General features: G+C 30.5%; 6 protein-coding genes across 13 annotated transcripts; 4 read left to right on the top strand and 2 right to left on the bottom strand.

Moving 5' to 3' along the window:
* Positions 1-50,391: 50,391 nt before the first annotated feature.
* On the bottom strand, positions 50,392-59,826 carry LOC145956721 (ASI1-immunoprecipitated protein 2). 7 transcript variants are annotated; one of them, XR_014432958.1, is made up of 9 exons: positions 59,252-59,821; positions 58,990-59,033; positions 58,619-58,887; positions 58,295-58,525; positions 58,100-58,221; positions 57,833-57,921; positions 57,071-57,266; positions 53,331-53,460; positions 50,392-52,318 (listed from the first exon to the last, which is right to left on the bottom strand). XR_014432958.1 is itself a non-coding variant. In XM_083072291.1 (8 exons), exons 1-8 carry the CDS (start codon positions 59,394-59,396, stop codon positions 52,278-52,280), a joined length of 1,137 nt encoding a protein of 378 aa, XP_082928417.1. In that variant the 5' UTR covers positions 59,397-59,822; the 3' UTR covers positions 50,392-52,277. The 7 variants fall into 7 exon arrangements, 5 of the variants coding, with proteins under 5 accessions (XP_082928417.1, XP_082928418.1, XP_082928416.1 ...); XM_083072291.1 differs by lacking the exon at positions 53,331-53,460 and having other exon boundaries at positions 59,252-59,822; XM_083072292.1 differs by lacking the exon at positions 50,392-52,318 and having other exon boundaries at positions 52,330-53,460.
* Positions 59,827-66,152: 6,326 nt separating this feature from the next.
* Positions 66,153-69,010, top strand: LOC109807086 (NAC domain-containing protein 2). Its single transcript, XM_083073398.1, has 3 exons — positions 66,153-66,315; positions 67,972-68,231; positions 68,879-69,010. The coding sequence occupies exons 1-3, from the start codon at positions 66,153-66,155 to the stop codon at positions 69,008-69,010; spliced, it is 555 nt and encodes a 184-aa protein (XP_082929524.1).
* Positions 69,011-81,389: 12,379 nt separating this feature from the next.
* Positions 81,390-84,159, top strand: LOC109806809 (NAC domain-containing protein 41). The gene is made up of 3 exons (XM_020369308.3): positions 81,390-82,629; positions 83,031-83,287; positions 83,654-84,159. The coding sequence occupies exons 1-3, from the start codon at positions 82,446-82,448 to the stop codon at positions 83,834-83,836; spliced, it is 624 nt and encodes a 207-aa protein (XP_020224897.1). The 5' UTR covers positions 81,390-82,445; the 3' UTR covers positions 83,837-84,159.
* A 4,251-nt stretch (positions 84,160-88,410) lies between these two features.
* LOC145957182 (uncharacterized) lies at positions 88,411-90,789 on the top strand. The gene is made up of 3 exons (XM_083073397.1): positions 88,411-88,599; positions 88,983-89,079; positions 89,201-90,789. Exons 1-3 carry the CDS (start codon positions 88,411-88,413, stop codon positions 90,787-90,789), a joined length of 1,875 nt encoding a protein of 624 aa, XP_082929523.1.
* An 8,275-nt stretch (positions 90,790-99,064) lies between these two features.
* On the top strand, positions 99,065-100,887 carry LOC109809200 (NAC domain-containing protein 41). Of its 2 annotated transcripts, XM_020372442.3 has the most exons (4): positions 99,065-99,334; positions 99,520-99,606; positions 99,743-99,999; positions 100,494-100,887. In XM_020372442.3, the coding sequence occupies exons 1-4, from the start codon at positions 99,151-99,153 to the stop codon at positions 100,683-100,685; spliced, it is 720 nt and encodes a 239-aa protein (XP_020228031.1). In that variant the 5' UTR covers positions 99,065-99,150; the 3' UTR covers positions 100,686-100,887. The 2 variants fall into 2 exon arrangements, with proteins under 2 accessions (XP_020228031.1, XP_020228032.1); XM_020372443.3 differs by lacking the exon at positions 99,520-99,606 and having other exon boundaries at positions 99,066-99,334.
* Positions 100,888-109,102: 8,215 nt separating this feature from the next.
* Positions 109,103-109,513, bottom strand: LOC145957181 (uncharacterized). The gene has a single exon (XM_083073396.1). It carries the CDS (start codon positions 109,511-109,513, stop codon positions 109,103-109,105), a length of 411 nt encoding a protein of 136 aa, XP_082929522.1.
* Between the last annotated feature and the right edge of the window lie 34,666 nt (positions 109,514-144,179).

Genomic DNA, 144,179 nt, shown 5'->3' with positions numbered 1-144,179 from the left:
TGCAAATACATCAATAAATAGAGTTAGTCTCTAATTGAATGAGTTAAGCTAATAACAATTCTGTTAGACTATTAACAATTTTGTTTAAGATAACAAGAAATTTGTTAGTTAGTTACGAGATAACTCTTATATGCCTCCGCAAGATGGTGGAGGGATCAACCACACCAATCTTGGATTTGAGGAAGGAATGTCTAGTTTTTGGAAATGGTTTTGTAAGGAGGTTATCAAGCTCTTGAGTTGATGGAACATGTAGAATTGAAAGCTTTTTGTCTGCGACTAGATCTCTTACTAAATAATAGTCTATAGCTATGTATTTCATCCTTGAATGAAAAATTGGATTGCCACACAAGTATGTAGCACCAAGATTGTTCGAGTGTATTGTGGTAGGTTGAGAAATTGAAGAATGAAGCTCCTTTAATAATTCTTGCAGCCAAAGAAGCTCGGTCGTGGTTGAGGCAATTGTTCTATACTCAGTCTCAATTGATGATTTTGCCACTGTGGCTTGCTTTTTGCTGGACCAAGAAATTGGATTCTTGCTAAGATAGATGATAAATGTTACTGCGGACTTACAATCTTGAGTGTCTCCAACCCAATCTAAATCACAGTATGCTTAAAGAGAGAGATTTTGATTAGAGACAAGACCATGATCAAGTGTCCCTTTTAAATATCTTAGTACTCTTTTAGCTGCCTACATATGAAGATCAGTTGGTCTATGCATAAATTGGGACAACCTATTAACAATAAAGGAGATATCAGGACGAGTCAATGAAAGATATTGAAGTGAGCCAATGATTCATCTAAATTCTGAAGTATTGCATGAAGGAGTGTCAGTTGGGCAATGTAGAGAACATGTGGTGGACATTAGAGTGGTGATAGGCTTGGCATTTTCCATGTTGGTGGAGTGGAGTAGATTTTGGATATAGTGATGTTGAGTGAGAAACAAGCCACTGTCTATGGGTATGAATTCTATCCCAAGAAAATGTGTTGGTGCACCGAAATTTTTAAGGGAGAATTTTTGTGTCAAGGCTTCTTGAAACTGTGTGAGGAATTGGCAATTATTTCCTATGAAAGCAAATCATCCATGTAAACTAGAAAATAGGCAGTGACATTATCATGATGATATACAAACAAGATGTATCAAAGCGAGCATTGGTAAATCCATATGATAGGAGAAAAGCTTTAAGAGATTGGTACCAAACCCGTAGGGCTTGTTTGAGCCCATAAAGAGACTTCTTGAGCTTGCAAACATAGTTAGGATGTTGTGGGTGAACAAATCCATATGGTTGAGACATGTAGATGTCTTTTGAGAGTGAGTCATGGAAAAATGCATTATTTATATCCATATGTGAGAGTGACCAGTCGTGAGATAATGCTAAGCAAAAAACAATTTGAATTGTTTGAGGTTTTATAACAGGACTAAATGTGTCAAAGTAGTTCATACCTAGTTTTTGATTGAAACCCTTAGCAACTAGCCTTGCTTTGTAGCGAGAAATAGAGCCATATGGGTTTCTTTTAATCTGGAAAATCCACATGCAACCAATCACATTAAATTTAAATTTGGGAGGAATGAGAGTCCATGTGTCGTTAGCCATGAGGGCATTGAATTCATCACTCATTGGCGCCTTCCATTCAAGAATTTTGATTGCTTTAGAGGGGCAAGTTGGTTCAATAGAAGGTGGCAAAGGAAACCGACTGATAGCATTGACTTGCTTGGGCTTGAAAATACCATTCTTTGATCGAGTCACCATTGGATGATGGGAAGTGACTTTGTTCGAGGGAGTTTCTGTTTCTGAAGAAGTAGGAGAGGACACATGATTTTCAGGGTTGAGTTCTATTTGGGAAGTGAGGATATTTGGTGATTGGCTTGAAATGAGGTGGAAATGTTTTGTTGAGAGATATTTAGGGAGGGAGTCGGTGGTGCCGAAAGGTTTGGTAGCTGATTTGTTGGAGGGGAGAGTTTATGGCAGGTTTGGATTTGAATAGTTCAAAATTTGTTGCAACTAAATGGTTTGAGTTTAAGATTGATGAAAGGGATGAATTAGTGGGTGGTGGGACTAGGAATGGAAATATGTCTTCAACAAATTGAACATGACGATAGGTGTACAACTTGTGAGTAATTAAGCTATAGCAGTAATATGCACTTTGTGACAAACTGTAACCAAGGAAGACACAGGGTTGTGATTTGGGTTCAAGTTTATTTGAATTATATGGTGCTAGCCAAGGGTAGCAAATGCAACCAAAAGTTCTGAGTTTCGTGTAGTTTGGAGATTGATTAAAAAGCTTTTGAAGTGGAGATTCCATTTTTAAGTTTGGAGTAGGAAGTCTATTTATTAAATAGGTTGCAGTTTGTAGGGCATAGGACCATAACTTTTGTGGGAGAGAGGCATGGTGAAGGAGGCATCAAGCGGTTTCAACCAAATGACAGTGTTTTCTTTCTGAGAGACCATTATGTTTAGGAGTGTATGGTGGTGTGGTTAAGTGAGAGATGCCATTTTGTTGGAGAAAAAGCCTTAGTTTAATATATTCTCCTCCATTGTCAGAATATATTGTTTTGATTTTAGTATTAAGTTGGTTCTCAACTAGAGACTTAAATACTAGAAAAATAGTATAGACATCTAACTTGTGTTTCAAAGGATACAACAACACATACTTTGAAAAATGATCTATGAAAATAACATAATAAAAATGACCATTTATTGATTGAATCGAGGTTGGTCCCCACACATCAGAATAAACAAGTTCAAGTGGTTTATTGCTAGACAAAGATGATTTATGAAAACAAAGCTTATGACTTTTATTTTGGAGATAATCAGTGCACTTTTTATTTAAAGACACAAAGGGTAAGTTGTTGGTTTTAAGATCACAATGAAAGACACAATTGTTAGGATGGCCTAGGCGATGGTGCCATAGATGAATGGGTGAGGACTTGAAAACATGATGGATGGTGGTGACAGACTTGTGGTTGGGTAGTTTGTAAAGGTGGTCCTCATTCCTTCCTCGCAACAAAATCTCCATCGTTGTCAAATCCTTGACCTTGAAATGAGAAGGAAAGAATTCAATGGTCACAACATTAGTTGACACAATTGTGATACTGAAACAGGATTCTATGTGATGTGTGAAACATATAAAACACCAGATAAATGAAGTGGTTTGGAATTTTTAGGAGGATAAGTAGAACCATAGGATTTAATAGGTAAAGACTTACCATCAACTACTAGAAGATGATCACGTTCAATAGCATCATGAGATATATTAAGATTGGCTAAGTCATGAGTAACATGATGAGAGGCTCTTGAATCAAGTAGCTAAGTAGAATTAACATTGGCAAATTTTTGAACATGATATCTAGAAAATGATTTGCTTGTACGATTGAGTTGCCTTTGTAATTTGAAACATTGCTTTGCATTGTGACAACGTTTGTCATAGAATTGGCACACCATAATATTTTTTGCTGAGTCAGAGGTAGCTTTACGGGGTATTGCAAGTTGTATTCTTGGAAACCTTCCTCAATGAGAAGGCATGGAGCTTTTCTGAGCAAGATTAGCAGTAGCTGGAACAGATGAGTGGATGAGTTCCTCTCAGTTAAGAAATATCTCAAAATCCACAAGTTTATCAAACAATTCATCATACTGTAGAAGTGAATCACGAGTATGGATAGAAGCATTTAATTCACAGAATGTTGGTCCAAGACCATTGAGTGCAACGATAACAAGATCAATGTCATCCACTGGATTCCCAATGAGGGCAAGCTCATCAGCAATTGAGCGTATATTATGTAGGTAATCATGGCATAGGCTTTTTGCAATTTCTGCCATGCATTAGTAGAGAAAGTCGCAAAGGACACAAAAATTTGTGGGTCTGGACTGCAGGAACCTGAAAAAGTAAGAGACACATGGCTGTCTTAGCGACACCAAAATTTGTAGGTCGGATTAGGTTGAGCTGCATCACCAGAACTAGTTGTTTTGGAAGGACAAGGCGTGTCTCCATTGACATAGCCTTCTAAATTGTTGGCTTGAAGAAGATGCATGATTTGTTTATACCATGTAGAAAAGTATAATTGGATGTTTCCAATTATTCTCAAATGAGGACAAATACATCAAATAATAGAGTTAGTCTCTAACTGAATGAGTTAGTCTAATAGCAATTCTGTTAGACTATTAAAATCTTGTTAGGATAACAATTCTATTTAAGATAACAAGGAATTTGTTGGTTAGCTAAGAGATAACTCCTATAGCTATGAGGTTTCTATAGCCTCCTCATTGCAACGTTTTTTTAAGTCCCATCCGAATGAATTTTATAAAAAGTTTAATTTTGATAATATAGTAATTTACTATATTATTTTATTATGATATAAGGGGAGAAAAAAGAAGGGATCTGGTTTAATTTTGTGGAGAAACATGGGAGATGATATGCAATTACTTTATGCGATTGGAATTTTAAAGGATTTTAAAAGATTTATTTTATAGCAAGATGTACCTCCTTCTCATTCAAAAGATGAGTTAATAGGTTAAAGTTTGGTGTAAGAGGGGGAAAGTTGTGGTTCCATGTATGGTGCATTTAAATCAAAATTAGGTTGAAAAGGATAATACCCATCAAAGTAAAAGTTTGGTTGAAAACATAGAGGCTTGGGAATATCCTCCAATGTTGCATATACCTCGACACATCCAAGACTATTGTAATTGTCTTTTGAAAAAAATATCATTTAGATGTCTTCGTCATCTCTAAGGAGCATCAACCCATAGTTAACATAAGAATCTTTAACGAATAATCGGTGGCAAAAATAAACATCAGCAACCCTTTGGGTAGGAGCAATTTAGATTCGTTGTTGAATCTTATGTTTCAACTCTTCTAATGAAAAACCTCGTTTCACGACTATCGACATTGGTCAAAGGCATCTATACAATGCCCTTACTTTTTTGTCAATAATTATGTCACCATTGTATTACACAAATATATTTTCTTAGAACTAGCCATAATTTTTGAAAGATTATTTATCAATTGAGGGATTAAGGGTTCTGTATATTGAAGTTTAATAATCAGTAAGTGTTGTGTAAAAAAATCACAAGACTATTCTTATTTATAGTATTTTTATGCCCTTACTCTTTAAGGTTATCTGACATGTGAATAGTATTTGGGTTTGACTCAATGTAATCTCAATCGTTAATTTGTATATATGGTGCGATATCAATTGTATATTTTTTTTTGTCACTAAAGACGAAAGTCTTTAATGCTATATGACTGGTGAACAATATCTGGGTTTGAATCAGTGGATCTCAACCGTCGATTTGTATGGTGTTATCTCAACCGTCTATTTTTCTATCACTAAAGACGAAAGTCTTTAATGCTATCTGACACGTGAATAGTGTTTGGGTTTGAATTGGTGCGATCTCAACCATCAATTTATATGGTGTGATCTCAACCGTCTATTTTTTTGTCACTAAAGATGAAAGTCTTTAATGCTATTTGACACATGAACAGTGTCTGGGTTTGAATCGGTGTGATCTCAACTGTCGATTTGTACAGTGTGATCTCAACTGTCTATTTTTTTTTCATCAAATCCTAAACCCCACAATATATTTTTTTATATACAATTTGTTTAATTGCATAAAAAAGTTGAAATTAATAATGAGTCATACTTAAAGAACTTTACTAAGTTAAAAATGACAATGATACAATAATAATGATTAGACCAACACAACTCGTGATAGTAAAATATTCATAATGACAATGATATAATATTAACAATTATTAGCTCCTTTGATTACTCATTCAAGTTTCATAGCTAAATCAATATATTTCTCCATTACCTCCCAATCACACTTAGATTGTGCTTTAATACGTTGTTATGATTGAATTTGATCCATATTGGTGTACAACTCAATAGATATGAGGTTACAATGATTTGTGAATATAGAAACATCGTTTGCTCATCTTCATCATCATTAAGTTTCCATGCCTTGTATTGAGTACAACCCCTAATAGTGGATACAAGACATTGATAAAGATGTCAATTACTACTTTGTCATGAAAAGTGTAACGTAGTTAGTAGGCTGGAACTGGGCGTTCCCAGATTGGAACGGGCCGTTCTAAACTACTAAAATAAGGGTGATTTAGTAGCCCAGAATGGGTTGTTCCCAGACTGGAACGGGCCGTTCCAAACTACTAAATAGGCCTACGAATCTTGAACTGGAGCGGGCCGTTCCAAAATGGTCATTGTGAGTCAAATTCAACTCCAGAACGGGCCATTCTAGTTTGAGAACAGGCCGTTCTAGACGTGTCAGAACGGGCTATTCTGGTTTCAGAACGGGTCATTTTGTATGTGAATTTTACACATGATGAAGGAGCCCAGAACGGGCCGTTTCGGATTCGAAACGGGCCGTTCTGGTCGTTTTAGATTTCTATAAATAGGACTTGTGGGCAGTTGAGGAGAAAGGGAGGTTTTAGAGAGAAGTTCTAGAGAGAAGGGCTCTGGACTAGAAAGCTTACTTTTGGAGGATTGAAGTTCAAGAGTCAAGCTTTGGAGGATATTTCTTCTTCTTCTTCTCAGATTCTTGGCTTTTCGAGCCAATCTTCAGGTGAGGGAAGCTAGAATGTAGGTTGTTTAATTTCAGGAGAGTTAGGGAAACTTTATGCATGGTGTTCTTTTGTTGAAATAGTTGAGTTATTGGGTGCTTAAGTTGATTTATGTTGTTTATATTGTGTAAGTTGACTTGATAGATGAATTTTAAATATGTTGTATATTGCTGAAGTTGTTTATAAAGTTGTTAAGTTGCATTAAGTTGATATTGTAATGACTATAGTTGTTTAATTAAGTTGTTTCCATGTTGTTAAAATTATTAAAGTTGCATAGTTGTATAAATGAATAAGAAGTTGTCAAGCTGGTATATAATGTATATTGTTGTATTGTTGTAAGTTGTCTATTATTGTAAGATGCCTATTGCTGTAAAGTTTTTAAGATGTCTATTGCTGTAAAGTTGTTAAAATGCCTATTGCTGTAAAGTTGTTAAGATGTCTATTGCTGTAAAGTTGTTAAGATGTTTATTGCTGTAAAGTTGTTAAGATGTCTATTGCTGTAAAGTTGTTAAGATGCCTATTGCTGTAAGGTTGTTAAGGTGCCTATTGCTGTAAAGTTGTTAAGATGCCTATTGCTATAAAGTTGTTAAGTTGCTTATTGCTGTAAAGTTGCTAAGATGTATGCCTATTGATGTAAAGTTGTTAAGATGCCTATTGTTGTAAAGTTGTTAAGATGCCTATTGCTGTAAAGCTGTGATGATGAGTTGTTGATCACTAGGACTAGGGGAGATGTTTTCGAAGTTGCTCATCCCATTGTGTGGATTGAGATAGTAGTGGTGCTCTGAGAGCCCAATTTGTGAAAAACCCTCCATGGGAAGTTTTCTCTTGGAGTGGACCTTGTGTTGTTCTCCTCTAGGACTTTGTTGATCCCGTGTGTGGGCAAGGTCGATGCACACGTGTATAAAGTGACCACGGTATAGGGGCAAGGTCGAGCTATACCGATTATAAAGCGACCACGGTATAGGGGCAAGGTCGAGCTAGACCGATTATAAAGCGACCACGGTATAGGGGCAAGGTCGAGCTATACCGATTATAAATCGACCATGGTATGGGGGTCAGGTCGACCTATACCGATTATAAATTGACCACGGTATGGGGGTCAGGTCGACATATACCAATTACAAGTGGCCAATTTGAGTAAAGTACGAAGTCGGGAACTTAGTTCCTAACTGAGTACTATACTTCCTTGTTTAAGTGGCAAAGTCTGAGAAACCATTATCGTGTTGTGGATTGATATCCAAATTTGCTGTGTTGTCAGTTCGGTAGGACCTAGCCACTTAGACTACTTACCATGTTGTAGGAGATCTCCGAGTCGAAATGCGTGACGACGCATAAGTTGTTAATGAGTTGATTTGTTGTTGATATGAGTAGTACATACGTTGTTGTGTTGTTAAGCTGTAATTGTGTTGTATGTTGACCTTGTTGAGGATGATGATAGTGCTGTTATGTTGTAAGTTGCTTATTTGTATACAAGTTGATTATGATGCTAGCGTTGCTAGATTATCTGTGTTGTAAGTTGCTTTTAATACATGTGTTGGTTGTTGTATGATGAATATGGTGACTATTCCAATGGTTTGTACAATAGTTACGTTGAAGTGTTGATATGTGGAATCAAGTTGAAATGATGTTTAGATGTATAGTTTTTATAATGCATATTAAATTATTATGAGTTGTTTATTGTCTCTAGCTTACCCTTGCATGTCTCCATGTGGTTTGGACTGCGATGATCATACGTGGTATGGGAGCAGGGCAGGGATATGTGGGAGGTAGCTGCTAGAGGCCACAGGAGGTGCCTAAAGATGGATTTTTTTTTGTAGGCTATCTTATAGTAGCATATTTTCTTGTATATAACTAGTTGTTGTTTGTTGCTTGATTAACAACTTGTGTTGTAAATATTTATTATACTATTTTAGTATATATTCGAGCAGTGTGTAGTGTTATTTCGTAGTATGACAGTCACGGCGGGTCGTTACAAAAAGGATCATCGTTATTTTGAATGGCTTGTTTCAAGGCATCAAGTGTCATGTCACGATGGAGGTTGACTGACCTTATGTCTTTACAGAAAAATGATATTGAACCATGCTTACTAATTATTTCCCCATTAAAATAAACAAGGGCAAAGATAGAGGATGAACTCATAGTAAACAAAGTTCATGCAGTGTTTAGTGTTTTACTTATATGATGTGTGTAGACAAAGGTAGACTAATACTATATTTATAGGCATCAAGAATCCTACATGTTTTTGTCCATAATTAATGGTAGGAAAATGAGCGGTTAAGATTGCACCAACGATTTAAATGACTTAGATTACAAATATACAAACTTCGTTACTGTTGAAGTGTCAAGAATTCTACAAGTTTTTGTCTATAATGACAGTAAAAGGAACAACTAAGATTGCATTGACGATTTAAATGGCTTAGATCACAAATGTACAGACTTCATTATTGTTCAAGCATCAGGAATCCTGTAATATTCTGAAACTTTAATGTAATATTAATTTTCTTATCATTATCTCTTCTTAAAATAATATATATAATATTTCTTTTAATTTTTAGTTACCTTATTTAAAATAAATAAATATAAATGTTTTATTTTGATACATTAGGATTTTTTTTAGTTCGAACAAATTAAAATAATTATAATTTAATTTTTTTAATTTTCTAGAATAATATATTATTCATTATATATATATATATATGTATATATATTTTAAGATTTAAAAAAATCCATGCATTCAATGCACGGATAAATGTTGCAGAAACCTTATCTCACCTGGTGGAGATTCTTATCTGCAAAGTAACCCAATGTTATCTATAAGGAACGTTTGATTAAGAATCAAATGAAGGAAAAAAAAAAAGGGTTCATTTCCAACGATGTAATGATTACAAAAATGGGTATAAGTAGATGTAAGGGGTTGTGGAATGAGGCAAGAAAAATATTTTAAGAATCAAAGTGAAAGAGAGTTGTGAGAAGAAAAATACAATCGTTAGGGTTCATTTTGTCTTTAAAGTCTACTTTTAAATATTAAGGTAAGGGGAGGAGAAATTTATCTTTTTAAAATTTTATATACTATTATGTTTATTTATTTATATTATATTTTATGTGTATTTACTTAGTGAGGTGTCCCTAACCTCACTTATTTGCTTAATCTATGATAATTTTTACTCATAATAGTTAATAAGGTATTCATAGTTTATTTTATTTAACTATTTTATAATGATTATCACTATCATTTACTTGATATATAGGTACTCTTTAATATATTCTATTTACATAAACATGCAAAAACTGGTACCTGAGAAGAGAAATTTTGTTAACAATAAAACCAAAAATAAGTAAGAAGCAAGAGAGGTGTGCCCTTTTTTTTTTATTTTTTATAAATGATAAAAATCGGAAATAAAGGGTATTGAATAAGAGACTAAATTAATATAAATTTTTATATAAATATGAGGGAAGGGATGTTCACATAAATATATCCAAATATATCCGTTCCTATAATATAAAATCATAAAAAATAAAAAAACCCAGGAAAGGTGGCAGAGCCTCCTAGTTAGGGATCCTTACAACAAAATATATAATAATCAAAGTGAAAGAAGTGGAAGACAATGAGACAAGTATGATAGTTCTTAGAAATACTTAGTAAGTTATAATTTTTAACATAGTATAGAATATAATGAACAACCAGAACTCATTTATGTGTGAAATTGAGATTAATTGTATTTTAAAAGAAAATTTAAGAATTATTTTTAAATAATTCTCTGGCTCTTCTGGAAACTTTGAGGTCTTACCAACAGCCCACACCAAGGGTCTTACAACTGCCTCAATTTATCCTCCAGACGAATTCTTTTAAAAACTTTTCTTATTCTTTTAAACAGATATCAAGGGCACACCTGATTTCTCAGGCTTACAAATCCCAAGTTTTCACAAAGGAGTTCAGAGTTCTAAATTATATTCGCATATGTTAAAAGAAATAACTAAGGCATTCTAAGAACTACCAATGATGGTTTAGCCAGCCATCACTTTACAGAAATACTTACAAACTTTATTGATGAGAAGAAAATTACAACAGAGGAGAAGAAGAAAAGAAGACCTCAGAGAACAAGCTCTCTTTCTCTCACTAATTTTTTCTTTGTCTATCGCACTTGTATCTTGTAATGAGAGTGAGACTCCTTTTATAGACGGAAATATAAACTAAAAAGTCTAAAATACCCCTTCAGTCAAGAATAGTAAAAACTATTCTTTTACTCTGTCATAGGGTAATACGGAAAATAGATACATTTGTTGATAATGTCTTCTAGAAACCTTATCTCTTTATAGACTCAAAAGACGTAATCAGGTGCGTCATCAGATCATTTTTTTGGAAAGCATGACTTCTTCTTCTTCTTCGGTTTCTTGGATGTCTGAAGAGCCAACCATGGATTGGTTGTCTGTGGGGGTTTGTTGACCATAACCTCCACTTGCTTCATAAATTTCCTTGTAAATATTTTCTCTTTGAAAAAATTGAACAAGTTTATTATTATTAAGGGAACAAAATTTTTTCCATTTTCTGAAGGAAGATAAAGTTTTGTATCATGAGACTCTTTGATGAGGTTGAAATTAGCTTCATCTTCTTTGGAGAAAAACCATTGGTACCCCATTATTTGAGCTCTCAACAGATTGTATTGGTAATCTGTATTACCTAGAACTTCCCAAGAATCATATCCGTCATTATATAAGACTCCTGGGTAATCTTTGTGATTTTCCAACAATAATTTCATGACGTGAGTCGGGTATTGGCTTTGTCTGAAATTACTGGGACAGGTGACTATTTTTAGAGCCATATGACACATAAAAATAGCTTGTATTGTGTTAATGGCTTCGTTTATTGAAGGACTGAAACCATCAAATTTTTCTGTTGGATGGATCAAAACAGAGTCCAAACATCCATATTCCAATAATGTTTTTATATTTATAAAAAAATCTTCAAAAGCTGTACTTTTGAAGTTTTCTAAATCAATTTTTGCTTTTCTGAACAAAAATTTTATTTTACAGGGACATTTCCCATTTGTTATATCCTTGCATAAAGGAGATTCTTCTAGACAAACAAATTTCTGGTTGAAATAAGTATGAGAAGAAACATATATGCCAGGAACAACTTGCGGTTCAAGATGAACTCTCATCAAAAAATTTTGGATCACAATAAATTTTTTTCAAATTGAGTTCGTTAGAAGAACTCGGCATTTGTTTGACAGTTTCTGAAAAAGAAGACTGTTTATTTGTTTGGCTTGTTCGAATGACATTTATTTCTGGCTCTGAATTCAAAGCCTTTTTTATTTTTGTCATATCAATTGTATCCAATTCAAGAGCTTTATCAGCTTCTTCCTTTGAATAAAAGCCTTTGTATCTGGGGTTTTGTATTCCTTCCTTGGTAGTGCACAAGTTAGTAAAATTTGTATATACCCCTTTGTATGGTCCTGATAAAAGGACAAAATTTGTATAACCTTTTCCAGAAGGAGAGGCTTTTGTGAGGAGAGGTATTCCTTGATTATCTGTGATACAAAAATTGTATAAGGCACAGATAATACCCTTTTTTATTGAACAAACTAACTGTTCATTGCTATTTGTGAATTTTGGAATATTCCAGATATTATCAATGATGCAGTTAAATTTATCATTTGTATTTCCTTTCCCAGGGTAAAAGAATTCATTTGTTAAGAATGACAACTCTTGGTTACCAAACTTCATTTTTTGTTTGACTCCTGGATATGAAACCTTAGTAATAGGTTTCATGATTTGTTATCCCTACAAAACGAGATAAAATATCAGCAGCAATGTTTTTATTTCCTTTGATATGTTCAAAGTTTATTTGCAACCCATTATGATAAACATGTTCTTGGAACAGTAGCCATCTTTTATGGGGTTTTTTATCAGATTTTATTTGAGTATTACCGTAAGCAACTATTGCTTCGCAATCAGTTCTTATAGTAATTTCTTTTTTATTTATTAAAAAGTTCAAAAGTTTTTAAACTATTTATAACAGCATTAACCTCATAGTCCGTTGAAGTAGAATAAACTTGAGGTTTTGTATGATATTTTCCTGAAGCGTATCTACAAATTTGTTCTTCAGAGATGTTATCATATTTATTTTTCTTTTTCTTTAGGACAGCTCCCCATCCTAATTCACATCCATCACATTCAATAACTAAGTAGTCTGAATCTAATGGCAATGATAAAGAAGGTAAGTTTTTTACCAAATCTTTGATTTGTCTGACCAATTTTATATCTTCAGAATTGAATTTTCTTTGGTCTGTTTGACTTGTCTTATTATACAAAGGAGATGTATATTTTCCCAAGTCTTTTATAAAATTTCTTGCATAATTTAGTAATCCTAAGAAAGCTCTTAGTGTTTTTATATCTTCCATTTTATCAGGAAAAGCAAGAATTTTTTGCGAAATATGGGGTTGGAGTTTTATTGTTCCATTCCCTATTTCTGATCCTAAAAAGGATATATGAGTCTTACAAATTTCCATTTTAGATTTAGAAATTATAAGACCGTATTTTTCAAACAAATGTAAAACTTGTTTTAGATGAAGAAAATGTTCTTCTTTTGTTTTTGAAAATACAAGCACATCATCTATGTATGCACATGTAAAATTTTTGTATTCTCCAAAAATATTATCCATTTTTCTTTGGAAAATTTGTGGAGCATTTTTCAGACCAAAAGGCATAACTTTCCATTCAAAAAGTCCTTCTGAACAGGAAAATGCGGTCCATTTTATAGAATCAGGATGCATTTTAACTTGGTGAAAGCCTGATTTTAAATCAAATTTAGAAAACCATTTAGCTTTCTGAATTCTGTTTATTAAGACATCTTTAGAAGGTATGGTATAAACCATCTATATGAGTATTATCATTAAGACGTTTATAATTATAAACCATTCTAGTTTTGCCTCTTTTTTGTTCAGAATGTTTGTTAACAATAAAAGCTGGGCTTCTATGTGGGCTTGTACTAGGCTCTATGACCTTTAAGTCAAGAAGGGCTTTTATATGTGTTTTACATTCTTCTTGTTCAAAATTCCCATAAGGGATCTCTTTTGTTTTAATTATCAAATCTGGGTTGATAATTTCTAGTTTACAAATAACCGGATCTTTTTCCCAATATTTAGTAGGATCTCCTATAATACTAGTTTTGTTAAGCCGATCAATTATTTTGTTGGATATTATCAAAAGTTATAACTTTATTAATTATAATGCAATTATAACAATCTATATCCATTTGTAGAAGGGATAATTCATAATAACTATTGATATCATTATTGTGATTATCAACTTCTGGAAAGTCAGATTCTAAATTTTTAAAATTTTGGGAACCATAAATATTTTTTGTCCAAAAATATCACAATTAGTAGATAACTAAATTGTAAAATTTTTTGTTTCTTGATTATTAATAATAAGATCACCAGTCATTGTTCTGGTTTTCGTTATTTTTTTACTTGCAAAAATATTGTGCTCAGGAACAATACTTTTACAAAAACAAGTAAATGTAGCTCCCGTATCAACAAGAGCCTGTATTACCTTTTCAGTTTTTTTATGTTTATCAGTTTTGGGAAAAATTATTTTAACCAAAATATGTAGACTTGTATTTGGATTTTTATTGCAAATTATAGGAATGCAATTTTTATTTTGTAATGCCATTAATCCACTTGAAGATCCTTCTTCATGATTTATGACTTTGTTTTGATTTTCAAAATTCTCGTATAGAAAATCTACTGTTTTTTCCATCTGATTTAGCCTAGTTTCTAAAACAGATACTCTTTTATTGATAAGGTCATTTTTCCAATCATTTTTATCATTTGCTTGTTTCTGATTAGGAAAACCTTTTTTATAAAAAATTTCAAAATAATTTTTGCAGAAATTTTTATAACATTCAGGGCAATGAGCCCTTAATGTTATGTGTAAAAATCTTTTACAGAAATAACATTCTATATGCTCTGGTCCTGTAAAATATTGAATTTCATGATCACAAGTTATTTGTTCTTTTGAAATATTCATGAGATTATAACCTAGATCATCAATAATTTCACCATAATGATTATATTTATCATTTATTTCAGGATATAAATGATCATATTCATATTTTGTGAAATCGTTTATGATTTTATAATCTTTAATTACATCTTCTTCAGAAGTGTAATCAGACCAACTAACTACAGAATATATTTCTGAATCAGTTGAAATAGTTTCATCTATAGGAATAAGATTCATCCTACAGTTTTTTATTAATTCTGCTTCTCTTGTGAAAAGATTGGCTTTATTAGGACAATCTCTAGAATAATGTCCAGTTTGATGACAAGCAAAACATTCTAATTGCTTAGTATATGTTTTGTCATTTTTTATTTTTCTTACATGTTTGTCTTTATTAAGAGTAGGTTTTCTGGCATTGAAAGCTCTAATAGAATACCTACGAGTAGGTTGTTTTCTTCTAGTCCTAGAATTTTTAGGAGGAGAAGAATATCTTTGTTGCGGTTTTCTTTTCTTTCTAACCTCTTTGTGGTATTGTTGCGGCGTGTATATCTGTTTACAGATATCTGCGTCAGCCATTTTTATTTGTTTATTAATGGCTATATTTGTACAAGTATCTTCCATTACTTTCATAATATGTTGTATTCGTACAGCCAAATTGTTCATAACTAGGTCAACCTGATCGTCATTCCAGCTATCTCTAATTTTTTGGCCTAACTTACTAGGAAGTTTAAGGAACATTTTTTCACCTAGATTCCTATCTGTGAAGCCTCCAGCTATGGAAGCATACATAAGATAATCTTGGTTGAATTGTTTTATTTTACCAAAGTAACTAATAGAAAGTCTTTCTAGATTACCAAGGTAAATTTTTTGTCTAATGATATTTCCATCATTTACAGACTGAGCTGTAAAGATTCTTTGTATCATACTACAAAAATTATAGATATTTGGTCCTGGATCAATTAGATTTATTCTAATTTGTTCAGGATATTGTTTCTTAAAATATTCCCAGCAAGCTTTAGTAATATCACCGAGATATGTTTCAGCTCTGGAAATCATTTCTTCTCCATTAGAAACATGGTTTTCATGGTGGATTTTGTAGTTTCTTATTACAACAGCAGTCCACTGTTCTATGTAATTAGGTAAAAGTTGAGGATCAACCTTTCCTATGCTTAATAGAAGAGAAGACATATCAAAACTGGGTTCAATAGGCAATCTCTTTCCTTTTGATTTTATATTATCTCCTATGGTATAATCGAAAGGAGTAATAATTTGTTCTCTAGGAATAAATCCTAAATCATAATTTTCTGTTCCATAATCAAAATGATGAATATGACTAGGGAAACTACTACTGCCTGTGTAATTATCTCCCATAAAACCTTTGTAATTTTTTATTGAAGATTGTGTTTCAGAAATTTCAGACGGTGATTCAGAGATTTCTGTTTGTGTTTCAATCTTATCAAAGCATAATTTTTCTTTGAAATTTATTTCATTATTATACCAATTTGTGAGGTCCAAATCTAGAGTTTCTTTTAAATCCAGATTTGGGGTTTCATCGCAAATTTCATTATTAACTTGGGATAATAATTTTTGTATAGAAATGAAGTCATCTTCTTCATCATCAGTATCTTCATTTTTATAACTTTGTAAAACAATTTCTTTTTCATAATTTTGAAAAGAAACTTTATCAAAAGTTTGTTCTTGTTTTTATTTTTCCCATTTTTCTACTGCTGCTAATAATTTAGGAGAGAGTTGGGATTCTGGTGGAGCCTGTTTTGTTTTCCAAGATTCATGAATATATGATTCACCAATCCATAGGTTCATGAAAGACCTTCTAGAAGGTTGTTCTTCTTCTTCAACAACCTCTTCTTGGTCAGGAGTTTGGATGTTCTCATAATCAACAAATCTGATTGAGAGACTATTTCTCCTATTTGTCATAATGGTAGTCTGAGGTGTTGTGATTGCGGTTCTGGAAGATCCAGAGTTTAGATGTGTTTGCCATTCTATTCCTTGGTTCCTTCTCGATTCAAAAACCTGAGGGGGAAGGAATTGTATTTCGTTTGATCCTAAAGAGGTAATCAAAGGGTTTGTATTGATCCTATATCTAGGGGATATTTGATCACTTATTCTACCTATAAAGGTGATATCAAGGTGGAGATTATTTCCATCAAAATTTTCTCCAAAGCCTCTGGTTTGTACTTCCAAATTTATATTTTGTATGAAGTCTGCAAGATTCATAGTAAAATTTGGAGCAATGTATATAAGGGATACAGATTGGTTAAGATCTACCTCTACTATCCCTATTACAGCTTGTGAGTTGTTATCCCTAAATCTTTGGTCAAAAAGAACTAGGAATGCTTTCACACCAATAAAAGATCGGGTTAGGGTTCTAATCCCTATAGTGATTAGTCCTAAATGAACATATCTTCTATTGGTTCTGAGTAATTGTCTACCCGTTTGTTCAGAGATTAATCGGATAATCTCATGGTGTCCATCAGGAAGATGAAAATCATCTAACCGACGATACCTATAAAGACTGGTTCTGTCAGAACTAAGCCAATTAAGATTGTATAATTGTCTAGGATTTAAAGAATCTATCCTAGAATTTGTTCCAATTTCAACATTGGTTTGTATATCAATTATTTCTTCTAATTGTCTGGTGTTAGAATTTGTTCGCCTAAGAAATCTATCTAGGTTTAGCAAGAATGTATTTGTTTGTGTTGGGTTTGGAAGATGGATTTCCTGTGTTATTTCCTAGACTTAGTTTAGAAAGCTGGTTGGAGATCTTATCAAGTTCTCCGTTTATAGGTTTTGTTTTGATTAACACTAAGGCTTTATCAAGTTTGTCTTCTAACTCCTTAATCTTATTAAAGATAAGATTTTGAGTTTTTTGTATACTTTCGATATGTTCGAAAAGTATTTCAAGGTCTCTTTTTGTGGCCAGAACTTTATAGCTCTGATACCAGCAAAAACTGGTACCTGAGAAGAGAAATTTTGTTAACAATAAAACCAAAAACAAGTAAGAAGCACTGTGCCCCTTTTTTCTGATCCTAAAAAAGATATATGAGTCTTACAAATTTCCATTTTAGATTTAGAAATTATAAGACCATATTTTTCAAACAAATGTAAAACTTGTTTTAGATGAAGAAAATGTTCTTCTTTTGTTTTTGAAAATACAAGCACATCATCTATGTATGCACATGTAAAATTTTTGTATTCTCCAAAAATATTATCCATTTTTCTTTGGAAAATTTGTGGAGCATTTTTAAGACCAAAAGGCATAACTTTCCATTCAAAAAGTCCTTTTGAACAGGAAAATGCGGTCCATTTTATAGAATCGGGATGCATTTTAACTTGGTGAAAGCCTGATTTTAAATCAAATTTAGAAAACCATTTAGCTTTCTGAATTCTGTTTATTAAGACATCTTTAGAAGGTATGGTATAACCATCTATATGAGTATTATCATTAAGACGTTTATAATTATAAACCATTCTAGTTTTGCCTCTTTTTTGTTCAGAATGTTTATTAACAATAAAAGCTGAAGATCCGCAATCACAGCACCTCAGACTGCCATTATGACAAATAGGAGAAATAATCTCTCAATCAGATTTGCTGATTATGAGAACATCCAAACTCCTGACCAAGAAGAGGTTGTTGAAGAAGAAGAACAACCTTCTAGAAGGTCTTTCATGAACCTATGGATTGGTGAATCATATATTCATGAATCTTGGAAAACAAAACAGGCTCCACCAGAATCCCAACTCTCTCCTAAATTATTAGCAGCAGTAGAAAAATGGGAAAAAAAAAAACAAGAACAAACTTTTGATAAAGTTTCTTTTCAAAATTATGAAAAATAAATTGTTTTACAAAGTTATAAAAATGAAGATACTGATGATGAAGAAGATGACTTCATTTTTATACAAAAATTATTATCCAAGTTAATAATGAAATTTGCGATGAAACCCCAAATCTGGATTTAAAAGAAACTCTAGATTTGGACCTCTTTAATATATTCTATTTACATAAACATTATTTTATTAAAGTTTAAATAATGATAAATACTCAAATTTATTTAGCGTAATTATTTTTATGATTAACTATAATATAGTTGTATTAAAATATCTTTAACTTGTCTTGTTGTTATTTCTTCATGCATTTATAAAGATAAAAAATTATCCTATGGCCATAAGAATGAAAGTTTGAATTAAATTGTAGTTGGAGGTTTGACCTTGGGAATTTAAATGAGTAAGGATTTAAGGTGAAAAATCCTTTTGTTGATTGATATTATAATAATGCTCATTTATCCTGATTAGTCACTACAAGTATAATTCAAATTTTTATATCAAGAAGAATTAATATATATTTATTAGTATTAAATATTTCTATGCATATTATGTAATTGTTGATATTTATTGGATAATTGTTCTCATTCCTTATGTTTCTTGTTTAAATATTTAATTAATTATAATAGAAAAATAGATGGACCTACCGGAAATTCCGGGGCCTTTCCCTTCTATCATATCCGTGGTATTTTCTGGAACCACTTGGAGTGTGGATGCCGTCGCCAATTCGGTTACCTTTTAAGTTGTGGCACTGTCAACTTTTACATTTTCTCTTACTCAGGAAATCCTTACGGTTATTGATGGACTGATAGTGGTTACCTTTTTCCTACCTCCGGCTAATCACGTTAATCCTATAGTAAACTTATATCAACCTAATATGTAAATATTGTAATATATGTGTGAGAAATAATTAATTTTAATTACGCACATTGTTGTAAATATATTTAGAATAATATGTGATGCAATTATAAGCTAATTATATGTAAATGAGTTTTTTAAAAAATAAAATCTTTCTTTGTTATTATGTATAATATTATTAATAATATACTTGTGTTTTCAATCTATAAATATTATATATATGTATAATATTGGATTTAATATTTATACGATTAGACGTTACAAATCCTACAGGTTTTTGTTCGTAATGGCAGTAAAAAGAGCGACTAAGATTGCACCGACGATTTGAACGACTTAGATCACAAATGTACAAACTTCATTACCGTTTAAGCGTCAAGAATCCTACAGGTTTTTGTCTGTAATTACAGTAAAAGGAGCGATTAAGATTGCATCGACGATTTCAACGATCTAGATTGCACAATCATTTTTATATATAAATATCCTCTTTTCACTTTAACACATAAACAAACAATCATTTTCAAGTTTACATCTTTCCCTTTACAATACATAACATTTTCTCACGTCACAATAACATCAATGGCTACCCCACAATTGTTGAGGAAACAATATATTCATAGGATTGGTCGTATAACCTCAATGGTAACTCGTGTTATATTCAATCATGTTTAATTTGTATTAATGACTTTTGTTTTAATTTCTAGAGTCCAACAGATGATGTCTTGCAGGAATACTACCATACAATCCCCCCTCCAAATCCTTTAATTATACCATTGTTGGAACAAGCCAGATTCAGAAAAATTTCACTCATAAAACAATGAAAGATATAGAACATTCATTGATCACAACTCTAGTAGAGAGATGAAGACTTGAGACACACACATTCCAGCTACAATGTAGTGAATGCATTGTGACATTATAGGATGTGACACTCCAACTATGACTTAGGGCAGATGGAAGAGCAGTTACTGGACCTAGTTATCTAGATTAGGAGGAATTGTGCGAAAGACTTTTAGGTATGATTCCTTCGGTAGGAGCGCGAAAATGGTCCACAATCAAACTAGTGTGGTTTAGAGAAATTCTTAAAGAAGAATTCCCAAATGAACCAACCCAATTACAGTTGCAAGCTTGTTATAGAGTCTACATAATGTACCTAATTGGAGGTGTTATATTGTTGGATAAATCAACTAATAGAGTTCAACTTATGTATCTAAACTCATTAATAGATTTTGATAGTATTAGATGTTATAGTTAGGGTTTAACATGTTTGACAATATTATATAGAGAGATGTGTCTAGGAAGTCTTGCAAGTGTACGAGTTATGGGCAGGTGTGCATTGTTGTTGCAGTCTTGGGCATGATATCGCATGCCTTTCATGGCACCACAGATCAATCATCCACAAGGATTGTATCCTCTTGCAATTAGATATATAAAATTTAAACATACTTTTGTCCTTATTATAGTTATTACTGCTTATTTACCCACATCATATATGTTGTACCAAAAGGTGACCTAGTTGAGTATAGGTTAAGAATTGATCACATGAAAAATATAAAGGCATACATATTTCCTTTAAATTGTTAATTGTTACATATTAAGACATTAATATTCATTCTTAATTTTACAATTCCTTTGGATGCCTTATAAAGGTTATAAGCATGTACTGCCTAAAAATGCATTTGAAAATTCAATAATGTGGAACACTTGTACCCTTTTAATTTGTTTTGCAATGGTTGAATGACAACAAATGGATAAGGTAAACCTCCAATTTGGTTTATGCCAGGATACACCACAACAACCTATAAATTTGGATCAACAACATGAGACATTTATGTAGGGAAATGCTTACAATAACTATGTAGAAGAACATTCCCTCTGGACCCAACAATGGATGAAATGCCGATAGAATGTTGTAGTAGGGTAACCTATCAATGGTCATTTATCTCATACAGATAAATATATGGCATGGTATAGACAAAATACAATTCTTTATTTGTCTATGCGCTAACAATTACATGACCCATGGGTTGTAAAAAACATTGACGGCCAAATGTCACAAGAACCAATAGAAATGCCAACACAACGAGAATGTCCACAGCAAAATACAATTCCATATTCCAACCCCATTGTTATCGATAATATGCAAAATGATGGTTAGCAATCACAAACTTATTCAGTCATTGTAACTCCTCCAACACAACAAAATCTTGATAACACTTTTTTGCATTAACAACAGAAAAATTTGTTAATAACCTATTTGGTGTAAATATTGGTTCACCACAGTCAGCTATAACATACTTGCTAGGCATGTATCCTAACGGTGCCTCATTTTTTAACCAACATGAATCTTATCTTCAGCAAGAGATAAATATTTCTACTTTTGTCGATGATTACCATGAACCTATGTCGTAAGATCAATAGATTATTGATGTTGAAAACAACCATACACGATATCCAAGACAAACTCATACTTGTCCTCGTCACAATCCTCCACGAAATAACCTTTACAACAATTTCAAAGAACTTAACTAAGTAAAATAAAATAATTATACAATTTTTTTATAATGATTTCTACTTTAAATTAATTTAATTAAAATATTTAAATTTATGTATTTATTATTTTATAAATTTTTTATTTAAATTTATTCTATATTTAATTATTTTAAAGAAATATATTAAAAATACATTTTTATAAATTAACATTTAAAGTAAAGAAAAAAATACACGTTGAGAAATGTTAAAAAATTAAAAGGTGACATTTTGACAAAATTCTCTCACTCTTATTATATGTAGAGAAATGTTACTTAAAAGAACATGAAACCAAAATCAATTGTTTATTAAAAGATTGAAAAATTAATTTTTTTATTTTTTTATTCAAACCTTGTAATTTCTGTAAATAGAGAAATTGTATTGCTTTTTTTAAAAATCTATATTGTCTCTTAAAATCTAATAAAGTCCTTTCAAATCTTATCAATTCTTAAGATACAAATCCATTAAAATTCATATTACAAAATTTTGATTAAAAAAATATTTAAAAAAAAATTAAAAGTCATTAAATTCCTACAAAGTCTTTTAATATTCACAAGACTTTTTTGTGCTAAAAAAGTTTTATGAAATCTCAATCCAATAATATTAGGAAACTAGTTAATTTAGTTGCTACTACTAATTATAATAAAATTATCCTACTAATATATATATATATATATATATATATATATATATATATATATATATTCCAAAACTACCTACATATTATTTCTCTCTACTAATTAGTATTCTTCTCTCTCCTAATTATTGCAACATCTCACTCACCCCTTTTAATTAGGGATATTTTAGTCTAAAAATAATTAATAAATAAGATAATATTAATTGAGTCTAATATGAAACAACAAACAATTATTCAAATTTGAGTCTTTAAAATAATAAGAAAGGTAATAATAATTTGTGACACTTTTTAAATTTTTTTTTGTAATCATAATATTTGTACGAAATATGCACCATTGAAAGAAATGACTAATTCTATGAATCTATATATTAGCAAAGAAAGACCAATTTCACACAAATTAAGAAAGTTAATTAAATACATTTAATTTTTATGATTTTACATAAAATATACTATATTTTGTAAAATATCCTTAACCAAATTTATAGTAAATACTAACTAGTGCTTTCATTGATTGTGTTAGGGGTATTTTTAGATTAAGAGCATTAAATGAAGTACGTTTAATGAAATTTGTTTATATTTTAGTGTAAAAAATTATAGTATTTTTTTTGCTTATATATAAGTCTAAAGAGAGTATTCAATATCAGGATTCAAACCATCAAAATCTTAGTCACTCATTTTTTTTATAAAAAAATTCATTTAATTTAATCTTTTAAATTTTTTATAATATGTGTGACACCTTTACTACCCCAACACATATATTGTAATAATGAAAACTTATAAATAAATTTTTCAATTTCAGTAAAAGGGTTCACATGAGAATCTTCAAAATTATTCTTCAATAACCACAATGATAAAAATGAAACGCAAGAGTTTACAAATTGTTTTCAAAAATAATATTTACAATTCTAAATCCATATAAAAACCTATGTTCTAAAAAGCCTCTACCCCGATGTCACAATATCAAAGCATACTCACAATTCAACCGTTGGCATTCTAAATGTCACTCGTAGCCGGATCTTCCTCACCTAAAACATCCACAATTTGTACGGTAAGAAAAGAAAACATCCATATGTAAAACACATACAAACACACAACAATGTAATCTCATTACATAATGAAATATTTACAAGCATTTCTATATATCATAACTCTATCAATCATGCATCATTTTCACTTCATAATTCGCAATCACACCCATTCATCTCAAATCTTGCAATTAACATTATCATTTTCACATTCATAATTCACACAATCTTACAATTAACACTATGTCAAGGCCACGCCACAACTGACATAAGTGATACGGGTTAGTTGTCTCACTCATCCCACACCATGTCAGGGTCACGCCCTCCCTGTAGCATCACTTACCCAGGGGTCGTGCCATCCCTGATCATTGATGTGAGGAACCACAATCACATCACAATACACACAATCTATTACAATTAACCCTATGCCAGGGCTGCCATATTTTACATAAGTGATACGTGTTAACTGTCTTACGCATCCCACATCATGTTAGGGTCACGCCCTCCCTGTAGCATCACTTACCCAGGGGTCGTGCCATCCCTAATCATTAGTGTGATGAACCATAATCATAATCATATTCACATCCATACAACATCTCATTTCATAGCTCAATTCCATACACACATCAAATAAGTCTGAAATAATGGGTTTCATACACATCAAGCAATTCACATCTAAATCATCAATTTTTATCAAGTAATATAACAATAACATTCATAAATTAATATAATACTCAACGGAATTACCAATTTAATATAATTTCAACATAAACAGTAAAATCCCCAATTGTTGTACAATTTCGTTCTCTCTCCTAGATCATCATTCTTACAAATTATTAGCATATTTATAATCCTCAACATATACAGAATCTAATGGGATCATCAATTCCTCAAACAGAAATCATCCAATTTTTCACAACCTAACTTACAGGCACTTTTCTATAATTTTGTTCTCTCTCTCAAATCATCATTCTTACATATTAAATATATATTCATAATCCTAAATTCATACAGAATCACATAAGACCAATAATTCTCCAAACAGAAATAATTATAAAATTACTCATAATCCTAAGGGACTCTCCCTCTACCCAATTCCCTCATGTAACTCTACATATAAATAATTTCCTTTTTCCCCGTACCTGGATATGTAGAAGCTGAACCTATAAAAGATCTGGTTGGTCTCCTTCGCTGGGTTCCCCTCGGTCTGAAGCAGAAAGTAGAGGGAAAAGAAGAGAGACCAGAGGAAAAGAAATCAGAAAATGAGAGGTGTGCTTTTTGGGAGTGGCAGAGAGCTCAATTTATAGGCATCAAGCTTCGCCGGAACAGCCCGTTCCAAATTCAGAACGGCCCGTTCTAGACCCTTAAATCATGGGTAAAAATCACATCTAGAACGGCCCGTTCTCAAACCAGAATGGCCTGTTCTGGTGTGCATTTATTACTTACAACGACCATATTTTGGAAACGGCCCGTTCCAAGCCCGTTCCCACTTAGAGTTAAAGGTAGTTTTTAATAGTCCGGAACGGTCCGTTCCAACTTGAGAACGGCCCGTTCTGGGCTACTAACTCACATATATTTCGGTAGTTTGGAACGGCCCATTCCAATTCTAGAACAGTCCGTTCCAAGCTACTAAATCACCCCTATACATTTATAAAATTACCAAAATACCCTCAATTAAAATAAAATAAAAAAATAAAATAAAAACTGGGGTGTTATAATATGTACTTTTAATTCATGATGAGAAACTAAAATAATATATATTTTTAAATATAATGATTATATAGATATATATTAAAATATTAAAATAAAATAAAAAAAATTATATTTAAAAACTAAATCATATTTAAATATCAAACAAACACTGATAATGAGTGGAATAAAAGGGAACAAGTACATGTAGTAGTCTTTCTGCACCTGTCCATACTTATATGGATCCTTGTTAAATGAGTATCTATTAATTATATATATATATATATATATATATAATACTTTATTACCAATGCATGTCCTATTAATAAAAGAATATCTGTGACAAATTTTAGATTAAATATATTTTTAATCCTTTAAATTTAAAACGGTTATTTTTAGTCCTTTTAATTTTTAAAAATCTTAAATTTTTAATAATTTTAAATTTAAGAAATTAAAAATAAAATTAAAATTTGAGAGATTAAAAATATATTTAAGCCTAAATTTTATTTGCGTGTACCACGAATGTATTTTTTTTATTTCATGCCAAATTCTGTTTAATGGGCCAGGTGAAGCAGAAGCAACAGGTGTCCTAGAAATGGAAAATGGGTCTTAATATAATGGGCTGGACTGTCATTCTAAACCTTTGAGCCCTAACGTTCCCTCAAAGGATCATGATATATATGCTTCAAAAGAATAATACAAATGTATTATTAATGTAGGAAAGTATATTTAAAAAAAATAATAATAATAAAAAAATCTCGTGAAAACCAGAGTCCTTTTCCTATTAAAAAAAAAAAAAAATCTCTCCCCTCTCTTCTATTTCCCTCCCAGTGTGGTTCTTTAATAGTGCCTTCGATTGCAAGTAACCCCAACTACGTTATATTTGCAATTATGTCAAGAATCAGCTTATGGCAGACAAAAAGGGTGTGTGATGATAACATAGAACCCGTATTAGATTCCTAGAAGGTACAACTAGAATCTACTTCCGGCGCAGACTAAATTCAAGGTTATGTTGCTCCTGTCAAAATAAAACAGAATCAGGTTCCTAGTTCTTTACTATTTTTCTTCATATCGTCGTATATAAGTTTGATTATGTTAACGGTTCTTGTTTTATTTTTGACCAATTTGTAATATAGGGTTCCTTCATCACTAAGCAAAGCATAGAGCCCCTATATAGAGCACCTATATAAGTTAAACTAATATTTTAATTTGTATAATGTAATTATATATTTATTAATTATTATATATAATATAATTAAAATTTATAATAAATTATATATATATATAATATTTAAAATTAGTATACATAAATATTCTTAAATATATAAATTATATTTTAAATTTATGATAAATAATTTATATTGTAACACAAAATTTTATTGATAATTTATTTTAAAATATTAATATTTAATTCATAAATAATTATGAGGAAAAAAATTAAATTAGATAATAAGGTAAAAAATTCTTACAAATCCTTTTGTTAAAAAAAATCCTTAAAAATACTCTCGTGTAAGATAGAGATTTATGTTTAGTTTATAGTAATTGATAAATTTATTCAAGTGAATGTTATGTAATCAATATTTGAGAAAAAAAAAAAAGTTCCTGCACAATTCTTAATTTTTTCTTAAAGAGTATATATATATATATTTTTGCTAAATATAATTTTATTCCAGTTGGGTATGAATATTACATGCGACAAAGTATTTAAGACAATAACATATCCACAATTCAAATTTAAAATCTTTAATTAAATTAGTTAACTAATTGATCTCTGTTCGATGATAAATTGATGATTAAATATCAGCATGGATAATTTTGTACTTTTAAAATGAAACAATATTAATTTTAGAACTTATTTATTTTATATTAGTGACCATAAAAATTATATTGTTAATTAATTAAAAATAATTTTAAATATGACTTGTAAATTATTATAAAAATTAGCAAATTTATGATAAATAGTAATTGAGAAAATAGACTGTATATTGACATGTAAAAAGTTTACACTTTATCTAAAATAGTTTTCTTAGGGGAGTTTTTCTAAAGTCTTGCATTTTTCTAGGAGATCTTCATTCTCCTTTCCAAAGTTTTTCTTTCAAATTTTTCTTTAAAAATTATAAAATTATATTAATTAAGTTTTATTTAACACAAATTTAAAATAGAGTAATATAATTACATAAATCTAAAAAAAATTATGAAAAAAAAGTTTTTAGAAATTTAAAGCGGGGACAAGTATGGATATGAGACAAATAAGTATATACTCATTTCCATCCTCATACCTGCTTTAATATGTCAAATATTATCCATACATGTACTTGTGTCTGATTAAATCGAGTATTTTTCGTCAAAGTTAGAGTGAGTTCAATTATTACCTACCGGTATGAGTTTACTTGTCATCCTTATGTCATGTACCATAATTTCATCAAAATTGAAATAAAATTTAATTAAATTCTAGTTAAAGCTCCATCCTAATTATATATATATATATATATATATATATATATATATATATTTTTTTTTTTTCTTTCAATTTTATATGGAACTAGCCATACACTCTAATTTCTTTATTTTTGTTTGATTAAAATAATTATAGATATTTTTATTTACTATTAATTATTAAGATTATTACTATTATTAACATTATTTTTATTTAATGTACTACGAATTTTTATTTTTCAACCCAAGTAGCTATACACTTACTTTTTTAAGCCTCTAGATTTTAATTCAATTTTTTTTATATACTTTAAATTGTTTATGTATTTTTGGTAATCAATATTTGAATTTAAATAAGTGTTTATTATGTATAAAATTTTATGTCATGGAAGTTTGTTTCTTATTTAATCTATAAAACTAATATTATAATTTTATGTCAAGTAATTTTTCATCATGTATTCCAGAACCTAAGTGTACAAATACATTCTAGAGTTTCTCATCTATATCTATCACTACAATATATTTAATAGTCATACATTCCTTTACTGATTTAATCACTACATATATATTTATATTTATTTGTTCCAGAGAAAACGTCAAAAATAATCAATATAATTTAATATATTAATATATACATTTAGTTACGTACGATAATAATAATTATTAATATTTAGCATATAAATTGTGGCACATTGAGAAAAATCTAACGAAAACATATTCACCGTATAATCTAAATTTTAAACCTTATGTAACTATTATATATATATATATATATATATATATATATTATAATCTAAATATTATAAGTTTTTAAACATCAAAACACTTGCATAGAATTACATTTTTCTATATAAGTATTTTAATGTCTAAAAACTTGTTTTTGGATACCTTAAGGATAAGGTCTGGCACAAGGTCAACTCTTAGAACGAAAAGAACCTTTTACATCATGTTTGGGTATGCAATTTTTTTAAATATAATTGTAATTTCTTATTTTCCAATATAAGAATTGAGAAGCAAAGAAGATGTTATTTTGAATTGAACGGACGTTTAAACATTTTTAACGTTAAATCAAACATACGCTTAATCATTGGTAGGAAAGTAATGATTAAATCAGTACTTCAAGCAATCCTTGCTTATTGCATGAGTGCCTTCTTCCTCCCAACCTTCATCAAAGATTAGATCCAAAAGATGATGAACTCATTTTGGCGAGATACATGTACAACCCTCAACAACAAAAAAAAAGGCATCGATTGGTTAAGTTATGGGAAAATTAATTAATTAACCACAAGAAAGGAACATGGTGGCCTTGGCTTCCGAGACATCCATACTTTTAACCTTTCCATGTTAAGGAAAAAAGGTTGAGAATCCTCTCTGACTCGAATGTTACGATAGCTATAGTCCTCAAAGTCAAATATTTTAGGTCATCCTAGGTTATAGTACGTGAAGGCTATAGATGGAGATTAGGAAATGACCAAAGCACACAAGTTTGTATGGATCATGGCTATGCGAACATGACAAACCCTACATACAATCAAACAAAGATCCAACGCCAAAAAGGATGAAAGTTAAGGCACTCATTGACTGCAACCACTACTACTGGAAGAATGAACTCCTAATCATATTTTTTAACCCTTGCAACATAGGAGCTATCACCAACATCCCTATCATAGATCCATTTTATAAGGATTCTACATATGGAGACTAACTAGGGATGGTAACTACTAAGTCAAATCATCTTATCACCATCTTAAGGAATCCATAATTGATAGCAACAAATTGCACATCCTAGGAAAATGAAACTTAATATGGAAGATAAAAGCCCCCCACATGTGAAAAACTTCATATGGCATGTATGCAAAAGCTGCATTCCAACTTGCACCAATGTAAAGGTGTACCATGTCAAGTGTCTTGCTTGTTCTACGAGACAAACCTTGAGACGTATGGATATTGGCCAACCTTTGGAACAAACTCCAACTTCATATGCTAAATGCTTAATCTTTCAGTGAAGTGATCTTTGACTTTTATGACAAGGGAACTGCTAAATGGACATCCTTATTCTCCCACATTCTCTAGAGCATCTGGAAGCATATGCTTTAATATGGGAAAACAAACCCATTATATTGAGCAGTGTAATCGCCGAAGCCAAAAAAGTACTACATAGTTAGAATAAGGCAAACTATAAAGTCAAAATCCCAATCCACACGACACAATGCTAGCAACCCCCCAAATGGACTCTCCCAACAAAAATACCCTAAAAAACATCATGGATGCAACCTTTTACAAGGACAACAACAACCTTGCACTAGTGCAAACTATGAAATCTACATCAGCCTATTCTCGTCGGACATACAAATATCTGATGTAAAAAAATACAATGATAATTTTGAAAATAAAGAAAAAAAATTTTACGTCAGGTTACATTTGGGCCAACGTAAAATTGAAAATCTACGTCGGATGAGGGATATAATCGACGTAGATTTTCAATTTTACGTCGGTCCAAGTGTAGTCTGACGTAAAATACCTTTTTATTTCCCTCCAGACACTTCATCTTCTTCGCGCACGACATTTGTTCACACAATACAACAAGCTTTTTAATCGTGGTGTGATTTCTGACGAGGCTTTGTCGACTTCGTTTGGGTATTTTCAGCCACTCTACTCTCCGGCGAACGGCTTCGCGACATCTGTGGGGTGTTTTCGACATTGTGACCGATTGCATTGGGCATTTGAGGTTAGTATATATATTTGAGGGTTTTGAACGAGCCATTTGTGGTTGCTTTTGTTTTGAGGGTTTTGAATGAACCATTTCTGGTTGCCTTTGTTTTGAGGGTTTTGAACGACCCATTTCTGGTTGCCTTTGTTTTTGTTGATGCATTCGTCATCCACATGCTATATTTCTGGTTGCCTTTGTTTTGCTATTGTATATTTGGGTTGTGCAAAACGTGAAGTTTCAAGAAACTTAGTTGAAACCTCAACTTAATCTTTTGCACTTGTTGAGTTTTTCGGTTAGCCTTTTTTTATTTTTATTTATATTCATTTAATCAATTTTAAAAATAAAACATAATGTTATAAATATTAATTACAATACGTATGTTGTATATTAAAATAAATTGTTCAAAAAGGCAATTAATAATATAATTTTTTGTTTTATATTAAAATAATATTAATTACAATACGTATGTTTTTGGTCTCTCTTAGTACATTTGAACTACATAAACTAGTTACCAACATGAATTGGAAAGGTGATAAAATAGGTTATAAAATAAGTTTTAAGATAGTTTGGTAGAAGTTTTAATTTTTTAAAGTTTTAACCAACATAAAAATTAAACTTCTACCAAACTTAGAACTTTATTTTAAAGATTTAAATACAATTAAGATTTTCTTTCTTGTTCAATTTTTTTGGTATTAAGTGAGATCATACACCCCTTACACTAAGAACTATATATTTCAAACATGAAATTTATAAACTTAAATATTTATAAATGATCTAATAAATTTAAATTTAATTCAACTTTATAAAGTTAATATGAGATAATTTTTATAAATTAACCTATGTATAAATTAATTTTAACTTATGAAAAACTAATTTCATTTTATTTATAAGTACTTTTAAAGAAATTTATTCAAATACACTTATAGATAAAAATAGAAAGGAAGATAAAAGAAGAAGAAAAATAAACAATAAAAAAGAAGAATTAAATCTAAAAAAAATTTATATATGTAATAAATGATGTGATAAGAAAATTTTTAAAGTGACATTCATTAAAAATACTTATGATTTTAATTTTTTTTTATGTATAGTGATAGTAGAGTAGGTGGGAAGTGGAGATTTTGTTGCTGGCTTTCTTGTGATCTTTGTATTTACTATTACTTATATAATCCAGGTGAGTTCTTTTTTTTTTCTATTTTAAAATTGTTTAAAATTTGTAATTATTTATTTTATATTGAAATTTAATTTTGATCTTTATATTCTAGCAAGATAATTATTGTAATTATGCCCTGTGTATATCCTTTTTTTAGGGCTGTAGTTTATCAGAATAATTATGAATAACTGAGTCAATAGTTAATTTGTCTTAATATATAAATAATGATACCTAACTTAAATTACATACTTTATTATTTAAAATACTATAATGTGCATGATATACATGAAATTGTAATCTACGTAGTTATGAGCCGAAGTTGGATGAATGCACGTCGCATTAGTCAAGAGTACAGAAACGGAGTTGAAGAGTTCTTATAATTTGCTGTAAAATGGAAAACCTATCAAAGGGGCATATTATTGTCCATGTGTTCGTTGTTTGAATCAAATACGTCAGGAAGTTGGAGAAATACGTGATCACCTATTTATATTTGGTATTGTGAAGAGTTATACAATATGGACATGGCACAGAGAAATAGTAAACATTCCAATGGTGTCAACAATTGAAAATTTTGAAGGGATAGACGATAATTTAGAAGAGATGATACGTGATGTTGGTGAAGAAAATTTTGAAAGAGCACATGTGTATGATACCTTGAAGTCTAATTTTGAGCAACAATTGTACCTAGGATGCAATATATTTACAAGATTATCAGCAACTTTGAGATTGTTTAGTTTAAAAGCAAGAAATGGGTGGACTGATAAAAGTTTCACAGAATTGTTGGAGTTGTTGAAAGAGATGCTTCCAGAAGATAACATGTTACCTAATCCCAACTATGAGGCGAAAAAGATACTATGTCCAATGGGTTTGGAGTATAAGAAGATACACGCGTGCCCTAATGATTGCGTAGTGTATACAAATGACTTTGCTACATTGAAAGTGTGTCCGACATGTGGATTGTCACGGTTCAAAAAAAAACTGATGGAAATACTGGTGATGAAGAAATAGAGGGTCTCCCTGCTAAGGTGTTATGGTATTTTCCAATAATACCTAAGTTTAAAAGATTGTTTGCCATTAAAGAGGATGCAAAAAACCTCACATGGCAAGAAAATGGTAGAAAAGTTGACAAATTTCTTCGACATCCAGTTAATTCTCCTCAATGGAAGAGGATTGATGAAAAATTTCCAGAATTTGGTATAGAGTCAAGAAACTTGAGAATTGGTCTAGCTACAGATGACATGAATCCTTATGGGAACTTAAGTAGTAAACACAGTTCATGGCCAGTTTTATTTTTCCTCCTTGGCTATACATGAAGAGAAAATATATTATGTTGTCTATGATGATTTCAAGACCCCAACAACCAGGAAATGATATAGATGTGTATCTCAATCCCTTGATTGATGACTTGAAATTGTTGTGGGAAACAAGAGTGGAGGTCTTTGATGCACACCGTGAAGAAAAATTACTTTGTGTGCAATGTTATTTTGCACAATAAATGATCTTCCAGCATATGGTAACTTGAGCCGTTATAGTGTGAAGGGCCATTACGCATGCCCTATATGTGAAGAAAACACAAGTTATACCCAATTGAAACATTGGAAAAAGATCGCATACACTAGGCATCGCAAGTTTCTAGTTCGTAGTCATCCATACCGTAGATTGAAGAAAACATTCAATGGATGTAAGGAGGATGAAATTGCCTCGACACCGCGCAATGGTGAACAAGTATATGAGCGGGTGAAGAACATTAACATTGTGTTCGGAAAGACGCAAAAGAAGTCAATTGAGAAAAATATCTGGAAGAAACGATCAATATTCTTTAATCTTCCTTATTGGTGCAAGCTAGATGTTAGACACTGTATAGATGTGATGCATGTGGAGAAAAATGTTTGCGATAATGTAATTGAGACATTGCTAAACATAAAAGGAAAGACAAAAGGTGGAGTGAAAGCACGACAAGATTTGGTGGACATGGGTATACGTTCTGAGTTACATATTCAGTTTATTGGAAAATGCACTTACTTGCCTCCATCTTGTCATACTCTATCAAAAAATGAAAAGAAAAGCTTTTGTGAGTGCTTATGCAATGTGAAAGTTCCACAAGGGTATTCCTCAAATGTTAAGAGTCTGGTGTTTATGCAAGATTTGAAGTTAATTGGTTTAAAGTCTCACAATTGTCATGTCTTAATGCAACAATTTTTGCCTGTGATTATTCGTAACATTTTACCATTTTCTATTAGAGTTGCTATTACTCGATTGTGTTTATTCTTCAATGCCATTTGCAAGAAAGTAACTGACACTCTAAAGTTAGATGAGTTAGAAAATGAAGCAATCACAATCTTGTGTCAATTGGAAATGTATTTTCCACCTTCATTTTTTGATATCATGGTGCATTTGATAGTTCATTTGGTTAGGGAGATTCAATTGTGTGGCCCGATTTATCTTAGATGGATGTACCCTGTTGAGAGATACATGAAGATTTTCAAAGGATATGTCAAGAATCAATACCGACCTGAAGCCTCTATTGTGGAAAGGTATATTTCAGAAGAATCCATTGAGTTTTGTTTAGGGTAAATGTAAAAATCAGAACCAATAGGAATTTCTAAGACTCGGCATGATGGGAAACATTTTGGTAAGGGTACTCGAAGTTTAAAGATTAGAACTGTGAGTCGAATAGAAGTTGACTAAGCACATTTGTACATATTGAACAACACTAATGAAGTAATTCCTTACATATCGCAACACATACATGAAATCAAGATAACACACCCCCGAATGAATGCAAAATAGGTATTGAATGAACATAACAAGAGTTTCTTAGCTTGGTTTAAGAAAAAGGTTTACGGTGAGGTTAATGCTTCTGATACACTTTTAAGACTCGCTCGTAGGCCTAACAACGATGTCATTACATTTGGTGGGTATGACATTAACAAATATTGTTTCTATACAAAGATAGAAGATGACAAAAGTAGAGTACAAAATAGTGGGGTTACAATTCAGGCTGAGTCTGTGCATTTTGCTAGTTCTAAAGATAAAAATCTCATTACAACATCCATGAGTTATTTCAGAGTCATACAAGACATATGGAAAATTGATTATGTTATGTTTAGAGTGCCTATGTTCAAGTGTAAATGGGTTGATGGCAATACAGGTGTGTGGACAAATGATTTAGGGTTTACTTTGGTTGATTTGAACAAGGTCGGTTATAAGGTTGAACCTTTTATTATGGCATATCAAGTAAGGAAAAATTTTTATGTCAGGGATCCATGTAATGAGAAATGGTCAGTGGTCCTCGAAGGAAGAACCATGCACGAAACTCACGAAGACGAGTCTCTAGATATGCATGAGACACCATCTTTCTCAAGTACATCATTTTGTGCTATTGCAGACAATGAAGTGGACGAAATGCATGCTATTCGAAGTGATCATGATGAAGGAATATGGTAAAACATACCAACCTAGCTAATAGGTTTGTGTTTGTGTATTAATTTGATACTTTATTTTTATATTTACATTATTAGTTATTTTGTTGTTATCTTATTATTATCTTTTTTACTTAATTTCAAGGTTATGACAGATTCGGGGTCCGATAGTGTCAGGAGGGAAGGTAGATCTGTCACCCGATTTTCTGGGTTGATAGTGAGACGCATTGCTAAGGTGAGGACACAGGTTGAGGTGGATCCCCGTTCTGGCAAGGCGTCAAGCCCAAATGCTGCAAAATTTAGGATCTATTTAGGAGTCATAGCTCGACGTGATGTTTCTATTATCATTCCATCATGGGATAATGTTGAGGAGGTTGACAAGAACCTCATTTGGTAGGATATTCAGGTATATACTTGCACATCCCTTCAATATTATAAAACTTAATTACGTTATTTATTATTTGTTGTTATTTTGATAGCAAAATTTTGACATTCCCAACACTGAGATCATGAGGAAGAAGATGTTATCTGTGTAACACCCCAGTTTTCATACTTTTTATGGAGGGTAATTTAGTAATTTTCATAAGATTTATTGAGGGTAATTTAGTAGCCCAGAATGAACCGTTCTCAAATTGGAACAGGTCGTTCCAAACTACTAAAAAGACCCATTTTTGGTTGCCCAGAACGGGTCGTTCTCAAACTGGAACGGGTTGTTCCAAACCACCAAAATGACCTATAACCCTAGTTGGGAACGTGCCGTTCCAAAGTTGGGAATGGGCCGTTCCAATCATGGACGTTGTGAGTTAAAACTCATCTCCATAATGGGTTGTTCTGGTTTGAGAATGGGTTGTTCCAGATGTGAATTTTCCACATGATGAAAGGATCCAGAAAGGGCCTTTCCGGATCTGAAACGGGTCATTCTAGCCACTCCTAAAATCTATAAATAGAGCACTCTGACAATATTCCTAAACACACTCTCTGGAGACCAAGGAGAACCAAGAGAAGGAGATCAACCAGATTCCGCTCTAGCTTTACCTTCTGCTTATCCAGGTAAGGGGGGAGTGAGAAACCTCGCTCAGGGGTCGTTGGGTAGTAAGATTAGCCCCCAATCCCTTGCCTGATGCATGCTTCTAGGAACAGGCAAAATATGAATGTTTTCTATTTTGCTTTCTGATTCTTCTGTTGTGTTCCTTGTTGGATGTAATGTATGAATATGTGATTGATTTTGAAAATGAATATGTTTTGATATGAATTAGAGTGCTCATGGGTTCTTGAGAGAACTCTATGAGAAATAGTCAAATTATGAATATTTTCTGTTTTGCTTTCTGAATGCTCTGTTGCGTTCCTTGTGTGATGTAGAGTGTAAATATGTATTTGATTTCAAAATTATATATGTTTTGATATGAATTAGAGTGCTCTGTGGATTCTTGTACGAAATCCTATGAGGAACAATTATGAATATGACTATGTAAAATATGAACAAATGACATGAGACATGATGTGAATGATAATGTGAAATGTGATGATATGAGACATGAAATTCCATGACAAGTGAAATGTTGAGTTAATGAAATAGTGAATGTGTGACATGCATCATGTGCATATATGATCTATTCTAGGTGTGTCGCTTATAGGCTGCACACCAGTGATGTAACCAGCTAACAAGGTGTACCTTAAGGTCACCAGTGATGTAACAAGTTATGTGATGAAATGACTTATTCCAGGTGTACCGCTTAGGCCACATACTAGTGATGTAACAAGCTGTGTGATGAAATGACTTATTCCAGGTGTGCCGCTTAGGCCGCATACCAGTGATGTAACAAGCTATGTGATGAAGTGATTTATTCCAGGTGTGTCGCTTAGGCCGTATACCAGTGATGTAACAAGCTATTCTAGGTGTACCTTGGGTCACCAGTGATGAAATGATGAGAAATGTGAAACTTCTGTATGGCGCCACATGCATGCATTTATGAGTTGAGTCCATGACATCATTGCATGATAAATGAGTGTACATGTGATATTAATTGTGTATACGTATTATTTACATGTGACTTATGTTTGTTGTGTGTGTGTGCTATCTAACCTTTATTTCTGCACCTGGAACCAAGTGAGATATTTTTCACTCCCTTGTTGTTCTTTGTATGTGTTTAAATTGTGTTGCAGGTGATCATCAGCATGAGGATTTTGGTGATGAGGCTTAGGCTTCAGTTGGGCATGCTTTGACAAGATATGTGACATCAAGGCTTAGCTAGGTTTAGCATTGGAGTTTCATTACTATTATTGTGTTTTGGAAAGATTGATGTTTTATTTTGTCATTATTTTCGCATTGGACTACCATTTGCGAAATATGAATGTGAACTCTCTATCTATGTGTTCTGAAACCTTACTTCTTTAAGAAAGTTTTATTTACTTAAAAATGTACTTTATATTTATTGTGTAGTATGTATGTGGGGTAGAGAGTGTCACAATCTACCCTTGCCACCAGATGGAGAGACTTCAAGACTTTCTTGACACAGGAGTATGTCTTTGGAAAACAACAAAATTAGACTCTCTGTCTAAAGTACTAGATTACTAACGAGGAGCAAATGCAATTTCCTGCTACTCGATTGGCCCCTTCTTGGCAGGTTAGTTATTGATAATTCTTACATTAACCCAAATAATTAAGGTATATTTTAATCTCATTTTCTTATTTGCATTATTGCAGGTCAAAAGACAAGCTGCCCAAGAACGACAAAGCAAGAATGATGCACCCCATCTATTGTCACGAGGGGGATATGAATTAAAAAAAATAAACTCATAAAGGCTAGGGCAGAGGCATCAGGGGTTGAGTCTGCCGACCTTCTAGATCCACCTCTTCGCTATGAGCTGTGGATAATAGCTCAAATAAAATCAGATGGGCAAATAACTTCTGAGTCTGCAAGGGTCATTGCTGATAAAATAGTAAGTAAAATTATACATACTAACACTCTTAATTTCAACTCATTTAATTCGTAATTGTAGTTTAGGGTATACTTATTGTTAATATGTTGCAGGATGGGTTTAGTTAAGCAGGCCACCCAGGGCTCATTTGTTCCCTATGGTCGGGATGATATACTCACAAAGGCCATAGGAAGGCCAGAGCACCCAGGGCGTGTGCGTGGTATGGTGGTTCTTGGAGTCTACGAGATTACTTTGGTGCACCACCACCGAGGAGTAGTACTGTTGACTCTTGCAGTCAGGAGGCTATGTAGAGAATGGAGATGCAATTTCAAGAAAAATTGAATAACATACGACAAGAGTTTGAGATTCTGGCTCGTTCTTAGCAACAACATGTAGTTGCTAATGATGGTGTTCGAGTGAGCAATAAAGGGAGTTGTGCTGCTCTAGATCCCTCAAGGGAACATACTCACACTGATGTACCAAACCACTATGAGTTATATGTTGAGGATGACCCCCCACGGATAGTGGCTATTGGTCGAGTATTTGAGGGTGGCTCAACCATCCATGGTGTCCCTCTATAGCCAGACTAGACACAGGTTGTGGTTGACCATGTTCAAGATGCGGATGCTCTAATGCCTTTGCCCAATACAGGGGTTAAACTAGTGGGGTAGGCAACCAACACATTCTTAGCTTGGCCAAAACGTTTGGTGATGCCGTTTTCAGCACAGACAAAGGTAATTCTATTATTGGTCTTTTATATTCTTATAATTCTATTATTGTTTAACTAATTTTTATCATTTGTTTAGGATTTTATCAATCGTGGTAAGGAGGTCATGAGAGAACTTGTTATTCATGATGTTGATATCGCAGAAGCTAAAGATGATCCCATATCTAGGCTTCTAACCATATTACCACGATTGAAGAAGAAACCAATTCAATTGTAGTGGGACATTAGAGTTTTTGGAGTTGACAACTCTAGTTGTCCACTATACATATCCCTGCCCGACGCATTAGAGATTGTTGGGAGAAACTCCATGTTAAATATATCTATCATACAGTTGTGGGCCATGTAAGTGATATTTTCTTTTATAAGTCTAAAATTACAATAATTACATTTAACTTATAATAATTAATTGTGTTAGGTACATGGACAAATTGAGTGTGGAGCAAGCACAAGCACAAGTATATGGATTTATTGGGCCTCAATCCATCCAAAAATAAGAAAACACGAAGGTCTAGATCCAACAATATATGCAAACATGGATGAGTGAATCAGGAAGACATATATACTTGGCTCCATACATTGAAATGTTAGTTTTTTAACTTGTTTTTTAATCATGGTAATTTTATAACTAATTTGTTTGTCATACAATGTAGGCCCCATTAGCAGTTAATGTGACACCCTCTACCCCACATATCACAATACAAATAGTAAAATTTGGAATACCACAATCTTTCATTTTTAAAATACCAGACATGTTCAGATAGAGAGCACCACATTCATAACTTAAACAAATAACATAATCCGTGGTAATTATAAAAGAAATAAGGTTAAGGTTTTCAAAATAATTTAACAGAAACAACATCCTAATTTAATCCTATCTACGTCCCGATGTCACATGTCCTATAAGAGCAAATCCCAACATAGAAGCCTAAGCTTCATTATCAACATCCTCAGTCTCATGCTGATAATCACCTGTATGACAGTCAAAGAAAACAACACAAGAAAAAAAGGAGTGAGAAACATCTCACTCTAGCTCATAGTGTAGAAATATACGCCGGATAGCCAAACACAAACAAGACAGGTATAACATAGATAAATTAATAATAACATCACATCTCACTCATCCAAGACATATCAATTTTTCATATAACATTAAAATGCACATGTATAGACACAAACTACATTTTATCATGCATGTGGCGCTAGTAAAACATCACATGGCATATTGCCGCTAGCAATACACGAAGAGTAGTCTAAGAGTACATGCCGGGTCACACCCTCTATGCAGTGACGGATTCAGAAATTTTAGATAGTGGGGGCACTACTTATTTATATATTAATAATATTAAAAGTTTTACATAGAATTTTTAAAAGTATAAATATATATTATAATTACTTTTTACAAGCTTTTATAATTATGATTATGATTAAGGATGAAAATAAGTTAGATTAGACTATGTTATATTATAATTTAGTAGGTATGAACTTAACCTTTTTTTTTTATAAAAATACATGTCTTAAAAATGACTTATTTATTTATCATAGATATTTTTTATATGTTTGATTAAAACTACAATGCTAAAAATATAGTTTATAACAATTTAATACTAATAAAAATATATAAATATATATTAAATTGTATAAAAATCAAGTTTAATTTATTTATAATATAAACATGTTTTTAATATATAATATAATATTTTAGATGATAATTTATTTTAAAAAATATTTTATAATAAAAATTTTAAATAGAGCATAAATCTTCCAATCTTTCCTATTTTTTTTTTTTAATCAATGTATACAATCTTACAATCTTTACTATTTTGATTTTTTTAATCAATGTATACATAAATATAAAGTACAAAAGATAAACATATATGCCACAAATTTTATTTTATCAAAAATTAAACTTTTTAAAAAATTAATTTGTTATTAAAAAGTATTCTTTATTACATATAAAAACTAATCTCTTTCAAAAATTTGATAAATATCAAATAAATGAACAACTCTTTTAAATTTATATTTTATACATATGATAATTTAAATATATATTTATCTTATTAGAATATAATTTTTATTTTTAAAAATATATTATTTTTGAATATATATATATATATATATATATATATATATATATATATATAAAATGGTAGTGGGGGCATGTGCCCCCACTCTCCTCTTAATGGATCCGTCAATGCCTCTATGCACTCTCACTAGAAGGACATACTACTAGAGTCTCGTCGGGATAGCTAAGCCGTGCAAGATACATCCCATGCACACAATGGGCGAGACTGAGACTTCTAAACTGAGCTATCTCCAAGGACTAATCCCCAAAGCTTTTACACTAGGGGGCCTTCTCTGGCAGTGTATTCCATATCATACCCTTAAAAATATTTATGCACATGATGCATGTCAATCAAGACTCTATGCATTCTCATATCACATTATTATCATCACATCTCATCATCACATTTCATCATCACATTTCATCATCATATTCCATCATCATATTTCATCATCATATCTTATCATCATATTCACATTATCACACTATCACATTATATTCACAATTCTCACAGAGCACTTTAATCCATATTAAAACTCATTTATTTGCGAAAATAAACACATATTTACACTCTGCAAACATTAAGAAACACAACAGAAAACTCAAAAGGTAAAACAGAAAACATTTAAAATTTGCCTATTTCTCATAGGGTTCCCACAGGAACCCACAGATCACTCTAATTCATATCAAAACTTGTTTATTTTAAAAAATAAACACATATTTATACATCTCATTCAACAAGGAATAGATTAGAACAATCAAAAAGCAAAACAGAAAACATTCATATTTTGCCTGTTTCTCATAGGGTTCTCACAGGAACCCATAGAACACTCTAATTCATACAATAAACATTTAAAACAATACAATTACCTCTTCAAACCATCTCCTCTTACAATCACCAGTGCATTCCCTTAGGGTTTCTCATAGGAACCCATAGAGATCTCAGATCATACAATTAATTACATATAAGAAAAACAATAGGCAAAATAGATATAATTGGGGAAAAACCCCTCATACATGAGCATACAAAAAATACAACAAACACAAGATTGGGGGCCAATCCCACTACCCAACAGATATTCCTACACCCAAAGCGAGGTTTCTCACTCCCCCTTACCTTCATAAGCAGGAGCTAAAACTAAAGCTAGATCTTGTTGGTCTCCTCCTCTGGGTTCCCCCTAGGTCTTCAGAGAGTGTAGAAGAAAAAGAGATGAAAAGTGAAAAATGTGCTTTTGGAGTGACAGAGCGTTCTATTTATAGGCATCAGTAGTCGCCAGAACGACCCGTTTCAAATCCGGAACGGCCCATTCTGGACTCATACTTCATGTCCAAAATTCATATTTGGAACGGTCCGTTCCAAAATCAGAATGGCTCGTTCTGGATATGAGTTTCAACTCACAACGACCACATTTGGAACGACCCGTTCCCAAATCGGAACGGCCCGTTCTAGGTTCAAAGTTTACTCAATGAATCATGTGTTGGAACGACCCGTTCCAACCTAATCTTTCTAGGTCATTTTAGTAGTCTGGAACGGCCCGTTCCAATTTGAGAATGGCCCATTCTAGGCTACTAAAAATCAAAATATTACAAAATAATTTTCATAAATATTTATTGTTAAAATAGTCATAATTATTAAAAACCTTTAAAACATTCTATAAAACCCATTAAAATAGATATACGAAAATAATCTCCATAAATATAAAATAAATAATAAATAATCATTATACTAGTAGAAAATTTGGGATGTTACAGTTAATTATAATCATTCCTAAGGATTACACCGTGGTGTGGTTTTGTTCACTACATCGAAGACCAAGCCACGAAATGAAAAGCTAATTACAAGGGTAAATATAATTTTTCTTTATATTTTAAAACTGTAACTATATATATTGGCTAACATATGTTTTTATTTCAATTAATTAGAATCGTGTCTGGCGCTAATATTTTAAGTGGAAGAGCCGATCAAAGACATTGCACTTCATATACCCTAAGGTTAGCAAATTATTTAACAGAGACAATAATATTTGACTTTATCAACTTTGGAAATAATATTGTTATTTGATTCTCATTTTAGTGTAATAAGCAACAAAACTCGTTTAAATGTGACTATTACATCATGTATTGGATGAGAGCCATAGTTTCTGCGGGTATTACTAATTCTTGGGGGCAGGTAATTCATATAAAAATTATTTTAAGTATATTTACCTTTATGATAATTAACATTGCATATTAATGACACTTAAATTAATGTTTTAGGTCTTTCAAGATCAATCTCCATTGCCCGAAGATAAAATCACAAAGATAAGAGAACAATGAGCAACTTTTTTATTTCAAACTATATGATAGTTACATTTCTAAGTTTAATTAGTTACTTCAAACTATAGTTTCATAGCATTCACAAACTTAGGTTCTGTAACTTTTTTAGGATAATAGGGTTTACATTATTGTCTTAATTCATGCTTTTTAACATATATATATTATTTTCCATTTGTGATTCAATTTTGAAATATAAATTATATTTGAATTTGTATTCTGGACTGCCTGAGTTAGGTGTACTACTTAATTTTGTATTCTGGACTGTATGCAGGTTTTGGGTGTCTTAAAAAGTAAAGCAAATCTTAAAAAAAAATGCATAAATTAGCGTCGGTGCTTACAAATCTCCGACGTAATATTACGTCCACTACAAGAAATGTTACATATAATGACATACAAAAAGTGTCACTATAAGTACAATATATGTAAGTATATGTATATTTGACATATAGTTACACACAATTTTAGTGTTAATTTTGAATGAGATTTAACAACATATTTTGTGTGTCACTATAGCCTATACCCACACTTTTTTTATTAATATACTAACATATATTATAATTATTGTGTAGGTAAAAGTAGTTTTTAATCACATGTATAGTGTCACTATAGGGTGTAAGTCACTATATGACAATTTTCTTGTAGTGGTCAGCATTTAAACCCGACGTAAATTTACGTCTCTCACATTCATATCGAACTTTTTTTTTGACGTAAAAACCTCAAAATATCTCTTTTGCACTAGTGTTACATCAGAATGTGCTTGAGGGATCACCATATAGATAGTCCATGAAAGTTTTCGTAGACCACAAACCACAACTAGGGAAGTGTTAGCCCTGCTCATGACCATAAAATGGGTACGTATCAAGAATGAATGTGTAAACTCGGTAGTCTTTGAGCTATTGATTGCAAGTAAATCATAAATGAATTTTGAAAAAAACTATCCTAATTACTTTGAATTTGACCTTATTATTTCATAATGTAATAACCTCCTTAAATTAATGCCACTTTGCAAAGTTGGCCATGTAAAAAGGCAACCTAATCCAGTAGCTCATGCTCTAGCAAGAGTCGCTAGGAACTCTCCTTACTCTCATTCTATTGACAATGTAATCTCTTGTATTGAGGATCTTATCCTACTAGATATAATATAAGTTCGTTTTTCCAAGAAAAAAATAGATTATTATTTACTTAATAATTTCTTTTCAAAATATTAAAATTCAAAATTCAAAATTAAGAAAGTTATTTAAAAAATTAAAAATTTTAAAAAATGCATGTTGAAGAAATTTAACATTTTCATTGAATAATTTCTAAAAACATTATTTTTCAAAATATCTATTCTCATACATAGAAGAGGATTTTGCTAAAAATAAAAAAGATAAAATACTAATTATTTGAAGCCATGTTGCTCTGCTCTAATACCTTTTGTCTTAATTATTATTTTTGATAATTAAATTTTGTCTAAATCTTTTGGGAATCGAGAACAGTAGCCCATTTAAGAAATGGTAAATTTGAATCTAACAAGGCCATAAGCCTAACTATATATAAATCCATAAGAGTCCACTGTGAAAGCATAGATGGATCATCATTAATTAACCATGGTTACAAGTTACAACTTCCACTCAACCAAATCAATGAATCCTCTATCTAAGATTTCATTTTAACAACATTTAAATAACTTCTTTAACAACACTTTTGTCGGTTAACAATGTCCGTATTATTAAAGGGGGTTTACCTTACACACTTTTTGAAAAACATTTCAGAAAGTCACCCGATCTAAGTTACTCCAAATCTAACACATTTAACTTTGTAGTTCTTATAAAGTAAGCTAACACATTTAACTTTGTAGTTCTTATAAAGTAAGCTACCGAAAAGTATATGTATCTTGTTGATATAGGTAGTATAAATTAATTCTTTTAAGTCTTCAACTATACAAATCTCATACTTTGTACAATCTTTAGATAAATATTTCTAATTAACTTTTTTCTAATATATTTATCTTATTTATTATATTTTTGTATTTGAAAAATATATTAATGTATAACTAATTATATTTATGAAATACTTAATTTATCTATATAAATATATTAATTATAATATTAATATTAATTTATGGATAATATATGCCTATAACAATAATACGTATAAATTTTATTTATTTAGCAATAAAAATTATATATCATTTGGCATGAATGAAAATTATAATATATGTAATATAAATATGTAACAATTGAATAATTTTAAAATATTATATTATAATAATAATAATAATTTTTAAATCATTAGATTTTTAATGGGAGTTTGAGACTTAAATCTTATAATTGCAATTATTGATGGATTAAAAATTTCAATTAATATATAGGGAACCCAAATCATATAACTACAATATTTGAAGAACTAAAATTGCTTAATTAAAACTTTGATCATTAAAATTGAATAATCGCAATATTTAAGGAAACAAAAATGTAATTAAACCTTTTTAAAAATTGGACACTACTTATTATTAAAAATAATATAAAAAGGCTCATACTATATCACCACTTCTTTTATTATATTACCATTTTTTTTATTGATATTTATTATTATTTTTAAAAAAGGTCGACAACTTGTTATTAAAAGTGTTATCAAATATCAGTTTTATAACACTACTTTTTATTGAAGTTGTTACGTACCTATTATTATTATAAAAAAGTGGACATCACTTGTTTTTAAAAGTGTTATCAAAACTTATTTTATAACACCATTTTTTTATTAAAAATGTTGTCTATTATTATTTTTAAAAAGTGGACAACACTTACTTGAAAAATTGTTATCAAAGACTCATTTTATAACACCATTTTTTATTAAAGATGTTGTTTATTATTATTTTAAAAAACTGGACAATACTTATTTTTAAAACTACTATCAAATACCTATCTTATAACATCATTTCTTTATAGAAATGTTATTAAATATAGTCCAAAGCATAATAATAGTATTTTTATCTTAATTCCTTAAAAAAAAAAGTATTTTTATCTTAATAGTGTTATCTGATGTATGTTGTTATATGTTTAATTATTTTGTAGTATTGTTGAATTAAAAAACTTAAATGGTTGGAATGGAATTAAGAAAGGAATAGAAGGTGTGTAGTAGTGGGTTGAGCAACCCCTGGACGCAAAGACACGTCATGGCAAGCATATTTCCCCTCCCCGCAGTTGGGATCAGATTCAATTCGTCAATCAACTTTCATTTGCTTGCTTACTTAGATAACGAATCTTAACTATGGGGATCAACTAGGTTTGTTCAAATAAACTAGAGAAAATAAATATAAAAATAAAATTAATTTCTTCGTAAATTAAAATTAATTTATACACAAGTTAAAGAAATCAGTATTTTGAAAAACTAACATAAGAAAATTTTTACAAATTACGTAATAGAAAAAATTATTTTATTTTATTTTTTAATATTTTAAACTATCATATAAATACTTCTAAAATAATTTATCTAAACAAACTCATAAATTCTAGCAGCAACTAAAAGCACAAGCTCGCTACACTACTAGAAAAATGTCATTTTCTTGCAAATTTTTCTGCAAAAAAATATTCGCAGAAATTTTTTACAAATTTATTTGCGAAAAATAATTTATAGATATTTCTTACAAATTTTGCTACAATTTTAATAATCATAAGAAAAAAAGTTCCATGATAAAATTTGCAGAAAATATTGTAAGAATTTTATTTTGTTTCTTGCAAAAATAAATTCACAAGTAATGTGTTTACTAAATGGTATGCAGATTTTTCTGCAAATTTTAATCCATAGGAAAAATAAAAAAAATTTAAATTTATAAGTTTAATATTTTAAAAAAACTTCAAGTCTCACATCGATTAAAAATAAAACAATTAAAGAGTATATAAGTGGGGGAAACACTTACCTTACAAGTTGATTTGTATGGTTGAGTGTTAGGATGAATTCATTGTGAGCATTTGAAAGTTGAAGAATTATTGATAGAATTTATAGTAATTTCTTTAATTTTTTTTATAAAAATAGTACTAAAAAAACACTTTATAGCACACTTTTTTGTTAGTTAAAACTTGATACAAATTACAAAATTATGCAAGAATAATTAAATGAGTAAGACCTTTAAAATTAAGTGATTTTAATAAATTTTAATTATTAATAAAGAGTGTATTTAAAAATATGTTCCAGCATATTGTTGACATCTATCCATCAACTTTATATTAAATACAAAATTTTATCTTATGTAAGAATATTTTTAAGAATTCTTTTCAACAAGAGGGTTTGTAGATATTTTTTAACTTCTTATCTAATTTTATTTTTATTATCATAATTATTTATAAATTAAATATTAATTTTTAAAATATATTATTAATAAATAAAATTAATTTTTTACAATATAAATTATTCATCATAGATCTAAAATATAATTTATATGTTTAAAAATATTTATATATACTAATTTTAAATATAATTATACATTCAAACATAATATTTACATATTGTTTGTAAGGTAGCTAGTACTATTAGAATTTCTCTTATTACATGCGATTTTTTCTGCGAATTTTTCATAAAAATTCGTAGGAAACGTTGTTTTATCTGCAAGTAATACCTTCGTGGATAATATATTTTTGCAAATTTTAAAATTCGCAAAAAAATTTCCTGTGAAATTTCTTGTGAAAAAAATTCGTAGGAAAGTTTCCTGCAAAAAGAAATCGCAGGAAAATTCGTCAAAAATTTTCCTGCAAATTTTTTCACAAGAAATTCTGCAGGAATATTTTTTACAAAAAAATTAAAGAAATTACTATAAATTCTATCAATAATTCTTCAACTTTCAAATGCTCACAATGAATTCATTCGAAGTATTTGTGTTTCCATGCCTCCAACATGTGATATATAATCTTTTAAATTCTAAGATTGTAGATTATAAGCCTAACACTCAACCATACAAATCAACTTGTAAGGTAAGTGTTGCCCCAACTTATATACTCTTTAATTTTTTTTATTTTCAATCGATGTGAGACTTGAAATTTTTTTAAAATATTAAACTTATAAATTTAAATTTTTTTTATTTTTCCTGTAGATTAAAATTTGCAGAAAAATCTGCAAGAAAAGTTACCTGCAAAATTTTTCTACCATTTAGTAAACACAATACTTGCAAATTTATTTTTGCAAAATATGCAAGAAATAAAATAAAATTTTTACAATATTTTTTGCAAATTTTACCATGGAAATTTTATTCTTATGATTATTAAAATTGTAGCAAAATTTGTAAGAAATATCTATAAATTATTTTTCGCAAATAAATCTGTAAAAAAATTCTGCGAATATTTTTTTCAGGAAAATGACATTTTTCTAGTAGTGCTATTAGTCTATCAATATCTTATATAATAAAAAAAAAAATCTTATAAAAGTGATATAATTAATTGATTCTCTTTATTCTTATTAGTTGGGACTTGGAATTTAATCCAACTTTTCTCGTGTCTTATATTCTTTTTATGTAGAGTTTAAATTTTTTTTTAAAGAGATTGAAGATTATTAACCATGACCTTACATAGAATCGTACCTTATCCTATTTATGTAGATTAAATGATCATTTCACCATCTACACCTATTCCTAAACCACCAAAGGCAAATTATCTAGAACACACAAAACCAAGAAAACATTATCTCCCTAAGAAAGGGCATCAGCATTTGGTTTGACGCCTGAGGAAATCTCAACAAATGACATAAACATCGCCTGGTAGAAGGTTTGACCCATGTCAAACTAAAAATTGCCTAGAAAACTGCAAAATTATTTTTTCTTGTCAAACGACTTGGTTGAAATTGGCTTCATGATAAACCACAACTCACTACTAGAAAAATGTCATTTTCTTGCAATTTTTTCTGCAAAAAAATATTCGCAGAAAGTTTTTATGAATTTTCTTGCAAAACAATATTTGCAGAAAATTTTTGCGAATTTTTCTGCAAAAAAATATTCGCAGAATTTTTTTATTTTATTTGCGAAAAATAATTTACAGATATTTCTTACAAATTTTGCTACAATTTTAATAATCATAGAAATTTTTTTCATGGTAAAAATTTGCAGAAAATATTGTAAGAATTTTATCTTGTTTCTTGTAGATTTTCTTGTAAAAATAAATTCGCAAGTAATGTTTACTAAATGGTAGAAAAATTTTGCAGGTAACTTTTCTTGCGAATTTTCTTGCAAATTTTAATTCGCAAGAAAAATAAAAAATATATATTTAAATTTATAAGTTTAATATTTTAAAAAAAACTTCAAGTCCCACATCGATTTATATAAGTTGGGGGCAACACTTACTTTACAAGTTGATTTGTATGGTTGAGTGTTAGGTTACAATCTTAGAATTTAAAAGATTATGTATCACATGTTGGAGGTAGGGATGACAATGGGGCCCCATGGGAGCGGGTACCCACCCTCGCCCCGCTAGATGAAAATTGGCCCCATACTCACCCCATATCCGCGCGGGTATCTATTATACAGGTATCCATGAATTTCTTGAATACCCGCAGATATCCATGGATATTTATAAATTTTTAAGAAATTAAAAAAATTATATTACAAATAATTTTAAGTTTATATTTAATGTAATTGAAATATTAAAAATAAAAATTTAATGTTAATTTTGAACTTGTATTTAACGTTAATTTTGTTAAAATAATAATAAAAATGCAAGATAATCAATAACTTAAAATACATCAATCTCACAAGTAAGTTAAAGTCTCATCACAAAGTTATAATAATTCAATCTCATAATTTCAAACGAAAGTAAACAACTTAAAACAAATTTTATTGGTCCAATCAAAGATAGAAAATTAATCAAATTACATCCAACATAATTTTATAACATGCTTAACACATGTTGGTAACTTCATCAACCTTATTTTTGTAAGAAAAAAAGATGAGAGAGTGTAGTTTTAGAGTTATGTGGTACTAGGATAATTAGGATATTTAAGAAACATTATTAAACGGGTACCCGCGGGTATGTATATCATCATACCCACCCCTGCCCCGTTTATAAACGGGTAAAAAATTATCCGTCCCCATTATCCGCGGGTACCCAATTAGCCTATCCATTTATTATCCGTAGCGGATTTTACCCGCAGATACCCGCGGGTACGGGTATTTTTGTCATCCCTAGTTGGAGACATGGAAAGAAATATTTCGGATGAATTCATTGTGAGCATTTGAAAGTTGAATAATTATTGATAGAATTTATAGTAATTTCTTTAATTTTTTCGTAAAAAATATTCCTGCAGAATTTCTTGCAAAAAAATTCGCAAGAAACTTTCTTGCGAATTTTTTTTGCAGGAAACTTTCCTGCAAATTTTTTTTTGCAAGAAATTTTGCAGGAAAATTTCCTGCGAATTTTAAAATTCGCAAAAATATATTATCCACGAAGGTATTACCTGCAGATAAAATTTTGCAGAAAAATTTGTAGGAACAACATTTTCTGCGAATTTTTCATAAAAATTTGCTGAAAAAATCACATGTAATAAGAAAAATTCTAGTAGTGACTCTTTACTTAGCATAATCTTTGTAGGCCAAATCTACACGTGCTCTACTTGCCTTTTTGGCTCCTTTTCTCTTCCTTCTTCACTTACTTGAAGTTGTAACTTCAAGTAATCCACCTATCAACACAATTTGTTAAGCTCCACCTCATACTTGTTATTCGTCTCCATAAGGTCATTGTTGGTAGCTAAGGCGTCGACAACCACCTTTTCAAATTCCTGTAGCTTCTGGTTCAAATCTTCGACCTCCATGATCGGCTCCAACACCATGTTTTGCGTGAGAACGATTGAGCGAGCTTATAGCTCACAAAAAATCTTCCATTCTGTCATTGTGTTAATGTGATCAAGAGTCTTAACCTTAAGCATATATAATTTCTTGCATCACAATGTTCTTTGCATCGACCTTTTGAGTTCAAGAAGTTGTGGGTGGATATAGTTGGAGAAATAACTAGGGTCATTCAAGGGGCATCATATAGAGCTTTTTGTTTAAATCTCTTAGACTTCTCTTCATGACCTCGTTCTTCTCCTCTCCTCTTAAGATGGCTGCTTCAGTGGAACTCTTTGTCCTTGTGCCTTTTTTTTCTTTGCCTTACTTTTGGGGCTCTAGTGGAACCCCTCTAACAAAATCAACCTTAGTATAGTGCAGCTCCACTGATCTACAACAACTGATGTCTTTGGCCTATTGAACTTAGTCAGTCAACAAATTTTGAATGTTTAGCTTGTTGGCTTTGCAACTCACCATTATTCTTGCCAAAAAAACTGAGTCAAAATTAATATGGATTTTCACTTAATTATGAGTAAGCATAACAACATCTTACCTAATAGATCATGCTGAATTTTGAGACGATTCGAGCAAGTTTATAAGGTGACTAAGAGGCAGTTGTTGAGGGAGTTTTATTAACACGCCCAAGTCAACCTATTCCTCAATTGAAAGGTCCTTTTTAAGTAAATTTTAAAAGAGGGTTTACAACATAGTGATTAGCGCCAAGATATGTCTTACCACTAAAAAGCGAATAAACTTTTATCATCTTCACCACAAAAAAATTGCCTCCCATTCAGCCTAATCACTACCTTGAAAATCTATTTTAAAATTTTCATACAAAGAGATGAAACTTTTTAGAAGACACCTTTTGGAAATTTGAGCCAAAGAAACCCATTTTTCTTTGTCACTCGGTTGATAGTAATAAAAATGTAGAAACAACAAGGGAGTCAAACTTATATTTAGATAATGACAAAGGTTGTTGAATGCCTGTATGGTGACCCAATTATTTGGATGTAGCTAGGTTGGGGCCACACGTTCAAAACCTGTAGTACTCCCATGGTGAAATTGTTAAAGCGAAAACATACCTCCATATATGTCCGAAAAAAATTGTTGTAAATGTAAAACAAGGCCACCTTGGTTGAAGCTCAACTTGACAAAACATAATTTAGATTCAACCTTTCATTATTTCGGCACGACTTTAGGCCTATCGATTACAAATCTTCCTCCTCACCAAAGGTTAAAAATTTGGTGTAAGACAACAAATTAAGAATTGATCACAAGTCATTATACTAGAAGTAGAAGAAAGACACTTCTCCATGCACCCATTCATACCCAAGAATGGTGACCGTAATGTGCACCCTCCTTCGACTTTGAGTCTTTTTATATGTTAGTTGAAGCACTAGAGGACGACTCAAGTGGTGACACATCTTTGCTTCTATGTTGATCTTCTGCTTCCTAACCGACCACTACAACTTCCACCTTGGCACTAGTTTCACGATTGTCTCCAAGAGTTGACTCGATGGACTAAGATAAGGTTGATGATGAGTCACTTGATAGGGTCTCCAATTATGATGACACTTCATTGGAATCTTCTGCTGAGGAAAAATTAGACAACTCGACCATGGCAACTACTTCCCTCGGCACCCACTTGAGAAAAAGAAATCACACTTGTCTAAATTGGCAACTTTTAAGTAGAGTAGAAACACACTTGACTAAGATGTAACAATAGCAATATATAGTGGTGGGGACTTCACCACTCACACTTATTTATAATATCTTAGTTGGGGTAGATGGAACAACTCAACCTTTCCCAACCATTAGATCAAAAGTGATCTAATAGCTCACTATACGTGTCTCTTCATTTCCAGAGAAACATAACCTTTAGAAGTTGAAGCATGAGCGACACAACAATTATGAAACACCGCTCTAAAGAAACCCCTAACGCTATATACATAGGACCTTGTTCATCTATCTATTTCTCTTAGGCTTAGGGGCATGTATACTAGATGGACTCTTACATAACCAGAAACCAGTACCATCAGGTATCACTCAACAATCTTGGATGCCTATACCACCTTAACAATTGAAGACACCAAATGATCATTAAAGAAAAGAGAAACACTTATACACTTGTGCGTATAGAGTTCATACCCTTTGGCACCCTCAAACACTTATACACTTGTGCATATATGGTTCATACATGTTTTGCACCCTTGACCACCTATACATTTGCACGTATATGGTTCATCCGAGACCCTTAACCACCTATACACTTGAACATGTGCGATTCATGCTCATTTGGCACCCATTGCCACCTATGCACTTGCACATATATGGTTCATACGCGTTCACTCTCAACCACTTATACACATGCACACATATGGTTTATACCCATCTGACACTCTCAACCACCTATACACTTGGATGTGTGTGGTTCATACCCCTTTGACACCCTCGCTTGTTTATACACCTGAATGTGAATGCTCAAGCTCATTCAATAATATTTGTTCATTCATCACTCTTAAATGTTGTTACACCATGAAATTGAATATCCAAGTCATTTGACAACTAAAGATATTGAGTAGTTGCTTGTCATACATTAAGATAATCAGATTATTTAAGACTAATCATGATAGAACACAAATTAAGGAAGTATTACATAATTGATAACCTTTGACCGAGATCCATTGGGATTTGGGTCCATCACAATCAGTACAAATACTTCCTTTAACACCCCTCTTGAATGTGTGTGGTTCATACTCCTTTGATACCCTCAATCGTTTATACACCTGAATGTGAATGCTCAAGCTCATTCAATAATATTTGTTCATTTGTCACTCTCAAATGTTGTTACACCATGAAATTGAATATCCAAGTCATTTGACAACTAAAGATATTAAGTAGTTGCTTGTCATACATTAAGATAATCAAATTATTTAAGTCTAATCACGATAGAACACAAATTAAGGAAGTATTACATAATTGATAACCTCTAACCAAGATCCATTGGGATTTAGGTCCATCACAATCAATACAAATATTATATGTTAATATAAAATTATTGTTCACTATATTTGTATTTATTACATCAAGTGAATTTTTTACTTGAGCGTTAAAGTAACTTTTTACAAGTACATTTTCCTCAGCTTTGTAGGAAGATCAATTCATAAAATAAAGAGTAGAGAAAATATCACAAAAGGAAATAAGAAAGTGATCAATTCATAAAATAAAGAGTAAAGAAGATATCACACAAGGAAATAAGAAAGTAATCTCGTGTAGGTACACATGTATAATGTAACAGGGATATTTATTGTTTGTTAATTATGATATGCATGGTACGTAATCTTAAAATATTTAGCTAAGGAAGTTTAGTTTTGATGAAGCTTTCCATTGCTAACGGTGCAACTTAAAACAATAGGGATATTTATTGTTTGTTAATTATGATATGCATGGTGATCTTAAAATTAATATTTGAAGTACCTAATTTCAATTTTTTTTTGTGCAAAATTTATTAATCTTAGCATATCAATTATGTTATGTTATATACGTTGATTTTAATTTTTCATATGTTATATTCAATGATCTTTTTTCTATAAATCATGAATCTTTTCTGTTTCAGATCATGATTTAGACATTGATTTTCATCCTTGATTAATGATATCATTCATGAATATAAGGTTGAACTTCTTTGTTTAATGGAGACCTATATGAGTGGAGATAAGGCTTTGCGAATAACCCGTTGAATCTCACTTGATAAATGTTTCATGGTGCAAGAACAAGGTCATGTAGGAGGACTATGGTGTATGTGGAACTCTAGCATTTGGCAGATTAACGTTCTTGAACGCTCCACTCAATTTATTCACCTTAAGATTCAAGAGAATGTTTCTCCTTGGTAATGCACCATGGTTTATGCAAGCCCTCATAGTCAAGGCCACATAACACTCTAGAGAGACCTCATCCGCCTTGCAAACTTGTTGATGGCCCATGGATGTTGATGGGGGAATTTAATGCGGTTCTTTTTAACCATGAAAGATCAAGAGGTAGGGGTACATCAGTTTTCAGAGGAGATAATGCATTCCGTAATTGCATAAACCAATGTCAACTTGTTGATTTAGGTTTTAATGGTGCTTCTTTTACATGGAATCGAGGCAACCTGTTTGAATGATTAGATAGAGCGTTAGCTTCCTATGATTGGTGAGTTCTATTCCTTGAGGCCTTGATATACATCTTAACCCTTTAAAATTTGACCACTGCCCAATCCTCCTAAGATTAAAACCAGACCAACCAATGCGGCATTCTAGGAGACCCTTTCGTTTTGAGGCAGCTTGGTTAACCCATGAAGATTTCCCTAACATAATTCAGAATGGTTGGAATGCAAAAGATAACTGGATACAGCGGATTGATCATACAAAGAAAATCTTAATGGATTGGAATAAATCTTGTTTTGGGAATGTATTCTGTGCAAAATAGAGACTTCTTAGACATTTAAATGGGATTGTGCGAGAGCTTCTTCTTGGTCCCAATCGTTTTTTGGAGAAACTCCAGTTTGAGCTATGGTCTGAACTAGACCTTATCCTGAAGCGAGAGGAGATAATCTGGTTCCAGAATTCATGTTGCAAATGGCTCCAGTTAGGGGATTGAAACTCTAAATTTTTTCATGGTTCAACCATTGTTCGTAGAAGAAAGAGTAGAGTTGAGAGACTTTTAAATGACAGTGATGAATAGATTTCACATAAAGACGACTTGGAAATGATGGTGACAAATTTTTATAAAAACCTATTCTCTGACTCAGGTGATGCAACACCCTTTGGTATCTCAAATGCTTACTCTAAGCTTAGTAATGATGATATAGCCTTTATAGGTGAACCTATTCGTGATGAGAAGGTTTTAGCAGCTATGAAACGCGTGGGTAACTTCAAGGCGCCAGGACCAGATGGGTTGCAAGCCATCTTCTACAAGTCTTAGTGGAGTATTGCAGGTCCCATAGTGTGTCAACTAACCCATGACATTGAAGTCAACCCAAGCAAGGTTGCAGAAGTCAATGATACACTAATTGTTTTAATCCCAAAGGAGGAAATAGTTACACGTTTAAAACAAATGCGACCTATTGGCCTATGTAATGTCTCCTACAAGATCCTCACCAAAATCCTGGCACATCATCTGGTTCAAGTCATGGAATCTCTAGTGCATCCTAACCAATGCAGTTTCATTCCACAGCGTCATAGGAGGGACAACATTATAATTTTCCAGGAAGTTGTTCACTTGATAAGGCATAAATCTGGTAGCAAAGGTTGGATGGCTATAAAAACCGACATCGAGAAAGCTTATGTAGATTGAAATGGTCCTTTGTGAAAGATACCCTTATGGATATTGGTCTTCCACTTCATTTTTTTGACATTGTGTAGGCCTATATAACTTCTCTTAGATTTCACATGCTTTGGAATGGGGAAGCCTGGAGGAGTCACTACTACAAGATACATATTTTACATCGGTTCTCTAAAGGCATTTACATCGGTTCTAAAATCGATGTAGAATAGAGCGATGTAGAAAATGTATACATTTTTACATCGGTTCTGAAAAACCGATGTAGATTTAAGCATAAATCTACATCGGTTCTCCAGAGAACCGATGTAGATTTATGCTTAAATCTACATCGGTTCTCTTGAGAACCGATGTAGATTGCATTTTTTAAAAAAAAATAAAAAATATGACCCAGCAACAAGGTGCCAGCACAAACCAGCAAGGTGCCAGAAATAACTAAGAAAAATAAGAATGCTAAAATAATTCATTTTACCAAATAGAAGTAGCAAGTAGAAATAACTGCAAATTCAAGAAATGGGAAAAATAATTCATCTTCTGCTCGGGCAACAATGTCCCTCCATTCACACAGCCCTTGCAAACCAGGAAAACAGGGTGTATAAATTACAATAGAAGTTAAGAATAACAAGCAATGAAATCCAAAATGAATGCAATATATATTATATAGTTAATAAAAAATTTTCCCAGATTACCCCTAAATTAAAGAGACACTTAATATAAGTTTTCAAAGTTTTTACTTTCCAAGAAAAAAAACAGGAAACTATTTATATTTTAAAAGACGTATACATTAAATAAATTTTTTACTCATTTATTGAACTCATAAATACATAAATTTGAAATTAATGCTAAAAACATAATAAATTGAGTCTTATCATAATAAAGATCAAACTAATTTGAAAACTTGGATCCTATAATTAAAACTGAAGGGAGTATAAAAAAAACTTTTATAATAATTATCTTTTAAGTTAGATCATAATGGTTATACAATAAAGTTTTATTGTCCATTCAAGAAAATTAAATTATAAATAGGAAGAGGAAAGGAGGAAAAGACAACTAGAACTTCAGCAAGTGATCACTTACTTATCAATATACCGGTCGAGTCAGCTTTTAAAGAATGTAAGAGTGCTTTGAGAAGGCAATATGCTGGCAAACCAATTCTAATGATTCTTGCCCCTTTGCTAGACTTGGCTTCTTGTATATCTTCATATTTTATTAGCCCTTCAGTTATCAGTGATTCTCCAAGTTGATGACATTCCTTGAACAAGCCATTCAACAGCTACACAAGTCATAAAATACATATTTATTTAGTCCTAAAGCCTGATGCAAAACATGAACACAAAAAAAGTGATATTTGAGTCCATGACATGCCTCGGTGATCATAAAATATTGAAGAGAATACCTCAACTGCTTTGAACTCGGCCATATTATTTTAACGAGAATGATACAATAAATTCTGAAAGAATAATATCATATAGCCAGATCGGAAAGCCGATATTTTTCTCCATCCACCGCTGACAGAGAATAAAGGGGCCAAAAGAGACTCAAACTTAAAATAAACGATACACTACCCAGAAAATAGACAACAATCGAGGACAGCAGATGACTACCTGACAAGTTAAGTAATGAAATACAAGTATTATGCATTTATGCAACAGTAAATTTGGTGGAGTGGTTGTTAGAGAGAAATCTCATAAACAATCAACATATGAATATAACATAAACAAATATGATCATCTAGTATTTTGAAGTATTATCCCGTCTCAATCAATATTTAAGTGATAGAAAAGACATATCTTTGTTGGTCAAAAACAGCAAGTAAAGAATTTCCACGCTTGTCAATACCTTAAGAGAATTTGAAACTGGTGTGGTAGCTGAGATATTCACCTTCCGTCCTCTGAATACACCCCACAAGAAGAATATTCGATTCCAACCTGTAAGCATAACAAGTAACACGGAAAAAAATTAGAAAAATGAATGCTAAAAGCATGCTAATGTAGTTAGAATGTAAGAAGTACCACTGAAGAGTGATAGTAATAGAGAGACAAAAATAAACATAAAATGTTAATGTAGTTAAAACTAATTATATATACAACTAAAATAGTTTCTTACGCTGGGATCTCTCGGGAAGAACGTTAGATGGAAAAATTAAAAGCTCAATCCCATTCACATTTCCTTTAAGTGCCAAATCATTCTCGATCATCTGATCCACTAATTGTTTATAACATACATAGCTGGAAAAAGACATACATATGAGTAGACGGTATAAAACCAAGCTTGTTAGTACAAAAGAAATGCCCAACAAACCTATCATCATCACGTGTGTAAAAGAAGAGACCAATATTATCTTCAGTGACTCGACTTGCCATAAATTGGGATGGCCAAAGCCTCAAGCGAGGTAGTTCCTCCAGTATAATTATTTTAGGAAGCCTAGACGCCATTTTGACAACTATAGATGATGAACAATTTGATAAGTGAGCTTGAATCCCATCCCATGTCCCTACAATCCCCTCACTAAAGTGTATCTGAAACTTGCCCCTGCATGAATACAAATACACAAAAAATTCAAATTTGTACACCCTTAAAGAAAAACTAAATAGTTAAACTGAAGAGAAATAAAATGGGTCATACAGCCACGAAGAATTGGCCTCTGGAACGAAAAAATCCTGTGAAAGAAATGTTGTCTCAACCTGCACCGAGTCTCTCGAGCATGTCCCTTCATCAGAAGCAGGGTGGATGCGTAATTTATATATGCTCATGGCTGTAGCAGCTTTTGTGGTCTGTTCACCTTGCTGGTTCACACTTTTCTTCTTTTCATTTGGACAGTTGGGGTCTTTATGAGTGTTGTGATTGCTTTCCCGTAATCTATGATCCGATTGTCCAGATTTTTTAATAGCATCAATATTGCAAAAAATGGGTCCAGAAAATGAAGTTTCACCATTAGATATTTCTGGAATGAAAGAAGTAATAGAAGAAAAAAAAACCCAATTTAGATCGAAACCTTGGCAACGTCGAGACTTTGGCAATCCATAGCAGCAACTGCAACCTACTCATACAAGGCCCATTCTGCACAAAAATTAGTCAAAAGGAAAATTCAATAAATGTAGACCTACAACTAAAGCATAGTAGTAAAAAAGAAGTGAGGTACAGAACAAAACAGCGCAATTAGAAGCTCCAAACATCACCGCGTAAAATTAAAAACAAGAGAATCACACAATTGAAGAGTAATAAGAAAAATTAGGTCAGTGGCGTGAGGGAAGTAACCTTCGTTGCCGAGATTGGATCGTTGTTTGGGGTCGTTCAAGATGGAGAGGTCGTGCTTGAGAACTTTCTCAAAATGGTGAACCTTGAGCTTCCTGACAAGGCAGAGGTCGAGAATGGCGGAGACGGCGAGCAGCGTGGAACGCATGGCAGCGTGGAGCGTGGGGAGTTCGTGCTCGGTGACGTCTACATCGTCGAATTAGAATGCGTGAGAGTTTGAATTTAGGGTTTAGGAAATGAGGAGGGGAATGCGGGAGGGGGCATTGGAGAGGAGGAGGTTGTTGAGGAGGACGAGGAGGAAGGTGCGGGATTCGTGTAGGGTTAGGAAATCGCGGACGGTGATGCGGTGGTTCAAGGAAGTGGATGGAGTGGTGTTGGACGAGGAGAGTCTATCGAGAGCACGGTGGAGTCGATACGCACTTGAGCGCGAGACGTGGCGACGGTGAAGACGGAGGAGGAAGCACTTGAGCTCTTCGTCGTTGCTCGCGGCGGCTGGGACGTTGCTGAGTGAAAGGGTATGCTTTAACCTAGCGTGTTCGCGGATGAGGGGCTCACTTCTACATTGGTCATAAGAAAAACCGATGTAGAATAACTTCCTGATTCCATTTTTACATCGGTCAATCTTAAAACCGATGTAGATATGCTCATATTTACATCGTTTCTCCTCTCAACCGATGTAAATATGTTTGTATTTTCTATTTATTTACAAGTTTGCCACCGCATTTATTATTTACATCGGTTCTACTAAAATCGATGTAAATATAGCGATGTAAAACAGTATTTTTCTAGTAGTGAGTTCAAACCTACTCGAGGAATCCAACAAGGAGATTCGCTATCACCTTACTTGTTTGTTCTATGCATGGAACGACTATTTCATCTTATTATTGCAGCAATTGATGCTCATTTGGAAACCAATCAAGCTCTCTAGAGATGGTCCTCCTCTCTCATCTTGCCTTTGCGGATGATCTAGTTCTATTTGCAGAAGCCTCTTTAGACCAGATAGAATTATCTAATCCTGTCTAAACCACTTTAGCGCTAGCTCTGGTCAGAAAGTAAGTATGGAGAAAACTATAATCTTTTTTCTCTAAAAATGTCCCTCATACAACCCGTGAAGAGATTAGTTACTCCTTTGGGTTTCAACATACTGACAACCTTGGAAGATACTTAGGCATCCCAGCCCACCATGCTCGAGTTCGTCGGAGTGACTACCACGAAGTCATCGAGCGAGTAAATAAGAAGTTAAGTGGATGGAAAGCTACTGCCCTTTCCTTTGCAGGGTTTCTTACTCTCTGTAAATTCGTGGTTGCAGCCATCCCAGCTTACACAATGCATCTACCGAAAAGTATATGCGCTGAAGTAGACCGCTTATGTCGTAATTTCCTATGGGGGGGAGTCTTCCAATCATAAAAAAAATACCATGTTATTGGTTGGAATAAGATCTGTTGTCCTAAAGAGGCGGGTGGGCTAGGCCTACGATCAATGCGTAATGTAAACACAACTTACATGATGAAGAACTGCTGGAATCTAATTCAAGATCCTCATAAGTTATGGGTACAAGTAGTTAGAGCAAAGTAAAAGTGTAAGAATGAAAACATACCTCAGGTAATGAAGACAAACAAAATGTCTAATTTATGGAAGGGTATATGTGCATCTTGGGACTTAATTAAACCACATATTCGATGGCATATTAATAATGGGAGAATTGCAAGTTTCTAGTATGATAAATGGTTGCCAAACCATATGCCAATTATCCATTATTCAAGCACCTTCATCCCCCCGGTGGAGCTGTTCAAGACGGTCCATGAATATACCTTAGGTCAGGGCCCGTGGCAGATTGACCACCTCCAATCATGGCTTCCTCAAATCATTTTAGAGAGTATATATCACTTCCCCCTTCCAACTAATGACTATCGGCAGGATGTCGTGCTGTGGGGGCCCTCTAAGGATGAATTTTTTACTACAAAGTCAACATTTACAATTGCATCCTCCTTTCATACAGTTTCTCACCCCCCGGCCTTTAAAGCAATATGGAGATGGAATGACCCAGAAAGGATACGTGTCCTCCTATGGCGAGTGGTGCATGGAAGTCTAATGATAAACAAAGTAAGGGTTGATCGAGGTTTAGGGATTGATCCAACTTGCCCAGTTTGCGTGCAAGGAACTGAAAACAACCTTCACGCCCTAAGAGACTGCAAATTTGCAGCAGAAATATGGTCAAGAGCCTCAGGGGATTCTCTGCCCAGACTATTCTTTGAAGATAATATTCATGATGGGTTCATGCTAACCTGAAAGAAAGAAGGCCATCTCACGTGAACTGGCCCATTTTGTTCGTTGTTACACTAGACTCCCTTTGGATTAGACGAAACAAAATAGTCTTCGACAATTCCTTCTCTTCATCTGAACAGGTGGTAAAGGGAATTAATGCTCGTGTTACGACAATAATCTCCAGCCACACAAATATTTCTTTACTAAGTGATCCTCTGTGTGGTCGCCAAGATACTCATTGGAGGTTTCCGCCTACAGGTCACATTAAATTGAATGGGGATGGAGTCGTGTCAAACGATGGAATTGGAGCTTGTGGAGGGGTTGTTTGTGATTCATCAGGCAACCTACTACTCGCTTTCTCCAAAAAACTAGGTCGCATTTCAATCCTCATGGCTGAAGTATGGGCCATATATCAAGGACTTCTTATCATCAAAGACCGTTATGCTAGAAGCCTTATCATTTGTGAATCAGACTCCGCTGAAGCAGTTGAACTAATTGAGGAAGCGTGTGCTTGTCATCATCCTTGCTTTGGTCTTACCCAACAATATCTTTACATTTTTCATCCTTTTTGTGTATTCACATTCCTAGAGAAGCCAACATTGTGGCAGATAGGTTAGCTAAACATAGTTTTTGGATAGAGGAGGAGCTAACAATATTCTCTTTCCCTCCTAGTTTCCTTCATTCTTTGTTATCCGCAAACCTTGTTGGTGTTGTTTAATTTTATTTCCTTTGAGCGTTTAGCCCCTTCTTTTACCAAAAAAAAAAAAAAACACTGATTTCGTGACTAGTTTTTATTTCTTTAATTATTTCTAGATTTGTTACTATAAGAGATTAAAACAAATATTTAAAAAATTAAACTAATCATTAAATTAGACAGGCTATTAAGATTATCAAATTGATTAGGACACCAATTTGTAGATAAAAGGTTAAATAGGTGAATGTATAATTAAATTGCATAATTCAATTTTTATTAACTTTTAAAAAAATATTTATATTTTATATTTATAAATTTAAATAAAATTAATGCAATGTGTTAAAATATTAAATTTCTTCTCCCTGCTCTATGCTTATATTCGTATGTGAAGAACACTTGAATTGTTTGATGTTTTTCTTCTACAATATTGGATTTCGTGTGTTGTTTCTCTCTTACTAATCTTTAAAATATTGAAATTATTCTCCCAGCTTTATACTTATATTCGTAAAAATTAATTGATATGAAAAGTACATGTGTAATAAATATATTTTATATTATTAAATATATTATCTTTAATGAATATAGTATTTGATAGTATTACCAAAATTAAATAGATATAAAATTTAATAACGAATTAAATTAATATTATATAAGGAAAGTAACTTTATTTTTCTGATTTTGCAAAATTCATATTATAATTAATAAATACTATAAATAATAATGTATTAGAATAAATGTGCCTATTAATATATTTAGAAATATCTTATGAATAATATTAAATGATATATTAATTTTTTTTCCTTTGAATATTTAATTTTAATCTTATAACATCTCTCAAATTTGATATTTCAATGATTACACTGCATGACACTTCAAATTCATATGGCGACACCACCTTTAAACATTCAGATCTCACCCTAGATAGTCCTTTTCAAGATCTCCGTCCTTTTCAAGATCTCCAATTGCTTTCAAGATCAACAATTGTCCACATATATCTACGCAAAACTTTTCAGCATACTTTATCCTCATTTATATACTTATTAGAAAACTTTTGTTACTCATCCTTAAATTATTCCAAATCAAACATGTTTAATTATAAGGTTCTTAAGTGATAAATTACTTGTGTGTATATATATATATAGAGAGAGAGAGAAACAAAAAAGGATCCGTTTACTCAAAGAGTAAGTTTATCTAGTCGACTTACTCTATTCAATAATTCATATTTTATATCAAATTTTAAATATCTAATTGTTAAATTTAAAGTTCTTAATACATAGATCAAATCTGTAAATTTTTCAAAATTTTGAAAATCATTTGATATTTGACAGATAATCATAAAATTATTTTATACATTGATTTGAATTAATGAAATAAAGTATCAAATGATTTTCAAATTTTTAAAAATTTGCACACTAGATCTATGCATTAAGAACTATGAATTCAATGGGTTGGATTATTGAAATTTGATGTAAAACATAAGTTATTGAAATTTGATTTAGACTTACTTCTAGAATAAACAAATCCCTTCTTATATATATGTGTGTGTGTACGCGCAGTAACGCGCACGTGTGTGTTTAGGGTTTAGGCCTAAATTCTAAATTCTAAGTGTGTATGCGTGTGTGTGTGTGATATCAAATTATAAGTTCTTAACGTATAGATCAAACTTATAAACTTTTAAAAAAATTTAAAAATTATATGACATTTCATTATATAGATTCAAATTAACATATAAATATTTTTAAAATTTTTAATTTAACAGTTTAATTGTTAAAATTTATCATACACCATGAGTTATTAAATCAAGAGTTTTTCTTAAAATAATATATATATATATATATATATATATATATATATATAGATAGATAGATAGATAGATTATAATGATATAAATATTTAATACAAGTAATAAATGTATATTATTTTATTTTATTTCATCAATATATTATATTTATTTTCTAGTATTAATAAATTTATTTGTATAATACTTTAAAAAATAAGTTACTTAATAATATATAAAGAAGAAATCACTTTATTTTTTTATTCACTTTATTGTATTATAATTAGTAAATAATAATATTTAAGAAAAAAATTCATATATTTATAAAACATTTTATTAATAACATAAAATATTATATTACTTTTATTAGTACGAAAGGATAAAGGTAGACTTTAATGAATGTCAATAATAATCTTATTTTAAAGTAATTTTTTTTAATGATTAATATTACATATACAATAAAAATTGTATATTAATTTATACAACTTTTTCTTTGTATCTATTCCTTTTTGATCACTTCATTTATTTTAGAAAAATATTTATTAATAATAGAAAAAAAATGAGGTTATATAACTTATTGTTCTAAATGTAATATATATATATATATATATATATATATATATATATATATATATATATATAGATATTATTAGTTTTGCATCATCTTTCTTATTTTATTGACCATTTATGATAATGTTTGAGGATAATTTCAACGTCAAATTTTCATTTATGCCATCACATTTTTTACTAAAACTTACACATCTTTTAATACATAGAAAAATAAATTAGAAAATCAATCAGTTAATTTGTTCCATAAGTCAAATAAAGAATTATTCGGATATCTAGCCATTAATCAAAAGTTTTATTTATCCTTTTTCATCCCTCCCTACTTGTTAGTCTCTAATTTGTCTAAAATTCATTCCCTCTCTCTTCTATATTTTGTTTATATTAGGTGTCAAATAAAAGGGAAAGAAAAATAAACTTGAAGAAAAAGAGAAGAAAAAAAATAGAAGAAAAAAAATGTGTTTGGGTTACATTAATAAAAATAAAGAGGCCGGAAAGGAGTGAAGAAATTGATCTCTATTTATTGGAAAGAGTAGAAAAAAAGAAAGTAATAATAAATAAATAAAATATTTGCAATGTATTTTTACATTAATTAAAAAAATTAATGTGTTTACTACATTATTTATTTAAAATGAAATGATTTATTATATTCTCTATTTTTCTCTTAAAAAGTTATTTAATTTGTATAAAATGAAAACAAAATAAAAAAAATGAAAAGAGAAATGTCAATTTGGATATTTTTTTTTATAATCCTAGAAAATCTCTTACTTCCTTAATTATTTCTCCTTTATATGGTGAAAATATGACATTTGTATCGACACATTTTTGTCCAAGTAAAATTGAGGTTTAGAATTTAAGTTTTTTAGATGAAATGAATATGTTTATTTCATTTAAGATATTAGTTAAATTTTTTAACCAAAATTAATTAATAAATATTTTGCACCAATAATATGATGACTAATAAATAAAATACTTGACATATTTATTTAATTTTTCATTTTCTTCCGCTTTATTTTTACGTAAACAAACAAAATAACTTGCACATAAACCACATTGCATGCATATCATGTGAAAAAAATTGTTTATCACCTTTTTCTTAATTTAATAAGAAATTTGATATGGCCTGCCAATTATATTCGAGTCTTTTGGACAGAATAAAGTGTGTCTACTTTATAAATAATAACTAGTCAACTTTCTTAATATAAATAAGTCAATTAACAAAATTATAAATATTTTACATTAATAATATGATAACCAAATGAAATACTTGACAATTTTATTCAATTTCTTCTTTTCTATTTCCTTCCACTTCATTTCTACCCAAACAAACAAAATTACTTGAACATAAACCACATTGCATATATCCATGAAAATAGATCCTCCCGTAAATTTCTATATACATATCTTGTAAAAAATTGATTATCACTTTTTTTAATTAATTAAAAATTTAATATGGCCATCCTATTATATGAAAGGATTCATTCACCTGTGTATCTATAAATTAAATTCTTCACATCAAGGCCTTATAGCTATTATTCATCCAAGACAGGCCTTAGTATTCTCATCACCCAAAGGTTTATGGGTGACATTCTTTCATTTCCATGATGGAGCTCCAAAACCATTCCGAGTCTATTGGGTTTAGGTTTGATCCTACTGATGATATTCTTGCGGGTTACTACCTAAGGAGAATCTTAGCTCAATCACTCCCTAATGATGTCATTCAAGAATATGATGTGTTTCAAACTCAGCCTTGGGGGCTGCCAGGAGGTTTGTCAAGAAAATATAAAACTAAATGCTCTCTTTCTATTTAATGCTTTGTGAAAATCCTAAGATAAATTAAGAATTAAAATGATTTTTCTTTTTACCGGTGTAAAAGAACACTCTCGTAATTTCTAATGTAATTATATTATAATCTTTAATAAAACTTTTTTTACTATTGATTTCCTAATCATTCTCTCAAGGATATTGACTAGAACAATTTTTTTTTTTTTATAAACTTGACCCAGGAAAAAATGTGTCTTGTCTAAGAAATCACATTCAAATTTCAGTGTCCCTTGTATGCTTATGTGTGGGAACAAATAAATGAGCAAAAATAATATCATCACATTCTTGAAATAAAAAAGGTTAAAAACTTAATTTGGTCCCTTATAATATTTTTAGTTTCAATCAAGTCTCACTTTAATTTTTTGTTTCAATTTGGTCCCTAATAATTTAAATTACTATAATGTCTGACTTTTCGTCCAAATTTTTTAAACTGAGTTAACTATTGGTCACGTGGATGCCATGTAGATGCATAGGTGACATGGTCCCATACGTCTTCTTTAATGCATCTGGAACGGCCCGTTCTGAAACCAGAACGACCTCCATTTTGATTGCTCTCATTGTGTATTAATTTTGCATCTGGAATGGCCCGTTCCAGTTGCATTATTTAACACACAAAGAGTAAAGGCAGAACGGGCCGTTCTGGATTTAGAACGGGTCGTTCTAGAACGCCCACCACGTCTGTATGTTCAACAAAATGCAGTAATGTGATTCAAAGATTGAAAACAAAAATTCATAACATAACATAAATTCAAATACTGCAATATGGTTCAGAAACAGAAAACAAAAATTCATAACATAACATATACTAAAAAATTTCAAAGAAATTACTAAGGAGGGAAATAAAATCATGTCGTTTCATTCTTGACTGTATAGTGTCGATTTAGTAGTAAGTGGTTCACTCCAGTTTGACTAATAATGAAATAAAACCTATCATCATTGTCCTTAGTGATACACTGCATTGCATAACAAGTATTATAATTAATACTTCTAAGAGCTCCTATATCATGCAATTGGTCCAAAAAAGGTGTATAGCCCAAATGTTTAGCAATTGAAGTTATCAATCTCTCATTGACAATATTACCAAATTCAGTGTTTGAAATGCTTTGTACCTTGGGTTTTTTTTTCCTTACACGATTCATAACCGTGATTTAGAATCATGGGCGTGAACTATAATCATTGACCGTTTACAGTTGGCGTTCTGGAACCAGAATGACCCGTTCTGATTGCACTCTTTGTGTGTTAATTTTGCATCTGGAACGGGTCGTTCTAGAAGCAAAATTAACACACAGTGAGTGCAAGCAAAACGGGCTGTTCCGGTTTCAGAACGGGCCGTTCCAGATGCATTAAAGAAGACGTATGGGGCCTTGCCACCTACGCATCTAAGTGGCATCTACGTGGCATCCACGTGGCCAACAATTAACTCCATTTAAGAAATTTGGACGGAAGGTCTGACATTGTAGTAATTTAAATTATTAGGGACCAAATTGAAATAAAAAATTAAAGTGAGACTAAATTGAAACTAAAAAATATTATAAGAGATCAAATTAGGTTTTAACCTAATAAAAATAGTGTTTGTTTTCCTAATTGTGTGTGTTCCAGGTGAGAAGCATCTGAATTGGCTGAAGTTTTTCTTCTACAATATTGGGGCTCGTGTGTTCGAAAACCCTGATAAGAGAGTTGCTGGGAATGGCCAATGGAGAATAATGGAGAAAGATGAAGATTTTCAGCTCCCTACCAAACTGCAGTGGATTGCCAAGAGAAACATTTTGGTTTTCTGGGAAGCCAAAGGAAACCGTTTTACTGAAACAAATTGGATGATGCATGAGTTCCACCTTGCCCCAAAATCAAATCCATCTCAGGTAAACATTATCATTAATACAATTGTGTCCACCATCATCACTATCAAAATTGTTCAACAGCTAGCTTAAAAGTAGTAATGCCTTTTGTGCTCAGTTGAAACACTAATATGATTATATGAGTATTGGATTTTCTTGAAAATATTCTTAGAGGTCTTATTAATCAATAAAACACACAGAAGATTAAATATTAAAATTAAAGTTGGAGGTAATTGTACTGTCTCAAAACTATCTTGAGAGAGACTATCCAATTATATAATAGTCAAGTTAGCATTGAGTTAAGATATTTATTGAGATAAGAGATTTAATCCAGAATTAATACCACTAATGCATATATTAAATCTCATAATATAACATTAATTATTTTGATGTTTTAAAATAGAAACTACATAAATTATAAAATTCATAAATTATGATAACTCTGATATAAATAGATAAAAAAAATTACATATTTTTTAATGATCTAGACTTAGATTCTAACTAAGTATTTTCTAGTGTGTTTTCCATTCTAGAACAAGTATGGTGCCATATATATATATATATATATATATATATATATATATATATATATATATATATATATATATATATATATTCTTTTCTTTCTTGTTTACTAGTATCTGATCACTCCTATTTGAATGCTAATGTAGATGACAGATTGGGCTGTGTATCGCATATTCAGCAAGGGGGCAAAAACACAAAAGATTGCAAAAAAGTATAGTGGGGAGACCTCGAATATAAACAATGTTGGAAAATCTGAGGATGTCACACAAAGTCATTGATTCCACAATGGACAAATGCAGTGTCTTTGCCTTTCCTCTCTTGTGTCACTTTCAATCTCATGTTTTAGTGAAGGCAGACACTACCTAAGATTAGGGGTGGGCAAAAAAAACTAAACTGAGCTGAACTGGTGGTGAACTGTACTATAAAAAACTGAACTGTTTGTAAAAAAAACTGAACTGAACTGTTTAAAAAAAACTGAACTGAACTGAACTGTTGTAAAGTTGAACTGTACTGAACTATATAAACTGAATTGAATTATAAAAATTGAACTATTTTTATAAAAGAATAAAAATTAAATGTGTTTAACATGTTATGTCTTAATAGATTAGCTCGATAGTCTAATAACCAAAATTTTAGAAAAAAAGTGATTTGAAAAAAAATTATATCAATTTTGTTGAACTTAACGGATCAATTGAGCTATGTTGAACTACTTATTTTTAGGCTTAAAATTCACTGAGTTTGTTTGACTTAATTTTATATTTTTTTCCTTTAAAAAATTTAAATAAAATGGAAAATAAAGTAAAGTTGACAAATGTGTCCTATTTTGATAGATCAATGAGTCAAAATTGTTCAATTCAAAATATCATAACAGTTTAGTGCAGTTTAAATTGCAGTTCAGTTCAAGTTTTTATAGTATAGTTCAGTTCAGTTCAATGACACAAAAGAATAGTTCAGTTCAGTTCGTCTGAACTTATATTTAGTTTAGTTCAGTTCATATGAACTACTTTTAAGTTCAGTATAGTTTTTATAAGTTCAGTTCAGTTCAGTTCGTTTTGTCCACCCCTACCTAAGATGTCGTTACATACTGTTGTTATTATCTTTTAATGTTTTTTCAATAATTATCCAATAACATTTGGACTTATGACCGATTTGTAAATTATCGAATAATATCAATATGTTAATATTTCATGCGAGTTTTAATTACCAATTAGTAATTTTCCACTACTACGTACATTTAACATATAATAACATTTTTTAATTATATTTATTAAAATATTACTATAAATTAAGATATAATAAGTTATTGTAATTTTTTTTTTTCAAAAAATGTTCCTATAAATAGACTGATATTTTTAATTTCAGCATTATTTTTTTAATTATTTTTCAAAATTAAGTCGCACATAAAATAAAAAAAATAATAGATAAAGAATATGTCTCTTTAATATCTAATTAATTATTTTCTAAAATGAAGACTCATATTAAATATAATAATGACACATAAAAAATTTATATAATTATAGAGTAAAAATTAATAAATGAATTTTGACGTGTAATCTAAATTTAGTGATGACTAACTTTAGGATATCTTCTCTTGTAAAAAAATAAAAATAAAAAAGCTTAAGACATTTTTAACCGTAAAGGAATTGTAGACAAGAATCAAAAAATATAAACGATAATAATTTTAGGAATTAAAATGTTGTAAAATATCACTTTTGTAATACTTTTAGAAATATTGTCATTAATATATAAAATGTTATTAAAAAAATTTAATAATATAAATTTTATCTTACGTTTGATAAAATGTTTGTAAAATTATATTAGTAATATTTAATCATAATTTAACAATATTTTTCTACTATTGCTAAAAACGTTATAGTGTTCTTTTGCTTTTTTACTTTTATTTTTTATTTCAAATGTTGTGTCTTTCTTCATGAATCCTAAAAATGTTGAATTTCTTCACTGTTATGTGTAACGACCCGCTGTGACCGTCACACTACGAAACAACACAACACACTACTGAAAAATATATACTAGAATCGTATAATAAAATATTTACAACACAAGTTGTTAATCAAGCAACCAACAGCAACCAGTTATAATACAACAAAATATGTTACTATAAGGTAGTCTACAAAAAAAAATATCCATCTCTAGGCACCTCCTGTAGCCTCTAGTAGCTATCTCCCAGCCTATCCCTGCCCTGCTCCTATACCAACGTATGATCATCGCAGTCCAAACCACATGGAAACACGTAAGGGTAAGCTAGAGACAATCACTAGTACAAAAGACCCCTTTTACGTCGGGTATTTGAAGTCTTTTACGTCGGAAAAGCATCAGACGTTAATACGGGAGACGTAAAATTTACGTCGGGGGTCAAAAACCGACATAAATTTATGTCAGACATGCCAAGGTCCAACGTAAAAAAGTCATAAAAATTTATAATAAAAAGAAAAACGAGTGCAAGCAGAACGGGCCGTTCTGCTTGATAGACCTAGGCAGTGGTCACTTCCTTCTACAGCTTCACAAACACGAAATGCAACACAAACATTAACACAAACAGGTGCTACCTCATAGAAAAACATCCCAGAAAACACAAACTTGATAGAAGATGCTACCTCATAGAAAAACAGATGGATGTATGGTTAAGCCATTTCCATCAACACGCGAAGAAGAAACCAACGCAATTCCGAAGAAGAAAAATAGAAGAACGTGCAGATGAGGAAGACAACCACGATTTGAGGAGGAGGCGGAGGGATGAGGAAGAAAAATCCACAACGCGCGGGAGAACGTGAAGGTGAGGAAGAATGCCACGATTTGAAATCTATAGTGTGCGCCCTTCATTTAAGGAGTTATTTACGTCGGACAAAGATGGGTCCGACGTAAATGAGATAATTTACGTCGGCTGCTTTAGCTGTCCGGCGTAAATTATCTCATTTACGTTGGACCCATCGATGTCCGACATAAATTTCCTCCTCTTATTTACGGAACTGCCACCACGTTTTTACAACGTCGGGTGTGCTAGTTTCCGACGTAAATGAAGAGACGTAGTAGCTCCTTTTTCCACTAGTGAATAAAAAACTCATAAATATCAAATGTGAAACACAACTATATAATCATCTTCACATCTGACACAAAAGATAAACAACACATATATTATACATCTTAACATCATTTCAACTTGATTACACATATCAACTACTGTACAACCATTGGAATAATTATCATATTCATCATAACAACAACCAACATGTGTTACACACCTCTCAACAACACATGTTTAAAACAAATTACAACACAGGTAATCTAGCGACACTAACATCATCATCAACTTGTATACAATTAAGGAACTTACAACATAACAGTACTATCATCATCCTCAACAAGATCAACATACAACACAATCACAGCTTAACAACATAACAACATAGATACAACTCTTATCAACAACAAATCAACTCATCAACAACTTATGCATCATCGCGTATTTCAACTCGGAGATCTCCAACAACTGAGGTTGAGCAGTCTAGGTGGCATAAACCCTACTGAATCCAGAGATTGACCTATCTCAACCAGGTCATGTATAGAACATTGTTAGGAACTCTGAAGAGAACTAGGTATAGACAACAATAGGCGATTGCTAAGGTGTGCCAGACTCGGAGGTCCAATACTACTGTCAGGACAGAAGGGTTTGGGTATGAGCCTACCACGGCCTTGGCTAGCATCACCAATCCACATATGGAGTTAGCCCACCCACTATCCTCCAAGTACCACGCACCCTCCAGTACCTAGTCAAAGACTGCATTTCTAACTAGATACCTTACTCAAATTGGTCATTCAACCATGACATGGATCAGCTACTTCCATGTCGCCCACACAGTACTAAGAGATTCAACTTTAAAACAACTTTCAACTTATCTCCTTAATATTATGTATCTCAACATAGGACATATATTTTCACCATATATCCCCAACTTTTCAACTTTACAACAATAGACACCATAACAACTTTACAACAATAAACATTTGGTCGCTTGTAATCGGTATAGCTCGACCTGACCCCTATACCGTGATCATTTTGTACACGTGTGCCTCGACCTTGCCCACACACGGGATCAACTAAGTCCTAGAGGAGAACAACACAACATCCACTCCAAGGAAAAACTTCCCAAGGAGGGTTTTTTAACAAATTGAGCTCTTAGAGCACCACAACTATCTCAATTCACACAATGGGATAAGCAACTTCGAAAACATCTCCCCTAGTCCTAGTGATCAACAACTCATCATCACAGCTTAATCAGCTTAACAACTTAAACAATATACAACTTTTCAACTCATCATCTCAATCAACATTCAACTTGAACAACATAGTTTATTAGCACAACAACTCATCAACATTGTTTAACAACACATTTTAACAACACAACATCTCATTTCAACTTTAAACAACACAATCAACTCAACAGCTTAATAGCTCAACTCATAATTTACAACTCAATCATCATAAAATAATATCTTTTCAACACATGGCACAGCATACAACTTTATAGCAACATACATCTCTTCATTTCACTTTCTACTCATCATACATCTCAATGCAATTATATAACTCCATATGAGTTCCTAAACTCACATACAACCAAACAACATACAATCTAGCTTCTCTTACCTGAAGATTGACTCAGAATACCAAGAACTGAGAAGAAGTGGAATTTATTTTCTAAAGCTCAACCCGGGACTTCAATCCACCCAAAGCAAGCTTCCTAGTCCAGAGTCCTTCTCTCTAAAACTTCTCTCTAAAAACTTATTCTTCTCCTCAACTGCACAACCTCTATTTATAGAAATCTGAAGTGGCCAGAACAGCCTGTTTCAAAATCGGAACGGCCCGTTCTAGGCTCCTTCATCATGTGTAAAATTCACATGCAGGCCCATTCTGAAATCGGAACGGCCCGTTCTGGAGTTGAATTTAACTCACAATGACCACTTTGGAACGGCCCGTTCCAGTCCAAGATTCACAGGCCTATTTATTAGTTTGGAACGACTCATTACAGTTTAGGAACGGGTCGTTCTAGACTACTAAATCACTCTTGTTTTAGTAGTTTAGAACGGCCCGTTCCAATCTGGGAACGCCCCGTTCCAGTCTACTAACTACATTACACTATGTACTGATAATAATATTATATACCAAAGTTTAATAATATAAAAACTAATAAAGAAATAAATTAATACTATATAGCAAAGAAATAACTTTAACTTATGATTTGATAAATATGATATTATAATTAATACATACAATAAATAATATTATATAAGAATAAATTTCCTTATGAATATATTTAGAAATATTTTTATGAATAATATTAAATGATATATTAATTTTTGTGTCTTTGTGAGATTTACTTTAATTGTATATGTTGAATAGATTTAATAAAATTATTTTATTTCATTTCATCATTATATTTCATTTGAATTTCTAGTATTAAAAGTTATTTATATATAACATTTAATAAACAAGTTACTTAAACTATAAATCACTATACTTCTTATGAATGATATTCTAGACCCAATTGAAGCCGAGGAATGGGGTTTTCTCTAAGCATTGCATTGGTTAGTAGAAGTTGGAGTTCAAAATGTTGTCATTGAGGAGGACTGCAAAGCTATAGCGGATGGTGTCTCAAGATCTTCACTTGGTTGTTTAAACTTATTGCATGTCTTTTTATGTAGAGCATTTTTTTTTTCCTCTCAAACCCTTGTGAGTTTTGTAAGGAGCCAAATAAATCATGTTGCTCAAACTTTAGTTTCAGCATCACGATTTTGAGCAAATTTTTGCTTGTATTTACACTTTTATTATGAATGAAATGAAATAATTTTGCTTATGTTAAAAAAATATATTTTATAATGAGCATCAAAAATATTTTATTCAAAATAAAAAATTATTGCGTTTCTTTATTTACATATAAAAATCATAAATTAAGGAGGTAGTAGTATAAAATATTAATTTTTATTCTAATTAAAAATATAAAATTGAATAAAAGAAATGCAAGTCTTAACTGCCCTCCAAAATCATTAATTGCGTGCATTATTTTACATTTTCTTCTTCCTTAAGTTTCTCTTTCCTATATAAAATATCAAATATGATAATTATTTTTAATGTAGAGTGAGTCAAAAAAGAAAAGGAAAAAAGCTTCAGGATGAAAAATACAAATTTATTTGTGCAAAAATAACATTTACTGTGTTGGACTTTCTATTTCATGAAATTTACACGACATATATAGAAAGTGGCATAGTGCCATATTAATAATTATGTCAAAATATTTTATGATAAGTGTTGACTTACTTGTTATAAAATTTTTATATTTGATAAGTTAACATATGTTGTGTATTTGTGGTTAATTAATTTGGGGCTATTGTGAGTTATTTTTTAAGCTTGTTTTATGGCTAATTTGAGACTTTCTTATCGGTTGATTTATGATTGATTTTAGGGGTATATTTGTGATCTCGTTTAGATCTTCATTATGGGTGATTCTAGGTAGTATGAAGGCCTATTTTATGACCTTTTGAGGTTCATTTGGGAGTTGTTTTAGAACATACAATTGCTTATAAATAACCCCATAGTTATAGTCACCATTTAAATAAACTTATATTATTTTGAGTTTATTTAACTAGTTTATAAGTTAGAAACTAATGTAACTTAGAAAAGTTATATAACTACTGGTAATCAAGTTAAGTAAACTCAATATAGTTTTGTAGTTCAATTATAATTATCTTAAAAAGATTTATAAATTTTTACACATAAAAATATTTCAAGTAACCATAAACTTAGAAGTTTTTAGATATATACCCTCGCACAATCTTAGATATTAACATTAGTAAATTAAATAATTGAATTAATTAAAAATTAAAATTAAAATTAGTATTATTACGTGATAAAGCATATATTCATCATTATTACCAACAACATTAAGAATTTATGGAGGGAGGTAATACATTTTCCAATTAATTTAATTGCTTTAAATTATTATTTAATTGTTTAATGATTGACTAATATTTAAGTTATCTCTATTTTAAATTAATTGTTTGTATTAAAAAATTCAACTCCATTTATCAATTAAGAGTTAGAGGATGCAAAAAATGGGCATTAACATGTCTTGAATCAATTTGAGGATGGAATTTTTTTTTGTACACTACTTTAGTTTTCTTTGTATACATTAGTATTCATATTTAACTTTGATGGTTAGTTTACTTTTGTGACACCCTTACTACTCCAACACATATATAATATAATTTAATTAAGAAGAATAAACTTTCAAAGGGTTCGTAAAAGGGTTCACATAAAACTTCAAAACTGTTCTTTCTTCAATATAAGAAAATGACTGAAAAATAAAACTTGAAAGGTAAAATTTAAGAGTTTACAATTTTAAAATCATTTATTACAATACCAAATCCATATAAATATTCTGTCCTAGAAATCCTCTGCCCCGATGTCACACTATCAAAGCATTCCCATAATTTAACTGTTGGCATTCTAGATGCCACTCGTAGCCGGATCTTCTTCACCTAAAATATCCACAGTTTATACGGTGAGAAAAGAAAATATCTATATGCAAAGTACATACAAACACATCACAATATAATCTCATCATAATTCATTATTTAATAAAATATATATATATATATATATATATATATATATCAATTATTCATCATCTTCACATCTCAATTCACATTTAACATATCTCATTTCACATACATATCTCAATCCATCATAATCCACACCAATTATACAATTTACAACATCATTTCCATATCTATAATTCATGTCAATCTTACAATTAACAATATCATTTCCACATCCATAATTCACACCAATCTTACAATTAACACTATGCCAAGACCTCGCCACATCTGACACAAGTGATACAGGTTAATTGCCTCCCACACCAAACCAGGGTCACGCCCTCCCTGTAGCATCACTTACCCAGGGGTCGTGTCATCCCTAGTCATTAAGGAGTACGCTCGTCCCTGAAGCATCACCTACCTAGGGTTCGTATCATCCCTGATCATCCGGGAGTACGCTCGTCCCTGAAACATCAACTACCAGGGTTCGTATCATCCTTGATCCTTTAGTGTGAGGAACCACAATCAAATTACAATCCATACAGTCTCTTGCAATTAACCCTATGCCAGGGCTGCCATAATCGACATAAGTGGTGTGTGTTAACTGTCTTACTCATCCCACACCATGCTAGGGTCACGCCCTCCCTGTAGCACCACTTACCCAGGGGTCGTACCATCCCTAGTCACTTATGTGAGGCACCACAATCACAATCATAATCACATTCATACAACATCTCATCTCATAATTCAAATTCACATCACGTACACAATTCCACCTCACATACACAACAGATAAGCCCAACAAAATAAGGATTTACACACCCCTCAAGTAATTCACATCAAGATCATTCATTCTTATCAATCAATACAATAATAACATTCATAAATTAATATTATAAACAATGGAATTATCAATTTCATATAACTTTAACATAAACAATAAAACCCTCAATTCTTTCAAAACCTAACTCACAGGCACTTTTCTACAGTTTCGTTCTCCCTCTCAGATCATCATTCTTACAAATTAAATATATATTTCTAATCCTCAACACATACAGAATCTAATGGTATCATTAATTCCTCAAACAGAAATATTTCAATTTTTCCAAAACCTAGCCTACAGGCACTTTTCTATAATTTCGTTCTCTCTCCCAGAGCATCATTTTTACAATTAAATCATATATTCATAATCCTAAATTCATACAGAATCAAATAAGACCAATAATTCTCAAAACAGAAATAATTATAAAATTCCTCATAATCCTAAAGGATTCTTCCTCTATCCAATTCCCTCATGTAACTCTACATATAAATAATTCCCTTTTTTCCCCGTACCTGGATAAACAGCAGTTGAAACTACAATAGGGATCTCATGGTCTCCTCTTCTAAGTGTCCCATGGTCTTCAGAGAGAAGAAGAGGGGAAGAAGAAAGAACAGAAGAGAATAGGAAGAGAGAATGAGAGATGTGAGAAAATGAGAGGTAAAGCCTCCTATTTATAGGAATCTGCCTCAGCTAATCCGGAAGGCCCGTTCCAAAAGTGGAACGGCCGTTCTGGACCCTCCAGAACCAAGCAAAAATCTCAACTGGAACGGCCCGTTCCAAAACCGGAACGGCCCGTTCCAAAACCCAGCAGAACGGCTCGTTCTACTTTCAGAACGGCCCGTTCTCCAAACCAGAACGGCCCGTTCTCCAACCGGAACTGCCCGTTCTCAACTACGTTTATTAGGCAAATTCTTTATTCCGGAACGGCCCGTTTCACTTTCGAAACGGCCCGTTCCAGGCAACGAATTGGGCCCACGGCCCCGCGAAAATTTGGGCTGTTACAACTTTAACTTGATTGTTATTTGATAACATTGGTATATTTTTATAATAATTGGTTATTGTTATTAATTAATGACAATATTTGTTCACTTTACCTTTATTGTTAACTCTCTTTTTAATTGTTAACTAGTTTACCTTATACATTGTTTGAATTTAAACAAAAGATATTATATATATATATATATATATATATATATATTGTATTGAATTGTTTGAATTATATTTTTTTCCTATAAAGGTTTGGATAAATTAAAAAACAAACAAAATATTAAAAAAATTACACTTTCTAAGACAGCTATGACCTTATTTGTCATATAAATTGCATATTTTATAACAAGTGTTATCTTACTTATTATAAAATGTGCAACATTTTATGTCACTTAACATCACATTCGTCAGAGAATGTGCATTTTCTATAATGGGTGTGATCACATACAATATAAAATGTGAACTTTCTATATTGTGTATGGTTACATCTGTCATAGAATGTGATTAAAACATCACATTTGATACCTATATTTTAACTATCATTGACCACCTGACATACAAAGTTAACTTTTTTAATTGTGGGTTGACCTATCATACATAAAATATGTCAACATTTTATGTCATTAAAATTTATGTTGCATTCAAGATAATATAAAATATTTAAAAACATCCAACATAAAAAATTGATGACACATTAGTGATTGTGCATTCATTAAAGAGTTTCGTACATCTTCATCAAACATTCTCATATTATTAAAAAAAAAAAAACTAATTACCGTGAATATACACTACTACAATTTCTCTTATTAGATGGGACTTTTCTTGCAAATTTTTCATAAAAATTCGCAGGAAACCTTGTTCTTACAAATTTTTCTGCGAAATTTTATCTAGAAGAAATACCTTCATGGATAATATGTTTTTACGAATTTTAAAATTCGCAAGAAATTTTCATGCGAAAAAAATTCGCAGGAAAGTTTCCTGCAAAAAAAATTCGCAAGAAAGTTTCTTACGATTTTTTTTTTTTGCAAGAAATTTTGCAGGAATATTTTATTTGAAAAAATTAAAGAAATTACTATAAATTCTATCAATAATTCTTCAACTTTCAAATGTTCACAATGAATTCATCCGAAGCATTTGTTTCCACACCTCCAACATATGATATGTAATCTTTTAAATTCTAAGATTGTAGATTATAAGCCTAACACTCAACCATACAAATCAACTGGTAAGGTAAGTGTTGCCCCAACTTATATACTCTTTAATTGTTTTATTTTCAAACAATGTGGGACTTAAATTTTTTTTTAAAATATTAAACTTATAAATTTAAATATTTTTTTTTAATTTTTCCTGCGGATTAAAATTGGAAGGAAAATCCGCAGGAAAAGTTACCTGCAAAACTTTTCTACCATTTAGTAAACATTACTTGCGAATTTATTTTTGTAAGAAAATCTGCAAGAAACAAAATAAAATTCTTACAATATTTTCTGCAAATTTTTACTATGGAAAAAAATTTCTATGATCATTAAATTTGTAGCAAAAATTGCAAAAATTTCTTGTAAATTATTTTTTATAAAAAAAATTGTAGGAAATATCTGTAAATTATTTTTCATAAATAAATTTGTAAAAAAAATTATGAAATTATTATTGTAAGAAAATTCACACAAAAAATCTGCAAATATTTTTTTACAGGAATATTTGCAGGAAAATGATACTTTTTTAGTAGTGATAGAAATTTAGTAGGGGAAAACAATATTTTTAATTGGTTCAATTTAATTAAAATTGTAACAAAAATTTAAATAAATAAATAAATTATAATAAAAAACTCATTCAGCCGTACTCTAACATATTTAAAGAGTATGATTTTTGAAAGTAAAATTCAATAGAGGTCCCGGCATTCGTCCAAAGAAAAAGAGTTTTTAATTCAAGGTGGTGGGTTTTCCATGTTTTATAATGGTTAAAATAATTTTTTAATCTCTATAATTTTATTTATTTTATGTTTTAATTTTTATAATTTAAAATATATATTTTTTAATTAGAGTTGTAAGTGAGTCGGGTTATATCGATTTTGGATAAATCTTTTATCCAACTCGATCAAAATTTAATAGCTTGAATTGAATCAGGTTTATAATTATTTTTTTTGAAATTCAATCCAACTCGACCATGAACGGATTGAGTTAGATCAATCAGATCAACATAATTAAATTTATTTATCTTTTATAAAAAAATATTTCATAATATATGTAAATTATTTGATATTTTGTTACAAATATAATAATATTATCAACACAGAAAGAAAATAATGATATAAATTAAATTTTAAAATAAATTCATTGATTTGTTACATTATTATCAATTCTAACAACCAATATTATTACAAAATAAAATTTAAAATAACTATGTTGTATTGTTATAATGGTATCAATTCAAAAATACAAAACTCATTACTGAGTAAGAATGACACAGAGTATTCTACTGAGCAAGTAATAATTCAAGTATTAATTTATTATTATTATTATTATTATTTATTATTCTTTTAATTTATATTATATATGTTCGAATCGGGTTAGCTAGGTCATGGAGAAAAGTACAAAACTCGTTATCTGATCTGTACAGTGATGAATTTTGAATAGGTTGTATCAGGTTTGACCCTAGCACTTAAAAAATTCAATCCGAACTCATTGGATTGGTTTGGATCAATTTGGATTCACGGGTTATCCGTACTCATTTACACTCCTATTTTTAACTCCTATACTTATCTTTATCGATCATTTTTTGTTCTTATAATTTAAGATATACTCTTTTAGTCCATATACTTGCATTTTTTTAATACTTTCTAGTCTCTAACATTAATTATTTTGTAACATGGGTTCTTTTGTATTGACATGATAGAGATCTTCAATTTTGTGAGAGTAAACAAAGGTATCTAAAAGATGAACATCGTAAATAAAGATAAAAAAGAGGTACAAAATGTTGATGAACTTAATTTAGGAATAACTTAAGCAAAATAAATTCGATACTAAATATTCAAAGTTGAATTAATACATTTGTCATATCAACATAAAAGATATAACGGTAAAAAATATCAACAGAATAAAAATATTATAAAAAATTTTACTATGAAATAAAAATATTAAAAAAGATAAATATAAAAATTTAAAATATTTATTTTAAATTATAAAGATTAAAAAAATAAAGTAATAGAAACTATAAATATTTAAAAGTATTTTAACCTTTTATAATTTTTCTGTGGGTTCTCGAGTGCCCATGTCAAATGTGCCACGCATGTTGAATACTGTAAAAAAACTAACGGGTTCATCGTCAATTGTCCAAAAGCAGAAAGTTACTTCTTCAGCTACTACACACGTACCACGTACATTACTACACGTTGTAAATTTTTCAGTGTATATTTTAATTACAGTACTAATTTGTATAGATTGAAATAGTAATAGACCATATTTGAATTTAAATTTTAGTGCTGTTATTATAAAAAAAATACTGCATAAATTTTTTTTCAAAAGAAATTAATAATACTTTTATACTCAAATTAATAAATACTTTTAAATCCTAATTATGAGTATAGAATAAATCATGTTAAAAAGAGAATATTTATCTTATATGTATTTATCATCTTTAAAGACGAGTAATCATTATCTTTGACAATAGACCAATATTATGATTGTCTAAAAATATTTAAATTATTAATGTTGAATGCAAAAAATTAAAATTAGAAAGAAATGTCCAATTATTTTATAGTTATAACCTTTAAAAAAGATTAATCTTTATTTTTATCTTTTTGAGAGGATAATCTTTATTTTTATTTATTTGATAAAAAAATTAGAATATATCCACCTACTTTAAAACTATCAAATTTTCAAAAAAAAAAATATTATATTCAATGAAATAATACTCCTAGTAAATAAAATAAATCAAAATATAACATTTAAACCAATTCAATGTACTTAATAAATTTTTCTACTTATTAATTATATTATCACATCCCTCATAAAAAACAATCTGATACAAAGAAAAACTGTCACTTCATCTCAAAAGTCAAAAGAAATTAAGATTTTAAGGCACATGAGTTATGCTCTTCAATTTCTAAGTTTCTCTCTCTACATCTTGCTTTTCTATCTGTCTCTCTCCTACTCAGACGCATCTATCACACTGCATGTCTTGTATCTATAAATTAAAATCCTACTACCATTCCCTGTCACAGTGATATTCATTCAGAGAGTTGAAACAATTCCTTGATTTTCAAAGAAGAGAAAGGTCCTTGGGTGAGAATTGAGATGGAGCTTCCAAATGAAAGTGAGGCAAGAACCTACAGGCTCCCAATTGGGTTCTGTTTTGATCCCTCAGATGAAGTTCTCACAGGCTATTACCTTCGGAAGAAGATATTATCTCAACCACTTCCCCATAACTTCATACCAGAGTGTGATGTTTTCCAAACTGAACCATGGAGGCTTCAAGGAGGTTGGTCTAAAACATATAAATGCAAATCCTCTCTTTCCAATCTTCTTTCAATTTTATTTTTTTTATGCTTTTCTATAATTGTCACAAGTTTGATCTTTTGAGTCAGTTGTGAGTGTAAACCTAGATCCAGGATTTAGCCACACCAAAACTCCTCACTTTTCTTCAAAAATATTTGTAAGAATGACGTCACTCCCCCAACTTCAGCAGTTGCGAAATGAACCACACAATCGGATGAATCTTATTGATTCTTTTAACAGCGAACGATGTAATTGACTAGTCTTTGGAAAGAAAAAAAAGCTCCAATTTTTTCATGTGCCATGAATAAACAATAGCTGGATCAAAATGGTGTTTTTGTTTTGAGTTTAATCTGTGCTTATTTCCCTAACTGTGTTGTTTTTCAGGGGGAAGGCATTTGAATTGGCAGAAATATTTCTTCTATGATCCCAAGGACCGTGTGTTTGAAAACACGGTCAAGATAGGTGCTGGAAATGGGGAATGGAGGGCGGTGGAAAGAGGCGAGCAAATAGAGCTTTCTAGCATACAGATGATTGCTCAAAGGAACACTTATGTCTTCTGGGAAAGAAATGACAACAACTTCATAAGATCAAACTGGGTGATGAAAGAGTTTCACCTTGCTCTCAACTCTAATCCATCCTTGGTAATACAACATTGTTCACCATCATTGTTAGGAAAATTATAAACATATCCTCAATTTTCTTATACATTACTTATCTATCTCTTTCTCTTTTTTTACTTTTTATCACAACTCTTTTGAGAATTTTTTTTTTTTTTTTTTTTTATCTTCATGTCATTCCAAAACAAGGTGATCATTTATGATGACTTTGATCAAAATTGATTCACATTTCTTATCAATCTCTTTTTACTTTTATCCTCAAAATAAGGCAGATATTTATCACCACTCTTATAAAAAATGAGCAGATTCAATGTAATGTCTTTTACTTTTGCAGAATTTTGGGTGTGGGGTTCAGTATCTAATGAATGAATTTTTTGAATTCTGATGTAGAGATTTTGCATGGGTGTGTATCGGATATTCGAGATGGAAGGAAGGAGGGCAAAAAAGCTGAGAATGTCTGGAGAGGAGGCTTCAACAAGTGGCAATGATGGAGAAGCCAACGATGTCACACCCACTATCGGTGATTTGACACAAGAGTATGGTAGTGTGGCTAGTACTTCCCAAGTTGAGTGAAAACGGTGAAACTAACTAGTTAGGTAGGGTCAATGTTGCTCGAAAACCTCCCATGTGTGAGAAACCATTTGGAAGCCCTATATGTACCAAAGAACGATTGGGATCAGCATAGTAGTAGAGAGTTAGGATAATATGCATAGAATTTTAAATTAAGTATTAGTAATTATGATAGGTAAAAAGATATGCACACAAGAACTATCATCTTGTATTGTAGTGTGCATGAACTGGGTATATTGAAGTTTGTTTTGTATGTGTCTCACCGTTTATGTTTATGTAGCATGCTTTATTATTTATTTAGTTTGTTCAATTGAGAATGATTACTATAAAGTATGGGTTTATGTCTTTTCTTAAAGGATTGGTGTCTATCATCCTTTTTGCTTGTAAAACCATTTTCCATTAAAAATAAGCTTAATCATTCATATCAAACTCTAAAAGCTTGCTTTAAACCATAAAAATCCTTCTTTTTTTTTCAGTTGGAAAATAGTATTGCGATGATCGACATTTTCCAAACTAGGGTGTTGTTTGACGTAACCTTCCTATTTTATTGACATTTTCATCACCCCAAAATAAGGTGATCATTTATCATGACTCTCATCAATAGTTTTTAACTTCTACCCTTAAAATGAGGTAGATATCTATCATGACTTTTGTCAAAGTTGAGCAGATTCAATGTAATGCCTTTTATTTCTACAGATTTTTGGGTCTTATTTGTCAGTATCTAATGAATGAATTTTGAACTTTAATCTAGAGCTTGGGTAATGACACATACTAGATGTTCAAGATGGGAGTTAAAAGAGGAAAAAATGCTAAATTATCTCAAGAACAACCCATTACAAGTGACAACGATAGAGAAGTCATTGATGCCACACCAATTATCATTGATTTGACAATAGAGTGTGGCAGTGTAGTTAGTACTCCCCCTTAATTCTGGTTCTCCATGAACCCATGTTTAGTGAAGGTAGTGAATCTGCCTAGCTAGTTAAAGTTGAAGTTGCTCAAAACCTTCTTGTGTAAGAAAAATCAATTGTGAAGCCGGCATCAAACAACTAGTTTCTTAAATTGTAATGTGCATCGCATGAATTGCGTATATGAGAGTTTGTTTTGTGAATGAGCTCAACAATTAATAAGAAGCAACTGTTTTTGTATATGAGTTGTATTTGATATTATTCTTTCATTGATGTACCTTACTTTTTATTGTTTTTTTCAAATTGAGAATAATTATTATAAATTGTGAGTTTGTGTCATTTCTAAAAAGATAAGTGTTAACTCAATAAAATGATTTTTTAGTGATATTTAATATGATTTCTAGTGAAAATAAAAATTATTGTAAATTAAATCTTTTATTAATATTTTTATATTAGCCATTGTATGTAGTGTTGCTAAAATATTTACTGATAATTATTTTGCATGTTGGTAAAAGCCCTTATAATAGTTGGAAAAAGTGTATAAATTTTTGTAACATTTTTTACTAGTATTTAATATTTTTTATTATTATCACTAAAAATTTAAAAAATGATTCATAATACTCTTTAATTATTTTATCTCTAATCAATGTAGAACTTAAGTTTTTCTCAATTTATAATTATTGTTAATAATAAATTTTAGTATGATGTAAATACATTTTTAGTGGCTATTATATATTAATTATTAATATTTTTATTAGATAATAAAATAGAAATAATTAATTTATTATCATTATATAATTTTTAATAATAATAAATTTTGTTATAATGCTTCCTTCTAACAAAATCATTTTCCATTAAAAATAAGCCTAATCTTTCATATCAAGCTTTTTTTTTATCTTTTCTTTATTGATTCACTTACTCCTTAAGTTAAAAATAATTATCATATATATATATGGAGATATTTTAGGAAAGAGATAACTTAAGGAAGAAGAAAGATATAAAATAAAGCATGCAATTGATGATTTTGGAGGGCAGTTAAGAAGCCTAGCTCTTATTTTATTCGTTCTTATATTTTTAAATTAAAATAAAGATTAATATTTTTATACCACTAGCTCCTTTTCATTTAGAGTCATTGCAATTAATGATTTTAGACTTCATTTAAGAAACTAGCTCTTCTTTTATTCATTCTTAATTATCTTTTTAAATTAAAATAAATATTAATATTTTTATACTATTACTTCCTTGTTAATTTTAGAGCTTTTATATGTAAACCAAGAAACGCAATAAAATTTTCTATTTTCAATAAAATAATTTTATTTTTTCTCTAATAATTTTTTTTTACATAAATAGGCTTATTTCATTTCATTTCATTTATGATAAGAGTGTAAATATAAGCAAGAATTTGCTCAAAAACACAACTACAAGTTACTAGAATACATTTGTGATGCTCAAACTAAAGTATGAGCAACATGATTGTAATCACCAAATTTTGTTTGAGTTATCTCTATTAAGGACAAAAGGTCATTAAGATGACACGAGTAGCTCTCAAGGACCCAACAGAGCACCTAAACAAATTGGGACAGTACTAGAAGGCCCAAGAATCTCAAAACCCTAGTTATAGGCTCGAAACGATCATTTTCAAACCCGAAACGACCGTTCCCAACTGAAGAAATGGCCTATAACCCTAATTGGGAACAAGCCATTTCAAGAGCCCATTTTATGTGTAAATTCATGGGTTAGAACGGTCGTTCCAAACTTGGGAACGACCGTTCCACAACCTTGGCTGCCTATATAAACGAGTACGAGGCACGCTCTTTGACACACACTGTTCAATTGACCTAGTCCTAGAAAAACTTCTCTCTTCTCCCTCTCTAGTCTTTCTTGAGTGTTTGGAGACTTTTGTAGAGCGAAAGATTGCTAAAATGTGCCTTTGAAATTGTTCTTCTATAAAGTTTGCTTCAGAGGTATTTTCATCAATTCTCTCTCTCTTCTTATTTATTTAATCATTTTAATAGTATTATTGTCATAGAATAATCAATAATCATGTAGACTTTAGGCATGTGAATGACTAATAAAAAGGGGTAAATATGTAATTATTATTCATTATTTTGCTAAATTTACCATAGGGTACCAATAACTGAGAGTGTCGTGGGGTGTCTAAAACTTTTCACATACGTAACCGACCCCTAAACTTAATTCTAGCTATAAAGGTCATTATTAATTTTTCAAAAATATTTTCTTTTTTTTATATTTTGAGTAAAATATCGGTGACGACTCCTAAGAACCTTTTTTTCAAAAATCATTGGTGAAGGATTAGTCTGATCTTCGAGTGCGTTCCTTGATCGATGAGATTTTTAAATGGAAGTTAAAATCATCTTTGACCAAGATTGAAAATTTTCAAGTTCTGACAATGATTTGTTTGTCTGCTTACAAAGTTGACCATAAAGTTTGAGAGAGAAAAAGAGAGAGAGAACATGTCCAACATTTAAATTAAAGGACATGCAAGTTTGAACAACCAAGTAAAAATCTTGAGGATGTACCATAGCTTTGTAATCCACCTCAATGACATCAGTATGAGTTCCAACTTCTACTAACGAATACAATGCTTGGAGAAGGCCCCATGCCTCGACATCAATTGGGTCTAGAACACTATTCATAAAAATATAGTGATTTATTAAATATTATATCTAAATAACTTTTATAATACACTATAATAAATGTTACATATAGTGATGTACAAAAAATGTCATTATAAGTACAAAATATATATATATAGATAGACGGACGCACGTTGAAGTTTGTGGGGGCAGCTGCCCCCACTAACTTTTCAATTTTGTTTTTTAATAATATATAAAATATTATATTATATTTATTTAAAATTTAAAAACAAAAAAAAATTAAATAAAAACTAAAAAAATTATAAAATTAAAACTGAATTTGTTGCAGGAACAGATGCACTAATTTGTGCCTCCACTAACTTTTCAGTTTTTTCAAATAATATATATAATATTATATTATCTTCATTTAAAATTTAAAAACAAAAAAATAAAAACTAAAAACTAAAAAAAATTATAAAATTAAAACTAAATTTAAGTTTTGTTGCAATTATCTTTATATGAGAAAGGAAATTTTTTTAAAAATATTTTAATATGTTATAATAATTAACAACAAATTACATGTTTTAAAAAAATGTTATGCATTTAAATTGTAAATCAAGATAAAAAAAAATTATAAATTAAATAATATATGTGTTTTAAGTTTTAAAAAAAAATTATAAGTTGTTATTAACCTCTTTTTAGATATTTTATATCTTTTTTTGTTTTATTTTTATTTTTTCTAATTCTTTTTATATTTTGAGGTTCTCTTCTGCCTCTAACATATTTTAAAGTGTAGAAGAGTGAAATTGGAAGAAAAAAAAAATAAACTTCTTCTTCCATCTAAACTCGTTCTTGTTTGAATAGTTAAACTATATATTTAAAGTGGTCTTTGAGGCTAGTGTATTTAAAGTTATTATTTTTATATTGCTTTATTTGAATTAATTTTTTTTATTTTCAATGAGAAATTTAGTATTTTGATTTTGATTTACTCATTCTATTTTTATGTTTAGAAGAAACATTGTATGTTATGAACATTACATTAATTAAAATTATATTGCTTTTAGTTGTAGCAATGGAAAGGTATTTTAAAAGAAAATCATCTTCAGAGAAATCATCTTCTCCTCAAATACATGTTGAAAAAGAAGTCAAATTGGGTCCACCAACCAAAAAAAGATTTTTAGAATGTGATTTGGAAAGGCTTCCTGATGATCCTTGTTTAAGGCCAAAAATTTCAGATTATCATCCAAGTGATATAGATGAAGTTAGAAGATATTATTTGCAAAAGGGTCCTTGTCAACCAAAAGAGATAAATTTTCCACAAAGATAATTTAGAGATACCATTCGTAAATTTAATCTGGATTGGTATTTAAAATATGAAAGTTGGTTAGAATATAGTCAAAAGGAGGATGCAGCATATTGTTTATATTGTTATCTTATGAGATCACATGTTGGGGAACATAAAGGTAGTGGTGATGTATTCATAACAGAAGATTTTACAAATTAGAAAAAAGTGAGAGATTTCAAGTTCATGTTGGAGGTCCAAATAGTTTTCATAATCAAGCATGGAGGAATTGTCAATCTTTGATGAAACAAAAGCAACATATTAAAGTTGTAATGTGTAAGCAGTCTGATTAAACTAAAAAGGAATATCGAATTCATTTGACTGCAATAGTTAATTGCATTCGATTCTTATTACGCCAAGGATTAGCTTTCCGTGGTAATGATGAGTCAATGTCATCGAGTAATAAGGGAAATTTTCTTGAACTTTTATATTTTCTTGTTGACCACAATGAAGTTATTCATAAAGTGATAAAAAAATGCTCGTGAAAATCTTAAGTTGATAGCTCCTACAATACAAAAAGATATTGTTAGATCTGCTGCTAGTGAAACTACTAAAGCTATACTTGATGATCTAGGAGATAATTTGTTTTCTATTTTGATTGATGAATCTCGAGATATCTCAGTGAAAGAGCAAATGGTTGTGGTTTTACGTTATGTTAATAAAAAGAGACAAGTTATAGAGCGTTTTCTTGGTCTTATTCATGTTTCTAATACTAATGCTTTATCATTGAAAATAGCTTTGGAGTCATTGCTTTCAAAATATGGATTAAGTTTATCAAGGTTGCGTGGACAAGGATATGATGGAGCAAGTAATATGCAAGGTGAATTTAATGGCCTCAAAAGCTTGATATTAAAAGAGAATTGTTCTGCATTTTATATTCATTGTTTTGCCCATCAACTTCAATTAGCTCTTGTTACAGTGACAAAAAAACATGTTGGAGTTGCATTATTTTTTAACTTTGTTGCTAATATTTCTAATGTTGTTGGAGCATCATGTAAGCGTCGAGATATTCTTCGAGAAAGTCAAATTGCAAAGGTGAAAGAAGCATTGCAAAAAGGAGAAATCTCTAGTGGGCGTGGCTTGAATCAAGAAACTACAATAAAAAAGGCGGGAGATACTAGATGGAGCTCACATTATGATACATTACTTAGTCTACTTTCCTTGTTCCCTTCCACGATTGATGTGCTTGAAATAGTTGAGGAAGATGGCATGAGTTTAGCACAAAAAGGTGAAGCATGTGCTTTATTGAATTCTATACAAACTTTTAAATTTGTTTTCACCTTACACTTGATGAAAAATATTTTAGGGATTACTCATGAGTTATCTCAAGCATTGCAAAGAAGTGATCAAGATATTGTAAATGGTATGAAATTACTTTCAGTGTCCAAACAAAGGTTACAAGCAATGAGAGATGATGGTTGGTCTTCTTTGCTCAATAATGTTTCATCATTTTGTGAAAACCATAACATTGTGGTTCTAAATATGAATGACACTTTTCAAACACAAGGAAGGTCAAGGCGCAGGGTAGAGAAAGTTTCTAATCTACATCATTTTCAAGTTGAATTATTTTTTCAAGTGATTGATCAACAACTTCAAGAGTTAAACAATCGTTTCACAGAAGCAAATACTGAGTTGCTTCTTTGTGTAGCATGTTTAAATCCAAGAGATTCATTTTCTGCATTTGACAAGGAGAAGTTGATTCGTTTTGCTCAATTTTATTCTTCTGAATTTTCTCCAATTGAACTTTTGGCATTAGATAATCAACTTGAAAATTATTTCATAGATGTATGTTTTGACAGTGCATTTTCAAAATTAGAAGGGATTGGTGATCTTTCTATGAAACTTGTGGAGACAAGAAAACATGTTGTATATCGATTGGTATATTTGATTTTAGAGCTAGCCTTGATACTACCGGTGGCAACTGCATCAGTTGAAAGAGCTTTTTCTGCTATGAATATCATCAAGAATCGGATGCGCAATCGTATGGGAGATGAATGGTTAAATAATTGTTTAGTTACTTATATAGAGAGAGAGGTTTTTGATAGTATTGAAAATGAGCAAATCATTCAATGTTTTCAAACTATGAAAACTCGTAGAGAACAATTATGATATGTATTTATCTTTATAGAAATTTTATTTTATATTTTGACAAATTTATGTATTTAAATATTGCTCCCACTACTTAAAATTTCTAGATCTGTCACTATATATATATATATATATATATATATATATATATATATATATATTTGACATATAGTTACTGTGAATAATCAATTTTATTCGGACTCAAAAAAAAAAAAGGGCCAGAACGGGCTGTTCCGAAATCGGAACGGGCCGTTCCGAGCCACAAAAAAGGCCTAAAAACCTAGACCGGAACGTGCTGTTCCAAAATCGGAACGGGCCGTTCCAAACCAAGCCAAAGGCCTAAAATTCTTAGGCTGGAACGGGCCGTTCCAAATCCAGAACGGGCCGTTCTAGCACTCTAGAATGGGCCGTTCTGGTTTCAGAACGGGCCGTTCCAGGGTAAGAATTTTGTACATAACGGCCATATCCAGAACAGGCCGTTCCGATTTTGGAACGGGCCGTTCTGGACCCTGTCTGAAATCTATAAATAGACTCCTTGGACTCATTTGTGAGGGCCAGAAAATTTCGTCTGAGACTCCTTAGAGCTCGAAATTTTTTCTTTCTCTCTCCTCTGTATTTCTTGAGATTTTGTGAGAAATATTGTAGTGTGTTAGGTTGCCAAAAAGCGCCTATTAGATCGTTATATTCGAAGATTCAATGAATTCAAGCATCTCATTTGGTATCTTTTCTTTTTATTTACTTATTTATTCTTTTATTTATTTATTTATTTATTTTATTTATTTATTTATTTTTATTATTTAATAATTGTTTGTACATAGTGAATATGATTTGTTGTCTTTAAAGTAATTGTTTAAAAAATATTTATTATACAACAAATAATAATGTTAATTGAATAACATTTCTATCTCTAACATTATTTGGTTCTAGGGGTTTAATGACTAGTCATTTGCTAGCTTAAACTTTCCTGTACCAAATTTCTTTTTTTAAAAAAATAAAAATAAAGATATGTTGCAACCAATAACGTTAATTAAATAGCACTTCTATTTTTAACGTTACTGGAGGAACTTATTGATTAGCCATTTGCTAACTTGAATCCCTATGCAAAATCTATTTTCTTAGATAAAAATATAAACATAATTTTCCTTATGTACACTTATTTTTATGGTTAATGATATTAATTGAGTAGCACTTCTACCTTTTAATATCATGTAAATCATAAAAGTTAATATAATAATTATTCATTGTCCTAAACTTTAAGCATAATTTAGTATCAATAAATAAAAATCAATAACATTGATTGAATATTCTATCTTTCATGTTATTGGAAGGGTTCATCGATTAGCCATTTGCTAACAAATCCCTATAAGTTTCTAATAAAAATACAAAGAAAAGGGCATCTCACATTTTAAAAAATATATACATTTATGAGGAGTAAATTAAATATTTATAAATTTATATAATTTTGCGCAATTAATAAAAGGTACTGTTTTTACAGGCGTTGTAGGGTGCTAATACCTTCCTTACACGTAATCGACTCCCGAACCCAACTTTAATTTTAAAGATTATCTTTTAAAGGGTTTTCCAATGTTTTTCCCTTAAAATAAAATATTGGTGGCGACTCCATTGAAAAAAAAAATGTTAGCGTCATTCCGTCGTGATCCCGGTTACGACAGTTACATATAATTTTAATGTTGATTTTTAAATGAGATTTAACAATATATTTTATGTATCACTATAGTCTATACCCACACTTCTTAATAATATATCAACATATATTATATTTATTGTGTATATAAAAATGATTTTTAGTGACAAGTATTGTATTACTATATATAAGATATGTGTGACTACATGATAATTTTCTTGTAGTGATACTAAAAATTTAAATAAAATATTTGATGAAATAAAATAATTTTATTAAATATATTCAACATATACAATTAAAGTAAATTTCACAAAGGCATAAAAATCAATATATTATTTAATACTATTCATAAAAATTCCTAGTTGAATCTATAGACCATTACTTAAATCAATTCAGGCCAATAAAATCTTGATGTTATACTAAAATCCTCGAACATGAACTAGTTTGAATGTTGCTACATGTTTAGAATTCTTGATTCCGAAGAAAATAGTAAATTAATAGTTAAGGGATATACCCAATTGGTTGACAAATTAAGAAGAATCGAACAACTGAAATTCAAGAAATAGAGAAATAAGAAAGTTGCTAAAGTTGTTCAAAGAGACAGAATCATATTTATTGAAACTGATGCCTTAGATGAGATAGAGACCAGTGATGATGTTGATGTTGAATATAAAAGAAATGATGTGAATATGTTATAACTAAAATCAAGACCTCCGTATGTATGGTTACAACAAAACGTTTAGTTCTTTTCTAGAACAACTAAACACTTGTGTAATCGATTCCTTTATTCATGTAATTGGTGACAACAAAACCTTTTGTTTTGAAACACTTGAAGCCATTTTATAAATATTTTTCTAGCTTGATTGGTTTTACTTTTGAAATATGTTTTTCTTTTAACTAGTTCATTTTAGATTTAGAAACTTAGTTTATTTTAGGCTTGTTTCAATTGACTCTATCTAGCTATACATAAGCAAAACGCCTAATATATTACAACATGACTCGTCTAACTGCTTGACTTTGAAGTTTGTTTTATCATGTGAGAAATCAAAACCTTCTTCAAGTCTTTAGTATCTTCAAACACTTAATTCCCTCTCTTTCTTTATCACAAACCTTGTATAATGTTGTTGTTTTCGATCCATCAACTATTGAGATGAAGTTGCATCTAAAGTCGTTGATGTTGATTACATTAGTCGAGGGCCAAAGGTTGAGCAATATTTTAGTAGATGGTGGAGCAACTATAAAATTTTACCTAAAACTAAGCAAAAAAAAAAAACAAAAAAAAAAGATTTATAATGAAAGTTTAGGATCTCATTCCTCATGATATTGTTGTTTTGATTTTAGTGGAAAATCTTCTCGACTTGAAGGGATGATAGCTCTCGACATTACAGTAGGAAGTAAAACGATGCTTACAATCCTTTTGGTTGCTTCATCACAGGCCAATTTCAGTATGCTCTTAAGACGAGAAAAGATTCATGTTGAAGAAGATTTATGTTGTTGGACAATGTTGACTTCGATGCAGCTGAAAAAATATTGATGTACATTCGAGCTTTTTAGCTTGAGCTTCGACTTACGTGGTTGAAAAAATTGACACGATTATACTGACTGATAATATACATTCACAAAAGACCACAAGTCAGATTTTGAGAAAAAAAAATATAGAAATTATTATAATAATCAAATGGCCTTATTAGCCAAAATTGAGAAAAGTTTCGTTTTGACAATCAAAAAATGATAAAGAGAAAATAATTGATAATGCTATCGAGAAAAATGAGAAAAACTCCCAAGATTGATCTCAAGGAACAAGAGATAGTTGAGAAAACTATCGAGAAAAAGACATTATTCTCACTTAGGTTGTATATATGGTAATTCTCCTTTTGGTTTTAAGAAACCAGTATCCGAAACTATCAAAAAGACAGAGGCGCGGGATCTTCATCTTCTCGAAGAAATAAACTTAGGGGATGAGGTAAATCAAAGACCAACGTATATAAGCAAATTGTTAGATTATGATTTTCAAGAAAAATCATCAAGTTGCTAACATAATACATATATAAGGGACTATGAAGAGATGCCTGGTTCTATGCATTGATTTTTAAGATTTAAACTTAGTTAAACATATTGTCATTATTCGCTATAGTATTCGATAATATTACCAAAGTTTAATAGATATAGGATTTAATAAAGAAATAAATTAATACTATGTAAGAAAGAAATAACTTTAATTTATAATTTGACAAATATGGCATTGTAATCAATAAATATAATAAATACAATATAAGAATAAATTTGCTTATGAATATGTTTAGAAATATTTTATGACATAAATTTTTATGCCTTTGTGAAATTTAATTTAATTGTACATGTTGAATAGATTTAATAAAATTATTTTGTTTTATCTTATTCCATCAATATATTTTATTTAAATTTCTAGTATTACAAAAGTTATTTATATATAATATTTAATAAATAAGTTACTTAATGCTATATAAAGAATAAATCACTAATTTTTATGAATGGTATTCATACCCAATTTAAGTCGATGCATGGGATCTTCTCCAAGCATTGAATTGGTTAGTACAAATTGGTATTTAGAATGTTGTCGTTGAGGTGGATTACAAAGTTATAGCTGATGGTATCTGCAAATCTTCACTTGGTTGTTAAAACTTGCAATTTTTTTTTTATTATCTAAATGTAGAACATGCTTTTTTTTTTCTCTCTCTCAAACTCTTCTAAGTTTTGTATGAAGACAAACAAACCATATTGTTCATACTTTAGTTTGAACATCACCATTGGATGTTAATAGTCGTGCTTTTGAGCAAATTTTTACTTGTATTTATACTTTTATCATGAATGAAATGAAAGAAAAAAAAGTCTGTTTATAAAAGAAATCAAAATTATTTTATTGAAAATAATGTTTTAATACATTTATTGGTTTGCATATAAAAATTCTAGATGACTATTAACAAAGAGAGTAATATAAAAATATTAATCTTTATTCTAATTTAAAAAGATAAGAACGAATAAAAGAAAAGTTAGACTTCTTAAATATCCTCAAAAATTATTAATTGCAATGATTATTAGGAAAGTTAAAAAAGTTCATACTAGTGATTATCGGCGGATAAATAACAGGTAAAAAATGAATATTATAAACAAATATTTGTTATTTGTGGGTAACGATATTTGTGGATAACGGTTATGAATATTTTTATACTCGCATGTTAACTGAAAGAGTACGAATTTCATAGTATCTGTACTTGTGAATATCAAGATATTTATTTTATTGTTTAACGTTTAGGGTTTATTTGAATTTTGTTTAGACTTTTAATAGTTAAGTATTATATTTTATTATATTTTATTTTAATTTATGTAATCAATATATTTTATTTTAACTATTTGAACTTTAAACTTATATGATTAAACATTTAAAATTTAATTTTTAAATCTACTTACTGTTATTAGTATAATTGAAAAGAATATTTGAATTTTAATTTTATAATCTTAAAAATAAATTGATGCAGATTTTATTTAAATTTTAATTATAACCTTCAAAAAAAAATTATGCATACTTTTATAAATTTTTAAAAAAAGACTATTAAAAATAACTAAAATGTATAATTAAAATATTTTACTGAATATTTTTAAGATATCTTTTTTAGTAAATACTTGTGGGTATTTGTGAATATTCATAAATATTAAAAAAATATGCAGATATATACCTATTTATAACAGATACTTGCACAAATATAAAAATAAATATAAGACAAATATTTTTTCGATTAAAAAAATAGTACAGAACTATTACTTGTATATATCCACTTCATCCTATTACATCCCCACTATTAAAAAAAAGGAGGTAATAGTATAAAAAATATTAACCTTTATTTCAATTAAAAAATATAAGAATGAATAAAAGAAAAGGTAGGCTTCTTAAATGTCCTTTAAAATCATTAATTGCGTGCATATTTTTTATATATATTTTCTTCTTCCTTAAGTTTTCTCTTTCCTAAAACATCAACATATGATAATTATTTTTAACTTAAGTAGTAAGTGAATGGAAAAAGAAAAAGGAAAAAAGCTTCTGGATGAAAAATAAAAATTCGTGCATTCATTAAAGGAAATTTTTACGTAAATAATATTTTTTAAAAGAAAAATTACAAAAATGACACCTGTACAAGTTTATTTACAGGAATAGAACGGTTTACTGTTCATGCTCGGAATTCGGTTCTCTGGGAACCGAATTCTGAGCTTCAAAATTCTTTTTCTTTTTTTTCTTCTCAAAATTCGATTCCCGAGGAACCGAATTCTGAGTTAGTTTAATTTTTTTTCCCATGTTTGTGGCCCATTTTGGGCAAATATTGGAAGTGGAACGGCCCGTTCTGCTTCCGGAACGAGCCGTTCTGCTTAAAGACACAAAGTCTTTTTTTTGAAATTAAAATGGGCTAAGAACGGCCCGTTCCGAAAGCAGAACGGGCCGTTTTTAGCCCGTTTTAATTTCAAAAAAAAGACTCTGTTTCTTTAAGCAGAACGGCCCGTTCTGCTTTCGGAACGGGCCGTTCCACTTCCAACATTTGCCCAAAATGGGCCACAAGCACGAAAAGAAAATTAAAACTAACTCAGAATTCGGTTCCCCGGGAACCGAATTCTGAGAAGAAAAAAAAGAAAAAAAAATTTTGAAGTTCAGAATTCGATTCCCGGGGAACCAAATTCCGAGCATGAACAGTAAATCGTTCTATTCCTGTAAATAAACTTGCACAGGTGTCATTTTTATAATTTTTCTTTTAAAAAATATTATTTCCGTAAAAATTTCTCATTAAAGAGATTGGTATACATTCATCAAACATATTGTCTTATTAATAAAAACTTAAATTACCACGAATATAGAAGTTTAGTTAAAAAAAGACAATTTTTTTAAGTGGTTCAATTTAAATTTAAGTGGTTCCATAGAGGTCCTGGCATTCGTTGAAGAAAAATGAGGTTTTAATTCAAGGTGGTGAGATTTTGATGTTGAATAATGGTTTAAATATATTTTTAATTAGTCCTTTAAATTTAAGTTAAATTTATTTTTGATCTCTTAAATTTAAAATTGTTATTTTTAGTTCCTGTAATATTTAAAAATTTTATTTTAATCTTTTAGATCATCAATAACATATTTGAAAGTGACTAATTAAAACAGTTATGTAATATCAACTAGATTTAATGTGATATTTTTACTAATAGAAATACCAATAAATAGATTTTATGTAATAATGTTTGATAAATTTTTTAACAAAGTTTAAATATAAAACTAAAATAAAATTTTTTAAAATTATAAAAATTAAAAATAATAATTTTAAATTTAAAAGACAAAAATAAATTTATACTAAATTTAAAAAGACTAAAAATATATTTAAATATCGTATAATTTATCTCCCGGCTCTAAATTGCCCACGTGTTACCCATGTTGATGAATACTATAAAAAATTTACGAGCTCATCGTCAATTGTCTGAAAGCAGAAAGTAACTTCTTCAGCTACTACACGTACTACGTACATTACTACATTAATAATTAGTTGCAAATTTTTCAGTGTGTATCTGTTATTTACCGTGCTATTCTGTCGGCATCATAATAGTTATAAATTTTATTGCTATATTTATATATAAAAAAAGTTAAGCATTAATCTCTTTCAAAATAAATTTATAATGTTTTTATATCCAAATTCATCATCCAAATTAATTCAATGTGGATAAAGTTTAATCTTTCACGAAAATAATTTTTAAATAAACTTTACTTACCTTTAAATTAAATTAATATAAAGTGAAATCATGAAACACGGATATAAAATATAAAATAAAAAAAAGCCAATTCAATGTACTTAATAAATTTAGGTTAAAATATTTTTTTCAATAGTCTCACTAATTAACTTTACTTTTTAGTCTATATAATTTAAAATAAAATTTTTAATTCCTATACTTGCATTTTTTTAAAAAAAATTAATTTCTATCATTAATTTTTTAAGATTATTTTTGTGTGAATAATGTATGTTATTAAGTTTATGTGATAATAATGTATTTAATTTTGTAGACCGAAATGTCTCACTTAATAGTTTGGAAAGATAAAAGAATAAAGTATCAAGATAATTTTATATATAATTAATGTTTATTATGATTAAATGTGATCTAGATAAATAATTAAATCGTTGATAGCTACATAATAAATTATTAAATGATGTATCAGCCTTCAAAAAATTAAATACTACATAAATTTAATAAATTTACATCATTCATACAAACGATAATCACATTTTAAAAAATGAATTATAAAGATAAAATAAATTTTTAAAAAATTTAAATATAAAGATTAAAAAATATTTTAAATTATAAGAAATAAAATATAAAATCAATAAAATTATAAAGACTGAAAAAATATTTTAATCAGAAATTTATATATTTATTATTTATTTTATCACTCACCTCTTATAAAAAATAATCTAATACAAAGAAAAACCGTCTATTCATCTCAAAAGTCAAAAGAAATCAAGATTTTAAGGATATGAGTTAAGTTCTTCATTTTTTTAAGTTTCTCTCTCTACATCTTGCTTTTCTGTCTGTCTCTCTCCTACTCAGACACATCTATCACACTGCATGCCTTGCATCTATAAATTAAAATCCTAGCACCATTCCCTGCCACAGTGATTCACTCAGAGAGTTGAAACAGTTCCTTCGTTTTCAAAGAAGAGAAAGGTCCTTGGGTGAGAATTGAGATGGAGCTTCCAAATGAAAGTGAGGCAAGAACCTATAGGCTCCCAATAGGTTACCGTTTTGATCCCACAGATGAAGTTCTCACAGGCTATTACCTTCGGAAGAAGATATTATCTCAACCACTTCCCCATAACCTCGTACCCGAATGTGATGTTTTCCAAACTGAGCCATGGAGGCTGCAAGGAGGTTGGTCTAAACTCTAAAACATATATGTTTTTTTTTTTTTATGCTTTTCTTAACCAGTCTTTGATTATTTGGTGGACCATTCTCACAAGTTTTGATCTTTTGAGTCAGTTGAGTCCAAGCCTTGATCCAGGATTTAGTGACCCCCCAAACCCCTCACCACTTCTCTTCAAAAATCTCTTTTGTAGGAATGACGTCACTCCCCCAACTTGAGCAGTTGCGAAATGAACCACGCAACCGGATGAATCTTGTTGATTCTTTTTACAGTGAAAGATGTATATATCTAGTCTCCGAAAAAAGCCCAATTTTTTCATGTCCCATGAATGAACTAATAGCTGGATCAAAATGATGTTTTTATTTCGAGTTTAATCTGTGTTTGTTTGCTTAATTATGTGTGTGTGTTTTTTTTAGGGGAGAGGTATTTGAATTGGCAGAAGTTTTTCTTCTATGACCCCAAGGACCGTGTGTTTGAAAACCCTCAGAAGATTGGTGCTGGAAATGGAGAATGGAGAGGAGTTGAAAGAGGCCAGCAAATAGAGCTTTCTGGCAAAGAGGTCATTGCAAAAAGAAATACTTACGTCTTCTGGGAAGGCAATGGTGACAATTTCACAAGAACTAACTGGCTCATGAATGAATTTCATCTGATTCTCAAATCTAACCCAACCATGGTAATACAACATTTCCACCATCATTGTTAGGAAAATTATAAACCTACCCTCAATTTTCTTTGTTCATTATTTATCTCTCACTTTCTCTTGTTCACATTTATCACAATTCTTTTGAGAAAAAACCGCTTTTTTTCTTTATGTCAGTCCAAAATAAGGTGATTATTTATCATGACAACTCTTCTGAGAAAAAAAAAACGTTTTTTTTTCTTCATCTCACTCTAAAATAAGGTGATTATTTATCATGACAACTCATTTGAGATAAGACGTTTTTTTTTCTTCATGTCACTCCAAAATAATTAAGGTGATTATTTATCGTGACATTTCTGATCTATATTCTTATCAATCTGTTTTACTTTTACCCTGAAAATGAGACGAATATTTATCACCACTCATAAAAATTGAGCAGATTCAATGCAACGCCTTTTCCTTCTGAAATTTCGGGTCTTGTTAATTTGTCATTATATCTAATGAACAAATTTTGAACTCTAATGTAGAGATCTGGTATGGGCATTTATCGAATCTTTGAAGTAGAAGGAAGGAGAAGAAAGAAAGCTAGAGTGTCCCGGGAGGGGGCTTCTACAAACGGCAACAGTGGGGAAGTAATCGATGCCGTACCCACTGTCATTGATTTGACTGAGACGTGTGGCAGTGTGGGTGATACTCCTCCTCCTGGTTCACCATGTTGATTGTTGAGTAGTGGCAGTGAAACTGCCTAGTTAGTTAGGAGAATGTTGCTCAAAAACCATCATTTTGTAAGAAACCATTTGTGTAGTCCCATATGCACCAAACAACTCTTACCTTAGGTTGTAGTGTGCATGAACTGTGTATATAGGAGTTTGTTTTGTGTTGTGGGCTCACCAATTAATAAGAAGCAACTGTTAATGTTTATGACTGATATTTGACACCACCCTTTCATTATTTTGCCTTATTTTTTTTATTTTGTTTTGTCAGATTGAGAATGATTATCATGAGATGAAAATTTGGAAAAACTAAAAACTCCGTTCCGAATAACGTTGACTGTTGCTTATTAGAATTATCAAAAGCAAAATGAATTTTTTGAGACAAAAAAACGACCCAAAGTATGATAACAAATAATCTAAAGAATACATACAAAAGGGGCATCCAAAGAAAGTAGGGAAGAGGTTCTTTATTATCTAATCCTAAACTTTATGAAAATAAGCGATACCCTACGGGTGAGCATATAAGCCTCGCCACAACGATGGTAGTGCCTAAGTTTTTGAGGCATCAGCACATGGATTTGATTCGCATCCTTCTTTACATAGAACTCAATACTCCATTTATGAAATTCTTTCTTTCACGTTAAGGAGGAAAAGATCATTATTCTTCTTGGTGAAAGTGAAGATATAAGGAAAGTAGATATTTAATTAAACATCTTTCAGTATATATGGTTCAAGGAATAAAAGTAGATTTCTATTGCACCAAAAATAAAATTTATACCAAAAGTACCTTTTTGACAATAAGCTTTTCTTCTAATGAATAAGAGAAGCAAGCGAAGCGAATTTTGTCTTAATAGTAGTTTACTTAAATGCATGTTAGTTACAATGATTGATAGCCCCTTTAGTATTCTAAAAATTAATAAAAATCTATTGATGTCAGTTAATCTCTTGCCTATATATATTTCCTTGATGCATTGCCATTAAAAAATATTCGACATGATAAGAATATTTGAATTATAAAACATGGCGTTGGTCGAGTAAGTGAAGCGAACAAGGCACAAAAGGGAAAAACATGGTGTTAATCAAGTAGGTGAAGGGGAGAAGGCACAAAATATTCTCATATGATTCTTTCGCAAACTCTAAATAACGCAACCCTCGCATTGAGAATAAGATTCTTGTCAATAATGCCCACGCTGTTTACGATTTATAAATATTTTTGTGGTTGTTGAAACCATCAATTATAACCATCGTAGTATACTAGTATTACAAATCTATACACTTATTTATAAATATATAGTAACATACATAATTAGATATGGGAATATTACAAATAGGCCGAAACCCGGAAATCCCATCAACTTCATTCATATTGAATCCCATTCCCCTTACAAGTGGTGCTGGACCGCATTAATTTATGTCTTTTATTATTTGGTTGTAAACAAATCAATTCTATGTATTATGAAAATTAATAATAACCCTCTTATAGATATTTAATAAATGATGTTCATAATATTTAGCTTAGTCATTGACCATATTAAAATATTCAAATATTTAGTTATAAATATAAAAAAATAATAATAATGTAAACAGTATAACGATTGCATTTATCAACTAGCATAAAATTATTTTGGTTTAATCAATAACCGTGAATTTTAGTTTTAAGTATGTAATTATGTTAAAAGACTCAAATAGAGTTCTACCCATCATAGATAATATTGTTATCTTTATTTAAAAAAGAAACACTGACGGTTTATGCTAGTGATGATTTTTCATGATATATACATTTCTTTAAAAAAAATGTTAAACGTTCGCTCCATTTTGGAGTGCATAGAAGTGACGTGAAGAGAAGGTAAAAGATAATAATAAGAGAGGAAAAAGTAATAGTTTTGAAAAAAAATGTTAATAATACCCTTTCTAACATTCTTAATATTATTATTAACCAAAATCTATTGAAGAGTACGAACTTTGATAAATACCGCAAAAAGATTGAGGTGGAAATGTGTTGATATGTATAATTATGATTTATCTTTATTCATTAATAAAGTAAGTAAGGATACTTTGAAGATGGGATTAAGACTTAAGACATTGGATTCATTAAGCATGTGTGGATCTCTCATACTAAGATAGTGTGTAAAGAAGAAAGAGGCAGGTTTTGAAAAGTAACTGAGTGAGAACTGCCGACCAAAGTTTCTTGCAGCAATGGTGGTAGAATCTTTGATATAGGGATTTTTGTGTATCACTAGTAAAATTCCCCACGTCACTGACATCATGTACAGTTCTGAGGTTGCGTAGTATTTGCTGACTTTCCGGGCCAAAATTGTCAAATGAAGCAGACCTACATACTGGACCATATCTACAAAAGTTTCTTTACTATCACATTCAAGATTTGATCAACAGCGATCAAATTGAGGTGCTGATAACGACGTTGGAGATCTTTTCCTATTTCTCATTCTAAATTTTGTTTAGTCATGCACACAAATTCCCCCCAGGCTCTCTTGGGAGATTTTGTGTACATTTATATTATAAAGTTTTTTTTTTTTTTTCTCTTAAAAGGGTCACCATAGAATGACTCCCTCGCCAAAGTTTTTGTCCATTGAAGAATGAAGATAGCATTCAATCATAGTTATTGTTACAGCACAACATCAAATCTACGGCAATAGTACTTGTGCAGCTTTAAGTCTTTTTAACATTTAATGGAGCTGCCAAACTTCCCAAACGTGTAGTTGTCGTTTGTTTAACTATGATGCCAACACTAATAAAATGCATTTTGATTTGTCATAAAAATATCCCATGAGAAAAACGAAAATGATTAACACGAGAATAGGAGAAATTCTCAGGATGTATTTACCTTTTTCTACAAGAGCAAAGTTTCAATTTTGGAAACAGTGCAACGTTAATCACCATGTAACTCTTAAAGATGATGTACCAATCTAACTAAAGAAGAATCGAGACATGCAGCTCATGTTCATTAACATGTTTACGACGAGGTATACAATGTAAATAACATCAATTAGAGTACCAAAACCAAGAACAGTAAGTAATCAAAGAGCAGAAATTCCTACTTCTAGAACTATATTGAACCTTACAACAAACTATATTGCAACACAATAAAATCCTGACCAAGAAAAACTTGGTTATAATAATGCAATGATAACTGAATGCAGGGCTTCTTTTTGTTTTGTGAAGAAAACAAGTAACAAAATGGTTAACTTCTGACATTGTACCCTAGAGTCCACTGTCCAAACTGAGTCATAAGCCTTCAATTCCAACAACAACAACAACCGTCATAAATTCTAGGTGTTTATATCATTTCAATCTACGAATACAACATCCGAATTCCACCAATTAAATTCAATATTAATTAGTTTAAATATGGAATTTACACATTTAAAATTTGAACTAACTCAAATTAAATCAATTAATTTATATATCATTTTTTATTTAGTTAACAATTAATATGTATATATTATTTTAATTATTTTAAAAATGTTTATATGTTGTAATATATAGATTTTTTTATTTTTTTTCAAATACTAAAAGAAATTAAAACTATATTACAATATATTATGTATCATTTTTATAATGTAGTGTATTTGAAATCTTTAATTATATTAAAAAAAATAACAAGAATTATATGACAAATCCATCAATTTAATTTTTAATAATATATCAATTTAGATAATATTAAGAATCTATTTACTTTCAAGAAAAAAATTAATTTAATTTCTTTTAAAAAATTATTAAATATCTAATTACCTGAATCGAACTAACTCAATAAGCACCAAATTAATTTAGTTTAAGTTAAGAAAAAAAATTATAAAATTTAAAGTAATTAAATTTAATTAATTTAGACCGAATTTTTATTTTAACCCGAACTAACCTTTAAGATTCCTAATAAATTCTGAACACAAGCTCTCCCACAGCTTCATTCAATAACAATACAAATCTAAGTAGGAAACGTTAATAAAGGGAATTTCTATGGTTCTTATGATAACACATCAAATCACATTTTCACTTTTTGCATGTCGGAAACTCCATAAGCCATTCTAGGTGCTGGCTTCTCAGACTATGACCACATAGTATGTGTTTGGATTTGCGTTTGGAGAATTGATTTGGAATTAACGTGATTTTATATAATTGATTTTAAGTAAACGTGATTTTAAAGTAACGTGATTTTTGTTTGAATATATTTATTAGAAAATTAATTTTCATATTAAATGATGTTTGGAAAATAGTTATCAAAATTGATTTTAACTGTATAATTACCAAAATAGACCTTAGTTAATTGTTGATTTTTTTGTATTGTAATGTATTATTTTTTAGTTGTATATTGACATGTATATTATTAATTTTATAACATGTTAAAAATAATAATTAATATATTACCTTAAACTTGAGTGGTAACAGAAGGGCCCAATTTTGGGGTACAGGTCCAGCATCCTCTCTGACTCTAGAAATGAAAAGAACCCTAGCATCCTTCTATCATCAGCCATTCAACCGCCACCTCCTCATAGAATTCAACCATCTTTTTTTCTCCAAAATAAGGAGAAACATGTCTGTTGTTTCTACAACACTAGACACATCCGACAGCTTCATTCAATAACGATACAATTCTAAGTAGGAAACGGGTTGATTGCCAATTTTAGAGTTTTTTTTTAAAACAAATTACTCAAATGGGGCTGTTTTGAAACTATTTACACCTTTAGGGTTGTTTTTAACAGTGTCGCTATGGGCCATAACGACACCAGTGACACGTGTTAAATTTTTTTTTTAAGAAGCCATGAACGCCATATTACAAAAGTCGCTACAACCCATAGCGTTTCTGCTAAAGTCGCTACAGCCCATAACGACACACAACGGCTTGATTATTTTAAAACTATTAATTAAATTTGAAAAAAAAATATTTAAGAAATAGAAGTCGCTATGGCCTATAGCGTTTTTAAGTCGCTATGGGTCATAGCGCCTCTGTGATGGTTAAAAAAACTATATAAATTTAATTTTTAAAATATATAAAAGAAATGAAAAAGTGAAGAAAAAAATGGTATAAATAACGGGGAAAAAAACATTTCTAATAAACGAAAAAAATGAATTATAAAAAAAGGAAAAAATAAAAAATAGAAGTCGCTATGGCCTATAGCGCCTTTAAGTCGTTATGGGTCATAGCGCCTCTGTTATGGTTAAAAGAACTGTATTAATTTAATTTTTAAAATATGGTATAAATAACGGGAAAAAAACAAGTAGAAAAAATTAGTTTTTAATTTAAAATAGTAAATTAAATGTTAATAAGAAAAAAATAAAAGAAATATATATAATGGTAAAAGAATTATTTCAGTGAAAAAAAAAAGGTCTATAAGATCAGGGGGAAAAAAACAAGTAGAAAAAATTAATTTTTTTAAAAAATGGTAAATTAAATGTTTAGAATAAAAAAATTTTAAAAAAATAAAATAAATCGCTATGGGCCATAGCTATGTCGCTATGACCCATAGCGCCTCAATTTAGCATTTAAAAAATATAAAAAAAAATAATAATTTTAAAAGTAAAAAATGTTTAAAAAATAATTAAGTGGAAAATAAAATGTATAAATAACGGAAAAAAAATAAGTAGTGAAAATAAATTTTTTTAAGAAAAGAAAAAATGAAAAAAAAGTAGTTAAAAAAAAAAACACAAGTTGTTATGGCCTATAACGATACAAAGTCATTATGGCCTATAACGACACTGGTTGTTCCCAGCAGTGAATGCCAAGTGTCAAAATTACCGCCCCCTTAGCCAATGATTGTGCGACACGTGGCATAGGCAGAGTGAGAATTTCTTTTTTACCCCTATATAATAACGTAATGGTCCCCCCACTCTTCTCTTTAACCATTTTTGGCAAGGTAAATTTTTTTTTATTTTTTTCAGTTACGTTTTTATTTTTATTATAATTTATAGTATTTAATTTATTTTGGTTGTAACAGTTTGTATATTTTAATTTTTTCAGGCTGTTGGTGATTTATTTGAATTTCTTCATCACAGGTATTTACTATTTTAAGTATTTTGTATTTTGTATTTTCTTTAATAATTTTAAAGTCACTATAGGGTATATCATTTATATAATTAATTAAATTAATAAGTTTATTATATTTGTAAAATTATTTTTTTGATTCTGTGTAATTTATTTATAATTATATTTGATTTTTAAGGTTGTTACTGTTATTATAGAATTTTTAATATCAGTTTATATATATTTTTATATGGTTTAAAAATAGTGTTAACATAATATTTAAATGATAACTATTAACTTTTATAATTTTAAAGAAATTTTGTTGAAATAATTTTATTTAAATTCTAAATTTTGTAATTTAATTTTGTGTAATTTAGTTATATTTATATTTTTGTTTTCATTTTGTGTAATGATTGAAAAGTTGTTATAGGCTATTTCATATTAATAAATTTATTTAATAAAAAAATTAATTTAAATTATAAATTTTATAATATGATTTTGTGTAATTTATTTATAGGCTATATCTTTGTTTTTATTTTCTGTAATGATTGTAAAGTCGGTATAGAATATATCATGTTAAATAATTAATTTAATAAATAATTTTATTTTAATTATTAATTTTATAATTTGATTCTGTGTAATTTAGTTATATTTATATTTTATTTTAGGGTTGTTAGTGTTATATTAGATTTATTTATATCAATTTATTTATATTTTTAAATGTCTTAAAAATATTATTAACATAATATTTAAATGTTAAATATTAATATTTTATAATTTTAAAGAAAATTTGTTCAAATATTTTAGTTAATAAAATTATATTTCTTAAAAAAAAGGAAAATAATTATATTTTAGTTTATTTAGTTGTTAAAATTATTAAAATTCATAAATAATGTTTTGTTATATTTTGGAATTTGGATCCTCTTTTGCAATATTATCTCTCCAGCCTCTCTCCTGCAACATTAATAGTCATTAAATATATTTAATGGCTCAAATTTAATTATTTAAAAAGTTACATTAATTATAAGATTAAATTTGAGCCATTAGATATATCTAATGGTTATTAATGTTGCATGAGAGAGGCTGGAGAGAGAATATTGCAGGAGAGGATCCAAATTGTATATTTTGTTATAGATGGCATCATTCTAGAGGTACGCGTGTGACATGTGGACCAATTGAAAATGATTTATTGACATTGCAAAATATACATCTTTCACAACATGTTTAGAATAGAGAAAATGATAGGAGATTAATAGCACGACGTGCTGCTCCAACGCGCACCAGAATTTTGGGAGTTTCACACCAAATTGTTCCGTTATTAGAGGAAGCGGGTTTCGGATGGATTGCTCGTTTAAATTATATCAAAGTTAGTCCTGGTTTGTTAACAGCTTTGGTAGAACGATAGAGACAAAAAATACACACATTCCACATGCCATTTGGAGAATGCACAATTACTCTTAAAGATGTTGGTATGCTTGTTGGTCTTCAAGTTGATGGTGAACCAGTATTAACTCGAGGCAGTGCTAATATATTAGAATTAGGTATTTAAATAACTTTATTTTAACTTATTTTTAAATTTATACTAATTTTATTTATAATATTAATAATCGCTAAATAATTTGTTTTATTTTATGCAGCTCAGGATTTGTTAGGGGTTGTTCCACCTCAGTCTGAAGTTAAAGGACATCGCATTAAGTTATTTTGGTTAGCAACAAACTTTAATGACATTGCACATGACATAATTGATCTACATCAGTTGCTTCCTTATGCTAGAGCTTGGATATTACGTTTTCTAGGAGGACTTCTTGTTCCTGATAGATCTTCCTGCTTTGTCTCATTAAGGTGGTTGGTGGCTTTACGTGACTTTTAAACTATAAAGACATATGCATGGGGTGCAGCTGTGCTTGGATGTTTGTATCGCAATTTATGCACCTCTACTAATTACAAAATGCAAAGTTGTGGTGGGTTTACACTTTTATTGCAGTTATGGGCATGGGAACGATTCTCAACCATTCTCTCTTCACCATTCCTACCTATTCCTTCAGGCAGTCCTATTGGTTTAAGGTATGAGCAAATTCAAATCTTTACATTTTGACAATTATTCAAATAATTTAAGATAATTAAATGTTTATATTTTTTGTCAGGTGGTCCAACACAGCCACTAAAATAAGTATGAGCGATGATATTAAATTTTATTGCAAATACTTTGACCGTTTGAGCAGAAAATCTGTAAGTAATTTAAATTTTAGCGATTTTATAAATAAATTATGTAACTTATTTGTATTTTAATATATACTAATTAAATAATTTTATTTACAGATTATTTGGCAATCATATCTTCCTGTTGAACAGATGCCCAAGGACTGCACATAGGGGAGTCGTATTTGGGGTTCTGTAATCTCGTTACTTTCCCTATGTATTTGTGAATGGCATCAACCAAATAGGGTCACGAGGAAATTCGGTTGTCAACAACCAATTCCAAATGTTTCTCCTTCAACCACGCAAGTAATGTTTCTCCTTCAACCACAATAAATGCAAGAGGAAGAACGTTGTTATTACCATCCTGTGTTGTAGCAATGAGCAATGTACCTCGATACTTGCCATATAGATGAGTGCCATCAACTTGTATCAAGGGTTTACAATAATTAAATGCATCAAAACACGGCTTGAATGTCCAAAATAATATGTGAAATTGACGGTAGCCACGATCACAACAATTACCAACAAAAAACTCATGACACAGATCATAAAATGATCCTAGAGCAATTTCTTTCATGTATTTAAGCCATTGAGGTAAATAAGCATACGATTCTTCCCAATCTCCAAAAATTTTAACAGTTGTTTTTTGTTTAGCCATCCAAGCCTTTCTATAAGATATTTTAAACCCAGATTAAGATGTTATTCTCTCTTGGATAAGGCTAATCTTGATTGTTAGATCTTGGTTAACCATTCCTACATATTAAATATTAGTAATGAGTAAGATAAATTATTATTAGTATAAACTATAAGCTTTGCAGAACTTACCTTGTATAAATGATGCAATTAACTCAGAATCTAACTTATTATGATCTTGTGACAAAGACATGTTCAAACACGTATGACGTCCACCCCACTAAGTCACTTTCCACTTATCATATTTCTTTGACTCAATGGCTCTCATGTACCATCCACATCCATCATGTGCATTTGGACATCTAACAACCCACTTGGTCTTTTTCGACTCAACCACATAAAAACTTTGATGTGTTCTCATTGCATTTTGCTTTACTGCATTTTTAATCGCATCTTTATTCTCAAACTCCAACCCCACATATAAATCTTGGCCAATTGACCAACTATTACGTAGATCCATCCCTAGGATATCTTCTTCATTTGGATGATTCCAATTGATGTTAGTATAGTGGGGTAAATTACCCCAAAATTGACTTCCACCTATTTTAATAATAATAAATTTAGTAATTTCAATAAAATCAATTTCAACAACATTTTTTAAACAAATAACAAATTCTTGACAAATAACAAATTATTGACAAATTTAATTTTCAGATGTTACCTTCAGTAGATGGATAAATTGAAATTGGTTCAACCATTGGACTATTAACAATAACATCCGACTCCACTTCATTATCAGATGCTTCACAATCATCAATTTCATCTTCATTGGATTCATCAATGCTTTCATATGATAATGAAACATGATAGTCCTCATCTGCTTCGTCATCTTCATCTTCGTCTCTTGTGATCAATGGTGATCTTTCAATTGACAAATTTTCTAATCAAAATGTTGAAGATTCTTTCATACCTATTTCAACATATAATTTCATTATTGGCATCACATTCTGGCTCTGAAATGCTTCTATCATGCATTGTACATCATCATCGTCACTCAATTCCAATGAAGAATATATGTTGTCATCATGGTGTGAAACTACAAATCTGTAACTTACAGATAATATCACTTGATTTGACTTAAGACCAAATTTGTTGTAAATCCTTCTCTTTAATATATCCAAAATTATACCTCGTTTAATATACATTCCTTTTCTTGGTCCATCAAATGTTACACCTTGAGAACTTTCATACATCTTTCCAGTGTAAATATAATCTATAATTTGATCCATAATATCTGCAACAAAAAAACTAATAATTAGTACAAATAACTATAATTTTTATTTCAGCTACAACAAAATTTCACTCACAAATTTCAATCAGAGCTCTACCTATTATACTTATCGGTGTAAATGTGATCAAAACGTAATTGCCAAGAGGTGTATATATACTGCAAATGTCGCTATGGGCCATGCACTCACTGTGTTGTTATGGCCCATAACAACATCATTTTTATTATTATTTTTATAATAAAATTTTATACTTATTTCTGTTTTTTTTTTCAATTAAAACAAATAAATCTGAAAAAAATGAAAATATATTAAATATCAAACGCAGAAAAATAAAACTATAAAATAAATATTAAAAATAATTTATTCAATAAATATGCAAAATATAAATTAAATTAAATTAAAATACATGTCGCTATGATCCATAGTGACTCAAAGTCGCTATGACACGACATCCCTTTTTATTTTATTTTTTTATATATTTTCTTTTTATTTTAAATAACAATTTTTATATTTTATTTTTCATATTTAATTTATCAATTCTGTTTCAATTATTTTATTTTATACTTTTTTTTATTAAGTTTTGTTATTATTTTTTTCCTTCACTTAATTCAAAATATAATTAATATAATATTTTTTTATTAAAAAAATATGTTATTTAAAAACACTATGACCCATAGCGACATTGTGTCGCTATGAGCCATAGTGTCTTTATATAATATATTTTTTTCATAATAAAATATTACGTTTTTTAAATGGTAATAGAGCCCATAACGATTTTAGAGAAGTCGCTACAACCTGTAGCGACTTTTACCGACTAAATTTTAACTGTTCTTAATTAAAAAAAAAAAAAAAAAAACCCACGTACATTGATGTCACTATAATCCATAATGACACCATTATAAAATACTCTAAATGTAAACAACGTAAATAATTTTTAAAATTACTTCAAATTGGTCGATCAACATAAAAAAAAACGTTAATAAAGAGAATTTATGTGGTTCTTAATTATGATAACACATCAAATCACATTTTCACTTTTTGCATGTCGGAAACTCCATAAGCCATTCTAGATGCTGGCTTCTGAAACCACTTAACTGATCCTAGGACACTCAGGTTTCAATACACTCCGCCCAATAAGAAAATAATAACCTAACTCTTTAATTAACGCAAACAATCCCATCATTTCAATTGTTCACTATCATATTCATATTTAATCTTTTTTGAAAATATTTTATATGCATCCGAGTGACTGGGTGAGAACTAACAGAAACAGAAATTAGAAAATTGATGTTATGGAAAGGAGTGGAACAATAATTACATTTTGAAGCAGTTGATTTGAACAAGGGATAAGGGTCGAAACTGATATGCAAACGTGGAAAGAAATGATTTAATGCATGATTGGAAACGTGTTGGAAAGTAAAAAATTATGTCATTTCATCTCAAAAATGTGAAAGTTATAACTATTAATTTCTGAATAAATATAAAAAATCGCATAAAAAACATGCAACTAAACACTATTAATCTCGAGATAAAATGAGAAGTCCTATATATTTCAAATAGTAATCGTAAATATTAAATTTAATCTATTTTTACTTAATTTTACTCTATAAAAAAATTACAAATTCCATTTTATTTCACTTAATTTTTATCAAATCAATTCTTAATTATTTTCTCTTATTCTCTTTTATTCTTTCCTCCCTCTCAAACAAAGCCGTAATGTAGTGGAACAATGGAGAGAGAAATATAAATAAAGAGATAGATTTTCTGATTGCCTGCTTATGGGAATAAAACTATGATTTAAAAAGATTTGTTCCATTTATTGATTTCTACCACAATTCCCAAGAGGAGATGGCAATCCATGTAAAGATAAAAACAGGAAGGAGGAGGAGGGTAAGATATGAAGCCTTAGAATTCAGGAAATTTTAATACAAAACTTAATGAGTTTATATTTCACCTACTTTAATTTGGTACGCTTACTGAGCTGGGTTAATTTCCAACCAAGAGGGGTTAAAAATGAAAGCTGCTACCAGCATCAGGGCATCAATGCCACAGCACCAATATTTGTTGCCATCATCACCAGGAACAAAACTAGGCCAACAATTTCAATCACAAAGGACAAAAATATTAATGCACGAACATTTTTTACTTGCTTAGTTGATTCCAAACATTACATGACAATTATTAAGGATGCAATGTTCTAAACAAAAGAATATCAAGAATCAAATCGGATCGATGCAATTCAATCTTATTAGTTGAGCTAAGCTAACTTTCATTTGTGTTACTCATGTTGATAATTAAATAATAAAAACCTATCTGAATACAGTCTTGTTAGGCGTACTCGAAAATCATGTGACTCGAAAAAGATTGATAGCGTTGCCCGAGAAGTAAAATCAACACATGCTGAGTACTTGTGACTAATCTCACGTGGGACGTGGGAGCACTCGAGATAGAATCGAACAAGCAAGTGTTGCTCGAGAATAGTTGAAAAATTGAGACTCTCTCAGAACATGGAGGTTAAGCCAAAACGGTTACCAAAAAATCAATCGAAGAAACAAGAAACGTGGGAAAAGCGGTTAAAGGAAGTTATAATTCAAGACCACGTAGCAAATATAGTGGATAGCGGTTATGAGTTAGAGGCGTACATGCACAGAATTAACCGCTCTTGATTGCTTTATAAATACAAGAATTACGGACCTTTACAGAGGTCGGAAAAACTCATACTTGAATTAGCTTCTGAAGTATTCTCTGCCTACACACACATATGGCTCTCGTGCACAAGATCGTTTTTGGGTATGACTGACTCTCGACCACTTTTATTTTCTCTTTTTAGGAGTAGAAGTAGAATAGTCTTCTTGTTCTTCGTTTAATCACGTAGTGTATTCATATACTTTGATCAATATGTTTTCATGTGTAATGTAATTTGACCATTGTACGAAATGAACTATGATTTGCATTGCTAATATACGTGTTGTTCATTCGGTGCATTTAAGTATTTACATACATGAACACTATTGCTTGATAATACTTAAAGAATATTTAGAGACAAGCAATTCTTGAAAGTTTCCACTCTGTCTCTGTTCTTTGCACTGTGTTCCAAATACATAAGAACGTTAACATATCTAAATTGAAACATTGATTGTGCTAGTCCGAGTAAAAAGAATCCTTAAAACAAATTCCACCAAAATACTTTTCAACAAAGAAACTTTTAAAAACCGACTTATATCAATACATGCTAAGTACAAGAATAAAGATAAAACTAAAGATAGAGATTATAAAAAAATACACAGTAAATATATGAGTGATCGAACTTATATCCTCACCATTTTTCTCGAAATGAAGAACATGATATGACATGAAGGTTAGAACAAATTAAACTCAGTGATAACTTGTACTATACTGATGCATTGACTCTTTGCAGTTGACCAAGACCAATATACATATGGGGCGGGGTGCTACTTTTTAGGTGGGAACTGGTGCCAGTCCTTGTTATGATCTGTCATTGATCACCACCAAAATCCGTACCATTTTCATCGATCATTATCGTCATTATTGCAAATCCTTACCTGCATTCTGGTAAGGCTTAAAATATTTGACATATCTGAATGTATTTCAGTTTCAGAGTTCAGACTTTCATCGTACTAAGTTGTGAATAAGTCAGATAACAGCCCCATTAATAAACAAAACCAAATATCTAATTTTGTTTCTAAATTAATTAATAGCTTTCTGTTCGATTTCCTGGATCATTGCTCCTTGGCAACGAGAGATTCACTTGCTATGATATGTATTTTAGATTAAAATAATGAATATAATCTATCTACATTCATTGAATTATTTTGGTAGAAGGCTTAATACATTTGACATGTTAGAATGCATTTCAGAGTTCAGACTTTTATTGTACTAAGTTGTCAATAAGTCAGATAACAGCATCATTAATAAACAAAACCAAAATAAAAGAATACCAAATTTATTTCTGAAGTAATAGCTTTCTGTCTGATTTCCTGGATCATTGCGCTTAAGCAATGAACGATTGAGATTCACTCGCTACGATATGTAAATTAAATTAGAATAAGATAACTATCTACATTCCTTTTCAGAAGAAAAAAAATTAATTACAAAATATATATCAAATAAAATACTATATATCAATTTCGTCATTCACTAAAGTTTTATTTTCAATTTCCCGTTTTTGTCTAAAAAATAAATCTAGTAAGCCATCATGAGAAAAGAGGTAAGAGATAAATTTAAATTTTTCCCAAGACATCAATTTTGTGTAATGGCCAAGGAGAGTAATTTCTTAAGAAGAAAAAAACAAATTTTAATTGAGCAAAGATTAAAGGAACAAGCAGAAGGACTGAAGGAGGATATATATAACATACAAAACATAAAAAAATAAAGAATGCAGCATAGGTTTTGTTAGCTTTTCCTGAAAAGAAGACAGACAAAAAAGAAACAATCACAATAGTTTACTTTTATTAACCAAAATCCATATTAAGCAGACCAATGCAGTGCTGCATATTCAACATAGTAAACTAGGGAATGCGCATTACCATGCTATATTGTCAAATTGAAATTTAGGCAAAGTAATTCTTTTTCTACCATGTATGAAATGGTAAGAATGACAGCTTGTCAGTACATCATGTAGTTTAAGCTATTAGCTCTACGTAGTAATGATGATTCAGTTGAACCTATTAAGTTCGTGTTTAGATTGATTAGATTATTTTGGAAAAACATCATTTAGATTATTGTCACTTTCTTGAGAGAGATTGTGACAAAAAAGCAATTATTTTTCAAAAATAAGTGGTAGCTGAACGTGCCCTAACTGCAGAACAAACCAAGCTACCATACATTTCTACCAAGCTGCAAATTATGTTCCAAGATTGATTCAATCTCACAAACACTATAATTTACTCATAAAAATTAAGTAACAATACTAGTAATGCTAAATCTGAAGCACTTGAATAGTGTTGCATGCAGCCTTTCATTAGGAAGGGGAAGCACTCTGTTCAGACTTCAAAGCTATTTAGATTTTTAATAAGGTCATCCAGATATTTCTATTTCTTTTATAACTTTCTGAAATTAGACGATGACAACAACAACAAAAGCTAATTTCATAAGGTGAGGCCAGCTACATAGATCACAAAGTAATACCTTGGTCAAAGACCCGAGTTTTAGATAAATTATTAACCATGAGATCCTTCTTGATAGCTTCCTCCGATATCTTTCATGGTCACCCCCTCCTACTAAAAATCATTTAATCTACAATTCTTATGGGTGCCTTTAAGGCCTTATTGTATGTGTTCAAACTACTTTAACCGATTTTCTGTTATTTTTTTCTCAATTAGTGCTACATCAATCTCTTCTCGTATTTTGAGCCAATTAGCTACAAACCTAGAAGTAATTCTTAGAATTTCTTCATTAAAAATAATCCTTTATTTTTAGTAAGGAAGTTTTTAAAAGTATTTTTAACATATATCCGCCTTTTCTATTGTGATCACACTTTCATCTTAACATTCTCGTTTCTATCACTCCCACGTTTTTCTCCTGTCGCTTTCAAGCTCAACATTCACTACCATAGAATATAACCCAGATCCAATGTATGGCAATACAATAAAACTTGCCTATGAGGGTGTATCACATAGGATACAGGCGGGATGGCTAAAATTGGAGAAAAGAATAAGGGGTTAATTGTGATCTGTATTAGACATAATAAAAATTGAAAATATCATAGGCTTAGTTTCAAACCAAAACCATAAGTCTAAGTTGTTTTGGAGAATAAGATATTGTTCACTTTTCATTTTTTAATGTACTGAATTCACAGTTGACAGCAACCAGTATTTAAAGAAAGTTATACCTACTAAATTGCTGCATCTTGGTAACTACATTTTCGGGGTAAGACAAGTAAACAGAGACAGTAATTTCAAAGTTATATCTTGAACTTGGATTAGGTAAGTAAAAAGCCAAGGTATTCTAAGCATTTATTCCCCCCATCAATTAGTGCTTCTTAGAAAATATATGCTTCCTCTAGATAGAAGGGTTAAAAGAAAAGCTGTAGTTTTCACAATCATCATGCTCTCATATTAAATTGTTCTTATTTCTTTTGCAGGATGGCAGCAGAATAGAACAACCCTCTCATTCCAATATGTACCAATATTTCAAATCTTTGTGTTTCCATTTTCAATTCCTATCCTAACAAGTAGTGCAACATAATGACACAAATATCAAAGAGTGAAGAAAAATGAGCAAACTACAAAATCAACATCAACAACACTCGGAACAGGTAGCTCAAGTCAAAGCTTCAAAAAATTGAAAATGACAAGAACCCATTTTTTTAACTGTAAAAAAAATCAAAACTTTTTTGGTGGGTGTGATTTATTTGACCGAAACTTGTTGGCTTTGGCAATCACTGGAGACGGGAAGAGAACTTGTCGGTGAGAAAATTGGTTTTGGCTTCAAATTGCAATTTGGAAGAGAAGAAAGCTTTGTGCTGAAACTGAAACGTGTATGCGCTCCATCAACATCACCACTCTCCGTCTCCCTAAAGTGTCAGTTCCATCACCAACCATCACGCCATACCTAACTCAAGGACTCTCGCCATGCCCTTACTGTATCCATCACAAAAAAAAAACAAAAAAAACACTTATTCCGTGTTAAACATGAAAAAAATGTTATAATTAATTAAATAATTTATTATTATTATTATTATATAAAGAAAAACGCTGGAGGTTCCGACTCACCGAATCGTGTTCTAAATTATTAAAAAAAATAATTTAAATAATAAAATATTAAATTAAATAATTATTTTATAATAAATTTATTAAAATATTAATATTTTATTATTATAATAATAATAATTATTATTATTATTATTATTATATAAAAGAAATTTCGTATTTTTGTATATTTTATTGAAAAATTCAAATAAAATAAATAATAAAAAGTAATCATATTTAAATATATAACTTTAGATTTAAGATTAGCTTCGGGAGAATTTTATAATTCGTTTAACGATACGTTTCCATTATTGTCATTTATGCATTATGTTTATATTTAATACCATTTTAGTTTATTGGGCTTTTGTTTCTAGATTTAAATGGCCCATAATATGTGGTCCGTGAGTTTTGGGCTACTGATTGATGAAGATATCGGATTGAGTTAATTTCAACGTTAAATGTTGGTATCTTCAAACTTCAAACTATGTATACAAATAAAAAGTAAAAATAACTACTTTATTATTGCTCTTATATTCCTAACAAGGAAGTTAAAAAAAATAAGGATAACATTCATATTTTTTGTTTATGCCTATACAAAAATAACCTCTAACTACTCTACTATCTAGCATGGTCCACAAATTGTCAACCTCATTAGTCTAACTTTGTTCTACTTCCATGTAAACATGATTATTGTAGTCCAACCACAAGAAAATATGTAAAGATAAGTTAGTATTCAAAAAGATAATCATATAATAAGTATAGAAGTAAAGATAACTATACTGCCAACCACAATGTGTAAACCACATATGACAATTCATATCTCACCACATTGATGTCATTCAACTACATGATCAACAAGTATATGAACAACACCAATTTACACCACATCATATGCATAATACCTCAATTACATGCGTCATCACATATTCAGTTACGAAAATCTCCTACACCAAAATGAGCAGTTTAAGTGATTTGATCTTATTGAACCAACTGATCTTTTTACACATATTATATCAACAACCAATTCAGATACAAATCTCTACACATGATTTCTCAGATATCATCACTTAAACTAGGAAAGTTTAGTACCGTCGTATGGACCTACCACGACATTAGCATGTGTTAACCAAGTCACATGCAATTAATCTGCTAATTATCCTTATGATACCACACACCTCTCTAGTAATCACTTAAAAGTTTTAGTCCTCAACTTCATACCTTACTCCAACATCAACTAAGGATCTAGAGGAGACACAACAATCCACTTCAAGCGATAATGCCTACTTAATGAGGGCTTTTCAACAATTGGGCCCATAAAATACCACACCAATATCCACATTATGAGATATCCAATTTTTGAAAACACTCTCTCCTCTAGTCCTAAGTCAATCAACACGCCTAAATACCTATATCATTATAAGCATCAACACCTCAATAGGTCACAGTCATGCAACATATCAAGCCTAAATGCCTAAAGTATTATCAACATCACACCTTAATAACTCAACAATATAATCTTCTATACATATATTATCTTTGACCAATTGATGGAGGACCATCAAAAAAGAGCTACACATGAAGACCATTGAACCTTTAACTAGGTCTATGGTTAAGAGGCTAGAGGAGGCTTCTACAAAGGAGATATTTCTTAGACCTATGCTTTATATGAGTATTGAGTACGATTTATCTTTTTAGTCTCATAGCTCTATTGTACATACCTTGTATAGTTTGAGTTCTTTACCTTGTATATGGTAGAAACTTGTATAGGCTTATTTTTGTCTTTGTATTTATGAGGCACCTTTATCTTTCTTTGTAGATCATACCCTTAGGATTTTAGGGTATGTTGCTTGAGACTTTTACTTCATTTGACCTTGTATTAAGGGTCATAGATTTTCATATTTTTAGTTTTAGTGGGGTAGCAAGTAGCAGATGTATAAGTGAAGCTAGCAATTGGACCTTTAGTAGGCCTAAGCCAAATTTTACATATTAGGCTTGTTTTTCTCCATTTAATCCAAGGAATTGATTTAGCTAGGTCTCACCATCATTTGGTGAACCTAACTAAACCAATTCCAAGATTTTTGGATTGGATTAGATGAAGGAAAACAAGCATGGCCGCCTATTCTTCTTTGGTAGAGTTCTTGTTAGCTTCTCCAACATACTTACCTCTTGGTTTGCTAAGGGGATGAGGTGACACTTGGTACTCTATGATTGACTCTTCTAGATCTAAGCGTCCCCTCCTTGTCTCCTAAGAGATAAGGTGACACTTGGCACTCTATGATTGACTAATCTAGATTTAGGTGTCCCTACCTTGTCTAGCTTGCACTACAAACTTCCCCACCACTATATATAGGTTGTTTCACTTGTAAAACTCACTTTTGATGCATTATAGAGCTTTGGCCGGGATTTTCTCTCTAAGTTCTCTCTCTCAAAAGTCTAAATTCTCTCTTTGATTTGCTTTCAATTCTTTTATCCTCTGCCTAAGAGTGTGAAGAGGGTTGAAGTGATTTATCATCTACCTTAAAGTGATTTATCTTCTACCTTGAAGTGGCACCACTTGAAAATAGCTCCTCACTTTCTTAGGTGAAATGTCTCTCCCTCCATTGTAGACTTTGAAGAAGTTTGAGGAGTGTCAAGAAGCAAAAGATCTAGGAAGGAACATGAAGGAGAAGCCACATCAATCCGATTACTACATAAGGTTTCCATCACCAATATACATATAAAACCAATAATAACCTATCATCATACAACATATAATAGGTTCACCTAACTTATTCATGTTCATTGTATCATCAATGAAACCACCTGTCTCTCTCTTTACGCCCAACATCACTCCTTTGATGCTCAACGCCAATTTAGGTAGAATCAATTCTCTCACCTCACACTCGACGCCATTTGAACCACGTCTGATGTGACCAAGTTAGAGGTTATTCTCTCTCTTCATGTCCAACACTACCAATCATATGCTCAATGTGAGTAAGACAAAGGTCTAATTTGAGTCACGTCCGACACCATGAAGGTGTGCCCGATACGATAATGAGTTTTGTACCTATAGACTCACGATTTTGGCTTTGACCACATGAAACCTAGAAAAACACTGACATGCATTGCAATAGCATCATTTAAGTACATCATTAACATCTTATTTTTCACTAGAATAGCAACGTGTAATAACAATTAAGATTATTCACCAAATATTAACCTTCATAGCTCAAAGCACCAAAACTCAACCTTTCCACCATTCAATCCAAATTTAATCAATACAACCATATTTTGATGACAATTAAACAATATAAAATTCATACAATCTAACCTGAACAAGGTTCTAGCTTCTCTTACCTCGGAGTCAAAGTGAATTGAGAAGGGAGAGAAGAAAAGGGTGTCTCCAAGCTATCATTGAAGCTCCACACCAACACAACCTTATTTTCAACTTCTCTGGCTTTGAATCAATAATCCAACAACAATCCTCATGCATTCAAAGAGCCTAGAAAGAAGAAGAAATAAAAATCTCGAAGCTTTTCTCTCTAGTGTCTCTCTAAGATTTCTTATGAACTGAACTTATGAAGGTTAATTTTAAAAAAAAAACCTTATATACTTATCCCTTTAGGGTCAAACGGGACCTTTGTCCAGAGAAATCCTCTAAAACACCTAAAGACTTCTCAAGAGTTCCTTAAGTCCCATAGTTTCTCAACAACACATCTCAAAACACTACCACATAAAATTATTAATAAAATACAATAATTAACATGAAGATACAATGTTACAATTCTCCCCAATAACAAGAATTTTCATCCCCGAAAATTGTCTCACTAGTAGTTGCAATCCATAATACTTTCATTAAGCCAATAGACTTGCGCCTCAATTCCTTTAACTTGTGATCAACCACAATAACTAACATCTTCTCATAGGTCAGGTTTTCTCTAACCTACACCTTATCCATCTCCGCCACATGACTTGGGTCACAAACATACTTCCTTAATTAGGAGAAAACATCCAAAAAAATTGATCTACATTGTTCCCAAGATCGATGTAAAACATCCAAAAAAATTGGTGTAAAATGTGTCTCCTGTAATAGTGTCCATATATTCTTTCTCCTCATTGTAGCAAGCCACTTTTGAAGTTTATATGAGAAATGACATTGAATTTTCTTTTCCAAAAGTCTAGTTCTCTTTCTTGGAGAAATTCTCTCCTTATGAACTTTTATCAAGGAATTCCTCCTTGTGGTAAGTTCTTCATATTTCTTGCTTATCTTCTCTAAGAAATGGCACAACCCATGCTCTTTTCTCCTCCATCGTTTTTTATTTTTGAAGCATACAAGTCCATGGAAGAAGATTAGGAGTGTAATGAGACTAGTTGAAGAAAATCACCAACCATATCTCCAATAGTTCTCATCAGAGCTTCTACGCCCGATGCTGCCTAAGTGGTGTTTCATATAACTTGTAGTAAATGTAAAAATCAAGTTCAAGTTCTCACTTCTATAATCCTTTCCAATTAGTCAAAATCACAATTAAAGCCTAATATTATGCAATTTTTCCATCATTTATTTAGATTACACATTAATTTCACACGTGTCATTCTATTACATCAAACTCCATCTTGTTTTATAATTCGGCGTTTCCTTATGGGAACCTAAGGGTTTCTAACAGATTCACAAGTCACACCACATTCATCATGTAGAGCATAATTCACATCAACAAGTGATGAGATATTTGGTATTTGTATTTTGTAAAGATATATTTTTATCAATAGAAGCATAATCTAATTTTATTCATAAGCTTTCTTTATATAGAGAAAATTTGTGATACAATAATCAAATATTAATATTATCCTATTTTGAAAATAAGGAAACAAATCCTAAGACAATCAAAATGAATTAAATCTAAGTAAAGCATTCCTATCAAAACTAATTTATTCTCATAAAGATATTTAGATATATTCTCAACATTCCTCCTTAACTCAATATCTTTAATCCCAATTTCAATTTCAATTTCAATTTCAAAATCTCCATTTTCTCTTTTTGATGGTTTTCTTCCTTTTATTTTGTTTGTGATTTTTGTTACAATCTTTCTTAAGTAAGACCACCTTAGTGTTTGACTTGAACTTCTCTTTTGAAGGTGTTTTTCATCATTTTCATTCTCCTCCTGATCATTAAACTTCTTTTAAAGACATGCATCTTTTTGTTCTTCACTAGTATCTTCATCTATAAATGGCTTTTTCACCAAATATAAAGCAAAAACTCTTGTCTTTCATATGAACATTGGGCGCTTCTTTGTTGTTTGTATCTTTAATCACACAATTTTTATACTCAAATAACACTTTGTAACCTTTTCTTTCAACAATTGAGCAGCACTCAACAAATTTTGATTAATATCATGAACGTATAAAACATCATATATTAATTTCGAACCTAAATGGCTTTTAATAGCAATTGTTTCTTTGCCTTTTACTACAAGGTGAGCCCCATTCCCATTTGGACTTTAGAAATATTAGTTTTGTCTCTTTAAAGAGTTCTCAGTGTCCATTCTCCATTTGGACTTTAGAGATATTAATTTTGTTGAGTTCTTTAAAGAGTTTTTAGTCATAAGTCATATGGTTTGTATAACCACTATTAATAAGCCAAGCCTTTATGAGTTTTTGGGTTGTAAAACATGACATTGAGAGTAATTGTTTTTCTTCCCTTTCTTGTTGATTTTTAGCAATGTTGGCTTCTTCTTGTTGCTTGTGAGATTTTCATACTTTTTCCATGTGTCCTAATTGCGAACACTTGTAACATTTTGTGTCAAGTCTCCACCAACATCTTAATTGTGGATTTTTTTTTTCAATAAGGACATGGTGAAAATTTTTGAAGATTTATTATTTTGGTTGTTCTCTTGGAATGATTCCTTTTTTTTTATCACCATTGTTTTTCTTCCAATTGTAAACCTCATTTATTCCAATGCCTACAAGACATGTAACACCTTTGCCAAAGTGACCTTACTATGATCCTTTGTGTTTTTCAATGCCACTATTAAAGCTTCTTATCTTTAAGGTACAATTACTAGAATTTTGTCAACAATTCTATAATCAAGAAATTGTGCTCCTATTAATCATACCTTGTTAACAATGTCAAACAATTTGTTAGTGAAGTAAATGTTAACCAACAAGAAAGGGGGTTGAATTGTTGTGTTTCTTAAAAATAAAGTCTTTATAAAATTATAATAATCAGAAGCAAGTACTTTTGAAGGTCTTCCAAACTTAGTTTCACCAAGGTTTTCTTCTCAATGATTTTCTATAAAAAATAGTTTTTTTAAAAGTGATGCTTCTAATTTTATAAACTTGATTCTTTATTTTAAAAAATCCTTTAACAAATTTTAATACTACAATTGAATATGTAACACAAATATAATTAATAATAAACAGTTAAAGCAAGTAAAAGAGATATGGTAAGAGAGACCGTAAACAAATATTTATATTGGTTCATCGAACCTTGGGCTACGTCCAATCCTCACACACATTATGATATTTTTCACTATATCAACAAAAAATATTTTGATTACACCACTAGCCACTTGCTGGATTTATGACCACATAACAAGCCACTTGCTGTTCGTGTTCCACACTTAGCCAGTTGCTAAGTTTCCTTCCTCAACAACCTGTTGAGACTACAATCCTCATAACCACCTGCTATAAGTTCCACACTTAGCCACCAACTAAGTTTCCTTCCTCAACAACTTGTTAAGACCATAACCCTTACAACCACCTATTATGAGTTCACCCAACCAACTGATTGAAACTTTTCATGCCTCTAAACACTAGATATAGGTAGGACAAGTCTTTTATAGATTCACATTTTTGTATCTTAGCAATTGCTAAGATTACAACAAGCTCTCCTTGATTAGGAACTTCCACTTAGGAAGTTTCTTACTTCTTTTTCTATTACAAAATTGTTTACAAAATGTAGAAGTGGAGATCTCTGAACATAGAGTATGAAGCAAGGATTACAGCTATGAAAGTTTGTATTGATGACTCTTTTTTTATTTTTCTTGCTTCAAATAGCTCCCTTGGTCTTCCTTTTATAGACTCCAAAATAGGTTTGTTGGAGTTAGCTTAACTTTTAAGGAGTACTAACATCATCTTGCAATTTTATTTTGATGTTGTCAACATATTCTTCAGAAGCAGTTTGCTTCTAAAGCTTCCTTTTGGGTGTGCTTCTGAGTAACCTTTTAAATAGGGTCTTTAGTACCTGTCTTTTGAGAAGCTGAGTTTGAACTAAGACTTGCTGCTTAGGAGGCTCTAGCAAATAGACTAATGTACAAGACCTTCAAGGTATTTTCCCTAAGAGAAGATGTCCAAGTTGAATCTCCTTGAAACATCAAACTTATGCACACATAGATAACTATGACCAAGGTGTTGCCCATTAGCTAAAAAACATTTTTATGCTTCTGAGAGTTCTTTTGAGCTAGAACACTTACAATACTTTTGACTACATAGGAAGTTAAATTTGAAACATTAAGAAGAATTGATAATACTCTTTAAGAACACTTTTCTATGATAAAAACATGAAACCAAGGATTTGTCATTATTAAAACATCTATTTATGGTCAGATTCAGCAATTTGAGTATTGTTTGATTATCTAAAACTCTTTCATTCTTTGTATTTCAAATTCTCTCATTAAATTTAGCACTTGCATGCTTTGAATTCTTTCATCTACAACATACTCTTCCTTTTAGTAATCCCAAATTTTTTTTAGGAGATTTGAGAGTCATGATTATGGTGAAAACATTTTGTGAGACAGGCAAATAAACAACTTTTGGCCTTTGTCTTCTTGATTTTTCTTTCTTTGTGAATTTTTATTTGGACTACTGTGGGATTATCTAGTAGTGTAGAAACATTATAATCTTCTTCTATTGGTTCCTAGAGATCTAAATCCTCTAATTATGCCTTCATTCTAACAACCCAAAGTTCATATATTTCTCTATCAAAGATAGATAGGGAAATTTGTGAAAAAGTTTGTTTTACCTTCCATCACCACAAGTCACAAGAAAATTGGCTCTAATACCGACAAAGGGATATTTTGTATTTGTATTTTATAAAGATATATTTTTTATCAAAGGAGCATGATCTAGTTTTATAAATATGCTCTGGATATATAGAGAAAAATTGCAATACAAGAATCAAATATTGATATTATCTTATTCTAAAAATAAGGAAACAAATCCTAAAATAATCTAAATAAATTAAATCTAAATAAAATATTTCTATCAAAATTAATTTACTCTCTTAAAGAAATTTAGACATATTCCTAACAAAACAACAAGGAAGCATATAGATAACATATAAATAACTATCTCATCAAATGCAATCAAACATAAGGGTCTCCCAAGGTCCTCATATAGACCAACAAAGAACACATACAATGGGATTGGAGGTCAATCTCATTACCAACAGTTATCCCACACTCCAAAGAGAGATAACCCATCACCCTTATTTCGATAAGCATTAGATGAAGGTCGAGAGATCTCCAAAATTTTCCCCTACAACCTCAATATTCTCTTTGAGAGGTTTTGAGAAAAGAGATAATGAGATGTAATTTTTGAAAAGTGTAAAAAAAATTATGGGTAACCCCCTTCTATAACTCTTAACAAAACTTTAACTCCTTAAGTTAAAGAAATTAACCCCTAGTTAAAACACATCCCTTCCCTTAATTTAATTAAAAAATTTAAAACAATATAACCTCAAATTAAATGTTTTTAATCTAATTATTTTTCCCAAAACCTATAACATTTTATAAAAACTTTTAATTATTTTTAAAACATATATTATTATTTTTATAAACAAATTTAATTATTTTTAAAACATATCTTATTATTTTTAGAAAAACATGGTGTTAGATCTTCTAATTAACCAAAGGTTGACTAGGTAAATCATCATAAGGGGTTCATATTCATAAAATTTTAAATATATATTTTTTGGTTAAAAAATAAATATTATAAAAACTTCAAAGATCTTAAAATCACATAAGAGTCATAGAAGTTTTAGAATAGGATATTTGACTCAATATGTCATATAAAATATGAAATTTTAACCATTAAAAAATATAATAAATTTTTTTGGTACTATTTAATAATTTTATAAATATATGTAACATGGAAGTTTTGTAAATATTTTTTCTTAAATTTAAAAATCAATGTAAAAGTTTATATATGCCTTGGTGAGCAAATTTCATGTTTCATATTTTACCATTTTAATTTCATCTAAGTGCTTTATTTATAATTGACAAAGTTTATTTAGAAGATAATTCTTACTTTATTTAAAAAAAATGATGAAATGTGTTGTAGATTTTTATTTCTTGGACATGATAGGAAGAAGATAAATGTTGACAACATATATCAAACTTACAGTTTTCTCCCATTTATTATTTTTTTTTTCAAAAGTGTTACTTTGTTTGCCTATTGATGATTTATTTCTAACATTTGTTAGTTTGATTTTCCTATTTCCTCTTTCTCTTGCATGGATTACACTATCTCATTTCAATGTTGTAATTGATTGTAAGAGAGATGAAGATTAGATCAACAAAATTCTTAACAGATAATCATACAACAAACAAACAAATAACAAGCTTATGTAAAGCAAACCTAACACCGTAACCATCGTTGTATCCTCCATTCTTGTCCTTCACCAACTAATATCTTTCACATTTTGTTTCTTTCTTAAATAATATTTGTTACCATCATAATTGCAATTAATTAACTCTTCTCACAACCTTTCTTTGTGGAATTAATTAACCATTCTTTGATCTCTTTGACTTTATCATGGGTTGTGGCATCTCAACGCTAGACGTTGAAGAAGCATCCATGAATCAACGTTCAAAGGCTTGTCATGTTATTGTTCCATCCATTATAGACAACAAAAAGGATTTTGAGAATGGTGGTGAGGGTTCCATTGGTTTGTTGCATGGGAATAAAAATAATAATGATGTTTCCATGGTAATGAAGCCATTAGATGATGAAGGATCCAAGGATAAGGGATCAAATGGGGAAAGGTTGAAAGAGAAAAGTTCTTTGAAGAGGAATAAGGAGGGAACAAAGGTGATTGAGATTAAAGGAAAAGAAAACCATGGTGGTAACAAATATTGTGTAAAAAATGTTGAAAAGGAACATCATGACCGAGATGATAACTTCATTTACCCTAGGTCACCGAGTTTTAGAGAATATTGCATTGATTCTGACTGTGGGGATCAAAGTTCAGTGGGAGATTTCAATGATTATGACTCTATGAAAAACATCAAGAATGGCAGTAAGTGTGACTTCTTATATATAGATATATATATATATATATATATATATATATATATATATATATATATATATATATGAATATATACATATATATATATACACATGTGTGTCTTGTATTATGTGATTATATCCATACTTTTCATCACATTTCATATTGTAATATGATTCTTGTTTACTTAGTTTTAATCATAAATCATCATTATGAATGGATTCTAAAAGGTTATTTCTTTAATTTGTAGGCGATGGTGATTTATCAAATAGGAGTAACAAGCCAAAGAATGAGGTAAGATGTCATGATATCCTATCTTTGTTTAGTTTGCATTTTTTGTGTACATAGTTGTATTGTTATCAACTTTGTTTATTATAAAATTTAATACAAAACTTGAGACCAATTTGAATTTTATGGCTTAAAACTAGGTAACCATTTTTTTGTATTTATGATTAAATATTACTATATAATATTTGACACATTTAGAAGATATCAAATTAATAAACACTTACTCTTTATTAGATATAATGAACTCTGAATATACATTGAAAGATTTTTGTTCTTTCTACCTTATTTCTTAAACTTTGTTTTTATTTCTTTTAATAGGAACATGAGAAGAAAGAGAGAAGTGGACATGGATTTAAAAATGTTATAAATAAAAGAAAAACAAGAGGGAGGAGAAATCTTCTAAACTTTTCCTGCTACAATGCTAACAATGTTAATAAGTCTAATGATGAAGGTTCTTTCAACAAAATAGTTGCAACAACTATGTGAGGGTATGACAAATCAAATACATTTTCCATATATTGGGTAATGATTAGGCAAAAAAGAAAAATTGTCATGATTTCTGCGTGCATATGTAAACGATTTAATGGAATTTTGAATATTTTGCTAACATTGATTCCCTCTAAAGCTTCATTGGTGTTATATACGTGTAAAATTCTATTGCTTTTCACTACACATTTATTTTATTTTTTCAATTATGTGTTCATCATTTTAGAGCTGTGGAAAAATTAGGCAACGATCGAAGAATAGTTATTTTCTTCAAATGATAAGGAAAAAAATTCCTAGAGTAATTAAAAACTGTAGTACATACCAATTCTTTGAGTTTTAGGTCATGGTTATGTTTAAATTCAGTAAATAAAACTCCAAATATTAATGGTCGAGTATAATAGTTTTTTGACATGCCTAATAACTAAGCAATCTGACAATCAACATGTAATCGTCCAAGCTTTTTTAGGTTGGATTTAACTCACTCTTCCACGGTAAAGTATAATAAATTAACTAATAAGAACTTAATAACCAAAAAAGCTACAAAATTGAAAAATAAAAATACAATAAACGGGAATCTTCAGATATCTAATAGTCCTCCTCATCAAAGCTTCCTTTCTAACTTCTTCAAGGTTAAATAACAAATCACTTTAGTGAAGTCATTCTTAAATTCTAATTTAATACAATAGTCTATATTTATTTTTCTTATCTATTAGTTGATAAACGATGATAGATACAAATACTTATTCAGTAGTATTATTCTATTAGTGAAATGTTATGGTAATTTACAAAAAGCCTTTAGCTGAAATCTCATTAAAAAAAAATACTAATATCTCTTTCCCCAAACCCATTTTTGCAAAGATAACCAATATATTAGATAATAAGAAAAATCAATACAAAGTCATTTTGTCAACATGAGTCTAACAATTTTGTAGCTTCCTTGATATAATTTTATGTATCTATTCACTTATCATTGTAGTAAAAAAAAATAGCTATTAGATTTAGGAATGTCATAAAAAACACAAAGTGAATACCCATTAAGCCTGCACTTAACATATACGTACAAAAGATTATTTACGATATTTATATCATTATTAATACCAATGTAGACCATGTTCATGACCACAAACGACAACAAATGTTAAATGGAAAAGATGAAAAATATACAAGTTAACTCATAAGAAGAAAAGATAAATTGTATGTGTTTACTTAAATTTTCATTTTATAATGTCTATTCATAAAACGATGTGTAGATTTAATTATATATTGCATGGTTTCTTTTTTAAAATAAAATAAATAATTAAATTTCTAATAATAAATGATTGATTAGACATGACATCTTTTTGACCCTTGAAATTTTGAGAACACAAATTGCAACAAGTTGATGTACTTAAAAATATATTTTTAATTATCATTAATAATAACGTAACATCCTAGTTTTCATAAATTAAATAAAATGTTTTTAAATAAAAATCATATTATATACTTAGTTAATTTAATTTATTGGATTCATAATATAAATAAAATGTTTTATTAAATAAAATAAACGAAGTTGGTGGTGGGTTAAGAGAGGAGTCTTGGATTGGACTCTTAAACCCAACCTAGAGACTTATTAAAAATAAGAAAGAAAAAAAATGGGTTATATTTTTTATACACATATTTTGAACTCTATGAGTAACTACAAAGAAAACCCTAAAGGGAGACACTAGAGAACACGTAGAATAGCGATAAAGGCTGTGGAATATCGTGCTAGTGCCTCAAAGGTTGTCATTTGAGGTAAAGAGGAGTAAGGAAGTCTCTTTCATGAGAACGTATAAGGGGTATATGAGAAATGAGCTGATTCCTAAGCTTCTTGGGTTATTGATTTAATTTCGCATATGTAACACCATAAGTTTCTAAAATAATTAAAAGGATGTTATAATTAATTAAATATTTTTTATAAAATATTTTAGATGCTTTTAGTAATTATGAGTGTTTTTAATTAATAAAGAAAGGTTTGTGAAATTATTTTGTATTTAGAGAAATATGTGTTTTTATTATATTTTGTTATATATATTTTGTTGGAGAAAGATGGATTAAGTTATAAGGCTTTATGTATTTTTATTTTATGTATTGTTTTTTTAATTTATTTTATATTGTTTTAATTCAAAGAGAAATAGTTGTTTTTTTTTTTTTATTTATAAAAGGGTGGTTTTTAAGCATAGTCAGTTTACATTTCTTTTCTTCTATGCTTACGTTCTTCTCTTTATGCATAAAAAACATAGGAAAACTGAGGGTCCTAAAGATCACTCTAGTATTTTGCACCTATCATCTAATGCTCATCAAGGTAAGGGGTGAATGAGTATTCTTGCTTTGGGGTGTGGGTTATCTGTTGGATAGAGAGATTGACCCTTAATCTCTTGTTTGTTAATGCATGATGTGAGAGAGAAATCTTAATTCTAATCTATAAACTATGAAATTGCGTTCCTTACTCTTTTTATGTGCATTATATGTGATGCTTGAATTATATACATAATTAATTTATTGTAATTTGAATTGTTTGGAAATTTGTGAGTGCTTGTAGTTCCTATAGGAAAACCTTGATTTATAGAACAAAGTGAAAAATTGATGTTAATTGCATGAATTGATAAAATTGATGTTGGATTGGAGTAATTAATGGTATAATAAAGTAATTTTAGGCATTAATTTGTGTTTGTATCAATTGGATGGAGATTTGGGGTTTTGCGGTTTAGCTTGTGCAATTCTCACACATTTTACTAGGTTTTCACAAATTGGTGTCGCATCGAGCGCATGTTTATGGTGCCAGTCATTAAAATTCATAATGTTCCCTGTTATCTTGGCATTGGGCTAAAAAATGGGTCTTGTCGGGCTTTGTTTATCATTGTTTCTATGTAAGTTTCACATCAAGTGTGACCTTAGTCACGTCGGATGTAAGTGTTGTAGAGAAGCTTTTGTCCTCTTTGTATTGAGCGCAAAAATGCCTCATCAAGCATGATAGAGTTAGAATAATGTTTCTTGATATTCATATGAATTTAAGCGTTGGATGTTAACTTTTCAATTTCATTGGAATCACCTAAAAAGGAAGTCTTGAACTCAAGTTGTGATAAAATTATTAAACAAAGGTCAAACTACAATTTCAGGTTAAAATGTTGCAATTTTTTATTTTTATAAAAAAATTAGATGGAAAAATAAATTTTTGAGGTTAACATAGAAATGGTAAATAATTGTCTTTGCTTTCTAACAAAATTAAGATAAACTTATAGCATGTAAATAGCTCTAGATATTGTGTTTGGACCACACGAGGTCAAAAAATATTAAATTATGGAAATACAGTTTATGAGTGGAGATAGTGAATTATTTTACCCTTTAGGTGTTTAATTTTAGGAATGTTTTGAGATACCTATATCAGTATTTAAGAAAGGAAAATTATCCTGGAGAACAATTGTGAATAAATTTTGATGTGAGTTGATTGTTAGTGACTTGAGGTGTTTTTGTGATAACAATACGTAAGGAATTAATGTATGATATCAATAATATTGCGAGATTAGTTAATTTATTAATTTAAATACTTAGTTTGATGTTGATATCCTAGCGACTATGGTTGAGATATTAACATATAATTAGATGATTTTGTAATAACTATATTTGAGGTGTTGTTGAATGATGTTGTGGACATTGTTGTGTTTAAATTGTGAACATGTTTCTCTTGTATGATATGTCTTGTGCTTATGTGTGGACCATGTTATGATCATGAAACGTGAAGTCTAAGCCAAGGCTTTGCTAGGATAAAAAAATTGGACGTAATTGCCTAGCCGTGATAAGCCGAGACTAATTTAATCATAATAATTGACTAATAGATGGAATTGTGGCTGAAATTTTATTTTTGAAGGTCTATCAGGTTGGGTCACTTATATGTATGTATGTATGTATGTATATATGTATGTATGTATATATGTATGTATGTATATATGTATGTATATATATATACACACACACAGATATATGCTCCACTTAATAACTTATATTGTACATCAAATTTTAACGATTCAACTGTTAAATTAAAATTTCTTAATGCATAGATTAAGTCTAAAAAAATTTAAAAAAAATTAAAAATTATTTCATTATCTGTTTCATTAATTCATATGTAACAAGTAATCATAAAAATATTTTATACGTTGATTTAAGTTAATGAAATAGAGTATCAAATAGTTTTCAACTTTTTTTTTTTAAATTCGCAAACTTGATCTATGCATTAAAGACTTTTAATTCAATGGTTAGATATTTGAAATTTGATGTAGAACATGAGTTATTAAGTGGAGTGGGTGTAGGTAGACTTACTCTTGAAGTAAATAGATATGTTCCCTCTCTATATATATGTTTGTTTGTGTGTATATACATATATATATATATATATATATATATATATATATATGTGTGTGTGTGTGTGTGTATATGTGTGTGTGTGTGTGTGTGTGTATTGTGAACTTGTGATGATGAATACAAGTGATATATGCATTGGGTCTTTTATAACATGTATCACAAGCATAAATGTTTTGTGATGAGTACAATATGGAATATGTTGTCATAGAAGGTAAAGAAAAATCTATGTTCGTTGCATTGTGTGCATTCATGAAAAAATTACGATTTATATGTTGAAATATTCTATGATTCTGTGACTAATGATATTGTGCTTATATCTAAATTGGTATGCTATATTTTGTTTGTATTTAACTATTCAATTATATCCTACCCTAGTAACCAGAGTAAGATATTTCTCACTTTTTTTTTTCTTTGTTGGTGTTCTTAAATGTGTTTTGTAAGTGAGGATCATCATTTGGATGATGATGCCAAAGACAAGGCTCAAGCCTTATACTAGGTGACGATTGAGCTCTGATAGGATGTCACATCGGGGTTGTAGTTAAGATTTCATATTTTGTTGGTTTCATCATGTTTAGGAATTGTACTCTTTAATTTATGTTCAACTTATTCCTTCATGTTATTTGTCCATTTGTCAAAATTCAATTGCTTGTCTTCTCTTAATTTATTATCTAATTGGTGTAATTCCAACTAATGGTTTTATTTATTTATTTTTATTTCTATTGCCTATTTATAATGTCATTTGTAAGTTCTTGTTGAAATTCTATGACTGACTTGATTTGTTGTCTCTTAGTCATTTAGATATAATCCTTGGTCTGGACTGATTTTTTTTTTTAACCATGTTTTATTGATCTGTCTTGACAAAAGGTTGTCTTCAATAAGATTAAGAGTGTGGAGTTATGACTATCAACCAAATTAGAAATTCTTTGAAAGAAATATTTAATTATACATGATTCCTTTTCCTTGAGACCTAAGAATATAAGTGAATTGAGTTACATCCCTTTAGTTAAAGATTTCCTATGTTTTTCCTTGAGGATGTGTCTAGTTTAACACTTGGGGAAAGAGTAGAGTTTTCTATAAGTGGACTACGAATATCCCTTGAGAGGTTAGGTGCAAGAATCATCACTAAAAGCTTAATGTAAGTTGAATACCATGCTTGGCTTAATTTCCCTGATCCTAGTAAACCTTGTGGTAATTGTGTTGCCTATAAGTTTTGGTGACTTAAGGAAGAAATGGACAAACTTATAGAAAATAGTTGTTAGACCTTGTGGGTTACCTTTCAAAATGCTTATGTTTTTAATGAAGGAAAATAAAGGAGTATGAAACTAAGTATTGATTATTTCTAGGTAGACTAGTAAACATGACAAGTTCCTCTTGTTAAGGTAGGATGAACCGATTGGCAAGAAGAAATATTTTAGAATTATAAGTTGGAAGTTTTGGTGAATGGAAGAATCTTATAGATACATTTTGATCAAAAGTAAACAAGTATGATACAAGTGAGACGGTTAAAGTTTCTTAACAATTATGATTTTGAACTTTGAGTAGGAAAATTCTTAACATATCGACCTTGATGACTAGAGAGTTGAACCCTTAGGACAAGTTTTGAAACCTTAGTTGACATGTAAGTAACCCTTAGGACATCCAAAGTTAGATATACTAATAAAAGCTAAATTTTTATAGATGAGATTATTAAAGGAAAAAGGATTGGATCCATGTTGTTAGCTTTAGTTTAGAGTTAGATAGAGGTAGAGAATGGTATTGAGGTGGTATATAAGTGACGTTCTAATACTCCAAGAGAATTAGAGTGTGCAGCAGAAACATGGAATGTCAAGGGCTAGTTACAACCTAGAGAGAACCTTGTGTTGAGACTTGAGGAAGTGCAATGAACTACTAAAAAGGTTGGACTGGAATAAGAAAGGACTAAATGCTACCTGTAGAAGTCAAAAGAGATACCATAACATGAAGAAGAGAAAGTATGAGTTTGGTGAAGGAGATCGTGCATTATTAGGAAAACTCTTGAAACTAGGATTGGTTGACATATGACTTCGTGAGCTTACTCCATGTTTCATTGATCCATACTTATACTTGAAAAAGAGTTGGCGAAGTTGCCTATCAAAAAACATTGTTTCTTTCCATATCAAACACCTTATTATTATTCCATCTCACCCAACTCGGAGAGTATGTCTATTTGTTTTCTTTTATATCTTTACCATATGAGTAAAATTTTGAAGAAAAAATTTCTTTAGGTGTGAGAATTGTAACACCCTAAGTTTTGAAAAATAATTCAAAGGATGTTTAATTAATTAAAGGGGTTTTATAAAATATTTTAGAGACTTTTAATAATTATGAGTTTTTAATTAATTAAGAAAGGTTTGTGAGATTATTTTGTATTTAGAGAAATATGTGTTTCTATTATATTATGTTATAAATATTTTATTTTATTTTATTTTATTTTATTTTTGTGTTAATTAAAAGAGGAGGATTTGATTTACGTTTCTTAAGCATAGTTAGTTTATGTTTCTTTTCTTACACTTACGTTCTCTTCTCTGTGTCTAAAGAACTTGGAGAACTTGAGGCTTTTAGAGATCACCTCGGTATTTTGCACCCATCGTATAGTGTTCATCGGGATAAGGGAAGTGGGTATTCTTACTCTTGGGTGTGGTTTATCTATTGGGTAGAAAGATTGGCACCACTCTCTTGTTTGTTCATGTATGTTATGAGGGAGAAATCCCAATTTTGATCATAAACTATGAATTTGTGTTATGTAATCTTCTTACGTTAGTTATATGTGATGCTTGACTTATATATGTAGTTAATTTCACATCGTTTGAATTGTTTGAGAATCTGTGAGAGCATGTAATACTTAAAGGAAAACCTTGATTTATGGAGCAAAATGAATATTTATGTTAATTTCATGAATGGGTGATATTGATATTGGATTTGAGTAATTAATGATATAATAGAGTAGTTTTAAGAATTATTCTATGTTTGTACCAATTGGATGAAAATTTGGAGTTTTGAGGTTTTTACTTGTGCGATTTTCACACATTTTGTTGGGTTTTCATGAATTAGTGTTGCATAGGACGTATTTTTATGGCATTGAGGATCAAAATTCATAGTGTTCCCAATTACCTTGGCATTAAGCGCCAAACGGGCCTCAATGGGTGATGTTTATTGTTGTTTCCTTGTAAGTTTTATGCTGGCCTGACCTTGGCCATGTTGAGCATAAGTTTTGTAGAGAAGTTTGTGTATCCTTTGCACCATGTGCAAAATATGCCTCTCCAGAAGTGTTAATTCCATTGGATTCACCTAAAAAAAGGCCTAGAACTCAAGTTATGATCAAATTAGTGATCGAAGGTCAAGTTGTTAGTTTTAGGCTAAAGTGCCTTGATTTTCTATTTATTTTAAATAATAGATGGCATAATCAACTCTTAAGGTAAATATAGAAGTTGTATATAATTGTCCCATAGTTCTAAAACAATTAAGATCAACATGATAACATGTAAATAACTCTAGATATCATGTTTGGTCCAAATGAGGTCATAAAAAATTAAGTTATGGAAATACAGTTTTTGAGTTGTGATGAAGAATTATTTTACCTGTTAAGTATTTAATCTTAGGAATGGTTTGAGGTACCTATATCAATATTTAATAAAGGGATATCATGGGTGAGAACAATTATGAATAAGTTATGATGTAAGTTGATTATTAGTGACTCGAGATGTTTTGGTGATAGCAATACCTAAGGAATTAATGTGTGATATCAATAAAGTTGTGAGACTAGTTAACTTAAATGCTTAATTTGATGTTGATGTCCTAGTGACTAAGGTTGAGGTATTAACATATGATTAGATGATTTTGTAATGACTTTATTTGAGGTGTTATCGAATATTTTTATGGACATTGTTATGTATAAACTATGAACATATTACTCTTATGTGCTATAATGTGTTGTGCTTATATGTGATGTGAAGTTTAAGTTGAGGCATAGATGGGATGAAAGTATGGATGTGATTGCCTAGCCGTAATAAAGACTAGTATGTGAGTACTTATGTATTTGTATTGCAAATTTGTGATGATGAATACATGTGATATGAATATGATAAGACTTGTGTGTGCGTATTGGGAACTTGTGATGATGAATACATGTGATATGAATATGCGTTGGGTCTTGTGTGGCATGCATTATAAGCATAAATGTGATGGGTACAAGGGAATGTCTTTCTTGTGTGAGCTTAAGGATTCATGACCCTAGGGATAATTGGGATTGGGAGCCTCAATTTTTCCTGTTTGTGTGCATGGTGTGTAACTTGACCGACATTGCTATCTTGACGTGCCCTAGTATATCTCCTCCTAGTCTAAAGTGTTATGAGGGTTTGACCTGGCATGTTATCCTAGGCTACTCTATGCATGCCTTTTGGAAATTTGTACATCAAAATTTTTTATTAGTGCCACATGCAAACTGTATAGTGATGTTTATGTCCATTGCATTGCGTATATTCACAAGCATATTACAATTTATATGTTCAGATATTTCATGATTTCGTGATTAATTATATTGTGCTTATATCTAAATTATTATGCTATATTTTGTTTATGTTTGGTTATCCAACTATATTCTACCCTAGTAGCCAAAGTGAGATGTTTCTCACTCTCATTTTCTTTTGTTGGTCTTCTTGGATGTGTTTTGTAGGTGAGGATCATTATCTTAATGATGATGATATTGACGATGAGGCTTAGACCTTATGATAGGTGATGGTTAAGCTCTAATGAGATGTAATATCAAAGTTGTAGTTAGGATTTCATCTTTTGTTGGTTCCATCATATTTAGGACATTGTTAATTTCTCAATTGTATGACTTATTTAGTTTTTCATTAGTTTTGGTCTATGTTTCATATATATGACTTCCTCTATCTAAGAGGTTTTGCAAACTGTTTTCCAATATTAAAATTATTTTATCATCATATTTATTTGATATATATATATATATATATATATATATATTATCATGTGAGGTAAAAGGTGTCATAACATATGCATTTACGTGTGATTTGTGGTTGATTTGTTGTATTGTTATTGTAAATTTGTGAAAAATTCTAATGAATTAATATTGTGTGGATTTGAATTGTTTAAGGGTTAGGGTTGTGTGAATTAGGGTTTTTGACTTAAATGAATGTATTATAGTGTTTTATAAGCGAAGGTACAAATCAGCCTTTTACGGAACCTCTAAAATGAAATAACATAATAAAATCTTTTTAAACTCAAACCATAACTAAAGAAAAGTACAAAACAACTAACTTCGATGTCACATTATCAAAGCAAGATCCTAAAAAAACCATTAAAGTATTAAGCTTCCTTTCTCTCATGCTCAACCAATACATTTAATCCAAATAAACCTCCACATAAAAATAAAGACTCGTGCAACGTAAGCTCTTAACTCTACATGCATGTGGTACCAAACTCGTAGTCACCAATACAAGGCACCTTATAAGCCATGGACCAGATGACCACATATTGGGAAACCCCTCTCAATCCACTCTAAACCAAAAGATATCTACTAGGATTTAGTAGAAGTGTTACAATTTGTCGTGGTTACCTCTCATTACTATTCGAGACTTCCTACCATAACACTCCCAAAGTCTAAGTAAATGACCACAAAGGCCCTCCAACATAGATTCATAGCACCTTACCAAATAAAATATGCAATAAATGGACTCTATAAACAAATCAACACCACATAACAAAAAATACAATATCCACCTTAATAAATTCACCATATCTCAACCCAGACTTCTCCACTGATTTTAAAAGTGATGCAGTGACATTTTTGTAATTAATTCCATCACTTTTAAGATTGGTTAAATTTTAATTGATCTTAAAAGATCTCTCTAGTGTTACTTTTAAAATCAGTTATTTAAGAACCGATTTTGTATATTACATACAAAATTGATTCTTAAATAATCAATTCAATTTTAAAAATCATGTACTAAATGAAGGTGCCTTCTTTCTCGCATTCACTTTCTTCCATCTTCTCTTCATGTTGCTACCGGTTCCAAGATTTAACACATGTTCAACAAAAAATATTACCAAACCAAAACAGAGACTAATGTTTATAGATTTCAAAAGAAAAAGTTACACAAGAGAAGTTATGACAAGTAAAGCAACTACACAAAACTTCTAAAATAACTAGGAAATTAAGAAATGAAAAATGCTTTCAATACTTGTTTCTATTTAGGATTTTCTTTTGGTTGAATTTCTTATGGATTCAAACAAGATATAAGCAAACCTAAAACAATAAAATGCAGGTTGAAGAATAACCTAAAAGCACACAACAAGATTAATCAACAAAGATTGATTTATCAATCAAACAAACTCTTATAATACTATAATTTTATTTCTTTTCTCCATGTCCTCTGTGATTCAAATACTTTTTTTTGGTATATAAATACTTTGAGAACGAAGAAAAGCTATGAAAATAGTAATAAATAAAATAAAAAGATAAAAGTGTAAAATTTTAAAATTATATGTTAAAATATTAAATTAGTCTCAACTCGACATATTATTGCAATTAGAAGAAAAAAGTAAAAATATATACTATAGAATAATTAAATAATTAATAAAAATATATTTAAGATGCTTATTAACAAAAGTTAAATTTTAACATTTGATAGTAAAATATAAATTAAGAAAGAAATAATATTTTTTATTCATATTTCAATAATTTTACTTGAGTTAACAATGAGCATATGAATCAATTAATGTGAATTGTTCTCACTAAATCACTAGTATCAAATTTAAGTATATAGTTACATTAAATATTTAGAGGAAGAGCTTTATCACTCATAGTAATCTTAGGCGACCTAAACATAATTACTTTTAATAAAAGATATATATAATCTAAACAAAAGAAGAAAAAAAATTATTTAAGTTATACAAGTATTATGATGACAATATTAATGTTTAGAAAGTGAGAATTAGTCAATTGACTTGTTTGAATTAAGAAAATATAATTATGAATTAAAAATTTATAATTAAGAATATTTGTAACATTTTACATTTTATTAATTATTGTCGATTTTATTGGTTTTCATATTTGTAGTGAATTGTTGTCTGACTTTTTAGAAAAGTCTATAATTAAGAAAATTCTTACGAGTTTTTAGTTGTTAGGAGTGTATTTGAGTAGAGGTCAAGTTGGACATGTAGGAGGAAAGTCTATAAGGTTTTTCTTAAAAAGTGGACTTCATAAGTTCAATTTCTTAAGATAGTTATAAAAAAGCGCTATGGACTCAAGATTCTTCCCCCTTGTTTTGAATCTTCTAGAGAGTATAGAAGTCCTTCCCCTAAAGTCGGTGAGTGGTTGAACTAAAATTCAAGTCATTAGAGTTGAGGGTTTGAGTCTATGAGTCACTGTGTGGAGTTGTGGAGGATTCCATTTTCTTCCTTATTTCTCTTTGATTCAAAGGTAAAAGGAAGCTAGAACTATAATTCTTATTAAATTTTGAAGTTGCATTTGGGTTTTTTCATTAAATCCATGGTTGTATAACTGATTTGTAAGTTGAAATGAGTATGTTGTGCATTTAGAGTTTTCTTGAGTATGTTGGAGAAAATTGGTGATTTTGAGAATATGATGTTGCATGTTGTTTTTCTGATTGGATTTGAGTTGTTTATGGTAATTATGAATGTTTAAGTACATTGCATGTTAGAGTTTTTGAGTTTCAAGTGCGGATGGGTCAAATTCGTAAACTTACTAGTGCAGATTTTACCATCATGCTGGGTACAACTTCAAGGTGACAAACATGACAAAGGCTAGAGGCTCTTTGCCTTACTCTCGTTGGGCATATGATTGGTAGCGCTAGCGTAAATTAGAGGGGAGTTCTTTAACTTGGTCATGGCAGACATGGGTTGAATAGTGTTGGACGTGGAAGCCTTGGAGCTCTCTAACTTGGTGACATCAAATGCTAGTTAAGTGGCACCAAGTGAGATTAAGACATAAGCTTTTTGCCTAAAAGAAATCAAACGCCAGCTTAGTGATGTTAGGCATGAGTTAGGCAAAGATTCTCTACTTAAAATGAGGTTGGGCATGGGTTTTGACCATGTTGGGCGTGAGAGCAACAAAGGATCCCTACCTTATCCACATTGGGCATGGGTAGACCAACGTTAGGCATGGACGAACTAGAGGCTCTCTGCCTTAATTATGTTGGGCACATGGGGAATGGTGTTGGGCATTAATTTCTTAATAAAAATTTGTTGTTTTCTTGATTAAGTTGTTGAATAGTTGTATGTTGATGAAAAACGTGGTTCTATATATATTGAATAAGTTGTATGTTGAAATGTTGAGAATGCTTTGGGCATTGAGTTGTATTGTATTGATTAACTTAAGATTAGGTGAGAGGTTCCTATTGTGAGGATACTATGTTGTGGTGCTCTAAGAGTCCATTTTGTTGAAAACCCTTCTTGAGAAGTTAGATTGTGAATCTCCTTTAGGACCTTAGTTGGTGTGATATGGGGGTAGGTCAAGTCATATTGTCTATAAAGCGATCACAATATAAAGGCTAGGTTGAGCTATATTGATTATAAAGTGACAAATGTTGATCCATATAGGGTCAGGTCAAGCCATACATGTATAACACAACCAAATTAGATTAAGGTATAAGGCTCAAGGCCAAAATTCCTAATTAAGTACTAGAAAAGGCATAGTATTTGGTGGGTAGTAGGTAGGCTAATCCCATAGTAAGCTTAGTCATGCATGCTAATGCCATGTTAGGCCCACATCCAAGTTGTCCTACCCTAACAGGAATACTAGATTTTCCTAGTTTAAGTGGCAACATATGAGAAACCATATTGTTGTGGATTTTCATCCAATTTGGCTGTTGATCTAGTAGGTGTGAGAAAATTGTGTTGTTGTTGGTTTGGTAAGGGCAAATCACTTAAATTATCACTTAAGTTGCAAGAGATCTCTCAGTTGAATGTGTAATGATGCATGTAGTTGTGGTGTTATGCATATGATGTGTTGAATTGTGGTGGTGTTCATATGCTATGTTGAATTGTTAATGAGTTGCATTGTTGTGGTGAAGTTGAAATTGTTGTAATGTGATTAAGTTGTTTACCTTTTTAAAAGGTTTTTGAATGCCATGTTGTGGTGGTGGTGTTGTTGTGTTGCTAAAGTTTTGAATACCATGATGAGTTGTGTCATGTGATTACATCTTGATTCTTTTTTTATTACTAACTTATCATTGCATGTTGTAAAGTTATGGCACAAATTTCTTCCATATTTCCTGTTTTAAGGAAAACACGTTTCCTTGATTTTAGGCCATGATTCTATGCATGGTTTCCTCTTTTTTGCTCCTTGTTTTGTTCCAGGTTTCCTTATTCTGGGTGCATACGCTTCTTCTCAATGCCTATATAAGGCATCAAGCATTTGGAGCAAATTGCAATTGATTCAGCAATCTACACACTTGAGAAAAATCATACATAGAGAGGAAAGATTCAAGAGAGTATTTTTAGTCTATATTTGAGAGATTATCTTTGTTCTCATGATATTAGAGAACTTCTTGTACTCTCCTATTTCTACATAGTGGAATTATCTTGCTCTTGATCGCCCGTGGTTTTTTCTCCGTCTTTGGAGTTTCCACGTAAACTTGGTGTGTATTTATTTTTCTTGTCTCTCTACTTACTTCTCTCTATCTCTAATTAACTTGATCCGGTGCTTCCGCATTCCGCTCATTCTTTCTGATACCCAACAAGTGGTATCAGAGCTACTTGTTTAATTAGAGATTCAATATGTCTACCGTCACTAAATTTGACATTGAGAAGTTTGATGGCAAGATTTGTTTTTCTATTTGGAAAGTCCAAATGAAAGCCGTTCTTACACAGAATGGATTGAAGAAAGCTTTAGATGGAAAAGCCAAAAAGCCGGTCAACATGACTGATGAGCAATGGGACGAGTTGGATGAAAAGGCGCTTTCAGCAATCCAACTATGCTTGTCCAAGGAGGTTCTTCGTGAAGTAGCAAATGAAACAACCGCTGCTGCTTTGTGGCTGAAATTGGAATCTCTTTATATGACCAAAAGTCTCGCAAACAAGCTTCGTCTCAAAGAAAGACTATATACGATTCGTATGGTCGAAGGTACTCCTATTCAATCTCATCTTAATGAGTTTAATTCTATTATCATGGATTTGGAAAATATTGAAATTAAAATTGATGATGAAGATAAAGCTGTTTTGTTGATTGTCTCATTACCTTCTACCTATAAACACTTTAAAGAAATTATGTTGTATAGCAACAATGATACCTTATCCTTTGAAGATGTTAAATCTAATTTGTTGTCCAAAGAAAAGTTTGATCTTGATATCCACTCTGAGGACAAGGGTGAGGGTTTAAGTGTCAGGGGTAGAACTCAAGAAAAAGGGAGTACCAGTAACAAGAAAAGTAGATCCAAATCCAGAGGGCGTAAATCCAACAAAACCTGTCGTTATTGCAAGAAATTTGGGCATGATATCTCCGACTGCTTTATCTTGAAAAAGAAACAAGAAAGGCAAGAAAAAGGTAAAAATCCTGCTGAAGCTGCTAATGTTGAAACTGATTCTGATGGTGATGTTATGATATCTGTCTCTTCTGATAAGAGGAGCAAAACTGAATGGATTCTTGATTCTGGATGTACATTTCATATGTGTCCTTATAAGGACTTATTCACCACTCTTGAACCTGTTGATAGTGGTGTTGTCTTGATGGGTAATGACACCCAATGCAAGATTGCAGGAATAGGTACTATTCAGATCAAGACTCATGATGGCACTATCAAGACTCTTTCCAATGTTCGCTTTATTCCTGACTTGAAGCGAAATCTAATTTCTCTTGGCACCCTAGAGTCTCTTGGGTGCAAGTATTCAGCTGAAGGTGGAGTTCTAAAGGTATCAAAAGGTGCTATTGTTTTATTAAAAGCTAACCGTATTGGTAGTTTGTATATCTTGCAAGGATCTATAGTGACAGGATCAGCAGCTGTCTCATCTTCTATGTCTGATAAAGATGCCACCAAATTATGGCACATGCGCCTGGGCCATATGAGTGAAAAAGGCATGCACCTTCTGAGCAAGCAAGGTCTCCTTGGTAATCAAGGCATCGGTAAGTTGGAGTTTTGTGAACATTGTGTCTTTGGGAAGCAGAAAAGAGTTAGCTTCTCCACTGCAACTCACCGCACAAAAGGTACCCTTGATTACATTCATTCTGATCTTTGGGGTCCTTCTAAAGTTCCATCTTATGGAGGATGTCGTTATATGATG

This window comes from Cajanus cajan, chromosome 4 (genome assembly GCF_000230855.2).
Source record: "Cajanus cajan strain Asha chromosome 4, NIPB_CcT2T_4, whole genome shotgun sequence".
In the NCBI taxonomy this organism is placed as follows: domain Eukaryota; kingdom Viridiplantae; phylum Streptophyta; class Magnoliopsida; order Fabales; family Fabaceae; genus Cajanus; species Cajanus cajan.
Note: the sequence above shows the minus strand (reverse complement) of the source record. Positions and strands in the feature narration are given on the sequence as shown.

Bases quoted from the DNA above. Each gene is read 5' to 3' on its own strand.
- LOC109807086 (XM_083073398.1), top strand. From the start codon at position 66,153: ATGGAGCTCCAAAACCATTCCGAGTCTATTGGGTTTAGGTTTGATCCT. The intron at 66,316-67,971 runs GTTTGTCAAGAA...TGTGTGTTCCAG, and splicing joins GCCTTGGGGGCTGCCAGGAG to GTGAGAAGCATCTGAATTGG. The intron at 68,232-68,878 runs GTAAACATTATC...ATGCTAATGTAG, and splicing joins CAAAATCAAATCCATCTCAG to ATGACAGATTGGGCTGTGTA.
- LOC145957182 (XM_083073397.1), top strand. From the start codon at position 88,411: ATGGAAAGGTATTTTAAAAGAAAATCATCTTCAGAGAAATCATCTTCT. The intron at 88,600-88,982 runs GTTAGAAGATAT...TAAACTAAAAAG, and splicing joins ATCCAAGTGATATAGATGAA to GAATATCGAATTCATTTGAC. The intron at 89,080-89,200 runs GTAATAAGGGAA...CAATACAAAAAG, and splicing joins TGATGAGTCAATGTCATCGA to ATATTGTTAGATCTGCTGCT.
- LOC109806809 (XM_020369308.3), top strand. From the start codon at position 82,446: ATGGAGCTTCCAAATGAAAGTGAGGCAAGAACCTACAGGCTCCCAATT. The intron at 82,630-83,030 runs GTTGGTCTAAAA...GTTGTTTTTCAG, and splicing joins ACCATGGAGGCTTCAAGGAG to GGGGAAGGCATTTGAATTGG. The intron at 83,288-83,653 runs GTAATACAACAT...ATTCTGATGTAG, and splicing joins TCAACTCTAATCCATCCTTG to AGATTTTGCATGGGTGTGTA.
- LOC109809200 (XM_020372442.3), top strand. From the start codon at position 99,151: ATGGAGCTTCCAAATGAAAGTGAGGCAAGAACCTATAGGCTCCCAATA. The intron at 99,607-99,742 runs GTATATATCTAG...TGTTTTTTTTAG, and splicing joins TTCTTTTTACAGTGAAAGAT to GGGAGAGGTATTTGAATTGG. The intron at 100,000-100,493 runs GTAATACAACAT...ACTCTAATGTAG, and splicing joins TCAAATCTAACCCAACCATG to AGATCTGGTATGGGCATTTA.
- LOC145956721 (XM_083072290.1), bottom strand. From the start codon at position 59,396: ATGCGTTCCACGCTGCTCGCCGTCTCCGCCATTCTCGACCTCTGCCTT. The intron at 57,922-58,099 runs GTAAGAAACTAT...TTATGCTTACAG, and splicing joins TCTTCCCGAGAGATCCCAGC to GTTGGAATCGAATATTCTTC. The intron at 56,564-57,070 runs GTAAGTGATCAC...CTGGTTTGCAAG, and splicing joins CTCGACCGGTATATTGATAA to GGCTGTGTGAATGGAGGGAC.
- LOC145957181 (XM_083073396.1), bottom strand. From the start codon at position 109,513: ATGGCTAAACAAAAAACAACTGTTAAAATTTTTGGAGATTGGGAAGAA.